We start from the raw sequence: 144179 nt of genomic DNA, 5'->3' as shown, positions 1-144179 counted from the left end.
AATTTAAATGTTCCTTAACAGCTTCATTATTTTAGATGCCTTTGTGAGGATGGTTATTATCTGGAGCCTAAAAGCTGGAAGAATGCATTTAAAGAAGCAACAATAATTTTTAAAATGGAGATTGTTGATCTAAAATACTTGGAGAGAAGGAAAGAGGGGGGAGAAGAGTATGTAAGAAAATTATTATGCCCTAAATATGGAGAAAAATAACAGTTTCTCACTTATGAACTATAAAGAGAGTGGGGGGAGGGAAGAAGAGAAAGAGGAGGTTAAGGAAGTTGTTTTGATTGTAATAGCTGTTACCTGTCTCTATTCCAAATCCAATTAAATTTTTCCTCTCTGTTTAAAAACCTGCCTCTCACAGTGAGATCCAGCTCATCCAACTTGTAACGTCGAACAGTTATGGACAGAATGTGCTGTTTAAATGGGATGTCTGTCTTCTGCTCTTTTTACATCTACGAAGCAGGTTCAAAACAACACTGCTGATTGATTGAAGCCAGTTTTACAAAACAGAGGCAGCAGAACGGGGATTCTGACAACCGAGGAAGAGAAGCCTAACAAAAATCAGCAGCTGTCGTGCAAAGCTTTCGCATGACAAGCAGCCCAATCCCACCAAGGCATGATTGCTTGGAGGTTCAATCCCACTGATTTACTCCGAGTAGGCTGTGCCATTATATTTTTTGCCATTATGGAACATCAAAGCATTAACAAATATCATTAATTTAGGATAATGTGGGCCTTTTCTTTCTTTTTTCTCCTCTAAACACCTTGAAACAACATTTCCTAGACAAACGAAAAACAAAACTGTATATGAAGGTCTTTGTTTGTGGGGGCACATTCAGAAAGCGGTCTTGCTAGGGACCTGAAGAATTCTGAACAGAGAGTACTAGGCAAATATTTCTGTCCTATTCTTTTTGCTTTTAAATAAAGAGGATTGGCTATCCTGCTTATGAAGCTGATTCAATAACATGTAAGAAGGAGCAGCCTAGCTGGCAGAGATGACTTGGAGCAAATGATCTGTTGTCTTGACTGGTCAGCCTGCTGAATGCAAAAGCACAGCCAACTGTTTGTCCCTTCTCCCCTCTCTCCCCACCAGTCTTTCTCCAGCAGCTTTTATTGATTGGATTCCTTTTCCTTTCATAATGCACGCCTATTATCAGCTTAATAACCAAGCTGAAGCCTAAACCATAATGAGCTGAGACAATGCGCAACAGAGCCAAATGGTCTCAGAGCAACTTTCAGTATCTCTGGCATTGTCCCCACAAAGAAAGCCTTGGTTACACAACTCCTTCCACGGATAACTACAAAGGACTTTATTTCAGCTGTATGCTCCGGGATATAAATTCCAAAGGCTCTTATCTTTAATTTTTTTGTTAGCAATGGATTGAAAACAATGCCTTAGTTTTAAGTTTTGTTAGCCACAGATCTGAGCTGCAGTAACAGGGCTCAGTTTGAATGATTAGATGGGAATTCAGTTTAAGACTTTGGTTAAAGTCTGTTCTGATTAGGCTGCAACAGTTATACAGTACTTTCAAGCTGGATGGGGCTGAAATTTATCTGTCATCAGGTGAGTTATCGCTCATCCATCTTTTCTCTTTTAACACCATATTGCCCTCTTCTTCAGTTCCCACCATGCTTCTGAGGAGCAACTGGCTTGTTTCCAAACTTCTTGCATCTTTTTTCTGTTTAAATGTTTACTTGACACTTAATTTAAAAATAATAATAATAAATTAAGGGCTCCCATAAAAAATGGGTAAGGCAAGGAGTGGATACAAAATACTGAAACAAGGACCAGCCTACTAGCACAGGGTTCAACCCTGCTATAAATAGGGAGAAAGTGGCCTAGCGTATTGCTAGTATATTATGGACTGGACCAAATCAGGCTTGGAACGCATGCCATTTCCTGCATTTTTTCAACCAGAGAATCAATGAATCTGAAATTCATGCTTTGAGCCACTTTGTAAGGCTCAGCTACATGTGGAGCTATCAAGACAAGTGTTGGAGTTTCCTAAAAAGTTGAAGAAAGTCATTGTTGTTGGGGGCAGATTCGGGAGTTGGCAGACCGCTTGAAGAATTGCCCAGTTATACGGATTGTTTTACATTGTTCTAATGCAGTGTATGCACAAAGCCTTTTGAGAAACACCTAAAAATAGATGGGCAAAATGAGGCCTAAATATTTCATGAGATGAAAGTCTTAAGAACTCCAAATTAAAGATAGGCAGGCAGCCAGTGAAATATGGAAGAGAGGTATTCGTAGAAATAGCCAAGCATTTTGATGGACAGGGAGCAATCTCTGTGTGAAGACATATGTGTTTAGCTGCTCAAACGTACTGCTGTAAAAGGTGTGTCAGTACGCTTCTCCCTACCTTGTCCAGCCTCAGGAACAAACCCCCAATAACAATTGCTATGAGTTGCATCTCATTTTAATGCATCTTATCAGGGCCTCAACTTTTGTGTGAAATTCAGTGCCCCATTATGTCCCTGGTAATGTCTGGACAGAAATACTACATCTCTCTCCTTCCTACCCACTGCACAGAACTACTCAGCAAATGATCTACGGCATTCTTTGCACGTGCCTTTAAATGTGTGACTCCTAAGTTCTGAATTCCACACCATGTTTCTGTTTTCCTCCAGGAAAATGCATAACCAAGCATGTAACCAAAAAAATACATGATAAAGGGTTACGGTAGTGCTGTCAAAAGTTTTAGAAAAACTGAGCTGTTTGTATTGTCAGATGAAGTGATGTGGAAACAAAAACTCCTCTGAAATATTTGTAAATAATGGAAAATAGACTTACACTAATAACCAATATGTAACTTCAGCTACTTTTATTTTGTAAAATAAAGACAAGATTTGCCTAAATTGTCCTCCCACACAACTTTCTGCATCCACCCACCCCACTCATTCTGCGTTCACCGAAATCAAATTCTGGCATTTTCCTAAGGATTTCAGTTTCCCCAGCAGATCCTAATTACTTTAAGCAAGGGTAATTTCTCTGCCTCTCAATTTTCTTCCTTATTTTGCTTCTCAGAATCTGGTGTCATGGTTCAAGCTGTTTTACAACCTTCTACTGGGGAGCTGCCTAGCAGTGAGCAATTTCTCAAAGCCCCGGCTTGCTGATAGACAGGCAGCAGAATCTCGCTGCAAATATCCACTCACATGGGAGGGGGAAGGTCTTGCTATATATAGACAGTCATGTTAGTAACAACCTTGAAATTAGTTTTTATGATTTGAAGCTATATTAATAATCATTCTAAGTTTGTTTTTAGCAAACATATTTTTTCAACACTTTTCAACATTTTTTCAACACACTTCAGTGTGTTGTTTCTATTCTAAAATTACTCTTCCTATGTAAATCTTACATTTGTATCTCTAACTTTCTGCAATGAGGTCATGGTAATTGTAGATGGGGTAGCCCTTTTTTATGTCCTAAAACAATCTTCTGAGGTAAATTGTTTTACAGGCTAATTTGCCCAAAGACCAATCACTGAGCTTCATGACAGAGAGAAGATGTGATCCGCTGTCTATTGAATCAGGTAAGCTTTGTCTTCCTGTGCGAGACAAATGTTGTAACAGGCAACTGTAAAAATAAGCAGTGATAACAACAACTACTACTACAACTACAATAATAATAATAATTTATTATTTATACCCAGCCACTCTGGGCGGCTTCCAACAAAACACTAAAATACAATAACCTTAAATTAGTTTTAAAATGCCTTCACTACAACTATTGTTTAAGCAGAACAAATAGCCAACTTACCTTTTAAGGTGCAAAACTCAAATGTGGCTCAGGCAGCTACTGGTTTTACTCAGCAGTAAAGAGAAAAACTTGAAAGTGTCGTTTACACAGTACTAAATCCTTGTAAAGTCTGACTGAAACAAGCCTGCTATGTGACCCAGCCCTTAGGGCTACTTAAACACCTGTGGATTTATAGAGTTCAGATGTCTACAAGGTCTCTGTTAACGTTCATTTTCAAAGCTGCACCCCAAGTGACACGCATTGCTGGCATGGTTATGCAGTTTTCTGTTTGCTTCTTGCTTGCAAGGTGATCACGTAAAGATATATATGAACAGCATTTATCATTATGCCAAATATCTTGCAACACAAACAGGAGATAAATTCTGAATACTGGGGAATTTATTTTCAGAAGCCTCGCTAAACAACACATTTCTTTGAGTCTAACTCCACAGCTACTTGTGTATAGAGGAGCTTACAACACCATTGACTTTCCAACAGCAATTCCTTTTAGCTTTAATGAGCAGTTCTTCTTTTCTTTTCTTAAAAAAAAATGCATAATAGCAAAACATAACCAGCAGAGAGAAAAGGCAAATAAAATTCCTTATTATTGATTATTTACATGACTTGAAAAAAGAGAGAAAGACGCCAAGGGCTTCACAATCTTTATTTCTGCTTTTCTTCACAACATCCCAGTGATGTTTTAGAACAGTGGGCACTTTTGCTCCCATGCAACAGATGGAAAAACTGAAGCTGAAATATAGTATTTGCTAAAGCTACCGCAAATCCATGCCTGAGCAGAGGCCATGAATTTAAGCTTTCTAAACTGAACACAGGATGTGGGTGGCGCTGTGGGTTAAACCACAGAGCCTAGGCCGATCAGAAGGTCGGTGGTTCGAATCCCCGTGACGGCGTGAGCTCCCGTTGCTCGGTCCCTGCTCCTGCCAACCTAGCAGTTCGAAAGCACATCAAAGTGCAAGTAGATAAATAGGTACCACTCCGGCGGGAAGGTAAACGGTGTTTCTGTGCGCTGCTCTGGTTTGCCAGAAGCGGCTTAGTCATGGTGGCCACATGACCCGGAAGCTGTACGCTGGCTCCCTTGGCCAATAAAGCGAGATGAGTGCCGCAACCCCAGAGTCGGTCACGACTGGACCTAATGGTCAGGGGTCCCTTTACCTTTTTAAATTGAACACACTCTTCCACTCAACCATACTCTGACATAAAGAATTCAACCCAAATCAGGAGTGGCTAAGCTATACCTCTCCAGATATTGTTGGACTACAACTACCATCATCCCTGATGATTCACCATGCTGGTTAGCGCTAATGGGAGTAAGGATCAACAATATCTGGAGGGTCCTAACACTGGAGTTATACAATACACACACACTATGATTCTATGATGTCCATAATGGGGAAGGGCCAATGTGCAGTGTAAGAGCACACACTTTGCATCCAAGGAACATTCTTCTACGTGGAAATGCCAGTGACTGAGCAAATGCTTTACCACTGTGATAGCCCCACTTTTGTAACCTAGAAAGCTGCTTTGTACCAAGTCAGACCATGTGGTACAACTCCTCCCTGGAGGTGCTGGGAATCTAACCTGGGGCATTCTACATTCAAAGCAGATGTTCTGCCGCTGAGGTATGGCCCTTCCCCTTTTGCATTATTCATACAAGTAAAGATTGGTTTGGAAAGGTAATGTATATAAAGGTATCTTAAAAATATAGGTAAAGGTAAAGGGACCCCGGACCATTAGGTCCAGTCATGGCCGACTCTGGGGCTGCGGCACTCATCTCACTTTATTGGCCGAGGGAGCCAGCGTACTGCTTCTGGGTCATGCAGCCAGCATGACTAAGCCACTTCTGGCGAACCAGAGCAGCGCACAGAAACACCATTTACCTTCCTGCCAGAGCGGTACCTATTTATCTACTTGCACTTGACGCGCTTTCGAACTGCTAGGTTGGCAGGAGCAGGGACCGAGCAACGGCAGCTCACGCCGTCACGGGGCTTCAAACCACCGACCTTCTGATTAGCAAGTCCTAGGCTCTGTGGTTTAATCCACAGCGCCACCCACGTCCCTTTTAAAAATATAACCTTCTTTTAAAAACTAGCTGACCCCAAACCTCTTGCAGCTTGATGATTCTCAGTTAGATTCCGTTTAGGGTGTCAAATAGTTGTATAAATATATTATTTTAAAAAGGAAACCCACATGATTAATATCTCTCACTCTTTTATATTCCACTCCATATGGCTTCCCGAACAGGTAGGTGTGTGTAATAAAGCAATAGCATGCCTCGTCTCTTGCTGATCTATCTAAATTTACATGCAGCTAAATCTTTTTTACTGCTCCTGACAATATGTCGTTCCTTACTTTTATATCTGAACTTATATTGCTTGTGGTACAGTGTTATCATTACAATGCTGAATTGCCCTAAAAAAAGATGTATCTGTTTATCTGGATCATATACATTTTCATGATTGTCAGTTTCCTCTGCTCCCTTTTTTATTCGCACGGCTTTCTTTCTTGATGCACTTGAAAATGACTGTCTGCCAATATTTCATGACCCATAATTGGGTAAGTAAGCAGAAGTTGCTTATTTGTAGCCTCAGCAACAGGTGACACTTTTGCAAATTGACTTTCTTAATTAAGTCATTCTCTTAGCTGTTCACTGCAGAGACTTCATTTGCAATGGGAGTGGGGGAAATATAAATCCATGTAGATGCAATATTGGGGTTCCTGCCCCACACAGCATGGGCTGTGTACCACACTTTTAAATTGCATGCATCTTTCCCAGGGCCTTCTTAAGTATATCTGGCACAGTGGTGCAACGATCCCTCCGGCGCCCCCTCTCTGTTTCCCAGAGTTGCCAACCTTTTTACGGCACTGCTGGCAGCTTTGCGGGGCTGGAGGAGGTGGGCAGCGGCTGGAGGTCGGCTCCTCCGGTGGGGAAGAGGCACCGTACTGCTTCAGCAAGGTGGGCAAGGGCAGCAAGCTGATGCTGGGAGGCACTGTGCCCAACCTGCCCCTTTTCCCTGGCGCCCGTGCTGTGCTGGCCATGGCAGGCAGAGGCTCTGGGCACGGCGCTACTTTGGCGTGGCATGGGGGAGGCGGGTGAGGGCAGTGAGCTTATCCCAGGAGGTGCCATGTCCAGCCTCCGCCTTTTCCCTTGTGCCCTTCAGAACTTGGCACCCCGGCGCCCCACACCACTTGCCTCTATGGGCAAGACGCCCCTGATCTTTCCAAACATTTTGTCTGTGGTACTTATCAGCTTTGACTTTTCTGACCACTGTTTGGGAGGATGGCGAGGCTGGTGGTCGACTCTCCTTTACTGAGGTTTGTAAACAGAGGCTGGATGGCCACATGCCAGGGATTCTTTAGCTATGATTCCTGCATTGCAGGCACTGGACTTCCAACTCTACAAATGTATGGTTGTGTTTGGCATTGGGCACAAAGCTTGCTACTCCAAGCACGGAGCTCTTGAGGGGGGTTCGCATGCTGCATTTGACAAGTGTCCCACCTGTGTTCACAAAGGTTGAGCTGCATACTTGTTCAGTTAATGAAACAAAATGTTAAATGAGTGTTCAGCCTGCATACTTGTGCATATTAGTTGAGCTGTACAAATCAATGAGTACGCACTCTCACACAAACACTTGTACACGCATAGCGATAGCTTATACCTGTGTTTAGTGCAATGTGCAAACAAGCCTTCAGTCAGAGTCCATTGTGCTGTTCAAGAGAACACCAGAAGGGCCAAACAACCACAGGAATGTGGGAAAACATATAGCCAATGTGGGAGGAATCTGGCTTACAATAAAAATCTAGTGGAACTTATTTCTGAGCAAGCATGCTTAGGATTGCATTGACATTTTTACCAAGGGAAAAAAATCTAGCAGGGGGAAAAACAGGTTGGGTGCCATTTCCTGATCCCAGTTAGTGGAGCTTGCCACGGCTGAGAGTTTGGATTGGTAGTGGTTTTCGAAATGCTTACAATAGCTATGATTATTGCTTCACGGATACACACCAACTAACATGAAAACTGCCATGACTAACATGCATATAATAAGGGGTTTGAGGGCTTTTCTCTAGTGTCTTTGGGTAAAGGAATAATGAAAGACCACTTCCTCCCAATTAAAATCATTTAGGAAGCTCTTGAGTTTTCCCTTTTCCTGTTTCTCAGGAGAAGGTCATCAGTCAGTGAACTTCAAAAGGAAAGAGGCATGGATGTCTTATGAGGGTTCAGAAAGATGGAGTAATAAAAGCAAATACGTTTTTGATGGATCGATAATAATAGGATGTTGCCATTCCCAAGGAAGGTGTATTACATCACAATTTTCTATGCATTTGCTCTGAAGTAAGTCCCACTGTGTTCAGTAGTGCTTACTCCCAGGTAAGCATGCATAGAATTGCTTCCCTAATTATCATTCCACCTTATTCATTCCAAAAACGTATTCGTTCAGTTAAAATAGCCATTAAGTGAAAGTTAGTTTCTTGCAGTATTAAGTCATTCATGTGAAAAAATCTCTGAAAATGAGTAGCTGACTTACTCCCAGACAATAGAAGCATGAAGTCCCTAGGGGAGATATCAGACCTCTTTTCCTTGGACCACATTAGCTTTTGGAACTATTAAAGTTTTCCTTTTTCACTTTCCTCTGACAATTTAGTTTCCCTTTGTGAGGTGTTTCCTACTCTGTGACAAACATACTGGGAGAAGCCTTACAAGTCCTTTGTCAAAGAGCTAAAGGGTAGTTATTTTTAGCGATTTTCCTCCAGTTTTTGCCCACAAATGCGATTACAATTTTGTATGCTGTTCTAAATTTTAATGAGCAGCTCCAGTGATAATCACCAAGCATCTATATTTATAGAATCATCATAAACGTGAAACTGTATTTTTATATATGCCAGAGTATTCCATATGTATAAATTCAGTGTGTTAAAATCTTTAGCAATAGATGCATGAGAATTTCTACAGAAAAACTAAGCTAAACAAAACCCCATAATCCTATTTCTCAGAGTGTAAAATTAGACATATACCAGCGTATTTTGATTCAATTTGAGATCTTAGATCTAAATGATATGTTTAATTTTTCCTTCCCTGGAGCTACATAAAGATATTTTTGGTTTGATGTCTATATTGCGGGGGGATAGATTCTTGAAAGCCAGTGGTCCTATGCAGACAGCACAAAACAAATAAAAAATGTAATAGACTGTATAAGAATTTTGTATCTTATATCTAGGTGTCTAGCTTCTCTTTAAGCTTTCACCCTTGCACACTTTGTATATTACTTTCTGTTCTTGGAAACTGAATTTGATTAATAGATGAATACCCATAGACAGTATGAATTATAGTTTTGTGAACATGTATCTATATGCAGTTTTGCCAGCTGGGACTTGAACTTTGCAAACTACTGTAATCCTGGTATCAAGTCAACTATCATGATATTGCATGTAATTCCCAATGAGTTCAAACGTCTTGTACAAATCTTGCTGCTTCATTTGATATGAGATACCAGATTCCAGTTGGGTATATGTTCAGTCCATCAGAATCAACACTTTCCATTTCAAATCCAAGTGATGCCCACTCATCTCCTTGTTTCACACACTCCTAGTCGTCTAAAATTTACTCTGATTTTCCCAAATTCTTTTCAATTTTTTATTTTATGTTTTGTATTTAGGGCTGCTCCTAGACAAGGGTTTAACTAGCATATGGGTCACTGAGATATCACAAACAGGTTGTTGGCAGCAGGTATATTTTTACTTCTCAGATTTTCCTTGAAAAGGGTAAATCTGGACTGAATGGGGAAGAGATACAAAATCCTACTCAGCCCCCTGAAGGGAAACTAGCAAAGCTCATACTGCTGCAGGGTGGTTAAGTGGGACACTGCAAGTAAGAAAAAGGAGGTGTTGGAGGTGGTGCCTACCTTTTAAGACATGGATAGGCAAACTAAGACCCGGGGGCTGAATCTGGACCAATCGCCTTCTAAATCTGGCCCGCGGATGGTCCAGGAATCAGTGTGTTTTTACATGAGTAGAATGTGTCCTTTTATTATTTGTGGGGCCTGCCTGGTGTTTTTACATGGGTAGAATGTGTGCTTTTATTTAAAATGCATCTCTGGTTAATTTGTGAGGCATAGGAATTCATTCATTTCCCCCTCTCCAAAATATAGTCCGGCCCTCCACAAGGTCTGAGGGACAGTGGACCGGCCCCCTGCTGAAAAGGTTTGCTGACCCATGTTTTAAGACATAGTGCCAGCCTCTTTCCAGTTGGCTCTTTAGGGGCTGAGGAGTCCCACTCTTGCCCCCTCTCTTGAGATTTCCTCCTCCAACAGGGATGGGGCAAATCCCTCCCTAACCACCAATCTCATTGATGGGAATGGTATTTTGATGGCAAATTTTCAGTGATCTGCACCTTTTTACTCCAGAACATGTGCTTGCTGAGCTAAGGCAATGAAACATCACATTAACCTGGAACATATGGAAGAAAGCACTGGGATTGCTCTCATTTTCAGTGCAAATTATATAGCTATTTAAAATGACACGCACCACTTCAAACTTCATGTACAATTCTGTTTGCCACTGCTATGTTATTTTCTCCTTATTAAAGCCGATAAAAGAAATATTCAGATTTCATCTGTAGCCGGTAGATGTTGTAGTCTTAGAAAATGTGTGCAGGAGTCAAGGTGGAAATATTAGCTTTGGCATGGACCATTCGATCAAACACTGTTTCTCGTAACCACACTTCTGAGAGTGCCTGTCCATGAAGAAGCAAACTTGGAAATTACAGACTTTTCTCTAGCCTTCAAACACGAACTACAGAATCTTCTCTAGTCATTCAACATAATGATGTAGAACTTGATGCCCTTCCACATCTGTAATCCCTGTCTGGTCCCATACCCCTCACTTTCTCTGCTTAAATGTATGCCAGTATCTGTACTGCTCCAGTACTTATTTCACACGCCATTCTCCATTCCTTGGGGGAAGAAATAAATAAATCCCAAACTTTAAAGAAAGGAAATGGCAAGATCTATCATTTAGAATAAAGAAAACTGTATAAAGTGGTGGTGGGAAGTCAAATAATGTAACGGATTTGTATAAGGTTTGAGTGTTTAAGCAGTAAGGAACTTAAATTTGGTTTTTGTATATTTTCAGTTCTCCTTTATATTTGTTTTTGTTTTTGTTTTTCGTTTTTATGGATGATGTATATATGTTTTTTAACTGTTGGAATATAATAAAGGTTTTTTAATATTAAAAAAAAAAAAAGAAAACTGTATAAAGTTGCACACACCTCCGAATGTGCATATAATAACTTGCTAATAAATATGACTTTGGAGTCAGAAGAAATTTTTAATGCATGATTTAATTATTACTTGAAATAAAAATAATAGGCCCTGTCAAATCAAAAAAGGTTATATCTTCACCCTGACAGAGTAATAAAAAACCCCATAATCAAATAAATTTTAAAGTTTATGGATTAGAGACATAATGAATAATTTCCCGTCATTAAAGTTTTATTTTGTGAACAATAAAGCACCCTTAACATTATGCATCGGCTGCATTTCTTAGCAATTCTTTCATCCAGTTTTGTATTTAGAATAACAATAAGAATATGAAGAGAGGGTGGGGGTTGAGGATCAAGCCAGAAGGAGTCTTGAATCTATTTTGCTTAAGATTGCCTTGGGCTAAACACCAGGGACATGAAACAAACTATTCTTATCACCTTTCCCCAAACCTAACGATTTACATTGACAATGAAAAGTGCCAGCGCCAGCTGCACTTTAAGAAAGCACCACATGCCTTGATGAGCTGCAGGAAAAATGGGAAAAAAGCCCAGTTCAAGCTGGAGGTGTCAACCTCCTCTCGCCAGCTGGGTGACACAAAGCTAAAAGTGATGAGGTGCTAATTAGGGGCTGATGAGCAGAATCTTGGAGTGGAAACTTGTCCAAATAGCCTCTGTACTGAATCACAGGCTTATAAGCCATCTCTTATCTCCCACTACAGAGCCCTGACAAGAGATGAAGAAAATTAGTGCAGATCTTTATAGGTTCCTTTTTAAAGCAGTTTTTGGGTTCACACTCTTATCTTCTGGAATTATAATAAAATCACTGTGTGCCATATGTCAGGGCAGTTGTACAGCTTACCTCTAACATGTGACAGAAACAACAGGAAGAGACATTTTCATAGGATCTAAAAGCATGCCCTGTCAAATATTTCCCCCCAGTATGATTCTTAAAATATATCTTCCTCTACCGACACAGAAAAAACGAGTTTTCACACCTTCAGATGGAAGTTTCTATTGCCACTCATCCCTATATGTATATGACATTCAGTTTTCGAAAAAGGAAAGTGTTCTGGGGGGAAATGTGTGTGTTAACTATATATATATCTAGCATGTTAGGGCTAGATTTAGGTTTATGAATTTCTTGGCACTTACATAGACTGCCCAATACCCATGTTTACTGGGTGGCTCACAAACATTGAAAACAAAGAGTGTTGATGTTACCCTCTGAAGCCTTGAGCAAACGGTTTGAAAGACTGTCTGCATGCCTGTCAAGCAGTCTGCACTCTAAAATGGAGACCATTATTGTGTGCCCACCACCTAAGATCAGTAAGACTAGCAGGGACAAGGGAGAGAGCGTTTTATGTGGTGGCTCCACAGCTATAGAACTCCTTATCATTTCATCTCAAAAAGGCTATCACACTCACTGAAAATCCACCCCTTTCAGACTGCCTATTCATGACTGATATTCTTTTGGCTAGGATCCTTGGCTGCTGTTTCAAAATATTTCAAATCGTTCAAAACAAACCCACTTCTTGGAACATCTTATTCTTTGGGAATTGTGTGTGCTGTAACTAGTATGGCATACCCCATTGGAATAAAAGGTTTGGAATGCACTCCTGTGGTAGAACTTCCTGATTCATTGGTTTGCCCTAGGCTTTTGACACAGGAGAACTTTCCACCAAGCACTTCTCCCAAGTTCTATTCCAAAAACTTACAGCTGGGAAGAGGACTGTACCACATGAACATCTGATCGTTTATTGCCTCACACCCTGAAAGGAATTCAGAATTGGTTTATCAGCTGCCCATACATCATCCTCTAGGTAGGAACCCAGTTGAGCTTTTTGACAGAATGTGTTTGTTAGTCTGATGCTGTGCTTTTCTTGGTTGTAATCTGAGTATATTAAAATCCTAAATGTATGAATTGCAGACCTTTGTGTGCCAACTGAAAAGGGAAAAATGCTAGCTTGATGAAAACTTGGCATAAATTAGTCACAACACATTCAGGAACTCAGCCTTATATCTGAAGAGTGCACAAGATCTGCATAAAAATCAGATGTAGTGATTGTTTCATCTAAAGAGTATTGGATTTAGTCTCTCATACTTTAAATAATACAGCATAATAAAATATGAAATATGCTTTCCTGCACATTTGTAATTTTATTCAAAGTAGCGTCTTTTTTCCATATGTTTTCTCTCTCAGCTTCTGCAGTGATGGTGGAGATTAATTGTTATCTCTGAAGAAGTACAAGGAAATCCTGTCTTTGGAAAATATTAAACCCTCCCAAATAATGATGTTTATCTGATTCCTCCCTCATTTTTTATTAGATTTGTATAATTCTGTACCATCTTGGTAGCTTTGATGCCACACAAGTTTAAATTGCCATGTATGGCAATATAGAGGTATACTGTTCATCTGAAAGAAAAACTACGTATTTTATGCATGCAACTCTTGCCAACATCTGTGGTTCATTCTAAATATTTACAGCCCATCATAAATGACTAGTTAGAATATGAACCAGTTACTATAATAATACTGTGACAGTCCTGCTTTTGGGTGCAGTGGGGGCAATTACAGTGAATGTCTAAACTTTGGTGAATGTTGCCATTGACATGTGAATGCTCACAATTCCAGATGAATTTTGTGAATGCCCCACCATAGAAATATATCCTGCTTCTTTCAATAAACACATTTAGTTGACTGATACTGTATCACAGAGTTTCTGGACATCCACAAAGTTTGTCTGGCATTGTTAATGTCAGTCAACAAAGGTGGAATATTCACTGTAACTCATCCTAGTTATCCAGTTACAGATGGGAAACTCTGGCCAGTTGCTATCTCCCATCCCAACTTACCTCACAGAATTGTTGTGGCAATAAATTGGGATATCCCCCATGGGTGCTGCTCTAAGCACTTTGAAGGGCAGGCAGGATAGAAATGTGATTATAATTGAATGAATGATGAATGGATGGATGAATGACTGAATGAATGAATGAACAACAATTAATGAATGGGAAATGCTCCCAGTCCATGGCCCCATACAGAAATGTATGAATGAGACAGAGTTGAGGGGAAATAATCTAAACTGGCAGATCTGAGTGTTTTATAACAACATTCTGCATAATATTTCTTTTATGTCACAGTTTGGGGAATGCAATGTTCTCAATTGATATGTGCATAAGAATACATCGGCTGAATTTTGGCAATATTATAAAAGAACTATCACTAATATAATATGCCAGTTTTTTCCACAGAAGCTCCCATCACCCCAATTTCCATTGATTTTGTTTTTCTCTTTCATAAGTATCTCAAGGATTTAAAATAAATGACAACTGATTGCTCTCGACAAACGTAAATTACACTTTTGCTTGAATCAGTCCTGGAGTGGCGGAAACACAAACCTGCATTTGAATTCCTAATGATTCTTCCCATTGTCTCGCTGCCGTTAGAACCTGTCAATCACTGATGAAAAGTACTAATCACTCCCAGAAAATCCCAGTCTCATAGACAAAAGTACCAGTCAGTAGAAAATAATAATAATACCAATTGGTCAAGGATGGAAAGGGAATCTCACTAGGGATCTAACTACACAATGGAATTTATTAAGTCCATTTTGTTTGAGTCTAGCTCCTCTTGCATCCAAAGGGCTGAGACTTTAATTTCTAAGTCAGCTAAAACCCACCAAGGTAACTTATATTCATTAGCTGGGCTCTGCATGTACTGCTGTGAAATCTCTTGGCTGTGACAAGGGCTTTTGGCTTTCAGCAGCAGTGGTAGCAGCCCGGCTTATTTTCATTTCTCTCTCTCTCTCTCTCTCTTTTTTGGGGAAAAAAGTAGATACAGTCAGAAGTTGGTGCTTCAAAAATCCTTAATTGGCTCAGATGCTCTTTTGCGGGCATTTCCAAAGTTGGTTCTCTCAAAAATTCTGACTAATTGTATACATTAAAGGACATTTCACAGTTAATGCTCTGCATCACAGTGGTCCCCCTTTGTGACAAACCCCGTTATGTTTACTACAGAGAAGCAAAATCAAGAAGTACAGGGAAGCATAATAAAGCACTGTCACTTCAGGTCACCAGGGGTGGCAGTGGGGAGGGGGAGTGCACAAAAGAGAAAAAGCCCCCACAGATTTTTGTTTAGATATTAGGTATTATAAAAAGCTAATTCAGAAGCCTTGACACATACCCAAACCTTCTGCATCTTAAAATTATTCTGAACAGTTGCACTGAAAGCATAACTCAAAATGTCTTTATTCATTCTTAAACGCTTGGTGTTAAAATGATATTATAAAAGAATATGCAGCAATTGCCTTTATGTTAGCCTGATAATGATGACCACCTCTGGAACTGAACAGGGAGGACAGGGAACGATCAACAACAGCACCACCAGCAACAACAAAAAGAAGTTACATCCACTGATTTAGAGGCCACAAGCAAGGTATTTCCATTACTCAAAATTGCAAAATTAGGCCTGTGTACACATCACCAGCTTAAACTGCAGCTAGGTCTTTCTTTTTCTCAATTCAGATTGGTAGCTGGGTGGAGGGAATGCACAAAACGCAGTATTTCATAAGAAATGATGGTATGGATACAGGAGAGAGGTGGATCCTGTGTATATTATTTGTATACGGCTTCCCAACCCTGCAATGGGTGTGCAATGGATGCCAAGTAAAGGGAATGTGTTTCTAAGCCGTTTAACTGGCCCATGAGCCGCCCCCAAACCGAGCTGCCTGCTCGGCAAGTCCCCGTGCGCTGCGTTAAACCGGCGCAGTATGGAGCGGGGACTCTCTTCTGTGGCTCGGAAATCGCTTCTGGCATGCCCAGATGCCAGAAATCACGTCTGCACATGTCTGCGGCGCAGGAAATCATTTTTGCTCATGCCCAGATACCAGAAAATGAGCCTACGCAGAAGCGATTTCCGGATGTGGTTCCGCTGGTCCAGCCACGGAGGATCTCTGCAGGAGTGATCCGGCCCATGCCCAGTAAGCCTTACAGAGCCCTGCTCTCAGCCTTAGGATCTGGTTTCTCTAGCTACATATCAAAGTAGACGACAGCTGCAGCAGTGACCTGGGAGTAAGCCCCCATTGAATTCAGTATGACTTAACTCTGAGTAAACATGGATAGAATTGTATCGTTTAGAGGAACTTCGTGAATAGTTATATACAGAAAGACATTATGTATTTTGCAACTGTAATCATGTTTTATTTTGTGGGGCAGTTATGGTTGCCATATGTCCTCTTGTTAAAGGACAAGTCCTCTTTTTCATGGGTATGTAAAATGAGAGTTGTCATAGCGATCCATAATTAAAAGCAGGAGTCAGCAAATGTGTCCCCTTCTTTGCTCTTCTAAATATGGCGACCCTATACTGCCCTCCACGGCCAAGGCTATTGCTTCCAGATAAGTATCTCCTGCATAACCTCTCAAAGTAATCTGCATCTCAGAGCCTTAAATAAGAGTTTTATATACATTTTGTTTTTTCGTCTGGCCACAATTTGGAGGTGTGAAATCAGAAAGATAACTGCATTACAATGTGCACACTTAATCCAAGAGGCAAGCATCAAGTCAGTCAGTGCTGGATTTGAAAAGAAACTAATTCCGCAAATGGCTATAGAGACGTAGGAACCAACTACTTTCAGGCATGAAAAACAATAACGTTATCCAGCACAACCTCGTGTGATTCAGGGTTTTGTGTGTAACTGAAGCAACATGGAACAAGAAGCATGGAGGAGCGAGAGCTGTCACATACTTGAGTAACAAGAGTAACACAAGTCCACAGGCTTGTGTGTACATCACATCCCTAAAGCACCTTAAAAGTAACCCCTGCCCTGGCAGGAAACAGTTCAGTTAGTAGAGCATGAGACTCTTATCTAATCACTCCCTGAAAATCCCAGTTCCCACACTGAGCAAAAGATTCTTGCACTGCAGGAGATTGGACTAGATCAGTGTTTCCTAAATCAGATGTTTTTTTCAACTACAACTCCCGTCATCCCTAGCTAGCAAAACCAGTGGTCAGGGATGATGGGAATTGTAGTCCCAAATCACCTGGAGACCCAAGTTTTGGAAACACTGGATGAAATGCCCCTGATGGTCCCTTCCAGATCTACGACTGCATGATTCTAAGAATAATTGTGGGAACTGCTGTTTATCCCTCACCTTCAACCCTTCACAAACTACAGTACCCAGGATTATTGAACTTTGTATGTGCTTTAAAGGTGTGGCGCATATGCTACGTAGGCCTGCATTACTCATGGCAGCCTGCCAGCCAGACAGTCCCACTTCAGGTGAAAGCTCTTCTTTTGAATCCCTTGTGGGTTCCCGTTGTTGACTCTGGTGACAACAGACAATTGCACTTACTGATTCTGGGGATGTAATGAACCTTAGTGAGCACTGGCGATAAATGAATCATTTTTATTTCCAGTAGGTATCAGTTTCACATGTTCATTCACAAATCTGTTCCAGGCCATTTTCCAGTCCAGTTTCACATGTTCATTCACAAGACTGTTCCAGCCATTCCACTATTATTAGTATTTATCATGAAAAAAATGCATCTTGATATGCATTTTACCCAAACACACAAATTTTGGTTCTTTCCTTTATTTGAGCCAAGAGCTGTAGTGCAGAGAAGTGCAAAAATTGATGCATATCTATGCCCTCATCCGCATAGTAGTCCAGAAAGTGTGAATCAGGATGGTTTGCTTAAAAATGCAGACTGAATAAAAATCTTCGGAATCCCAAGTGGGTGCAGGACAGAATTCAGTGAGTTGAAGCTGCAAAGCATTATTGGCTGTTCAGTATTGGCTTGCAGGGAGAACTCGGAGTGGCTTTCAGTACAGCTTTTAATGCGTTGTAAAATTAGTCCTATATTTGCCTTTAAGGCACAAATGCACTTTTTTTTAAATAAACAATGGTTTCACAAACCTTAAAATCAGTGGCATAATACCACCAAGCTGGTCTGAAAGCCTGCTGCAAGTCAAATCCTGCAAACAGGAGTACAGCTATTAGTGCAGCCTGTAAGACTGCATTTTGCAGTCATTCTGGGGATGAAGAGGAGGGGGAATGTTGGAATATTTTCCACGTGAATATGCTTTGCTTCTGTGATACAAGCCCTGCAGGCAACATTAATCCTCAAGTATATTAATCCACAGTGCCATCTAGCCACCTGTGTACATTTAGTTAAACCTGGACCAAAATAAAAGGGGTTTTTTTTTTTTTTTTTTTAAAAAAGGTAAAAACATCCTTACTAAACTGTAAAAACTAATTTGAAAAAATTATCAAGAGTTGCTGGCCATAAGGGAAAATTAATGGCTTGCCTGGGTGGTTTTGCCAACAATTGCTGACCCAAAGGAAACCTGTAAACCTTTACTATCACTTTAGATTCAGCTGCTGCAACTCAGAACATTATAAACTGGATATTAGTTCCATTAAATCATAATGAACCATGCTGAATTTCAATGAACTGTTCTGTAAACACCTGCTCTTATGCAACACAACACTCTTGCTTCCAGAAAAGACTTCCCTTCATTTTCCTTCAGTCCCTTTGCCGTGTAACCGATTAAAAAAAGAAAGAAATGTGTTTAACAGCAGTTAAATATAAAACAGTTTTGAGATCTCTGTAGGGCCCTATAACTGTAAAAATGAAGTAAATAAAACAAAATGATAGCCAAATTAAACCAGCCATTAAAAAGAAGCCCTTCAGTTATGTCTTAACAGGACAACAGAAAAAAGGGTGAAGATGCTGATAGCCTACTGACTGCAGCATAGTATGATGAAGGGTGAAAACTTTTGTAATTATAAGGCACCGTGTTTTAATGTTACCACTGCAGCTGAGAAGGTATTTTAACAAATCCACAAAGATCTAGCATCCAGCTTCCGTGGAGCAGTTCACATTTCTGTTTTAGTCATTGTATAGGAAGCATCTCAGTGTTTCAGAATGGCTTACTAAAATGCACAGGTGGCTTCCGTCATAGAGTTCAACGTTGGTGGTGTAATAACTGAATGAGAAATCTGACTCAATTCACCACCTAGTTTCCAAGAGAATAAAAATTCTTTTGTTTTATTTATATATGCCATTTCTACACAAGCACACAGAATGTACAAAAAAACCTAAAGCAACGGCAACGTATCAAATTTTACTAAAATACACAATTGATATAAAAATGTTACACTAATAGAAATTTACTAATCTATATAAACCAACAAACAACCATTGTGTTTTAAAACATCCCATGGATGATAAGGACATGTTATTCAGTAATGACAATATTAGATATAAAGATTCCTCCTTTCTGTTGGTTTTAGGGGGTCACGTTGTCACATACCCCCATGTAATAAAATGTATGCAGTATGCGTACGAAACAACATAGAGGAAGAAAGGTTAGCGAGGGTACACCTGCCCCCGAACACTGAGATGGCTGCTGGCTCCCCTCATGTACAGCTCAGTAACAGTAATCTGGTTTCAGTTCCTTGGTCTCAGTATCATGAAATATTAAGAGTTGGACAAGGAATTCTTGCAGGGCAGGGTATGGGGTGTGGATAGCCAGTTCATAATACAGCTGAGCAAATTCATATACCAAAGTGGATAACTACAAATATTGGTAATGAACACTAAAGCTTTATTCCCTTACCCACCCTTTCCCTCTTCCCATATCCTTTCCCCTCTTCCCATATCCTTTCCATTCTGTATGTTAACGAATAAAGTCATGACATTTTTCAAAACATTACAGAGAACGTTTACAAGCTGCAGGAACAATTGGAGCAGAGGCACAGTTTCACTACTAGCTGTCAGCTTGTGAAGACCACACAATCCTCGGTCACTTGGTTTATCTGCAATACACAGACTCCAGTGGCGTATTCACAACCGCAAGTGGTCAAAATCCAGCTAAGGAAGATCTCCTTGCCTCCCTCGATTCCAGCCAGTAATTTTCTATTTGTGGAAAGTATAAAACTAAAGGCATAGGAAATATTTTAAGGGAGTTGATTTGGGAATGGGCATCTTTCTTAGAAGAACAGCAAATTTTGTGGAAGACAGAAGAGTGAACTTTTAAGGAGCAATGTGACAATATGCTGTTATGAGTTTGTGGGTGCTAGCTATTTCTCCTGGAACCAGTAAGTGTTAGAATTTAATCAAGGCTCTGGGTGTGAAACTGAGTGCTAGACTACATGATTCCCTGGATTTAACAAGTGTCAAAAGCTACTTAAGAAAGGCTAGCTTCCTCGTGAGGTGATTGCCTGACCATTAAGAGAACAAGGCATCGAAGAGCTTATGTTAGAGAAACCACAACTTAATTTTCATCCCATAGGCAAAATGAGGGTGGCAAATTATCTATGCCAGCTGTGGTTTCCAGCCACTTTGGGGGGTGGCAGGTCTGAAAAAGGGGGTGCATAGGATTCTGGCTTTAGACAAAAACCTTTTCTATGCCTTGCTGTAGGTGAACAGCAGAGCAGTTCTGCAGAATACTTTGGCCTATTTCATATGTACTAAAATCCGCCAAGCAGAACAGTTCCAAGGGCAGAGCTGCATGGAGGAAATAATGTATGAGCCAAGAAAACCACACAACACTTGCCAGGGATTCGTGCAAATAAGGCAAGAACATCTACTGGCATATTCATGTGAACTGCTCCCGAGTAGCTAGCTGCATTATACTGTCAACCCATATATTTCTCCCTCAAAGCAGCAGCAGCAGCAGCCACTAGGTTGGACCATGTGTGGGACATTATCATACATAAACTGGGCAGCAGTAACTGTTCACAGAGTACATACTGTAGAAATTGAGGGGGCTATAGGTGTTCTCACCAGTAACAGGGCTGAATTTGATGTGACATTATATACACTCGGAGTTTTTTCCCCCATCTGGAACTTAGTTCCAGCACCTCTCAGGTTGGCGCCATTGGCATTACAAGAGAACAAGGCAGACATTTATGGTGAGTTCTGGCACCTCTCTTCCTAGAAAAATAGCACTGTATACACTTAAAGAAAATGGTTAATTGTTAATAATATTTTGGTGAAAATTCAATGATGGACCCCATATTCCACAATGTGTTCCTGATCAGATTGCGGCCCACACTAATTTCCTGCTGATAATGGTTATAATAATAACAATAATTTTATTATTTATACTCTACCCATCTGGCTGGGTTGCCCTTCCTTCCTTGGCTGTACTTACTCCCAAAGGTCCTGGTTACTGCACTCACATTGGGGCCTACAACTGATTTTCCTCCCAAATAGAAGTGGTGAGCTTAAAAGTGTGTGTGTGTGTGTGTGTGTGTGTGTGTGTGTGTGTGTGTGTGATAGATAACAACACATGTTGTTTGGCCCTTATGAGCGCCCCACACTTTTTTGGGTGGGTGTGTCTAGAATGCACCTTTTCAAATAGAGTTAAAGTGGTACAGAACACAGAACTCTCTCTCTCTCTCTCAAATATTTCAACCCACCAGAATATACTATAGGTTTGACATTTATATTGCTAACTCTGGAAATGCAGCAGCCGATTTAAGAGTCACTGTTGAAAACAGCCTCTGACAGAAAGAAAAAGAAACCCAACACAAAAAGAGCAAAAGGCAAACGAAGCACAAACTGCTCCAAGTAAAGAAAATAACAACAATAAACTCTTCCCCTCCCTTCCCTGAACTCAACAGCCTCAATTCAAAATGTTTCTTGTTAGCAATGGCCAGATTCCCAGTCCTCGTTTGGACCTGAGCCCAGGTGCTTGCAAACTCAACAGACAAGACGACAAAAAGGCATACTTTTTAATGCCTCCACTGTAAAAACCTTCTGAACGTTCTGTAGGTAAGATCCCCTCCTATCTCAAGCCCCTTGTGCACTATGTATTTAAAGAAGCAATCATATGACTATTACCAGCTTGGTTCCCCTGCCCCCAAATAATCCTTGGAACTGTAGTTTTTAAAAAGGTGCTTAGAGTTGTTGAGGGACTTATCTGGATGGGAGTAGCATGGTATGATAACCAGTGTTAGAAACTGAGATATGAAAGCTAGGAGCTAAATAGCACCTTAAGCCTAGGTTATGGGTGCAACAATGGAATGTCTAGGCACACTTTTTTATATATATAACAAGAATACAAAGCTGAAAATGAATAAACTGCAGCTAAGTATTTTGTTCATTTTTCACATGGTCTAGTCTTCCTCTGCCCACCCCCCCTAATATTCTTAAGAGGGTCTTTTCTCCAGTCTTTGGAGAGTAGCTGGAAGTGGGGAGGCAGAAAAAGGTCCGCCTTTCCTTCCACTCTGCAGTTTTAATCTGAAATCTTAGTCGCAGTACTGAACCCAGAGCTCAGAAACTGCTCACGCTAATAAAATTCCCTGTTGAAAAATGCACCTAGAGCAATGGGAGTTTCAAACACTGGTGATGCCAGAGTTGCAAGGCCACACCAGCGGATAATTTTTATTGCAATTGTTTGTATGGTTTTAATAGATTTAATAGATTTTTTTTTAGTGTGTTGTTCTGTTGTAAACCACAGAAATTAATAAATGGTAGGATTCTGATTATTTGGGATATGAAGGGAAAAATACAAGCTGCAGAGGAATTCCTGAGCTAGCCTATGCAAAATGACTGGCCAAGCTAGGGCCATTAAGAAACAATAAAGGGCCATTGAGAGCCATTGGCAATGCAAGAGAACTGTCTTCCCCACTTGCGCTGAGGTGTGAACATAGACTGGGTGTTGGAAGGTTGCCAGGGTAACTGGGTGTCAGGTGACAGGAAAGAGAGTTTTTAACAGGGTGTTGGGGGGAAAAGGGAGAAGAAAGACTGGGATCCATCTTGGGCAGATTGGCTGAAGGCAGGCTGCACTGCTGTGGGGGGCAAGCCCCTCTTGAAATGACTGTGCTGTACGATCTGGACTCCCTCACTCCAGACTGTAGATGTAAATAGGTGAATAAACTATATTTCTTACAACTATAGCAATCGCTACTGTGTCTCAATTCTCCAAAGGAACACAGACCCTGGGTGAGTGCCTGGAACCCCCTAGGATCTTGCTGTCACTCAACAGAGAGTGGGAGTGGCAGAGGTCTTTTGTAACACACACACACACACACACACACACACACACACACACACACACAATTAAAAATGCCTCTGCTGTTGTGTTTGCAAAGCCCAACCCCACTGCCATGCCACCCCAATCCAGGTAAGCTATAGCAACCTCAGTGTCACCAGCCGCTACTGGCTGTGCCCTAGGAAATATGGGAACATAGGAAGAGCACTGCTGGATCAGGCCAAAGGCCCGTCTAGTCCAGCATCCTGTTCTGACATTGGCTGGTATACAGAGGCATACTGCCTCAGACAGTGCAGGTAGAACAGTGGGTGTAGAAAAGAGGGAGAGAGAGAGGATACACTCCAATGGCAAAATGGACCAAGAGTCAATGTACCCCACAGCAGGCTTCCTCAACCTCGGCCCTCCAGATGTTTTTGGCCTACAACTCCCATGATCCCTAGCTAGCAGGACCAGTGGTCAGGGATGATGGGAATTGTAGTCTCAGAAACATCTGGAGGGCTGAGGTTGAGGAAGCCTGATGTACAGGGACACTGGAGGCAGAGAGCTTTATTTTCAGCCAGAACTCACCAGAACTCAGTTCCAGCACCTCTCACTGGGTATATGAACAAAATATGTATATTCCGTCCCACCCACCCCCATCTACAGGGCCTCCTAGATATCATGATGTGCAGGGTTACACTAATGCACAGCCTGTGCATGGAAGATAGAAAGCACCAGTATCCTGGGACCAGGGGCCATCACAGCAGATAATTTCCAGGAACCACAATATTTCCCGCGAAACATGCAAACTGGCCCTATGTAACTAACTGCATAGTTTTCTGAGCTGACTCTTTCTGATCTATCATTAGGCAGTTGTACCCTTGTCTTCCCACAAACCTTCTTGAACTCTTGCTTTCATGGGCCAGCACAAAGGGAGGGGGCAATGGGTGGGGAGAGAGGCACTATTTACCAACTCACAATTACAAGCCACCTCTCATGCAAAGGTATATGCTAATGTGGGGCCTGCACAGAAAGGCCGTCGTCACAGCTGAAAGGAAACAAGCCACTTGTAAAAAGCAAAGCGCCGCGCAAGATGCCTTATAGACTTCGCCTGCAGGAACTGTATCAATTAACGACGCTAAAAGCCCCAGTGTAAGATGGGCACTGCACACAGCATGTCTGCCAGTGTTTTATTATCAAGTCCATTATGATGAGTTCTTGTCCCAGACAAAGGAAGAACAGAAAAAGAATTCAGGCTGACAAATTAGACTTGAAATCAGTTTCATTTACATAACGACTGGAAGTTCATTAATAACAGAGTTTTAATTATTCATGCTCTTGTTTCACTAGATACAGCAGTTTTCCCCCTGCTGTGCTAGATGTCTGGATTAGCTAAAACGAACCATGGCAAACTGATGGGCTGCCCAGATTTCTTAGATTCTTTTTCTGCATTCAGCACTACAAAGAGGAGGGTACCAAAAGGGGAGTGTGTGTGTGTGTGTGTGTGTGTGTGTACACTACTGTTTCTTTCACCCGAGTTTCCAGCATGCTTGTGCTTGTTAAAGAACTGTTTTGCACCGGGTGGGAAACTTCCCATTTGAATTGGAAAGCAGCCTTGTGAAGTGTTAACGGTGTGAGATGTTCAAGCTTTGCATACATTTGTCAATCAATAATTTCTCGCATAAGGAATATTGCACTTCTGTGAGAGGCTTGTAAAAACTGTTGCTTGCTGTACATTTTCTTCCAAATATTTTTAACGTTACTTTTCTATCCAGTGCAAAACACAAAGTGACTGTTAACAATGAGGACTAGGCTACAGAACTTGAATCTTGTATGGGTTATGTAGGACCGTTTCTTCCTCTGTGTACATATAGAATAACTCAAAATGAAGATGCCTCTGAGTGTGAGCAGAATGCCAAAATGTTACCACTGAGCTGCTATATTTCTGCAGTGAAGATCAGGGAGCCTGAGTTAATAAATCTGATTTGCAGTTAAATTTATCCGCAGATGTATAAGCTCATTGAGCCAAGTCTGGAATTCATAGGAGGGCAGTAAAAAAGATGCCTACATCATGTGTTATCACCACCTGTTACACACAGAAGAAGCATCCTGTCCTTACGCATCCACTCTTTGAGTTTGAATCTAAAGATCTCTGACAAATTTATACAAAGTAGTTTATCAGAAGTAGTCCACACAGATTTCACTCAACTTTACCAGAGAGAATTTTGCAATACTCTTTGCTGTTTACTGAAAATTTGGTAATCACTGCAGAATACACACAACTCGTGTGCATGTGTGTAAAGGAGGGGAAATTGGTGCTCATATCCTGAAACATTAGATACCCATCACACTGAATTAAAAGTAACATGCAAGGGTGGTTGATATCTCCAAAAACTGGAAGGCCACTAAAATAACAGCTGGTAGACAACATGAGAATTCTTTCTAAATGCTGCAATAATGTAAATTATATCCAACAACCTATTTCATTTCAGCACCATTTAATTAAAAGGTAAGACTACTATGTCGGATGCATCCACACTAATAATACAAAGATAAGAACATAGGAAATTCAACAATGTGCTTTCCATTCATCCTAACACATAATGTTTTCTTTATAGTGTTTTACTTCGAGTGTAGCTTGCCTGTTTCCAAATTCCCCTTTATTTAATTCACTCTCCCGCAATGTATATAAAATTACCATACCTAAGGAAAATGAAAATACTTCTTTTTTCTTTAAAAGAAAAGGAATGGAAAGCCTGTGCAGAAAAGAAGACAATGCAAGAGACATCTGGATAATGTTTGATTTGGCAGCACCATTCAGAGACCCCCTCTTAGCTTGCTGCTGTGGGCAAACAGGAGGGTTCCCCCCACCCCTTTTCCTCTGCTTACATTTGATGTCCAGGTGCAGATGTGCACTCACCTAAATCCTCTCCAGATGCTGCCACACATCTGTATAAATCTCCTGCTTTTGTTTTTATGAGCTGAGCACACCAGGCTCACCTGACACATGCATATTGTATTATATAGAACGTCTCGGCATTCCACCCTACAGCTCTCCTCACAAAAGTCTTAGGAGACAAAAAGAAGGGCACAAAGCAACCCATTTGGACCTTTTCATTCCATTCAGACTTCATTTGGAAAGAAGAACCTCCTACTTGGGTAACATTACCCATGCCTTCTCTATATGCGCTGTTGCCCTGGTCTGGTCAACAAAAGTAACCGTAGACCTTGTTTTCTGTTAAACATGTGGAAGGCTACCGAACCATTCTTATTAGGACCTCGTTTTCATTCAATCTGGTCTGATTTAGAATCAGATGATGCAAAATGGAAGGGGGGGAGAGAGAGCTATTGAAACAAAAAATTTATTTAAGCACAGATGGATTGGGCAGGTCCCTTTTCCTCCTTATGCTTGACTGGATATAAAAACTATTGTGGCTAGATCAGGCCTGGCTCCAGCACCCAGAGAGGGTATATTGCTACTGCCCCCACCACCATTAATGATATCTAACTGCTGCTCTCACTGCTGTTCAGGACAGCTTCCTATCAGCCCGTGGTGGCAGGGAAGCAGTGCTACAGTAGTGGTGCTGTTTGGATCTTCGGACCCTCACATGTGGTGTCGCTGGCACCCCCAACTTAACTCTGGACTTCCTGTGATGACATGAGGTTGGCACCATTAAGTTTACTGCATATAATCAGGTGGCCTGTCCACCAGCTGGGCATTACAGCAGAGAAGTGCTGGGGGAAGGATGGCACAACACAGTGCACCACCTGAGGAGGTTTGCTGCTGTCATTATTGCTGCCACCACCTTCCCGCCTCACCTTTCTCTCCTCCTCCTCCTCCTGACTGCTTTCACCTTGATGCTGCTGCTACTCCTGGCATTTCTTCCGCCACCATTTCAGGATTATCACTGCCTCTCAACATCATGCTTCTGCAGAAGCATGTGTGACATGCTTTTCATGCGTCACATCAGCCACAGTGTCTTACTGTTAGAAACAGCCATGTCAAAATTTGCTAGCAAGGACTTGAGATTCTTCAGAGCTCTCTTAAATGTCAAGAGGGCCTGGTGGGACTCTTACTATTAGGGTTTTGAAGCCCTTACCATGACTAGATCCTCTGTCTACCTCTTGTAGCACAGTGGCTATATCTAGAGCCAGTGTGGTGTAGTGGTTAAGAGCGGTAGTCTCGTAATCTGGGGAACCGGGTTCGCGTCTCCGCTCCTCCACATGCAGCTGCTGGGTGACCTTGGGCTAGTCACGCTTCTTTGAAGTCTCTCAGCCCCACTCACCTCACAGAGTGTTTGTTGTGGGGGAGGAAGGGAAAGGAGAATGTTAGCCGCTTTGAGACTCCTTAAAGGGAGTGAAAGGCTGGATATCAAATCCAAACTACTACTACTACTACTACTACTACTACTACTACTACTACTACTACTATTCTTCTTCTTCTTCTTCTTCTTCTTCTTCTTCTTCTTCTTCTTCTTCTTCTTCATTTTCCAACTTCTTTCTTGCTAGATTGCTACTGGGTTTACCAGCCCAGAATTAGTTCCTTACTCTTTCTTCCTTGATTTGCAGTCTCTCCACTTTCTCTACTACCTTCTCTCTCTCTCTCTCTCTCTCTCTCTCTCTCTCTCTCTCTCTCTCTCTCTCTTTCAGATGTAGACCCTTTCCTTCCCCTCTGGTCTCTTTCCACATCTCTGTAGCATCTCCTATAGACCCCTCAGCAGCCTGCCTCTCATGCAGCTGCTCTATGTAACACACCACAGCTGCTGTTGCCCTGCCCTGCCACTTCTAACTTGACTGATTTTTTGCCTGAGCAAGCCAAGAGAGGAATAATGTGGGAGGAGGCTGCCACCACATTCTCCCAACAGAAGCCTTAATCAGAGTGAGGATGGGTGGGCCTGGAGAGACCTGCTGGAGAGGCACTGGCCACTTTCAACAGCAGCATTCCATAACTATGCAGCAAGCTTGAGGACCATCAGCCACAGCAGACTAGTATGAAGCTAGCTGCCAGCTGCAGTGGCAGGCAGACCCAAGGGGATATAACCCATCACCTCCAGGACAAAAGAATATCCCTGCTGGATCAGGCCAAAGACCCATCTACTCCCACATCCTGTTCTCACAGGGGCCAACCAGATGTCTTTGGGGTGCCCACAAGCAGGACACGAGTGCAATATCCCCCTCTCCAGGTGATTTCAAACACATGGTATTCAGAGACATAATGCCTCCTGCATAGGCTTGTCTCCACTGAAGGCTTGTCTCCCACCAGCACAAGGATTTCAGGTTGTGTGGAATGAGATTTTCCCCTTTCCCTACTCAGCCTCTGCCATAGATGGGGAGCAGGCTTGCTTTAGCTCTCCAAACACTGTCTAGTAATTATGACTCATAACCTTAATGATACAGAAGGTATTGTAATTATGCTTATTTAGAATGCTATTTTATGTTTCTTTTGACATATTTTGCTTCAACAAATTTTATTACCATTTAACAATTCTGTGTTTAATCCTGGACTGTTTAAATCAGGGAAGTGCTGCCGAGATGTTCAAAATATGTTGCATTTACTGTAAAACAGGAAAATGTGTAGGGGGCTGAAAATCCACCTCTATTAAATAGAGAGGGTTTGCGTAGGGTCATGACAGCATATTCATGAATATCTTGTAGATCATCCGAATCACCTACATATGCCTAAAGGATTGAAATCTGCCTGGCAAGGATATGTTGAGGAAGACTTAAAAGTCTGTCGAAAACGTTTATGAGTTGTAACAAACCTATGAAATCTATAATAAAAAATTAAAAAATTGTCCAGTAGACCTTAGAGACCAACAAGTTTGTTCTGGGTATAAGCCAGGGGTCGCAACCTTAACCTTGCCTGGGCCGGTTCACTCCTGCGGAGATTGCTCTGTGGGCCAGATCACGCCTGCGCAGATGCGATTTTTGGCGTCTACACATGCGCAGACACGTTTTCCAGTGTCTGTGTCTACACAGATGTGATTTCTGGTGCCATGGAAGCGAGTCCCTGCTCCACCAGTTTAGCACAGCACGCAGGGACTCGCTGAGCAAGCGGCTTGATTCGGGGGCAGCTCGGGGGCCATTTAAATGACCCCCATGGGCTGCTTGTGGCCCATGGGTCGCAGGCTGCCAACGCCTGGTATAAGCTTTCGTGTGCATGCACACGAAAGCTTATACCCAGAACAAACTTACTTGGTCTCTAAGATGCTACTGGACAAATTTTTATTTTTTTTATTTATTTCAACTGCGTCAGACCAACACAGCTACCTACCTGAATCTATGGGGGACTAACCTGTGGCCCTCCAGATGTTGTTGGACTACAACTCCCATCATGGCTGCCCATTTAGCACTACTAAATCAGACCAAAGTTCCCAAACGCAAGCACCGACAGGTAGAGACTTCCACACTTAATGCCAAGGTTCTAACACTAGCAGTGGGTACTCATATGGAGCTTCCAAAGCACAAGGAAACAACACACTATGGGCTTTTAGAACTACTGATAGTGAATATGTTTAGTGCAGGTAAAATTAGGAGACATATCAATCCATACGAGCACATTTAACCCTCTGAATGAACACTTAGCCAGACTGTCTTTTGCCTGACAGCGGATGTATATTCATTTATGGTTCTAGGGAATCAAATGATTTAGGGCTGGGAGACAATGATAACCCAGGATTTAAAGGCTTATGCAAAACAAAAACAACACAACACACACACAATTTTAATGATACCAATCCAGCTATCTGGATTTTTGAAGTGTCTTACATTTCATAACGCCAGGTAATTTCCAGTTGCATACTCAAAACTTTCCCTTTAGCCCCAATGAGTAAACCTTCAGGTAGGTTTAGTGCAGAAGATTAAGACTGCATTAAGATTACGTCTGAAATGTTCTGCTACCAATTAGCCCTCTAGTATTTCTGTAAGCCTTGAATTTTTGATGCGATCAATGACACCAAGTGGAGCCATCTTCAGTGGAGAGGTTATTAAAGATATAAAAATCAATGCAAAGATGATACTTGGAAATCTATATCACGAGATAATGAATCACCATGAGAGCCGACTAAGGAGGAACGTCAGCAAAGCAAACAGAAGGTTTATGCATAAGAAAGTATTTGATGCCAGAAGAATTTGAGCTAAATTTTGCATGAGACAGAAATCTTCAGGCAACACTTATGATACATTTGCATGGCAACGTTTTAATGAGATGATGACACAAGCCCAACCAAGCACAAAGATTTTTTTGTGTGTGCATTAGAGAAAGGAGTTGGGATGTGAAGTGGGGGAAGGGAGTGAGGGCTAAGCTCAACAGAATGCTTTCACTTACTTTGCTCCATGCAAAAAAATGGAAGAAAATAAATACCTTTCTGGCAACCAAATGTGCCAATGGTGAATGGAACTCAACACAGCCTAATAATTTAATGTATATTTTTCTCTGTTAAATTAGAATCACCAGTGATTTGTCCACCGATGTCAACAATTTCTTGTTTTCACATGTTAAAAACTGTATACTAGTCTTGGCCACTACACCACCATTGTTTTTTTTAAAAAAAAAAAGACAAAAGAAAGAAAAGAAAAAGAAAAAAATCTGGTATAAAAATATCAATCCATCAATTAAATCATCTCCAGGGCACACAGGATTAAGACAAAAGGACTGTAACTTGACTTTAATGACAAAAATATAGCACTGTAAATGTTCTGTGGTCTGTAATCCTCACTCAATTTCTTCTAAATGAAACATTTGCCTGAGCTTTAAGTGCAGGTTGTAAATGGAGTTACATGCTGGAGCTTCACAGGATATTCCAAATTTAATTTGAACTGGGGATTGATTCAGATGCCTTCAAAGTCAGGTTTCTTCCTTTCCCAAATTGAGCTAGTGCATGACACGGCAAGTTCATTTGGGTTTTACTGCTTGACACAATTGTCTTTGACATTACCAGCATTTATGGCATGTTCTGCCTTGCATAATAACACCTGATTTTTTTTGAAAAAAGAAAAAGAAGCGGCATGTACCAGCAAATTTACTAGGTTCTCACCTTGAAAACAATTCTACTCTCTGTCTCACTTGCATTCAAAAAATAACAGTGAGTGACTTTTGCATAAGCCTCTGGTCCTCAAGCACTGAAGTCTAAGAAAAGCACCTGTAGTTGCTCACTTTTATCCCTTGTTCACACCTGTTCTATCCCCATCCCCACCCTGTCCTGTAAAGCTTTGGCATGAGGACATATGTGTGAGAGTGCTTATGTTTCCCTGAAAAGTCCCATGAATACCGATGGCATAATAATGGGATGAACCAGGATGAAGGCTGAAATACTAAACCCACTTACCCCACTGAATTCAATAGGACTTCCAAATACAGTGGTACCTCGGGTTACAGACGCTTCTGGTTACAGACTCAGCTAACTCCGAAATAGTACCTCAGGTTAAGAACTTTGCTTCAGGTTGAGAACAGAAATCGAGCGACAGTGGGAGGCCCCATTAGCTAAAGTGGTATCTCAGGTTAAGAACAGTTTCAGGTTAAGAATGGGCCTCCAGAATGAATTAAGTTCTTAACCCGAGGTACCACTGTGGACATTGTTAGGATCGCAGCATCAGTCATGCTCTGAGCAGTCTCACTGAAGTCAAGAGAAGCTGATATCTCATTGCTTACTTAAGTCCCATGTATTTGAACAGTCTACTCTAAACATGACTCTGAAAACAATAATTATGTCCTAAATGACACTGGGCATGATCTGGCAAAATTAAGTAATGGACGCTTCACTGATTTCAGCAGCAGGGTTGATACAGTTATAAAATAATATGAGACAATGTAATCTTCTTCGGGCAAGTTTGTGGCATTTGTGGTTGAGGGATCCAAAAACTGGCCCAGTTAAAATGTCATAAACTCAGGTCCATAAATGATGGGGAAATAAATCATAGGCCTTCATGCTCCCTCCTTGCTCCTCTCCTTTTTTTCCCTCCCATGGGCACATGTTTTTGTACTGTCTTCCGTAATGATTTGTTAAATCAGTTTCTTGTAATGTCAGTATTGGAAACTGTAATATCCTTCCTGCTTATGAACCAGGATATAAAACCAAGAGGGAAAGAGGCATATGGGTTGCTGTCAGACAAACCACGGTTTATCAGTCCAAAATCATGACATCTGACACTGCGTCTTTCGTAAATGCTATACTTTTATTCCAACAAATGTGTCATTCTCTAGAACCTGCTCAGCTTTAATTCTCAGATAATTCTTGTTGTCTAGCTATGTACAAATGCAATGTTTTTCTTTTCTTTTTAAAAAATCTGTATTGCTACTTTTCACTTTTCAGAATTATCTAATTCTACATTCATCAGCATCAGGACACTCAGTTTTCACAGTTCACTGTGGTACAACAGTCCTAAACGCTATTTCTCCTAGACATACCATGCTTTTACATTTGCAGCTGCCAAGCAACAACATTCACAGATAATCACACTCACAATCACAGCCTATTGTTCTTTTTAACAGGACGCAAACTGCAAGGCGGGTATGCTTTGTTAATCAGGAGCTTGCTGTTGATTTTTATAGATAGGCACAAGCAGCTTTGGAGATTTCTCTTTTTAGCATTTTTTGAACTACTGGGATAAAGTAAGCCATAAAGGAACACAGTATGTGGATAAGGGGAGGGGAATCATACTTGCCTAAATCATATAGGATTTGAAAGTACATTGGGGTACCATCACCGTTTCAGTCAACATAGGTGAGTTTCTTTTTTGCCTTTACACCTGCTAGCATCAGTCAGTAGGCCAAAGGACCCTGCTCTGCAACCCACACTTTAGATTTGTTTGCATGAGTAGATGGCACACATGAGCAAAACTCCAGCACAATTATTTCAAACAGAATGGATTCACATACATGTGTTCATCATGCACAATTGCCGATGTCAAGAGATGCAAAAGACCCACCACAGAGTACAGAACCCAGAGATAAGCAGAGCTTTCCTGCCTCTCCAAACAGAATGGTATTCAGTGGGTTACAGATTCATCTGGGAATCCCATGACTAAGGTACGATGCATGTGTGGATCCTCATTTTGAAGCCTCGGGAACTTCGAATGACCATGTTCTCTTCAGGTGCTACTAGATTGACCAGGATCATGTGTTTATCTCTACACCTGAGGTGGTACAAATTCTCCTGGCTACTCTAGTGATACGGAAGAATTTTTGCACAGGAACTTTTCTAATTATGGAAGCTCCCTCCATGAGGTCAGCAGCTGTCTTCACTCCCGTAATGCCTGAAGAGAGAGCACATATTCACAAACTCATGCTAAAATGTCAATTTATTATTATCTAATTTCCTTATGTGGGCATGCATGTGTGCTGCATGTAAGTCTTCATATTAGGTATTTGCTTTTTTATATGTATTTATTTTTCTGAGCACTAAGAGTAGCACACATCATTTACCTCCCCATTTATCTTCACAACAACCATGTGAAGCAAATAATGACTGCCTTAGGATTACCCAATGAGTTTCATCAGTGAGGGGGGATTTGAAATGACTTCTGTTCCAGTCTTCTTCAACCACTCTTAACTACTAAACTGCACTGTTCCCTTTGTACGAGGACAGAGAACAGAATACCACCAATCTGACACAATCATTCTGCAGAAAAAGACAAATCGACTATGAAATCTTCCTGCAAGGTCTATGAGGCTATCACTCAGCTGCATTTTTAAATGGACACAGCTGGATTTTTATGGCTGATTAAGATTTCTGCTAAACAACGGGCTACTTTAAATTTCCTTGGACTCAAAATGGTAACAAAAATTTATCAATGGCTGGAACAGGTGGCTCCTAAACTACATCGTTCCTTCAGCGAGGCAAATTGAACACTATGTAGGCAGTGGAGTACAATCAGTGTATTTTTCAAGACGTAATTCTAGACTTCTCAGCAAGAAGCATTTAAGATGCTTTCCCACAAACAAGCAACAGCAGCAGCAGCGTATGGTTTCCCCATGTGCTGCATTTCCTTCCTGTCCGAGGCATAAGTTACGGTCTCCACTCAACTAGTTTTTACTTACAGGTCTTTCTTCCTGCAAAATTTCATTGCTAACCAATGGGCAATGGAGGATTTGCACATATTTATTGACTATGTTGTTCATTAAATTCCTATACCACCCTTCATCTGAGGATCACAGGGGAGTTTGAGGGATTACACACACACACACACACACACACACACACAGAGGATAGTAACAAACAAACAAAACCCACCCCTTCCTACACAAGTTGAATGGCAATATGTTGTTTAATTGGCCTATATGGCATCTCCACGGCCAATGGTGTGAATGAAATTTAGTTTGATGTGGCCGTGTATCGATTAAAAAAAGCCACAGTTCTGTAACACATCAGGTAATGCATTGTAATGGAGTTAGAACCCAGCACAGAATTGGGGAAACAAATGCAGTAATCCCTGCATCCAAAGGCACCCTAATACCAAAAGCTAAGTAGGTTGTGTTCATACCTTATCAAAAGCTGATCCTAAAATATTGTTTCAAACAAGTCATACTGAAGCCAGGCACAGCCAAAAATATGAAAAAAAAACCTAGGACAGGAGACTGCTTTGGAAAGGTGGGTGTGCAAAGTTAATGGGAGCCCAATGTGACTCATGGGGCCCTGTGTAAACATGTTGGAAATGCTGCTTTGCACAGCATGGTGCTCTGTCAATGTCAGCATTCATGGCTTGTTGACCCAGTCAAGATACAGAGCAGGAGTGGGAAACTATTTTTTCAGCTCAAGGGCTGCACTCGCTTGTGGGCAAATTTCTGGGGATGCCATGCCAGAGATAGGCGAAGGTCACAGCCAAAGGTGGACACAGCAACAGATGACCTTGCAGCTGGCTACATTTCAACCATGCTGAAGTTGGAGCTTTCTACACTTCCACCACACACATCTCTTGATCCTCTTGATCTTCTGAGTAACAGGGACTATTGCACTTCAAGTGCCTATTCCAGCCAGGTGAAAGCAGAGTGGGGCTAGGGTCCATCACAGAGTCCTGAGGGCTGGATAGAGAGGGACACATTAGATCTGGAATCCCCCACCTGATAGAGAGGATATTAGGTTTCTAAGCTGAGATGACAATGTACAAGAGACTCCAGGATATTTATGCCACTTCCTCTTTATTACTACTTTGGGTCATTTAAAGTGACCTGAGAGCACATCCATCATGTTTATATAACTAATCTTCAGAGCTGGCAGCCAGTTCTTTGTGGGCCCTTAAGCATAGGTTGCCCATGGCTTTCATCCTGGCTCCCTTATCTCCTCTGCCATCTACTTGCTCCTTTTGGGATCTGATTAAAGAGCAGATTCCTTGACAACTGCCTTGTCGTACCCTTCCTATCACAAAATGGGTGCTTCCACTAGACATCTCTGCCATGCTGTATCAGTCTGGCATGCTGTTACTCTGCATTCCTCCCACTGAGAAAAGGGGAGATTGTCCCAGCATCATGGATTTGTGGTGGGCCCTTTGCCAAGTTCTTGCCAACTGTCTGAATGTGCCAAGTGTCTGAATGTGCTGCTGCTGGTCCCATGATTCTTTTCTGGGAAGACCGACATGAGTTAAGAACCCCAGATTCTGGAAAAGGCCTGCTAGCATATTCCTTTGATCCACTTCCACCTTCGATTCATTCCATCAATGTCTAAATAAATCAAACGGTAAAATGAGATCAGAGGGTGATATCACAGAACAGGTTACGGAACCAGGTCCTTTCTTGTGACTCTGCTCCACAAAGAGGCTGCTTTTGCATGTCTCGCAGCAACCCATCTTTCAGTGGAAGCAAAAGTATATGTCAAAAGAAATACAAGGCTATTGTTGTTTTAAAAAACCAGGATTTCCATCGTTCTCCCAATTAGGACACTGCAATATGAAGTTACTAAATTGTAGCATGGCTTATAGTCTGTACTCATGTCATTATGTCAGTTGTTTCTCTGCCTTCAGTCCATAAAATTGGCTGGGGTGCGGATTCACACAGTGCGATGACACTGAGACACAATGTAATTGCAGGCCTCACTACAGAATGGAAGAGCGCTCAACACGTGGCTTGCCATTTTAGATGGCGTTCATTTGCATTTTCTTCCATAACGTTCCACACAGATCCTGTGCTACAACCTCATACTGAACCGTGAGTGGGTTTACTCGGCCTTAAACTGAGAAAGTACATTAGTTCATCTAGTTCAGTATTGTTTACACTGATTGGTTCTCTGGAGTTTCTGACAGAAGACTCCCCCCCCCCGGCCTACCTTGAGATGTTGGGGGCTGAACATGGGACCTTTTATGTAAAAACTATGTTGCTCCAAGAGGGTAGGGAAGTGAGCACAGTGTTGCACATTTACATGGGTTTTTTTTTTTTACTAGGGCTTACATGCCTGCTTGCTCTGCTTGACAACTCCCCTACCATTCCCCCCACAGTAACCCATAAGGCATGTTGCCACCACCTATGTGCTTCTGTTGCCCCATGATTCACCAGTGAAAATGGTAGGAAAGAACTGCATGCTGGAATGCCTTCTCAAATTTCGTCCATGAAAATTACAGTGCGAAAACTCCTGCAATTTTCTGGGTTAACAGTTTTTTTTTCTCCTCCCCTGGAGGCAATTAGCACTGAAATGAACATTAGATTTCCTCTAGATTCCTAGAAGTGGCTTTCATGTTGTGTGGAAGATCACAAAAAGCATGGAAATTATCAGGCAAGTGAATGTGGGGAAAATGTTCTGAATGCAGTATTATGTGTAAAATGGAGAAGGGCTTGTATCATATATTCTAAGCCTCTTTTGTTCAGTATGTTACATGCTGTTACCAAGCGGAGGGGTGGGGCATTTCACTGAACCTTCTGCTGAACACTGTCAATGCCCATGTCCCATCTGAGATACACTAAGACAGATAGAAATAGCTATGCCAATGAAAGCAGTAGTAGCATAAGGTATCATAATGTCTCTCTTTGCTACTCTCTACTTAGTTACTAGTGGAAAAGATATTATACTAGTTTTCCCCCCACAAGACATCCTCACCCCAAAAGCAGCCAAGCTAGTGTCTCTGGAACATCACAAGTAGGATGCCAGTTGGGTCAAGCACTTGCTAAGGTATTCTGATTCTAAACATGGATGCTCCATTTAGCTATATTGCCTCATATGTCCAGTCTACGCTATAGCTAACACCTTTCTACCAAATTGCTTTGAGGGGTTCCAAGACAAGCATTTTAAGAAGACTCTTTCCTAGCCATTGAGCCACGTGCAGCTACTGCACTTGAAGCCTGCACAAGGTCTACTGGTGTCTCGAGCTTTCGACAAATGAACATTTTCCCAGCTAAGAATGTTTAGAAGCCTTAAGAGTCTCTGAATTCAATGGCAATTCATTTATGTAGTGATGGTTCCAAAACATTTTCACTTAAAAAGACACAATAAAGAGGTGTCAGAACAAGCAGGAGGCTGCAATTTTCCCTCCTCTGCAGCAAAGATAATTGTTGTTGTTTTTTGCCATGCAAGACAAGTTGCTGGCAAGAGGTCTGTGTTTTATCGCAGCCAAGGCTTCATTGCTTTATACTGATTGTCCATTTGCCTAAAAAGCCTTTGGGGGTAGGAATGGAGGAGGGGGGAATCACAGAATCTTAGAATTGGAAGGGACCCCAATCCCCTGCAATGCAGGAATCTCAGCTAAAGCATCCACGACAGATGGCCATCCAACCTCTGCTTAAAAATCTCCAAGGAAGGAGAGTCCACAAACTCCTGAGGGAGACTATTCCACTGCTGAACAGCTCTTACAGTCAGAAAGTTTTTACAAATGTTTAGCCGAAATCAAAACTGTGGCGACCAGTTAAAATTCTGCAGGTATGTCAAAGCTGCTCTTTTGCTTTTGAACAAACAAACGTTTTAATCAAGGAATGAAAGGAATTTGTATTGGAAATGGAAACCTTGATTTCCGACTCTTTTATGAATTCCCAAGCAGAGAAATGGCCCACAAACATAACTATTACCCTTGTGCAACAATGGCTTGTCATTTTCCTAACTAGCTTAAGAGAAAAGGACTCCAGCTCATCGCCATAGCAAGCAAGTGTAGGTGCAATGTACTGAGTGCTCAATCATCACATGTGAGTAATCACACGCCTCCTTTTAAGATACAGTAGCTTTCTGCAGGCTCAGAGGTGGAAAGCTACCCACTTTCTTCAATATTTTACAAATGATACACAGGGGACAGCAAACTGGCCCCACACACGAGACCAGCTTTCCCCAGCAGCTGTAATCAACATGAGAGGAGAGGGAGCGGCAAACTTGAAAGCTCCTTCCCAACACTGTGAGTCCCCTCTGCAGTGACCAAAAGTTGAGCACAACCATCCAGAGAGATGAAACCTGTGCCTGTCAGTTGTCATGCAATCCAGAACCCAGTCACACAGGTTTCCAGGTCACGCGAGCCTTGCCTTTGTATGGCTCTGCTTCCACAAACCTTGCTTCCTTTTATCGTTCAGAATCTTGCCATGGAAATCAATAAAGCTTTGCGCAACGCACCAAACCAAAAGAAAAACCTGAAGCACACGAGCCAAGCAGTGTAGGATCAGCGCTCCTACAGCTAAGTGATGTTGAAAAGGGAAGCTTGCTGTTTCTACGAAAGTCACAGAACCATCCTTTCATGTCCCCAGTTAATAATCTAATACCGGTAAGCATCCCTAGAGCAATCTGCAAGTTGTTTTTTTACGAAGCGAAATCTCTACGTGGGACAAAGAGCTTGATCTGGAATCCAGGTAAGTCCCTGCCATGCTCGGTGCTTTAATAACTCACTCCAGTTACATGAGAAGCAGCAGACTTAGCATCTAAGGGCTTGTTGTTTTCCTCTCCTTTTGTTGTGTCTCTCAACATCCAGAAGATGAACAGAATCAAAGCTGTGGGAGAGGAGCTCATTGCGATGGGCCACCCTGCTGATCTACTAAAATAATAAGTTATCAAGTGTTTTATCTCTGTGGCAGCACCATCGGGTTTTATTATTGTATCTTGTTTTACCAGCAAGCATAATTGCATATGACAGTGGCTCTCCACAGACCACAATAACAGACTTTTTTGGGGGGGTGTTATTCTTCTTCTGAAGATCTGGGAAGGTGGTGAAGCTGATCACTGGAGGAGCATTTCCTCCCAAACCAGTTTGCAGCTTTTATAAGTCTAGGGACATCTCTGGTTGATGGTGTTGTGTATAAATTTTAATAATATGTTTCATTCCCTTCCCAAGAAGGCAAATATAATTGCATCTTTCCCTCAGATCTAGAATTGCAAGATTTTTTTCAGGGAAGGATCCACAGCCTTTGAATTTGGCTGAGAGGAAATTGGAACATTTGAGGATGCCGCTATAAAAAAATATAACAAAACACATTATGTGGTCTGATATTGGTTAAGAGCATGAGTTTTGAGTTGGTAGTCCTCAGTTTAACTCTCAGTAAAGGCCTGAATACCCTGTAGGCATCAGACAAGCCATAATATATCCCAGACATGCACATGTTATGTGTGTTTAGAGCACCACACATGGAAAAAGAATTGACAATCAAACCTTATTTTCCACTGTAAGATTTTTAGTCTAAATCACAGGCACTGAGCAACATCTACGCAACCCTTGCTTAGCACTGCCTGAAAAGGATGCTGCCTCTTGAAACCCAAAAGACCCAATAGAGGCTGGACCGTCAGCTATGCTGAGGTATGGGACATTATTATATAAGAACCAATTATTGGAAATGAAAACTCTGCCACAGTGGGAAGTTATGCTAGTGTTCAGAAATTACTAAACACTTGACCTTTCCCATTTGCTCATTCTACTTTATATCACATATCTTAAAGCTTTATTATAGTCACCCGACACTGCTGAAATGTGAAAAAAGCTTCATAGTAAACAGAGAAAATGATATTTGCACAGTGCAGATGCTTATGGGATTCAACCGCAAGAATTCCATGAAATATAGACACATGTACACTTGGACTGAAGGAGCGAGAGCCTCAGCTGCTTTTTCCACATCATTTATACACAAATACATAAAGGTAGAGAAAAAGATACAAAGACCAAAAGAATGCAGACTGCCCTTTGCCTGGAATGATTCTATTCAGGAGGCAGACACTTTGCTTGTTTACATTCTTTTAATTCAGAAATCTGATTGAGCATTGTCATGTTTGGGTGATGTGAGCTGCACCGAAACCTCTTAGCTATAGTGCATAGCATGGATTAATGTACGTCCTTTGCATATTTTGGATATAAGGGCAAGAAAAATATAAATCTGAGTTTCCATGTCCAAAAAGGTCATAGGTGCTCACCCTTTATTTATTTCAAACATGTAGATTTTGTCTTCCCACATTTGCTCAAGGTGGTTCAATCATGGCCTTGCAAGAGTAAAAGTAAAAAGCCCTCCCTCCTGCTACCCAAAACCCTTTGTAGAGGGATATACCATATAGCAAGGAAGAGGAAAGAGGATTGCTGGACTACAATCCCCATCATCCTTGACCATCACCCATGAGTCCAGCAACAGCTGGAAGGCCATCGGTGCCCCACCCTTAGTTAAACTTGCTCCCTTCCCCCAGCAACTGAGTCTGTTCCAGACACAGGGAGAACCTTGGCCCAAGCAGGGTCAACACATTCCTCTTGAGCAGAGAAGCCCTCCTTTTATATGTTAGTGTCAAATAGACACCAAATGCACAACCATCAGGAGGCATGGGTGGGGACAGCTGTTATCAATGACAGGACCAGCCAGCACAACCCCATTTCATGTGTTTTCTCAAAACAACAAACCACAGTTTATCACTTATTCTGAACAATAGCTCTCTCCATCACTGAGTTAGAACCTGCCCTCTGTATTTAACAGGTACAGTGTAAATTGGCCCTAGCAAACAAGAACAACCTGATCGAGAATTCTGTGCACACTTCTTGCATATTACTTAAAAGCTAGTTACGGATCACTTACCCTAGCTTCAGTTCCATAGTTCCCCACACCAGATGATGGGATGTCCTAAAAGCTGTATACCTAGGTGGAAAAAAGGGGGGAATACATGTTTTAAAGCAGCCATTAACAACAACTGCTAAACAAACATATAATGCTCTCAAATAAACAAATCAAGATCAATTAAATCTTTTGCTAGTGTTAATCTTTGAGTCTATATTTATCTGACTGAGGAAAGGCATGAGAGAATGCTTCTTCCTTGATTAGTCAAGACTGAGAAAAGCCAGACGGATTTTGCAAATGAGAAAGGAAAGGTGGATGGCTGCCTGGCTGCCTCTATGGAATAGGATAGCCGAGAGCAGGTGGAAGGCTGCTGATACCCCTCCCAGAAGAGGGAGGGGGCTAATCAGATAATCAATTTTCAATCTTCTGCCTTTCTTTAGAGAGACCATTGTTGGCACCTGTTTACATTGACTGGGTGGAAACAGAGAATCCCTGGGAGGAAAAAACACCACCATCTGTATGCATCTTTGAATTTATTTATGTCTTTATTTTAAATGTTGAGATGATTCCTAGAGTTTTCATTAGCACCTGCTGCTTCCATATGAGAAGGTCTTCTCTGATGGGGCAGTGGAGCTGGAGGGAATTTTGGTATAGGAAAGATATATTTGATGCTTTGTCTCTGTTTTTGCAGTTCTTAGCTATTTGCTTAAGTACATTGTTTGGAAATATTTAGTTAATTATGTGGCCGATCTGTGATCATAATAATAAAGAAAAGAAAGTTAATTATGTTGCTCAAAATGTGGAACGATAGTGATTAGTAATAGTACTGTTTGGTTTAAATGTGGATATTAAAAACTGCATTTCTTACATTGCTTCCTTTTTGTTGACATATGTAAAAAGCTTAAGAGATTTCTGCGGGAATCCAAAGTGGTATAAAATAGAACCACAAAATCACAAGACTGTAGTGTTGGAAGGGACCCAAAGGGTCATCAACAGAGGAAGGGACCTCCACAGGCTGTGGCAGAATCTCCTTCCTTGGAAGTTTTAAAGCAGATATTGGACAGCCATCTATCATGGATATTTTAGTTGTGATTCCTACATTGCAGGGGTTTGGACTACCGTAAATGACCTTGGGTTCCCTCCCAACTCCACAATTCTATGATTCTATGAGTGTGTATTTTGCCAGTATGATGTGTGTTTTAATCACTGTGGGTAAGAAAAGCATATGGATAGAGAAAAAGGACTAAAAGGAAAAATTGGATTTTCTTTTTCTGGAGATCATTTTATTTTTTTCTACTCTACGTCCTCAAAGAAGAGATGTCTAGAGAACAGGGCACAGGGCAATTCAGAATGGGCGAGCCTGTGGAAACCACTTTGCTCAATTACAAAAAAGTATGATGTCTTTAAATGAGGCCCAATTTTGAATTGGATACATGAAAGACTTAGGTCACTGTTGACATAACAGGTAGCTTAGTTTATTGTATTTTTAAAAAAAAAAACTTTGAAAAGGGCATCAACATTCTGCATATAATTCTGCAGGGATAGACAAGAGATAACAGGAAAGAACAAAGTTACAATATGCACTTCATTTCAAAAGAGAGATGATTTAGTTTGTAGCACACATCACGCAGAAAGCTACTTCTGCCAAAAGCTTGGACATCTGCAGCTTACAAATAGCTGCTTTTCAGATATGTAAAGATTAAACTGTCATTATTCTGCTCAAGAAATCGCTGTCTGCAGCCCTTTTGGGATTATTTAGGTAAGCAGCATGATGGCCTCTATGGAAAGGGAAAGAAAATGATAGTGTCCTGTTTTATATTCTTGGAAACGGTAACAGCTCTTCTCCTACAGATAATTTAGATGCACTGTCACACAACACACCATCTCAGTTGGTGCAGCTAAGAAGTAAGATGTGAAGCCCTTAGCTCAATAGGCAAGCCAAGGACAACAGCTTGCCTAGGTCTTTCTGAGGCGTAGGTAAGAAACATGGGAAGGAAGGGAAGCACAGCACATTGCTCTCAATAGTCTATTGGCCTACAGGTTACCATGATCTCTGAACACTGGTGATGTTGGCTGGGGTTGATGGGAGCTGCACTTCAACAACACTGGAGGCTCATTGGCTTCCCAACCCTGCAGTAATTGGATATTACTGGCCTGTGTGGCAAGGCTATTGTGAAGACTGTAAGAAAGCATCAACTGTAGGATGCTACTATGAGGATGTGTGCAATGTACACTTCCAGCACAGGCTATGTTCACTTGAGATGCTGCAAGGTCATTTCCCCTCTGCTGCATTTCCAAGTCTCTTTCTGTGTTCTCAACAGAGTGAGAGCAGAGAGGTCTTTTGCCTGATTATTTCTTCCCCGGCGCCAAACTCCAAGCTGATGACACTTTCACCACCATCTGCACATGTGCAAAAGCTGCCCGAATTGTTCACACCACAATGAAATGACAGTTTGCATTTTTGAATCGCACTGAATCTGATTTGAGGGAAAGTTCATGAAAGAGGAAAGGAGTGCAGTATTTCTCTAAAAGCAGCAGGATACAGATGAGTTGTGCCTCATGTCATATGAACCCGGCTCAAGAAACCACCCGTGGGAGCAGGCTGGAGCTGCAGTAAATGGTAATATGAACACACCCGCATTAATCTGCATGGCAATGAAAAAGCTGTCTGTTCCGTTTACATAATTTGGGCCACTATCTGATAATAGAAAGCGGAAGGCAAAATGCTGGCATTTTCATTCTAAAATGATGAAATGTAATGCAGTAATCATGAGGGGTGGGGGAAATCTCCCAGGAATGTACTGCATTTGTATAAAAGGGCAACATGTTTTTCCCTCTTCCCACAGGAACTGAATAGAAGATTCCAGTTGACTTTTTGAACAAAGAACAACCATCAAATTAAGAACAACCATCTCTATTAAACTGTAAATAGGAAGAAGTAATTGATAGGGCATTTAGTTCACTGATCCTACACACTGATATAATAGTAATTAGAAAACCCAGCAACTTCAGCAGTAGAAAAGAACAAGGAAACCCAACCAAGAAGTTCAAAGGAAGGATTTTTGAGGCTTTGAAGAAAATACATAGGTTCGATGGACTTGAGAGGATACATTCCAAAGAGCTGTGAAGTGAAGCAGTGTGTGAAACCCCCTAATGTTGTAATTTGCACTTGCAGTTTGAACAGAGCTTAGTTTGATCAGAGGCTCAACTGGGCTTAGCTCTACAACCAGCCCTCAGTATCAGGATGCAAGCCTGGCACCTTGAAACTATAAGAGAGTGACTCTGACCATGTGCAAAGTGCCCTGCTCTCTCCAGCAAATAACTCCAAGCAATCTCCATTGATTTAGAATTAGGGATAAGGCTTTCCAGGAAAACCACACGTTCTTTGGGGAAGCTTTTTCTCAACATTTATTTATTGCAACTATATTCCGCTTTAACTTTGGAAAGTGCAGTACTGAAGTTGCCAGTTTTTTCCCCACTGGTCACTATGAGACGGTGTTTTCAATATCAGCAGGTGATAATGTTTCCATGCTGTGAAATCTTCACCTACTGATATATGCTCACAGAGTTTCTTAACAGCACAAGGCAAAGTCACGCCATATTGCTTTCTGGTCAGTTGGCAACCTCCCACACAGGCATCAACCAGGCAGAAACCTGCTTAGCTCTTGCTGTGAAGCAGCTGCCAAATGGCTTCAAACCATTTGTGTGTGCACGGGCCTATACCAGGGAATTCTCAAAACTAAATGGCGCATGCTGTGATATCTAAGCAGAAATTAGCCGGAATAAAGAAACCATCTTATGTCACTCAAAGGCTTCCGGTCAGGAATCAGATAGCTCATTTAGGTAAATATGATGAATCCACTTGACAACTAATGCTGCAATCCTATACCTGCTTATCTCGAAGTAAGCCGCCATTGAACTCATTAAGAATTACTTATGAATAGAAATGTATAGGACTGTGCTGTAAGCAACCATTTATGACTTATGTGATTATCTAATTCCTTTCAGTTCGGAGGGGAGGAGTCATACGGCACATTACAACTCCTTCCTTCACTTTCTTCATTGGGATGGAACAGCCAGGGACAAAGAGCAAAAGTTTGTTTGGGCTATAGTGCCTCTCTGGATTTCTGCCAGATTTTGATTTGAAAAGGGAGGATTTTGGCTCGCTCTCCTAGCCTCAACATTTCCAAAGGATGCCACTTTTTTTGACATCTGCACTATTTCCTGACAGCTGTAGTGTGCCTTTAACAGCTGCAGGATAGAAATTCAGTAGGTTCATCTTCTCCTATCCTGGCATCATGATGCCGAACACAAGCTGCACCTGTTGAATTTCTGCCCATGGCCCATCTTTGTGATATTGCAAGCAGAAAGCCTCTGTCAGGGAACAGCAGCAACCTATAAACTCCCAGTCTCTTCCCTCAGTAACTGACTCTAGGTATGACAACAGGATTTTCTGTTGGCCTAGTACACTATATGTGGATGTACGTATATCAACTTAGCCTAGACTACCTCACAGGGCTGTTACAAAGATAAATAGTGGGTGATGTACACAACCTTGAGTTCCTGGGTATAAATGCTAGATATAAATATATATCACAAATTATTCAAGGGGGAAAAAACCACCATATACCTTGCTTTAAAGGCAACATTTCATAGTCCTGCTGTTTACAGAACCCACCAATAAGTTTGCCAACACGGATAAAGAATAATAATCAAGTATTTCACAAGTTTGGTGTCTGAACTATGAACTACGTAGCCTAGCCTATCAGACGGGGCTGCTGCAAAGATGAAATGGGGGACAATATACTCAGCTTTGAACTCCTGGGAGGTAAAGCAAGATAAAAAAACAACAACAAGAAGTAACAAAATATTTACACACGTGCAGTTTCACAACTCTGAGCAAAACTCACTTACACACATGCAGTGGTACCTCGGGTTACATACTCTTCTGGTTACATACGCTTCAGTTACAGACTCCGCTAACCCAGAAATATTACCTCGGGTTAAGAACTTTGCTTCAGGATGAGAACAGAAATCGTGGAGCAGCGGCAGGAGGCCCCATTAGCTAAAGTGGTGCTTAAGGTTAAGAACAGACCTCCAGAACGAATTAAGTTCTTAACGCGAGGTACCACTGTACAAATATTTCTTTGCCAAATTTGAAACAAAAAAAAGTATCCTTGTGCTAAAGTCTATAGGAATTTTAATTTGCTCCACAGCTGCATGATGATGCTATGGTTGTATCTGCTAGTTAATGTTGTATTTTATATGTTTGTTTTGTAGCTATTGTATATTAAATAAATAACAGCCCAGTGAAGACAAGCATAATACTAAGTACTATTAATAAGCAATTAAAACAATAAAAGCACAAATTCAGTTCAGGAGAATGCTTGCCTAAACAGGCGTGCCCTCGGGAGCTGGTAGAATGCCAACATTGATGGCAGCTCTCATATTTCAGGAGGGAGGGCATCCCACAATACTGGTGCTACAATTGAAAAAGCCCACCTCCATGTTACCACAAGCTGATAGGCATGAGGCCATGGCAAAACTAATTACTTTATTGCAGTGCCCTTACCAGGCAGTGGAGATTAAGATATCTTTTCAGGTAACCTGGTCCAGAGTTATTCAGGGCTTTGCATGTATCTTGCAGAGGTTTAGAAGGAGAGGCTGTGTGGGAGATATGAAAAATGGCGGCAAGGGGGAGGGGCGGCACTACATTATCACAAATTTTTTTGCCAGTAGAAAGCAAGCCTCATTTATTTCCAAGACTTCCTTCTGAGTAAAACAGACCAAAGTCCTGTTGTGGAAGTGGAAATCCTTGTGTTGACTGAGCATGTAGTAGAATACCCCCTACATTTAAAGCACATTCACCCCACCTTCCCCCAGAATCCTGAGACCTGTAGTTTGCTAAGGGTGCTGGGAATCATAGCTCTGAGAGGGGTAAATTGTCCCCAATATTTTTGGAGCGAAGCCATGTGCTTTATGTTTCTAAAATGCATGTTGTGTACACAGCCAACATTTTGGAGGTGCTGTTTGAGAGACTCAGGTACATTACAGTGGTACCTTGGGTTACATACACTTCAGGTTACATACGCTTCAGGTTACAAACTCCGCTAACCCAGAAATAGTGCTTCAGGTTAAGAACTTTGCTTCAGGATGGGAACAGAAATCATGCTCCGGCGGCGTGGCAGCAGCAGGAGGCCCCATTAGCTAAAGTAGTGCTTCAGGTTAAGAACAGTTTCAGGTTAAGAACGGACCTCCGGAACAAATTAAGTACCTAACCCGAGGTACCGCTGTACAGGAGAACTGGAACATGGTAACATTTGGCTATTTACTGTATTTTTCGCTCTATAGGATGCACCAGACCACAAGATGCACCTAGTTTTTGGAGGAGGAAAACAAGAAAAAAAATATTCTGAATCTCAGAAGCCAGAACAGCAAGAGGGATCGCTGTGCAGTGAAAGCAGCAATTCACCTTGCTGTTCTGGCTTCTGGATAGCTGTGCAGCCTGCATTCGCTCCATAAGACACACACACATTTCCCCTTACTTTTTAGGAGGGAAAAAGTGAGTCTTATAGAGCAAAAAATACGGTAATTTACCAATTCAAAATATACCTCAGAGTGGTTCCTTTTTAGTGTTGCCCTTAAAAAAATGTCGCTGCTCTTTCTTGTGCATTTAACAGCAAACAGTCTGACACATAGAAATTAAGCAAATGAAGTGGAGCTTTTCTTCTCACCAATTTATCTCTGGGTCAAGAAAACTTCACTTCTTTAAATTATGGGTGCTAGCTGCTGCTTAAAGGCATAAAGAGAAGGCCAGTAAAAAAAGAAAGGGGGGGGAAAGCTTGTTAGCCTTTCCTTTGCCAAAGCAGACACCTACTCATTAGACCAAGGAGTTGGTGCTCCCTGAATCCAGAGTTTGGGCAGCTACAATTATATGTCACTTTAAAGTGTGAAATGGGGAATTGGCATCAGACCAGCTTCTGCCTGACAGGGTAGATTGATTCTTTTTGTCCACCATCTTCGGTTACACCCCCAAAAGGCTAATTTGAGCATTCCTGTTGGGTGTGTGTGTGAGAGAGAATTAACTCTAAGCCCAGGGGGACAGATGTTAAAGCAATGTGACCATTCAAAGGCAGGAGATTGTCTGTTTGTATGTGCAGCGAGTGTGGTTCAATGTAGTCACATGGGTTTTGTTCAGTGCTTGTCTTTCTACCAAGCTCAATGGGAGCTAGATCAGGCCTGAAGAGAACTAAATACTTGACAGCTGTCAGGGCTGGTTATGGTCTACTGTGAAACCCCCAATGGCAGCCTTCCTTCCCAGAAACCGGTTCTCTGTATTGCAAAGAGGCAGCCAACTGAACCTGTGAGATGCTGAGTCACACTGACTTCACATCTCATTGACATTAGGGGGACCTCAACTCTTGATGGGAAATTATTACCGGTCCCCAAACTAGTATGGTGTGAGAGATGCAGCGAAATCAAAGCAAATTGTCACCCTCAAATAATTCTGGGCACTGTAGTTTGTTAAGTGTTGCTGGGAATCATCACTCTGCAAGGGGCAAACTACAGTGTCCCGAATTCTTTGAGGGAAATAATAGGATTTAAAGGGACAGTGTCATTCACATCTGCACATTCCCTGGAATGAAGAAGCAATGATTGGTTGAGAGTAGAACTGGGCTGTATCAGAAAGAAAAAGAACAAGAGTATTTGTAAAGTCCAGGGACTACTTTGTTCACTGATCAAAGCTTGAAGGTTGTTCTTGGCTTGTTGTGGCCCTAGGCAGCAATCGCAGCTACTAGAATCAGCCATATGTTGCCATGTTGCAGCTCTGCTGCTGCCTCTAGCTGTCTCTCTCAAGCAATATTTTGAGCATTATACAAGTTCAGAATCTCCACGTAGCCGGTTGTGTTGATTTGCACCACTGCACCGAAAATTCAGCTCAGCAGTCTATAACGCAAGATAAATTGTTTCGGTTTTGGTGTGTGGTGCAAATAAATTTCCTGTAGTTGCTGAGCCATTCTGAAGAAAAGTGGAAAAGTATTCTCTTAAATACAAAATATGCAATTCTTTCCACCTTTGAATTGATGATAATTTAGCCATTTTATCCCTCAAAACCTATTGCAGATTTATCAGGAATTCTCTCGTTTGCTTTTTTTATTTGGAGAGAGAGAGAACAAGGCTATTATACACAGTTTAGACACTGTCTTTATGCAATGACTGCCCCCACACTTCCAGATCACAACAATAGTCCTTTACCTGTCCTAAATGCACATACAAATCCATTGTCCTTCTTAGCTGTGGCTTGGGGTGGGGGGCTACGACTCTTGTGCAATGGTGTAAATCCACAAGTTGGATTCGCCTAAGTTGCTGGCCAAACTCCAGCCCTGAGTTAAATATGCTTGTCCATTGTAATAAATGGGATTGAGTTGCCAACTCTTTGTTGATGTGTTGCCAATATGTACTGTTTTCACATTAGCGGCACACAGATGTGGATTGGCTAAGGTCAGACCTCAACTGCTGGATCGAACCGCTTAGGAAAGTTCAGGTAGAATCAGGTCTAGATGTATTCAATAAGATTTTTACCTTAAAATATTGATATACAGCTGTTTATCTTAGTAATACTAGAATGGTTCAGAAAACACAAATAAAATACAGTAAGATGCAACAGACATTAAAATGTTAAGCCACTGCAAAACCCCACCCACTGCAGCCAGCATGATATCTTACTTCAAGCTGCAAAGTAGGAGCCAGCTTGAGTAAACAGGTATGTCTTAAGCAGGCTTTGAAAGCCCATCGCAGTCCATGCCTGCTTTATTTCAGAGGGAAGCAGCTTGCAGATAGCATGTGCTACCACAGAAAAGACACTGCCTTGGATTGCTGTATGATGGGTCTCAGCTAACGGCAGCATGCTTATGGTCAGTTTCAGGTTGTGCAACTAAAGTTGGTTTGGTGCTCTTGCACAATGAGCTGACTGAAATTAATGGACAACAACTAATTTAGTTTATTAATTTCAGTGGGTCTCATTTGAGTATGAAGAACACTGGATACAACTCTCCGATGTCAAAACCTGTTATTGTCACCATGCTAGGATTTCCATTGTCATATAAACAACAACAAAGAACCCTAGTATGAATTCAAAATAAAAAAATTCCTTCCAGTAGCACCTTAAAGACCAACTAAGTTAGTTCTTGGTATGAGCTTTCGTGTGCACACACGAAAGCTCATACCAAGAACTAACTTAGTTGGTCTTTAAGGTGCTACTGGAATGATTTTTTTTATTTTGACTATGGCAGACCAACACGGCTACCTATCTGTAGTATGAATTCAGTTGAGACAAACTGTGAAACAGCTGTTGTATAAGACCATACGCTTTTTACCTTTAAGAGTTTGATCAATGTTTACTTCTGCAAACGAGGGCAGAAGGCCGAGTGGCATTTTTACACTCTCTTCAGCAAAAGTCTTTATTTGGGGGTGGGGGGAACCCGAGGTAAAAGCTTCACAGCTTGTTAGTTCTAACAAGCAAATCTTATTTATTTGTCACAGCAGATGGGGAAGCAAATTGTAACCTGTTAAGAGACGTTAAACACTGTTTGTGTCCAATCCCAACCCTCTCCCTAAAGAAGTGGCAACACCTTCCTTCCACAGCTCTAAATAGCTGGCCATCTCTTAAGAATTAAGCTCCATTACACAATCAAGAGTCTCCAAGAATCCACCCACAACAGGATACGCAGCAGCAACATCGCCAGTTAATATTAAGTTACAAGCTTTGCATCATGAGACTGACTCGCAATAACTAATAACGCAGTTATTATGTGCATGCCACTGTTACCTTGATAATTACGAACACCACTGATTAACTCTGAGAATGTTTCATCTGCCTCACCTACAGGAAGGAAGCCACCAATCTAGGGCACTATTTATGTTGCTATAACAAAAGTTGCCATTCCAGGTAGAAAGTGGCCTAATGAAAGGGAGACGGAGGGAGGTTTGGCAACCAGAGCTGACAGACAGGAACAGCCAAGGCTTACAGGGAACAGGGAGGAGTGACATTCCCTTTTGCAAAATAGGGTTTGGAGAAACCCTACGCTTCAAATGCACCCCACTCCCAGCATTTTGTGCAAATCCCCCATATGGATTCATGTACTGCTGCAACTCAATTAGAATTAATTGATGGTAAGTGAGGTAACATGCCATTCTCTATTTCCTAGCAGATAGGGGCAATGTAGCTTGTGCCAGGTTGCTTTTGGGTTAGGGTAGCTGGCCAGAGAAAGTGCCATTAACAAAAAAGCCAAGCCTTCCCCCCCCCCCCGAGTACAACCACATTGAGGAGGGCTGCATGCTGCTGGAGTCACAGAGAGGGATAGTGTGTCAGGCAGCATATGCTCTGCAGAAGCAAAGAACTGTAGGGAATGCTCAGCACAGCTGGTTCACGTGCGCTCTCACAACCCTTTGATTCCTATGGAGCGATGCTGACAGATGACACAACTTGGAGCAGTGTGTGCTCACACTGGTTTAGTGGGCTTTCCTTGCACATGGTTTAAAGGCTGAGGATGCAATGTTTGATGTAGTGATGTACTATCAGTGCTTGATAGTGAACAAGAAATGCTGCCATGTATGTATGTATGTATGTATGTATGTATGTATGTATGTAACAGTACTTGTCGTATGTCTCAGGTTCAATCCCTCAAATCTTCAGGTAGGCCTGGGAACGTTCCCCATCTGAAATCCTCTAAGGCTGGTGCCAATTGAAATTGATAATACTGGGTTAGATAGACCAGCGATCTGACTTTATAATATAAGGCAGCTTCCTGTGTTTCTGTCTCCCAAAGTCATTTTTATTCTATGGCATGTCACCATTGCCACCAAATCAAAAGATGGAAAGACTCGTTTAGTCTGGTCATATGTGGCCTTGAAAAATAAAATAAATAAAATAAGGCATGGTAAACCAGAACGTATTGAGTCCTCTGCTGAGGCTTCCACAACACAGGACTTTATCTGTGCTAGTCCAAAACTGTGCTCAGTTTTGTATTTTTTATATATTTATATACACATTTACTTATATACATACATCACCATTTGTATGCTGCTCAATTAACAATGCCTCCTGGGCAATTAATGCTAAAAGTTAAAAACAATACAATGCAATTTACATGAGCTCTCAAAAATAAACATAATAAAACCAACATACAAAACCAAAGCAAAACAAACAAATAAAAAAAGCAACAGTTAAGCATACATTAGCACGGCAAAGCTAAAAACACTGAAGATCTTAAAATAATCTTCAAATGCCTGGGAAAATATTTCTTTACAAAAGGTTCCTGGGAGAATCTTAAAAAGGCCAAACCCTGGTGCCAAAAAGGCTGCAACGGAAGCGTCAGTTTTACAACACATGCATGCTGAAGTGTAAACAAGCTGCGTCTTCTACACTAGAGCATTATTGCTTGGTTTGTCATCAGATGTGTGTTAATGCATAACTGTCCCATGTACATTGCCTTTCAGATCCCGCTCTTAAGATAAATAAGCCAAAGTGTCCACTGAGAGGGAAGTCGTGCCAATGGCCCACATCCTGATTCACTACAATTCTCACACACACTGCACTTGCAGAGGTGTTCCTCCAACGAGCCCAAAACATCTTTGCTGGCTTCTGCCTGCAAAGTGACATCCAGCTACAGTCTGGCTGAGGTTAGAAACACTCTGTTAAGGCAGGGATGGGGAACCTTAGCACATCCCCCCATGATGTTGCTGCACTACAGCTCCCATCAGCTCAGCCAGCATGACCAATGGTCAGGGATGATGGGAGTTGTAGTCCATCAACAGCCCGAGGAAGGTCAAAGGTTCTTTATCTTGGGACTGGGCTGTAAACAAAGCACAGAGTACCTGTAACTAGATCAGTCCAATTAAATCCCCCCACTCTATGCTGACCAAAGAGAAAATGCTTTGTTATAGGACACACACACACACAAACACCCAAAAGCAATTCTATACATATTCAGTGCGGTAACATTGGCTCATTCTGTGTGTGGCTTGGAAATGGCACTCAGCTGTGGGTAAAACTAGCTTTTGTGTCTTTTGCTGATGGGTAGTGATGAAATTAAGCAAGCTGACTTCTTTAACAACACTTCCCACACTACCGGGACACCTTGCTGTTCTTTTTAGAGACACGCTTTGCTCATGCCGGAGAACTTGGAGAAGTTCAAGTGTTGCATAATTACCCAAAGCAGGCCTGAAAACAAGAATATCCTGTTTGGATTCCTGTACGCTCCCTAGGGTAGCTCATCTGAATCTCCGACAGCCTTCGAGCTCCATGAAGAAAACATTAAGGCTCCTTCCTGATAGCAGCTTTATACCTAGAGTTCCTCAGCAGTAGGGCTCTTTAGTCCCAAAGCGTCCTCAGACAATCGCCCCATTGTTTACTTGCTAGTCAGATGAAGCGTTATGCTTTCCCTCACTCTGTAGGGCCTCCATAATCCTAACAGTCATGTTCGCTCAGCAGTAAGCCTAAATATATGCTTCCCAGAGGACTTTCAAAGCCAGGCTATGTAGATTAACATTGCTGAGGTCTGATGCTATCTGTGACAGGTTTCTAACACCATTAACATTTTAAAAAATAAAATAAAATGTGGCCAAGGCTTAAAAATAATTTGCTCCCAATAAATACATTTTTTAGTGGGTCAGTTATTAGAATGGTAAGTGGGGGGGGGGAGTGATTGTCGATGGGACAGGATCCCATTCAGAATTGGTCTGTCAGCCGCGCCTCATCTCTTTATGTGTCACCATGCCCCCTTTTTTTGATTAAGAAGAGAAAAGAGGAGAGAAAGAAAGAGAGAGAGAGAATAAGAAGCTCAATTGTATATGGGTGAATCAGGAGACTTCACAAACATTCAAGGAACACACATGCCACTACAAATTAACCATTAGCACTGCACGGTATTCATCTTTTCTGTCACACACTGTGGGAAGCATGCCTTATTAGCATGGAACCACGGAGTAATAGTATCTCCATCGACTTAGCATGTCCTTATCTTGGTGGTAAAAAGAGGCAGACAACTGCATATGCAAGCACCCAGCAGACCAGGCCACTTTCCACCCCCCCCCCCTTTCTCCCACCCATCCCTGGAATTACTCCCTGCAATTTACAAAGAAGAATAAAATAATCCTCAACCTCATGGCCTTTTCGACTGTTCTCGAGTTTGCCCTGGCGTTTTACTCCGCACAGTGGCGTTTGCATTTTTAATCAGCCATACGCATAAAGCAAACAATGACCCCAATTGCTGCATGGCTTCCCTCGCCCCGTCCCCCGCCCCCAACTGCAGTTTCTCATTGGCTTTGAATTTGAATAGTACACGGGGCCCTTCCTGGAACCCAGATGTCAAATTATAGGCTCTGTCTTATTGTGTGGGGTGGTGGTGGGATGTTTCTGTATGGCAGTGAAGTTCATTGTTAATTCCCCCCCCTCCCCCTTGCTGTTGTGATCCAAAAAAGCTGCAAAGGAATTCCCCAAGTTTCATTTGAATGTGAGTCGGTCTTGGTGCTCCCCCCTCCCTAAATAAGCAATTAAACTGTTAAAAAGAGAAAGAAAAACCACGCTACATACGTGGTCTTAAAACGAAGCACTTTTAAGATCTGTGCTCAGACTGAGGAGGCAGCTCTCATTTGATGCCTGTGCAGTCTATAAAAAGGCTTGAGAGGGGCCCGTTCCCCCTACCTGGCCCTCCTTACATGCTGTTTTATTTAAGAAATCAAGAGTCTATTTCACAACCACTTTGCCGTATAAAAACCAAACTTTTACAACATAAAAGTGACTTTCAAGGGGAGGGAAAGCTTATTGCTTGTTTCACTAGCTTCTTTTAGCATATACTTGTAAAAATAAAAAAAAAATCTGAATGCCATCCAATTTGGTAAAATCTAATGTAGCAACAAACCAGAGCCTCCCACTGAGCTAAAAGCAGAGTTGGTATTTTAAATGTTATAGGGCTGTAACCTAAGCACTAGAGGTAAGCGTGGGGAGGGGGGCAGAGATGGGGGGGAATGTATGACACAGTTGTAACCCAACACGGTGGATTCCCCAGCATAAACAAAATCAAATGGGAATGTGGGGTGGTTTGGCCTTCCAACAACTCCAGTTTCAAAATAGTTACAGATTTGTACTCCTAACTGAGAAACAAGACTTCACATGGAACAATGGGACAACGCAGGGCTCAGCTGAAGCCAAAGCTCACCGGTGCTGAATCTTGTGGATCCAGCTTAATGATGGAATGAGCGCAAGACATTTTGCTGCCTGAGGAGGACAAGATGGCGCTTCCCCCCCAGTTCCATGTATACAAGCCAACTGGACTGGCATTTGTGTCTTACTTCAACACTGGTTGATGGGGCAGCACCCTCCATGACACCAAACAGCAGCATGTTAGCTTAGGGGGAACAAGGCAGGCTATTTTGCACACCTAGCACTGTCTTCCATGCCTAATGATAGGCCAAACCTTGCTAGGAATTAGCAGGGCATCCAGAAGTAGGCCTCTTGTATAAATTAACTGCGGGGAAGATGTGAACCTACTGAAAGTCAGAGTGATAAGATGCCTAGCATCCCTCTAGATCATGGAAAACTGATGCTTGGGGAAAGTTCAGTCTTTGCCGCAAAATTATACACTATTAAGGATGCCTATCTTGAGAGACGAAGGAAGAATCCAACACCATTCCTCAAACTTTATCTGCCTCTGAACTAGAATTCTGACATTTCTTCCAGTGGTGCTGTGTGCTACTCCCATAGAAGCTTCTGGAAAACTGTGATGAGGGAAGGCTACAAAAACAAAATGAATAAAACAAGCCATTGGCCAGCCAGCACAATTGTCTTTTGAAATACGAATGGGTAAGGCACATCTCTGTTATCCGTTGCCTGAAAGATGCAGGCAGACCTTCTCCATGCTTGCTGTCATGAGCATATGTTTTACCATATGCCTAGCGTGCTGTAATTCACCAGCCACTTCCAGTTCCCTCAGCCTGCTTCAAGACAACATGGGCTACAAAACTTCAGTCCATCTCATGTAACTTCTGCCACCAAGCAGCATTTCTCATTGAAAATTCCCTGTCAGCATGCAGTGCTGGTTTACTTGCAAGCCTTACTGATTTTTCACCACGTCATTTTTGCTCGGACATAGGAACTCTCCACCTTTCTGCTCCACCCTTGCTAAATATGCTGGTTAAAGGCCACCCGATGCAACCTCGAGTATTAAAAAATGGACAGGTTATATTTAAACACCGGGGATTGGAAGGAGAGGGTTGGTTGTGACTTGTGAGGACGTGGGCCCTCCTTTTATACCACCTCAGCCAGCTGCTTCTATAAACAGCCTTCTCTACCTGCCCTTTGAACAGGCTGTTTTATTTAGGAAATCAAGAGGCTTATTCACAACCACACTGCCACATAAAAACAGATCAGCACGCCAAAAATGGATTTGCGAAGCAGAATTAAGGAAGCAGAAGTGTAGAGTTTTACTAATTACTGGCACACTTCTTAAAGACCAAAATACACAAGATGCAGATCTGTGAAAGGAGGATAGTTAAGAGAGTTTAAATTCAGCCATGGCACATCCTGAATTGGATTGGACCCCAAGAAACTGGAGCAGGGGCGATTTAGCAGCCTTTCCCAAGTGTTACATCACAATTTAAACCACCTCTCCTCTCAACAGCCTGCTATTAGTCCTACTGGGGTGGTGGGGGGAGGGGGGAGAGAAATACAATACAGGCTGCTTAACTTGAGGTGTGATCCTATGCAGACCTACTCAGACATGAGGGAGGACAGTCACAAATAGGGCCCCATTCTGCAACCCTGATCAGCTCAGGTTGTGGGGTGCATTTGTGGCTGGCTTGGCCAAGAAGAGACAGTCTCTAGAAATCATAGAACTGTAGAGCTGAAAGGGACAACAAGGATCATCAAGTCCAACCCACTGCAATGAAGGAATCTTCTGTTGTGGTGAGGACTGCAGGGCCTGCTCCCTCTGCAAGGCCTCTACCATCTGGCCTGGGGGGCAAGGCTGGACTCACTGGAATGAACTCTTGGGGCAGTGCTTGGGGGGGGTGTGTGCACTTGCTATTGTTTCCCTGCTCCAAGTGTCTAATGTGTTTCAAAACATTCTTTTGTATAAGGAAAGTTGTCTTTAAGTTCAGGACTGCCCCGGGAGTGGTCCCTAGCCCACAGAATGGCTGAGGCAGGTTCCACTAGGGGGGGATGTGCTGGGACACTCGGTCACATGCAGCTTGGAACCCTAGAACATTAAAACAAAATTTTAAAACATTTAATATTTTTTTTAAAAATCCCTATGTGGCATACAACTTAAAAACAGTTAACAATATCATTAAAACAAAAATATAACATAAAACCAGAAAAGCTGTTATGTAAAAGCATATAAAACCAAATAAAAAATGGGAATTCACATAGACAGAAACAGAGTCTGATCTTATGAGTCGGACTTTCCCTGACCCATTGGTCAGGCAAAGCCTGACTCATAAGACCAGGCCCTTTTTTGTCCGTATGAATTTCCTGAATACCTGTTTTTAATTAGTTATTATTTTATTTATATTTGAGGTGATCAAATAGCCTGCAAAACCAGATACTGTGATGGAGAGAGAGAGAGAGAGAGAGAGAGAGAGAGAGAGAGAGAGAGAGAGCGAGCATATTATGGACATTGTGGCTTTGCTATACTTCCAAATATTTGTAGAAGAAAAAAACTATTGTGAAGTGCATAGCCTTACAGTGCAATCGTATACATGCACACTCAAAAGTAACTTGCATCAAGTTCAATAGGGCTTACTCCCAGGTAAATGGTTTTACTACTGTAGCCTTCATGTCATTGCAAAACCACTGCTTTTTAGCAGAGCTGGAGAACTCTTTATGACCTCTCTAGTCTAGCCTGTTCTTGATTTGTGATTGTTTATAACTGGGCAGCAGCTATTACCAGATCTTTCTTACAAGCTGATTTCTGAGACAGAATGGACAAGCAAACACTGCCTGGGCATTCTGAGCGATAGCCCATATACAATCTGTATATACTAATTCATTTTTACATGTAGGGAATTCGTACCTTCCCTTTCCATTCAACAGAACACTGGAGGTCATTCACAAAGCTCAGCAAGAAAAAAGAACATGTAAATGCAATATGCATAAATTATAGAATGTGATTGCCAGGCAAGCTTGAATTTCAGCGCATCTCACTTTAGAAATGCAGTGTAATAATAATCAAGCTACTGCAGTAGAGAATCCTGGTTTTGAACAAGTTTGGTCTTACCAGGAAACAAAGTGAAGCAGCCATCACTGCCGATGGATCTAGAGCGACACCATTTTGTTTTCTCCACATCAGTGTTTCATAAACAAGGCACCATTTTAACTTTTTTGCGCCATGTGTGGAAATGTCTGAGAGATTTTTGTGGTGCCTGAAGTAGAAAACTTCACTGTTGTCCCATAAAAAATCAGGGAACAATTAAACCACCAATACATGTGTTGCCCCTTAATGGTACCTCATCATCTGCCTCATCTGTGGAAGGCCAAACTCTGACATAAGGCCTGCACATATATTGAATACGCTCAGTCTAGGGCTTGTTCCTGTGCGTAAATGGAAAGGAAAGTGTGAATTGGTGCCCAAGAGATTCTCTCTTTGATTCTTTCTGAGACCTTCGCATGGAGGGGGCATTGGTACAATGGCACGACAGCATGTAGCTCTCAAGCATATGCGTGGAGAAGCTGATGAGTGATTATGGGTTAGAGGGAGAGAGAGAGGTAGCCAGGAAGCTTTCACAATGCTTCAAAGCAGATTTGACTTTGACCCCTGCATCACTCCACCACCTATGCTTCTCATTTTATGACCTTGCCATGCTGCGTCTCTTTTGGGAGGCCTCCAGCTTATGAGATGCTGCTTCGCAAGCAGGAGAGACAGATGGCAGCTTTATAGATTTGGGGTAGGGGGTGGGGTGGGGGTAGGGCACTAGGGTGAACGGAGAATGATCTGCCCAAAAAAATAGGCTGGAACGAAAAATATATCAAGGTACTCTTTTGTTTTTGTTTTTTTTTTGTCTGCACATTTCAAACAGAACTGGTTTGCGTACACTAAATCTTTTTTTGTTGAGTGCAGATATCCGACATGGAAATAACCCTTGCCACTCGCAGAGATAACAATGGTCTTATTCACAGAAACCTTTTGTCAAGTCTTGTTTTCGAAGTCTTGACAGAAGGAGGGAGGGGGGTTGTTGAGAAAACACCCATGCAAGGTATTATTGTGAAATAATTTTCATTTAGGGGAAAAAATATCTCTCTCTGGGCAATGCATAAGCAGCCATAAGCACTCATCCAAGACTAACCATCCCTGCATTAGGAATTCCTAGCCACTGCTTTTAAACTGTGCTGTAGTTTATTGTTTGCTCTAAATCAAAGCCGAATACCACTGTGTCTGTTAGAAAATCATTACAGTGCCATTAAAGTCGGAGTCGCAGGCCTAGCAAACATGGAATTTTTTTTCCCCCACCCGAGTGGGAGGTGGGTCTGCAGCACGCTGCCTCCTCGCCTGATTATGTGCAAACCAGTTCTGGTCAAGAGATACAGCTGTCACAAAGCACTCAACAGATGGCAGTTGCCGGGTGAAGGCTCATCCATATTTGGGCGCTCGGGTGACATCCGAGAGCCTGTGTGTTCCATAAATGCTCTCATGCAGCCTTTGCAATGCAACGGAAGGCTTTGCAATGCAGAATGGCAACATTCATCTTTCCCAGGAATAGAGATAAATTGAACTGCCCTTATGAAAAAGCACTGCATAAAATGCTCAAATTTATTGTCCTTTAAAACTTTTAACTGTTATGGAGAGAGGTGGCTGGAAAAATGGAGAGGCTGACAAATTGGGAGATGGATCCCTTTTTTACAGAGATGAAAAACAGCGGTAAATTCGTATTTTAGCCTTAAAAGGTTCTTTAAAGATTGGTTTAACTCACAAAGAGCAGCAATTTCTCTCCTGATGCAGGAAACTGTGAGGAAGTAGAGAGCTTTGGAAGGCAATCGTACTGATCAGTTCCTTTACAAAGAAACTTAAAGTAGCCAAAATAATACAGAGTTTCTTGGGGCTTTTCATGGACTGTAAACCTACCTAGTGGCTTTATTTTAAATTAAGTTTTAAAGTTAATTCATATTGGAGTCTGGATGCTGCTCAAACAAATGCCTTGTATCAAGCAATAGAATTGTGCTGTTTTAAAATGCCTCTCTTGTTTCTTTCAGGAAAACCCTCTGCCTGTGTTGGACTAGAGCATGGGAGAGCTGTGTTCAAATTCCCACTCAACCATGAAATTCACTTGCCAATCTCAGGTCAGTCACTGTCTCTCAACCTAACCTACCTCACAGGGGTTGTTGTGAGGATAAAATGAGGAAGCAAAGAACCACATAAGGCACCTTGAACTAGGAAAGGTGGGATATAAATGTAATAGGGACACAGGTGGCTCTGTGGCCTAAACCACTAAGCCTCTTGAGATTGCCAATCAGAAGGTCAGTGGTTCAAATCCCTGTGACGGGATGAGCTCCTGTTGCTCTGTCCCAGCTCCTGCCAACCTAGCACTTCAAAAGCATGATAGTGCAAGTAGATAAATAGGTACCACAGCCACGTGAAGGTAAATGGCATTTCTGTCCACTCTGGCTTCCATCATGGTGTCCCATAGTGCCAGAAGCGGTTTAGTCATCCTGGCCACATGACCTGAAAAGCTGTCTGTGGACAAACGGACTGAAAGCGAGATAAGCGCCACACCCCATTGGTGTCTTTGACAGGACTCAACCGTCCAGGTGTCATTTACCTTATTTTACCTTAAATGTAAAAATAAATAAATGTACAGAAACTCATGAAAATGCCAGTGCAATGTTATAAATGTCTACTCAAAAGTCAGCCCCTTTAAGTTCAACGGAGAAGGACTGAGTGGATGAGAACTGCATCCTATATTGGATATGACATTATTTGTGTGATTGGCAAATGCTTTCTTCCCATGCCAATTTATCTGGTTGACATAGTTACCGCACACCTGTCCTGGCATGCATAAGACACACCAATGCCAAAGGCTTATGCCCTGTATTATACACAAAGTGTATCTTGCACCAAGTACAATATCTTGTGGCCTCCACTAATAGATGAGACACCCATTTGCAGTCTCAGGGCATGGATGAAATCAAAGGAATATCTCCCCCCCCACACACCTTTCATTTCACACCTAGACAATAACCACTTCCTTTTACACATGTGTTCTTAAAATTCCTTCCTTCAGGAGGAAGGGTGGGATATAATCATCATCATCATCAAGTGTTCATACATGTTGTTTTGCTCAGAAACAAGGCTCTAATTTGATAGCTTTGAACTGAATGAGGCATCTCCTTCCTCTTTATTCTGCCTGAGTATTGCTTCTGCCCCCCAAATCCTGCCCTGATGGTGCTACTGCTGCTAAATCTGCTCCAAAAAAAAAAAAAAAAAAAGAGGTAGAGGAGGTATTTGGTTTCTCTCCAGTGGGTGGTTCTGCATTTCCCTCCTGCTGTTTCCAGAAGAACCTGATCTAAAAAGAAGTGCTTTCAGAGGCTAGTTGTTCTGTGGTAATCCTCTTCCTGCCCTGTCCTGAAGAACTTGCTCCAAAAGTATCACTTTCAGAAACATGGACAAGCGGTGAGTCAAAATGACATCACTGTTTGTTTATTTGCACAACTACATTTTTTTGAGTGACCACAAGCAGCAAGTATAGCTAATTAAAGCCAGCTAGTTATTTAATAAATTCTTTCCCATAAGAAGTTCCCATAAGCTGCTTCCTTCATAGACATGCCCATTTCCCAACAGCCTCGTCTTAAGGTCATGGGAACCTTCAACCACAACGCCTACTTTCCACTTTGGTAAATGATTAAGTGGCTTCCAGTTGCTTCAGGGAAATGGCACCCCAAGTGTTCAAATGTAGATTAATTCCAGGTCACTTTTGGGCTGTTAGAATGTTTGTTTGGTGCAGGGTTATGAGGCTGAGCTGTGAACCACGATAACACTAGTTCTAATCACACACACACACACCCCACCACAAGTTCATTAGGAATGAATAGGCAAGCCACTATTTTCATCTCAGCTCTCCTCCATTCTACAATATTGGCCCTACCTTACAAGGCAGTTGTAAAGATAATTACAGGAAACACTTGCTGAATTCCAAAATCACTAAATAAATGCTTAAAGAACCACCCAATACTGTTTGCTTGGAATAAGCTGCAGCATGTTCAATGGGATTTTCACCCTAGGAAGTGTTTTTAGATATGGAGCCAAAGTATTAATGTATTTGTACCAGGCATTTGATGCAACGTAATTCACATAAACACATAGATGCATGTGGTTTTCTCTTTTACACTGTATGTGGTTCTTTTGTTTTGTTGCGGTTTTGGGGGGGCGGGGAAGGGGAATCATACAGTTTATCTTTTAAAATGACAAATGTTGTGCACTGCATACCCATATTTCTCACTGTCTCCCTACAAGGTCTATTGCTTTGATCACAGTCAGATTCTGATTGTTAGCACCATTTTCTAGTGTGATCAGAAAACTATATACACTAGACAAAAGTATCACTTCATGAAGCATATACATCCTGATGTATAATGTAGGGTCAGTAACTAAGGTTAGAAACCTGCATGTTTCATGACAATACCTCACCAACCGTAGCTTTACCAGTCTTCAGACTGGAATAAAAATGTAATGTTTACTTATGCGAACTTTATACTCAGCAGAAGACCAGCATGTTAGACAAAGGATATTCAGGCCATGTTTGGTTATCACACTAAATCACAGGGTAGTATTCAACTAATTTTTACTCTGCAGACCCTTTGAAAGTAATGACCATCTACTAATTTCAATAATTTTACTTTACTGTAAGTAAAACTTAGTTTAACACCACTCTCAAGCAAACCAACATTTTTCAAGTTGGATGAAATTATTAGCAAAATGAGAAGACAGTTCCTGAACTCCTCATGGCCACACTGGAAGCCAGGAAGGGGAGGAGAGAATGTGAGCCTGATGTTTGCCTAGGTTTGCACATGCTACATTAAACTATATTATTATTAATTATTTATTATTATTATTATTATTATTATTATTATTATCATCATCATCATCATCATCATCATCCTCCTCCAGTGAACTCAAGGTGGTGTACATGGTTCTCCCTGCCTTGTGAGGTAGGTTAGGCTGAGAGACAGTGACTGACCCAAGGTCACCCAGTGAACATCATGGCTGAGTCGTGATTCAAACCCTGATCTCCCAGGTGGTTTAGTGTGACATCTGAATATAATTTCCTTTTTTGTTCTGTGCAACTCTACAAAATAATTTCAGAGCTGCTGCTAGGGGAGGCAATAGCACAAAAAGCATCCAGACCCTCCAAGTGTCCCTATTTTCCAGGTACAGTCCTGGATTTACTGAAGCTGTCCCTGTTTCTGATTTGATCCGGGAATGTCCCGCTTTTCCTTAGGACGTCCCAATTTTCATTGGAGAAATATTGGAGGGTATGAGCATCACATAACGAATTGCCAGTTCTTGAGCTGGGTATATGCTCATCATCACTTACTGTCTGATGAAAGCCCAGATTACATTTGTTCAAGTTGCTGCTGTGGCTTTAGCCCTAGCCCTTCTGTCAGCATTTTGCTGCGTGATTGTAAAGAGCAACCCTACGCATGGCAGAAGGCAGATGCTGGCGATTTAAGCAGGGCAACCCACCACAGCGCTTTTACTCAGCTGATCCTTAATGATTTAGCATTTAATGCAGTTCATCTTTCATAATGCAGAGTTCAGAGAGACACAGCTGCTACTGAGGATGCAATAATATTGACCTCCCAGCCAAGGGCAAAACATGGCTTCTTTCATTGTCTTTGCCCCTGGAACCATAGGACCCCTCAGCTGTGTTCTGAAGGTGAAGGTGAAGGAGACTACAGTACTAAAAAATGAAACAATTAACTTCTCGTCAGTGAGTTCTTCCCAAAGAAAAACTGTAACTCTGATTTTGATACAATTAATTTTCATTAGAAACTCAGCCTCCTTCTCAAACTGTGGAAAGCAATCCATGCTATCCAATTATCCAGACCACTTTCAGAATTAGCCAGAGCATATGGCAAACCATGCTGATTGGGAATCAATTTCCTGAAGGTGTCATGGCCAGATCACCTTCTGGTGAGCTTTTGACTTAACGGTGGCCTCTGCCCACTGCAGAAGTGGGCGATCTATTAAGATGGTTCACCCCAGAGACTAATGGATCCAACTAGTTTTCAGAGAGCTCTGAGCTGTTTTCCATCTGGTTCATCAATTAAAGCACTGGTCAATCTTTGGAACGCAAAGATGAGCCAGGTAGTTGACTTGAGTGCACTGAGCATCCTTTCCTGACTGGCAGAGTTCAGAAATCTCTGTGGTATACCTCAAAACTAGGAGCAAGGAGTAAGACGGCTTGAGTACAGGTGAGACAAACTTCCTAGTGAATGTCACCAAACACTGGCATGCACTTACTGGTACATTTGAGCCTACTCAGTGGTAATGAAAGTGTTGAAGAAAGCTTGCTTCTCCACTGTGTCCTCATCTGGCTGTCCAGCGGAGTTGTTTAAGAGTGGCTAATATCCGCCCTCCCTTCTCCACAGGTGGGCGGGGTTTGCGGCACAAAGCGAGGCTCACCTGGGCGGGTGCCACCCACCTGCTTGAGCTGGCCTTTGACCCGCCCTTGGCCAGGGAGGACAATGGACGGCCAGCCGGGGGTGGGCCTAGGGCCAAAAGAAAAGAGGCTGACTCCTGGGCTCAAGCCTCTTTTGTCGTTCTTCCTTCTTATTACATACTGGCCCTAGGGAAGTGATGGAGCCACCTAAAGCCCACTTTTATATGTTTGCTAAGCATTTTGAGAAGAAAACTGTTTCCCTCTCCTGGGATTTAGATTACATCATTGGTGCTGATGAAACTGCTGAGTGCTTTCTTGTCCCATCTTGCCTGGGAACATAGACATGGCCATGGACAAGAAACTTGGCCAAGTTCATATGGCCACTTGTGGCTAACCATTGCCCCTCATGGGTTCTAACATCTGGCAGGAAGGGGACAGCAGGATAGGCCAGCAAAGTAATTAATGCCTCACTTCAACAAAGAGTGGTTCCAAGCTGCTATCTTCAGAAATGCTTCTCCCAGCATTAACCTACCTAGACCCTTGGACCATCATCCAAGGTCCTACTCTGGGTCCCTCCTCTGAGAAGGTGATGATAAGGGAGAGGACCTTTTCAGCTGTGGTTCCCTACCTGTAGAACACTGTCCCCAGTGAGGTCCAACTGGCACCTTCACTGACATCATTTTGGCATCTGGTAAAGTTCTACCTTGTTTCCAGGCCTTTCATGGATGGAGTTGATTTTGTTTTCATTTTTAGGGTGCTGTTAATGCTTCCTGTCATGCTTTGGGTGGGTTTTTGTGTTTGTTTCATTAGAAATTGTTAATGTTCATATGACCCCCCCCACACACATTTGTGGTGTGAAGCAGAGATGTTTCTAAGACACGCAAATGGAGATCTAGGCCATGTCTGCAGTCTGAAACACACTGACTTGGGAGTAAGCTTCACTGGATGCCATGGGACATAAACACTGATAGCATTGTGATATATGGAACTATTTTTCCTTATATTGAATTCACAATTTAAAGGCCTCTTATGGTCCTCCAGCTGAAGAGAGAAGGGCCACCTTAAAAATCTGCTTGACCTCCTGTAACAATGTCCAAAGTTTTTCTTCATAGTTACTTTTCATCAAGTCTGAGCATATAAACAGTAAGTTGATAGGTCGAACAGCAGAAATATTATCAAATTGGTTGCTTTTAAACTCTGCTCCCTCACCACCCCCACCCCCACATCACAACCACCACCCAAAAGCCTTCCTTAATGCAATAATCTTCTGTTTTCATTTTGTGCTAGTGGAACTCAGGCAGAAAGTAGATTATATAGCAAGAGTGCATCTACCTCGGTTTCTAACAACATCTGTAAATTAGGATTTGAAAGAAAAAGAAGCAGATTATATGAACTTTCATTACAATTACAATGCCACAGAACAACTGTTGCCTAGCTATGATTATGGCTAATCCCTGGACACTCTAGCAGAGATTTTAGGTTTATAATGTCTTATTCATAAAAAAGAGCAAAAGACATGCATGTTCAGTTGAGTCTCCAGTGGAAAAAGAGACTCAACACACTATTTGATCAAATACAATGAAGAAATGGCATGCCTTAAGAGGAGAATTTAAAGATATTTCAGAAGTTCTATTTTTAAAAATGGTCATATCCCATTGAAACCACCATTTCTGAAGCACCTTCAGACTGTCAGTATTTTGTGGAAAGACCTCAAGTTCATATTGGGAAATTTAGATTTGCCCAATTAAAGTGGATTAAAGCAATCTGTCGCCTTAGTGCAACAAAATGTGAAAAGTGTGGCATGAACAGACTATTAAGGGGAAGGCATATGAACACCCCATAAGCAAAACAAGCTGAATGCTCATTTTCATATATTCTTCCCATGAACAAGTCAGGATGAATGCTCAAGAAAGACCAGATATAATCTTGCATCCCTGTAAACTTTGTGCCAGCAAATCAGGATGGATGATCAATAAACAGGTCATTTGTAAGAGCCTCTGGATTGACCAATGTGCTAGTGGCATGTAAAGAATGACAAACTATACAATACTTTCCCCTTAGGGTATTCTATTTCACCTACTTTGGTTCCATGATACCAGGTAGTGTGGGATTGTACTGCCTGGCCACACCTCTGCCATTCATTGCATGCCCTCGTGGCCTTGCTCCTTTTACACCTACACATTATGCACAGTGTCTAAATAGGAACACAACATGTGTGCAATCCCAGATGTGGTGGCTACTGCCACACAATCATTTCTCTGTTATCACCTTCCCCCAGAAACTATTAGCCCTGTAAGTGAAATGCAGGGATATAAAGACAAAACCTGAAACTCTTTGATACATGCAAAACAATGATTCTATTCCTAGTATGAATGTTCTCCATTCACTTTGGACTGTTTCCACTGCAGCCCTAGCCAGTGAGGTGTTTGGATAGGTGAAAATGTGGGTAGCCATGGTATGGCAATAGAGGAAGGGAGAGGGTTCTTCACACTTACCTTTCACAGTAGAAAGCTGCCTGCATCCATCCTTGGTCAGCTCTCCACTTTGCATCCATGCTGGGTTAGCTCTCCACTCTGCAACTTGCACTCACATGGTGTTGCATGTGGCAGCACCAACCTCTATCATAATAAAAGGTCTGAGCAATGAGAAGTGAAGACAGGAGTACTATCCTCCTCTGTTGCTACCCTATGGCTGTGGGCAATTTCACCTAACGAACCACCTCACCAGCTGCCATCCATATCCCTGCAAAGCTCTAGCCTATTGCCTACAAATCACTTGCAAATATTCACATTTTGCATTCTAGAAGTGAAAACGGATACACATGAGTAGAGATCAAGCAAAGAAGTGACCGCAAAACTGGAAAGAACACCACTGACAAGTGTGGGGCGGGGGGAACAAGGAATTACAGGTGCTTGAAGAAAGTTTTGTTTCAGGCCTGATACATTATAGTCCTCCTTCAAGGGACACTTTTGGTATAGCTGTTTCCACTGAGTGTATGAGCCATTATAGTAAGTCTTATTGGGCTTATAGACATCCAACAGACCAAATAAGTTACAGCTTCCTTCATGGCTTTTTCTTGTTCTAATGAAAATGTAATTTTTGTATTTCAAATGAACTTTGAGGAGATCTGACTGTTACATTCTGGGCAGACAAAGTCTGGGGTTTAAATGGTTAACCCATGTATGTGGTTTAAGGCAGAGAAATGAATCTTGTAGCCTGAAGAAAATGAGTTAGACAGTTTGGGAGGTGGTATCTTATGTAACCATATTTCACATATCTTTAAAAGTGTAAGAAGGCTCCATGGCTCCTACTTCATCATACTTGATTGCACGTTGAGCTACCATTTAAATTAAAATGCAGCTACCTAAGATGGTAGGTCAGAGATAGGAAACAGTTATTGCAAGCATGTTGATCAACACTGCCTTTGTTTTCATCATGCAGTATTACCCTTCCTATTGTTTCTGCTGCGACTTGGTCTGGTTTCTGTGTGTGGGTGGTAGAACTCACTAGAAGGATTATGAAGTTTGCATGCCAGAAGAAAGGAGCAATCAAAAGGCAGGGATTGAAACCCTACCACGAAGCTACTGGCGCTCATGTTGGTGCTCTTAGCCAACAGGGCATGCATGTCTCCACCAAAGGATGCAACCCACAGACCCCTTGAGGCTGTGTATTTGAAAATGAATTGGTTAATCCTACAGAGCACCGCAAGGAAGTGGGTTAGCTGGTTTGTTCATTAGCTAGATGGGAGGCACCTGCTTGTATAGCAGCAGAATGATGGAATTAAGACAGAACAGCTACATTCCAGAGACAAGAGGCCCCTGCGACACAGCAAAGTCCATGATTTTGAAAGCAGAATTAACTAGGGCATATTAATTTTATCAATTGCGGGGTGTAGCTTTCTATATATATATGCCCAGGGTTGTCAATATATCATAGGTGGATCAAACCCAAATGGACTGAAGGACAAAATTCCTCACTCAGCCAGCCTAGGGTATACTTGTACTTTTGCATCCTCAGAATGCCAGTTCCAACTCAATTTCACTCATACGGAAAATAGCAATGGCACTCTGTCTTACCAAAGCTCATGCACATTCCAGAAAGGCAGGTGTCTAATGCCAGCCTGCCTCTTGAAGGAACATTTCAGGAAGTCAAGGGTTTCATATCGGTTGAATGCATTGGATTCCTAATTTTCAGGAGGATTTGGTCATTTGTGTGGAATGCACAGGTTAAGGTTGTGGAGTCTGTAAATACCAGCTCCAGGTCTGATGAGTCCCTCCCCCAGTGCCCTATAGCAGGCCTCTCTTATATTACTGGGTTCTGGTGAGTTAACCAGGTGGCGGCAACAGCAGCAGAGTTGTGCAACTTGGACCCAGCATTATTAAATTTTCCACACGTCCCCAGTGCCTCAGGGCATTGTGGGTGATTAAAATGACGTCCTTCCCAAGAGAAGTTTCCAAACCTGTGGTAAGCAACAGCAGTGGGCCTTAGGGGGCCACCCATTGCCTGAGGTTGCTGCATGTTGATACCAGGCCTCTGTACAGAGCCTGATAAGGCCCTCAGCCTTAGGTTCAACACTCCTAGCTTTATGTTTACACACCGAGTTCTGTGCCTCAGCAGTATGGCATTCATAAAATTCCTGGAAATGGAATGTGATGGGAGAGTGGAAAGAATTCAATATATCTTTTGTGTCATTTTCAAAAAAAATAATAATTTAAAAATATATTAGAGAAGAAAAGATAGGGAGAAATTGAAGCAAGGAAAGACTCTGTTCCATTACGAAAAAAGGTCTTGAAGTTTAAAAGTGCCTGAAGCCGTTATAGAATGCCATTCCTTTGAGGTTTCCAAAGAAAGAGATTGACAGGCTCTCTTGGGGTTACTATAGGTATAAGATACTCTGCCTTAGGACTAAATGACCTATTGGCTCCCTTCTAAATCTTCCATTCAAACATGTAACAGCATTCTGAATAACAGCAGGCTTTATTCTCCTTGATTTATTTACTTCCATAGAGTTTTTAAAGCAACTCCCCTTAAATTTTAACTGGTTAATATTGTTTATATTCCTATCCCTACCCCCTTGCTAATCCTTCCATGTTCGCCTTCTTTGGATATCTGACAAGTACTCTCATGTTTAGGCTTATCACCTAGACAGTCAGTCTCCAGCTCCCTAACAATTGATCTTCATCTTCTTTGAACTCCCTGCGATGTGCCAATAGATGTGTCTAGCAATAGGGTGTCTAGAACCGATAACAATATTCACAGTGTAGTTGCGTCAATGATGCACACAGCACAATAAATCTCCTCCTGTGATGTAAACTGTGTTGGCTGTGATAATAGCATGTTGCATGCTCATCTAGATATATATTATGGATCTCAGAGACTTTTCTCAATATATATTTGAATCATGCCATGGACACTGTGGAAGACTCATCTGTTTTCAGATGACCTCTATGAGTATGGTACTGATCAAGGTGTAAAGAACTTTGACCCTCCATATGTTGCTGAACTACATCTGCCATCAGCCCTGGTCACTGGTCGTGCTTGCTGGGGCTGATAGGAGTTACAGTGGTACCTCGGGTTACAGACACTTCAGGTTACAGACTCCGCTAACGCAGAAATAGTACCTCAGGTTAAGAACTTTGCTTCAGGATGAGAACAATAACTGTGCAGTGGCGGCAGCAGAGGCCCCATTAGCTAAAGTGGTACCTCAGGTTAAGAACAGTTTCAGGTTAAGAACAGACCTCCAGAACAAATTAAGTTCTTAACCCGAGGTACCACTGTACAGTTTAGCAATGTCTGGAGGGCCATAGGATACTCACAGCTAGACCAGCCAGTCGCTAAGTGTACTGTATACTAACTTTTAGCAAGCATAAGTGGCACGTGTAATTCCATGGTGTTGGTGCTGCTGGTAACAGTCACAGGTGCTTCTACATTTTCTTCTTACTTCTGGGTTGACAACTTCAAAGGCAGGTGATACTCATCAGCAGGTTCAGTTTGACCTACAGTTGCCAGCTGCTGATCCCTATCACAGAGAGTTGTATATAACTTCATCATATGAGGATCAAATGCAACAAAATATATCCCCTTAATTACTCTTGAAGATTTAATGTAACAACAACAGTCCTCTTAATTACTATTTCTTCTAAGTATTTCTAGGAGCTGCCTGTTTCTTATCGGCTTCAAAAAATAAAATAAAAATAAAAGTATTGTACAATTAGGTCTGTGAAACGCTTGTTTTGTAATGAGGTCTGTACATTAGCCATTAATTTCTTCTGCCCAGCTAATAGGCCACACCTTCAGCTGAAAGGACAAAAACATTATAGAACAAGTTAAGTGAGCAGCTAATTGAAAAATGTGCGAATGTCGGACTGCATAATTACAGATGCAACAGGTGGATACAGGAATTTCACTGGAAGCAATGGATAGTTAAGCAACAAGATTGAACAAATGGTGATTAACTATTTAGGTTAACCTAAGCCTGCTGTGTGGCCTGTTAGGTTCACTAGTGTTCTATGGCAAACAGAAATACCTGGAATTGTCTCTTAATGATCAATCACAAAATATTATGGATCAATGTCCCCTTGATAGTGCTGCCCTTCTTTATGTATGCAGCACTAATGATCGCAGGAGCCTGAAGTCTGAGTTATATCTTCTAAAACAGAGATGATATTCGAGTAGGAGAAAGTCAGCTATATAATTTTCCATTCATAGATGGCATGGGGTTGCCTTGGAGATATTGCAATGCAGTAAATGGATCACTGGACAGTGGAATAAGAATAAAGAGGATGAGATTGCCAGCCTGATGTTCTAAAATGGCTCTCTGTGTTTGTATGTAACAGTATATCCTCTGTATGCGCATCAAACATAAATCTAAGGCATGCATCCTTTTTATGTCAAGTGTGGGCAACAATTACAATTCTTCACTTACTAGAATGCCTTTTATCTTGCAAGATCCAAATCACTTAGCAAAATCTATCTAAAGATCTCTCCACTAGTACCAAGGAGCAACATTCAGTATTTGAAATTCAGCAGCCCCATATAAGTGGTAGTTACGCTACACCCAATTTATAAAGGGAAAGCAGCCATCCATTTTGAAGTGCTTTGGAGGACTTGGGGATAGAGCGAGTTTAAGTACCTAAAGAATTTGGCTTGGACACCAAGGTGTCAAAATATTTAGCTTGGCAGAGAAGTAGGTTTGACTGCAATCCTATGTGATCAGCTGATCACTATAATGTTCTGATCCATAAGTGGACTGCAATAAAGAAGTTGTTTGTTTAGTCTCCTGAATTTTTCAATATGCAATTCCCTAGCTTTTGCAAAAAAAAGGGGGGGAGCATTTATTTATGGGCTGTGTCACCCCCTAAAGATGAAAATCCCATTTAAAGCTGAATACAATTCAATCAGATTAAAATATCATTAAAAGTCCTTGCCAGCTCAACTCTAACCCCCAAAGTCTACTTAAAGCGACCTCATAACACTTTTGAATAATGCTTAGTTTTACACTTTGGTGGGTCTCCAAGGGAATGGAATTCCATAATTGGGGGCTGGAAGTCACTGAGAAGACATTTCCGTGGACTGCTTCTGTCTGAACCTGGTACAAAGGAAGTTTTATTTAAGAAAACACCCTTGCTTGATCTCAGAGATAATACTGGGACATGAGAGAAGAATCTATCATATGGTATGGTGGACACAAGTTTTTCAGAACATTTAAGTTCTAAACCAGTTTGAATGGAGAATTGATATCCAAGTCATAATACTGATTTAATTGATTCCAACTATTTCTTGGAACGGGGGAATATATTCTACAACTTCCAAGTTTCCAAATGGTCTTCACATGCTTTTGCACTGCACAAAGCCAGCCAACTGGGTGATACTTCCAGATGCCACATCTGCTCACAGGACCTAACAACTGACACCTGAATGCCCTCTGCTGGCCACACAAAGCAAACAAGAAGCTGGCTGTTCTTCCTTCCCTCCCTTGATACATAACAACTGCCCAGCCTAACCCAGTATAAGCAAGATCCACTTGCTCTGCCTATACTGCTTATCTGTGGCCTGAAAGAAAACCAGGCAAATGCAAGAAGTAAAGAAGTCTTCATGAGTTTGTGTGACCAGAGAACATGGAAAGCACATGGGGGGGGGGATGAGGCACCTTGAGGTTATATGCAATGTGAGGTGGGATGGTTTGCATGAACTGAGAACACAGGAAGACTACACGTGAAAGAAAGAGTGCCGTCTGAGGAACCATGAGGTGAAACTATACTGACCACCTGACCTTCCTTGGGTCCATCACTGTTGCATGGAGAGGAAGAGGAGAGTCATCTGTGAGATCAGTGCAGTGCAAATGCACTAGCAGAGCCAATCTGGCTCTCCTGCCATCATGTCTGCATCATGTCAGCCTCACCACCACATTGTCCCTGTCCCTCTTCGTCCCAGGACACAGCAGCAACACAATGTGAAAAAGGTGAGGTGAGTGACAGAGCCACACCATGTTGTTGTTGTTTAGTCATTTAATCGTGTCCGACTCTTCATGACCCCATGGACCAGAGCACGCCAGGCACTCCTGTCTTCCACTGCCTCCCGCAGTTTGCTTAAACTCATGCTGGTAGCTTCGAGAACGCTATCCAACCATCTCGTCCTCTGTCGTCCCCTTCTTGTGCCCTCAATCTTTCCCAACATCAGGGTCTTTTCCAGGAAGTCTTTTCTTCTCATGAGGTGGCCAAAGTATTGGAGCCTCAGCTTCAGGATCTGTCCTTCCAGTGAGCACTCAGGGCTGATTTCCTTAAGAATGGATAGGTTTGATCTTCTTGTAGTCCATGGGACTCTCAAGAGTCTCCTCCAGCACCATAATTCAAAAGCACCAATTCTTCGGCGACCAGTCTTTCTTTATGGTCCAGCTCTCACTTCCATACATCACTAGAGCCACACCATGCTGCTGTCTACTAAAAGACAGGTGATTTCTTTTTCTTTTTCTTTTTAGTAGACAGCATAGAGCCACACCATGCTGTCTACTAAAAGAAAAAAGAAAAAAGAAAAAAGAAAAAAGAAAAAAGAAAAAAGAAAAAGAAATCACCTGTACATTTCAACAATGCTGTTTGTCTGCCAAGTGCCATTAGCTGAAGGGTGTCATGTCTCAAAGTCAGGCGAGACAAATTTCCAGTCATTAACTCCCATTCAGGTTATATCAACCAATGATTAGCCAGCTTAATGGATGATGATTCAGAAGCTGTAGCAGAGTTGGCTCAATCAGAAACCAAACCTGGTTATTATATAGATGAAGGAGCAAGAATGTCCTGATACGAGTTACTTGATCATCAGTGCAGTGAAAGGACTTGGTTTTCAACTCCAATGAAGTAGGTGAAGACATCCCTTTACTTTTTTCTAGCCACACATTTATGGAAAATAGTAAAGTTCTGTGCATGGGGTTCCAAGCACAGTACATGATGCACTGAAGGCAGTCTTCAGCACCAACCCTGGAATTCTTTGGCTTAGACTTCTTCAACAGGAATCTTTCAAGATCACTGCAATGCCCAGGTTTTAAGCCAGCGATGGGGAACCAGTGGCCTTACAGATGTTATTGGACTAGAACTCCCATCATCTTCAGCGATTGGTCATGTGGCTGGGGCTGATGGAATTTGGAGACCAACAATATCTCAAGGACCACACATTCTTTTCCACACACGGCATTTCTAATAGTCCTAAAAACAGAACCCCCCCCCATACACAAACATACAAAAATGACTTCATTATCTTGTAATAACTGTGTTGAACCTGGTGAAGGGCCATCAAGTGACAATAATAATATCTGAATCTTCACACCTTGGAGTGAATGCAAATTTGGGATGAGCCTCTTGTAATTATATTAAAAGAGCTTAGACCCAGAGCGCTTCCCCCTTAACTTTTGGAAACACTTGCAAAGCCATGCTTACCTCTCCTGCCCCACAGGGCATAGCTGAACGCTTCACCCTGCTGCCTCTCAAGCGGAGATTGCTTCCTTTTCACGCCCTGCCTCTTGATAAATGCTGCCGTGTCATGGCAGAAACAATCACAAGTGACAGTGACTGAACTGTACAAACATGCAGACAACTGATTAAGCAAAAATAAAACAAGAATCAAATAGCTCTTCTGCATAATTCCTAATTTGCATGCATAAATGAAAAGGTGGCAAGGCTCCAGGACTCTGTGCATTTCCTAGAGCAGCCTGAATAATTTGGTTTTCTGTGCTCTTTCCTTGACAGGAATTTCAGAGTTGCCTGCCCTGCCCATGTACAAAGAGATGGGGTAGAAAAATGTAACTATCATCCCACGAATCTCGAAATCGTCCCTTATTGCAGCAAACTGGCAGCATGCATAGCCAGCTGTTCTTTCACACGCTTGGTGCCAGAAGATGTAGCAAAAGGTGATGTGAATAGACAGCAGAAAGCCCATGTGCAGAATACAAATAAGTCAGTTACCAGGGTTTGGGTGACAAACTGAAACTGATTTCAAACTGGTTTGAGTGTCTTGGCTCCCATCACATTATGGGACTTTGAAATGTCATTTTGTGACACAGCTGGGGAATGCTCTGTTAGGATGTATATGGAAAAGGCTTTCCCATTATTCCATATTAACCAACCAACCTCTTCCTTCTCCCTCCTATCTCACCCACATGGATTAGAATAATCACTCCACACATGAAACATGTTCACATATTACACCAAACACAGGCACAAGGTTTTCTACACATGTGTTGTGCAAAAGAGTGAAAACTTGTGAGGGCGATGGGGGAGGATGTTACACGTGTGACATCATGACGTTGTGTGTGTGATGTCAGGATGTCCGGAGTAGCTGGGCATGGAGTCTAATGTGGCAGCTGCTTGACTTCAATGGCTGGTGGCTCTTCCTTCACCTCCTTCTGGTATCGCCACCAGCCAGAGGCTGCTTCAACCCTTCTTCTCCTTTGTGGCAGGAGGAGGAGCCAGCCACTGGAGCTGAACCGTGCTTGACTCTGCACTTTGCCTCTGCACTTTTTGGGCATTGGGGGGTGGCCCCATCTGAAAAATATTTGGGGGTCCAAAAGGCTCGGTCCCCAGGAGCTGGTGCCTGCTTGTTGATTTACACAGCTCATCTATCGACTACACTGTTACTTTCAGCGAATGTTGCAGGCGAGGGTGCAGCTCAATTATTTGCATAAACAGGTTATATACCTTGTATGCTCATTAAATGTAGCATGTGAATATAACTCTACTGAAATAAGGTGTGTGTGTGTGATATAGTTTCTGAACTTTAATCACCTTGACTGTAACTATACAATGATGTTTAGAATTAGGTAAGAGCTAAACTGTACATTCACAAATATGACATGGCATGTAGCTCCTGAGAAAGGACTATTTTAGAAACCAGGCTGGGAAACTACATTTGAAGCCACTTAAGGTCAAAAACAATAACGTCCCCACGTATAGTAACTAGCATGGCAGGGAACAGGCTAAGGCTAGGATTCCACATGCAATACCCTACATGCAGTGCTGGATTTATGTATAGGCTAAGTAGGCTGAAGCCTAGGGCCTCTAAATCTAGGGGGCCTCTCCAGCCCACCTACTCCCCAGTGGGCAGTCTCCCCTCTCCCAAAATTGTAAACCCAAGACTTCATGCAAGAGCACGGCAACCCAGGCCCAGCAACTATGAGACTCAAGGCTAGCCAGTTTGAAGCAGTGGGGAGCAACTCAAATCATTTTTTGTAGGGCCCCAGTTCACAGCCAAAGTCTGCAAAATCTTATAGATATAAATAAAATCCATCTAGATTGCCCTGGTGCGGGGGGCCCTTTAGGAGCGGCACGCGGGGCCCAATTTGTCCCAATTGCTCCAATTGCTTTAAGGTCAGCCCTGATGAGACTGTGCAGGGGTTGGACTGACAAGCCCTGCACCTTCTAGGTCCCTGGTGTCACTATTCAGAGTGTAGACTCAAGGATTTGTTATGGAAATAAAGGGGGACACTTATTGGAAATCAGTTTTGTCACCTGTTCCCCCCAAACCCTGAGACAATGAGCCCAGCCACTGTTTATTCACAGTCGCATTAGCACTACAGCAGTGGAGGTTTATATTACTGCTTTATAAATGAACACTGTGTTTTATGAATGGACTCTGTATTTTGTGAATTACCTAAGAGCCACCAATAGGGAGCTCTAGAATCTGAGAGCTAACCAATTGGGTACTACCAAACAGTGACCCCTACTGCTGAAAGCAGGTAACCAGCAGGGAATGCTTCAGCTCAGCCTTTGCACTGTTGACTGAACACCCCCTGCTGTGCAGATTATGGAGAAAGTTCGTAAATTGTATCCCTTCTGGCATCCTGTCCAACACTATTACGCTGGTGTAAACCCTGGTGCACCAGAAGCCCAGCATAACAGCAAATAAAATCTGCTTATACGTCAGTGACTGAGAAGACTTGTCAATCAGTTCTTCCAAAGTCTTCCTAAATTATAAAGCTCCAAAATACAGACCGAAAAAGAGCATGTCTGGGAAGAGCGAGGTATACAATGGGCACCACCAGTGAAAAGGCCCTGCTCCATGTAGCTCCTGCCCTGTCATTTGATAGGGTGCCCACTTGCCCTCCTTCTTGACATGGAATGCTCTCTATTTGAGTCTCCAGGTCCAGTACAAAGACTATAAGAAGGGAGAGCAAGGACCTTGAAGTTCCCAACAGCTGTTAATCAAGCAAGCAAGCACACAGGTCACCTTTGTCAGAGTCAGGACGCCTATGTCCTGGCCAGGCTTGCACCCAATCTTGTTTCTGTACAATCTTGTTTGTCCTCAGTAACCAAAATTATATTATCAACATATACAAGGAGAAAAGTTGTTTTCATTTGCAAAGAATCGTACAAAACAAAGTGGCACTAATAAATAAAAGTTCCAGGGTGGCAACAGAAAGCAAACTAAAAATGCTTTTGCAGTTCATCAAAACTATCCAGAAATATCAAGTTATAGGAAAACTGGTGCTATTAACAGTAATCCTTCTAGTTGGTTAATTGGTTCGGCAACTTCCATGCACATGACATGTGATGCTAATTATTTCTCCCAAGAGTTAAATGATAACTAACCAGAGGCAGCTACAGTTGCAAATGGCAACAAAATATCTGTGAAAGGAAGAGGAACAGGTTTGCTCAAGAATGTTGCAGGTAGAAATACTGTTTCTAATGAAGTGAGAGCAGTAGCTTACTTGCTCGAATTAACAAATAAGAAAGTTTTGAGAATTTAAATTCTAGATTAAATTGATTACTTAATTGAGAAGGGGGTTGTAACAAAAACACTGGGGCCTAATTTGGATAGTAGAGTGCCTGGTATCTGGTGGGCAGACCAAAGCACTTGTCAGGAGAGCTATGAGATTCAGGTGAGTGTCAGATGCCTTGTCAATCCCAGCAAGTATATAAGAGGCCCCTTCAGCCTGCCCAGTTCAGTTATTGCAAAAGTCTTTCAGTGTTAATTTTATGCATTTTTTAAAATCAACATGGTATTTAACAATAATATCTTATGTCCTTTAGAGGAGAAATTGTGAATTGCAGAATTTTAAATACCTGTCATCATCCTTGCCTTCACTCAGTTTTGTTTATAACACTCTTCCATTTTTTTTCTAGCTGTGAGGGTGGGGGATGGGGGGCCACAAGTGGAGTAGCCTAGGGCCTCTCTTTATCTAAATCCAGCCTTGCCTACATGGTTTCTGAAGCAACGTAGTCTAAGGATGCAGGAGTATTTCTTTGTTGTTCTGAAAGGGGTGTGATCTTTCATGAATGCTCTGAAATCTCCAACACTCCCTCTCTCTTTCCATGCTGCCCCTTAGCCATATAACCTTACATCTGGCAGCAAAAGAGACAGACATGGGTGCTCCATTTCCCTGGTGAAGGAGGACTACACGTTCCAGAGTCTGTGCCAGGAAAATGACCACACAGAAGCGATCCACTTAAGTATGCCACAAGGGAAATATTGGATCAAGTCTTCCTTTAGCATGTCCCAACTTTACTAGAGATTTTCACTGAAAGACAGAATCATGCTATTTATAAACCAGAAAAGGATCTGGCACTCTGCATATTTTACGTTATACTTTCTGAGTGATATTACATGATATGGAAATTAATGTTCCTCTAAATTAACATATCACAGTGGAGTGATTTAGCGATTTGTCATTATGAAACCTGCCAATGCCAAGAAAGAAATTTTGGTAGTGTTAACCTCATTAAGCAAGAGGCTTCTTGTACAGTGGCTATCAAGCCATGCGTTCCCTTCATGATGAGAATCTAGTCTTCTTGGATTGCAGTATACCATGTGGCAGGAAGACAGCAAGCAAAGGAAGCTGCCTAATACCGAATCAGACCACTGGCCCATTTTGCTTAACCATGTAGCTCAATATTGTTCTCAGTAGTTCTTTGGGCTTTTCGGAGAGGCGGTCTCTCCCAACCTTATGTGGAGATCCCAGGGACTGAACCTGGGGCCTTCTCCATACAAGGCAGATGTTCTGCCACTAAGCTACAGCCTTTTCCTTGGCACCTGCAAGTGCAGGCATAGCTGTCAACTTTCCCCTTTTCATGCGAAGAATCTTATTCGGAATAAGGGAATCTCCCTTAAAAAGGGGGGGGGGGAGTTGACAGCTATGAGTGCAGGGTAGCATGTTTTTATCTGCCAAACCCTTTCCTCCTACCTCATATGTTTCATTTCACATCCTGTAATCGAGTACAAGGTCAAAAACATGTGGATGATGCAGGCCCCTTAAGGCAGGACTGCAGCCGGATTTAAATTCCACATGCATTTAAAATACAGTATAGCATTAGTCAAACTCGGGTCTCGGGGGTTCTTTTCATCTCACCAAGATTATCTAGCTATCTCCCATATCTAAAACCTGTTTACAGTAGAGAAATAACAACGGAGCTCAAAGTCAGCCTGCCATTGCGATTCCTTGGCCATCCCGGATATGGTTGCTACTAGCGCTGCTAATTCATTCATTCCTTGCTCCCTTTCACGGGCATGGGAATGTATTTTTCTGTCTCCCCGCCGCCACCGCCACCACCTCCCCAGCCTTCTTCGCATTAGCATGCTGCAGCTCTAGCAATGGCAAGGGTCCTGGTGCAGACTGCCTGCCAACATTTTTATAGTGAACTGGGCAATGGTTAACAGAATCTCGACAAATAAAAAAGGGATTCTGAACATAAACAGTGTGCAGCAGGGCATGGTGTCTTTACCACCCAGAAAGCTGCGAGTTCCTTGCCAATTGAAACAGTTAACTTCTCTTGTGCAAGAGAGGTGGATGTGCACACACTCTGCTTGGCAGCACACAGGGGCGTGAATAGAATAAACCCAAGACAAAGGAGGGAGGCTAATCCTCCTCGCTAGGCAAGGCAGACTATGGATTAGGGATCGCTCCTAAAAGAGGCTCATCTAATCTCCCTTTTTAAAAAGGTTCTCCCCCCCCCATTTTATTCCATAGCACTTGAAGAAACGTCACTTAGGCAAGTAGTATCTTTGGTGCCATGCAGCCGGGTCCTTCATACTTTCTAGTCCTGTGGTTGCTGGTTCAATTCAGGATGGAACTTTGCCAGCAGGAGAAGGGAGACTGTCTTGTTAGGACACATAGTAGAGTAAGTGCTTTGAACAAAAGAGCATACAAAAGAGCCCGGCTGGATCACGCCACTGGCTCATCGGGCTCAGCATCTTGTTCTCACAGTAGCCAACCAGATGCCTTGTGATTCCCCTCGTTTGGTATAGAGAAGCTTACTGCCTCTCACAGAGGAGGTAGAATAGCAGCCATTGTGGCTTGCAGTCACATCCCCTCCAACATTTCTCCAATGGAAATAGGGGCATCGTTTCTACACCAGGAAGCTTCCACCGTGTTTGATCTCGCTGAACACACAGGCATCATATACGCATCTACATCAGTAACCTGGTACCAATTGCAACCTCACCACCGAACCTATGTCAGAGGATTGTTGCAAAGAAAAATGCACAAGGGAAGGGATCGTGTACAACAGTGGCGTAGCATGGGTTGTCAGCACCCGGGGCAAGGCAAGTAATTTGCACCCCCTAACCCATGGATTTTAGCACTCGAGTCTCTTCCGCGCCCCCCCCAGATGTTGCGCCCGGTGCGGCCGGCCCCCCCTGCACCCCCCACGCTACGCCACTGGTGTACAATGCCTTCCACAAATAAATAGAAGGAAATAAATTTTTAGCTCTAAGCTGCCTTGAGTCCCTTGTCCAGGGAAAAGGTGGGATATTGTAGCAGTAGAAATAATAATGGAAACTCTGAGAATGCTCAGGAACATACCAGAGAGTAAATCCTATTGAACTCAGTGGGACCTCTGAGTAAAAATGCTTAGGAGTGCAGTGTAAGGCTGCCCAGTCTTTACCCAGTTACCTGGGAGTAAGCTGCATTGAAAACAGTGGGATTCTGAGCAGCCAGTGTAAGGGTCCATTTCCAATAATCACCACTCCCTGTATTTCCCAAGAAACGGTTGGCTGCTGAAGCATTGCAATTAAAGAATTTAAAGTGGATTGGTGACCCCTTCCTTCAAAATTATAGGAAGGGCTTCATATGCCAGTGTCACCATTTCCTTCATTTGGTGCAGGTATTTTATTTTCAGGATAACGGTTGCCATATGTCCTCTTTTTCCAGGACACAGCCTCTTTTTCATGGGTATGTAAAATGAGAGTCGTCACAGCAATCCATAGTTAAAAGTAGAAGTCGGCAAATGTGTCCTCATTTTTGCTCTTCAAAATATGGCAACCCTAAACAGGACTCTGCTTTTGTACCTACACACACACAACTTTTAATTGTTCTCTGAGATGTGACGGGGAGGAAAAAGGAAAACAGGGACATTCTGGGATCAAATCAGAAACCGGGACAACTTCTGTAATTCTGGAACTGTCCCTGGAAAATAGGGGCACTATGCAGTCACTGATAGCCTTATCTTCCATAAATTTGTCTAATCCTCTTTCAATCCATCCAAGTCTGTAACCATCACTACATTTTGTGGGAGTGAATTCCATAGTATACCCTGTGTGAAGAAGTGATTCCTTTTTCCTGTGTCAAATCTTCCAACATTCAGCTTCACTGAATGGCATTGAATTCTAATATAATGCAATTCAAGACCTTGGGCATGCAAGGTTCAGTCCTGAACATCTCTAGGTAATAAGTGTCAGGAGCTTGTCCTACACTCAAGTAGGACCCTGGCAGAGACACTTGCCCAACTGGCATGTTCCCTCCCTCCTGGTCATTCATTCAGGAGCTTCAAAAGCTTTCTTCTGCCTGAAGATCACAGCGACCGATGCCAACAGACACCGGCACACTTAGGGATCCGCAGAGTCTGCGCAGTTCGCGTGACAGACCTCAGCAACTCAGCATTTTGGCTAATCTACTTTATTTACATATAAAACACACGGAACACTGCAACGTGGCTCCCTCTCTCTCTAGCATCAGACAGCAAAGAGAAAAAGAACAAAGGACAATAGTCCCACTTCATGGAACACAGTAACACAAACATCCTGTCTCCGTCACTTCCCACTCTGTGGAGTCAAAATATATACCGTCATGTGATAGACAAAAATCCCATGACTGCAATCAGGAAGCAGGAATTCTAACAGGCTTCCATAATGAGAAAATGTCTTCTGGAAACTCTGGAGAGCTGCTAGTCATCAGAGTAGATGGATCAGTGGTCAGACCTGGCATAAAACAACTTTCTATTGACTCTGATGGCAGTACTGAAGTGGGTGTGATAACAGGCCATTGACTGAGTTCACTTGGCAACTGATAATGGTAAGTAATTTTTTGGTGATAAGAGGCAATGATATTTAACTTAAGATGCCTGACTATATACATGCTAGTCAGATTGTTAAACGTAATGCATAAATCTTTGGCTAAGGTGTAGAACAGGTTCAGGGTAAGCAAATTTTTATCACTCTTCTTTTGGTGATTGATTGAGTCACTTCATTTATGATTATACACCTGCATTTAATACATATAGAAAATAGCATATAACCTACACCACATATGTCAATGGTATGGCACTGCATGTTTACTCAGAATATAGATTTATATCTATATATCTATAGCTGCATCTGGGAATCTGGAATCTAACCTGCTTTCCTAGTTTGTATTTGTACAACACACTAAGATGATCTATGCACTGATTACCTGCTATTTTTTCTAAAGAATGGCAGAATGCCTTCTCTGTAGGAATCTCACCATGTGTAAAGTGATCGTGGCAGACCAGATTTTGCATCAAAAGCCACCCCCCACACCCTAGTTCAAGATTTACAATTGTCATTTTTTAAACAACATAAAAATAAATGGATTAAGCACTGCCATAAATGCTTTTATCAGCAACGTGACAATTTCTGAATGATGGCCACTTAGGAAAAAAGATAACGATGAACAGAAGGCTTGAGATAAAAGATAAGGCAGCAAATGTTTCCATTAAAATGAATACACACACCAATCTTTAAAAGAAAAGCCTGTCTGTTCAACATGCACCAATAAACACCTAATGAATCCTGATTCCTAGATTTCATGGCTACATGCACATACTCAGGTCTGATTACCTATGCTGACACTTTAGTTTATATATTTAATTAGCATAAGATCTTTTTAGCTGTGGTTCCTTCCCCCACCCCTTATCTCTATTATCCAAATGTGCAAAAGACATTTAGAGCAGATTGGTAACAACCAAAGGAGCGGTGTTGCATGAATGATTAGGAAAAAAAATATTTTCCTTTTTTCTTTTTACAAAAAATGCTAGTTGCTAAAGGAAGGAAACAAAAAAAAAATTAAAAAGAGGAAAAGGTGTTTTGTCCATGTAAACAACACATTCATTAAAATGGAAAGTCACTGTCTAATTTGGATTGGAAATTTTGAACTTGCAGATCTGAGAATATGCAAGATTGAGGGGTGTGGTGGTGAGGAGAAGAGAAGACATATTTTGTTTTGATTATCAGGTCTAAATCCACACTGTTATTGTTCCATCTTATTTGGCTGAAGGGAATGTATGATTGAGAACATACTTTGTGACTTGACATATTACATACTTAAATCCCTTGATTTGCATTAGGTAACCCTGGAACACACGACTGCAAGTTACTGCTGACTTTGATATGCTGCCTCTATATCTCCACCAAGGCCAGCAAAGGCTTCCAACTATTATCAAATGTCCTTGGCAAATGTGAAAGTACATTTTACATGTACTCAAGCAGGCAATTTTTCCCCTATAAAGTAATGACAGATTTTGGACTAATGATAGTCATTGTCTTTATTTTCATACAAACTTTCAATGACTTTGTTTGCCGAGCTATTTCTCTTATCTTTTTCTAAACAGAAAGGTGGGGGGACTCTTTATGGAAGCAGACAGAAATCTCTGTGCTCTGTCTAAAGTGTTGTTGTCTCTAGGAAGTAAAATACAGACTAGGAATTCAAAGCAATAAAAGGTATGTTAGAAATGTTCCATTATGTGGCATTTCACAAAAGAAGCCATTATATTTAGTCATTTGGGATCAATAGCATACCTCACTAGTCCATAGTTAAGGTGCATCCTCATGAGTTGTTGGCTAATTAAACCAAACCAATGGTGCCCACTCTAGTCTTCTGAGGATGACCTCTATGCAAAAGCCATCAACACTTTCAACACTTGCAGGTATTTCTCACGTAGACAGAACTTGCACATGTACATCTTTTATCTCTCTTGAGCATGCAGAAGTTGGAGCCAACAAATGTACCGTTTTTTTTTTGCACCATAACACTCACTTTTTTCCTCCTAGAAAGTAAGGGGAAATATCTGTGCGTGTTATGGAGGAAATGCCTACGGGTGGCATGCCTACAGATTTCCCTCCTCTAAAAACTACGTGCGTGTTATGGTCGGGTGCGTGTTATAGAGAGACAAATACGGTAATTCTAATAGGCTCCCTCCATGCTTTTACTGCTTTTATATGCTTTTACTTTTATTCCCTATGAAAACTATTTGCATGTTCACACCTTTAAACCTCCCCCTTAAATAAATTCAGACAAGACACAAATTTTGGTTTGGTTTTTGGCAGAATTTAGGCCACAACTTTATTGATTACAGCAAGTGATTGGTTGCATAGGATCTGGTACGACTAGCTCCCTGCACCGTTGCAGGTAGCACTGACCCAGGGCATCAGCATAGGTGTGAACACCTGGAGACGTGGGAAGCCGAGAACAGGCTATCTCCGCCACCCAAATGCCCCCCTGGACTCAGGCACGGGCACAACCCTCTCTCACGGGTTGACCAAACTATTTGAGTCCCTGGATTCCTTTAACGCAATACCCTTCACATAGGGATGGCAAGAGCGTTCTCCCATCCCTATCACCTGAACCAGAGCCTATCCGCAACCTTACAAGTTGTGACGATTTGCTACACGGCAGGCGAAACCCAAATGGCAACAGCCAATTAGCCAAGTGAGGAAAATTCCTGCCGTGCCCCTGTCCCAGTGACAGACGACACACGATGGCATACCAAGGTCAAGCACACAGCCCTAAATATAGGGAGAGGTGGGCGGGTGTTCCAATGCACGCACCGAAAGAGGAAGCTCTGGGTCACGTGCATGGGCATAAATAGGTCCCTTGATCCATTTAGCTTGCATCCCATTGGCCTGATTAAAACCAGCATCAAGGGACCTACCAATTGGGTGTTGTGTCTAATCAATCAACCCACCCACAATACAGGGTTTGATTGCCAGGACTCACCGCAACATGTGCCCTCTTTAAGGGAGGACCTGGTTCATTTTTATTTTATTTTTCACTTGATTCCAAATAGAACTTCTAAGCGGTTTACAAACTTTGGCAAAGGTTCAGTCTTTTAAATTCATAAATCCATGTTTATCAGTTTTTACATTAAGGAACTTGAAATGTGCTTTCTTTGAGAGAACTGCAGAAATGAACAGTTCTGACTAGCAGCGTGTTTCAAACCCATAATCTGCTGTGCTGGATGAGGTCTCAGTGGGGTGGAGGTGCCCCCTTTGTCCAGGCTTGCCTTGTGCTGTTGACCTCCATCAACAGCGGCTTTTAATCTCATGGTCGTGGGCTCAAGCCAAAAGATTCCTTCATTGCAGAAGGTTCGAGTAGATGACACTCACAATCCCTTCCAACTTTAGAATTCTATGATTCTGTGTAGAAGTTCTATTTTGTTTCCCCAAATTGTGAAGCCAAATAACCAAATACGCAACAATAATCCATGCTACGCTACACTATCGGGAAAGAGGAGGTCTGATTATGCATGCTTATGATTATGTATGCCCCTTCAAGAATACAGTGGTATCTCGGGTTACATACGCTTCAGGTTACAGACTCCGCTAACCCAGAAATAGTACCTCGGGTTAAGAACTTTGCTTCAGGATGAGAACAGAAATCATGTAGCAGCGGCACAGCAGCAGCCGGACGCCCCATTAGCTAAAGTGGTGCTTCATGTTAAGAACAGTTTCAGGTTAAGAACAGACCTCTAGAACGAATTAAGTTCTTAACCCAAGGTACCACTGTACACACGTCATACCCCTCCTATTCCCCTATTTATAAAATTGGCACAATAACCTTGTTGGAATTGCTGAGATGAAACAAAGAGCAAAGCATGATACGTATGTATCCCTTTATTTATTAAGACAATTATACACTGGTACCTTGGTTTACGAACTTAATCCATTCTGGAAGTCTGTTCTTAAACCAAAGTGTTCTTAAACCAAGGTGTGCTTTCCCATAGCAGCGGGGGACTCAATTTACAAATGGAACATGCCCAACAGGAAGCAAAACATGCTCTGCTTGCAAGGCAAAGTTCACAAACCAAAACACCTACTTCCGGGTTTGCAGCGTTCTTAATCCAAGTTGTTCATAAACTAAGCTGTTCTGAAACCAAGGGACCACTGTACCACTCATTATTCCAGGTTGGTTTGCAACAGTTCCCATAAAAACCAATAACATGAAACCAGAAAAATAGAAAATAGAAAATAGAAAAATACAAAATGCTGAAAGCCTGGCAATAAAAAGAAGCAAGTGCTTAAGTGAATCACAAAGGGTGGAGAGTGCAAAAATGATTGCTTTGTCATTGCAAGCCTTTCTGCTTGCCTGACAGAAGGAAGCTCCACACACTGTTTTGAGGTTTCTCCAGAGCAGGTTTTCTGGAGGCATGCTGGGGTGGTGGGGTTAGCACACAGGGGAAGCAGGGGAAGGAATGCCCTATAGTGGGAGTCCTTGCGCTGGAACTAAGTAGCCAAATCCGGGCCAAAATTTTTAGCAAGTGCCCCAAACTGGCCAGGGCTGGTGCTTGCCTGACCCCTAGAGAAGCTGATTCTGAAAGCTGGGTGTCACCGCAGTGAAGGCCCCCTGGTTGCAGACCAGAGTGATGGACCTCACCATCTCAGTGGGTGGGCAGGACTCTACATGAAAAGGCATTCTCTTAGTGAACCTAGTTCCAAGTCGCTCAGGGCTTCATATATCGACTACATTACTTTGAACTTGACCCAGTAGGAAGTTGGCAGCCAGTGCAATGCTTGGTGTCATGTGTGCAGCGCAGGAATAGGAAGATCAGTGTTCTTCCAGCGGAGTGTCAATGGCAAGCACCAGGGTTTGTGAACAAGTCACGGTTTGCAGCACATCACACATTCAATGCTTTATAGTTTGGCCTAAAAAGTTTAGGCACTAGCCTTTGTATGTGTGTGGTAATTCAGTCCCTTGTTACTGACAGCACTTTCTAATGTTAAGCACCTGTTGGCTGTTATATTTCCTCAGAGCACATTCCCATATTTGTCTGCTTGCTGCTCAGATATGCTCCCCACATCTTGTAATCATTATTGTACTCTGGAGAGAAAGGAGGGGGCAAAAGGACGGGTTTCAAAGTATGTTTCTGCCCAATTCATTTTGACTCTGTTTGGAGACCAAAGCTAAGCTTTATTGAGGCACGTCCTTCCTCAGCTATTCATCACAGCTAAGCTGAGATATAAGCAGCAATAATATGGCTTTGGATAGATTAGTAGAGCCATCTCACTTGTCATGCCTTGTTTTGGCTTTGAAGCTTCCTTCGTTATTTGTCATGCATAATCCCCTTCTGCAGCTACCCCTGGGCCCATTTTCACTGTCAGGGTAAAACCAGGGGGGGGGGGGGGAAAGCCTCACTGTTTCAGTCATATCTCCCTGGAGACCACAAGTGGGAGATAAAAGCCCTCTTCAGGAGCCTGTGGGATAAATTTGGCCCCTGATGCTGCCACACACATCAACAATGCTTCCTTGGCTGAGTCTGAAGGGGGCAATTTTCACTACATGAAGGGGTTCCTGGTTCAGACTCAGATGCCCCCCTTCAAACTCAAGTGCCCCCCTTCAGAAACAGCCAATCATGCATTGATTCAGGAGCATGACCAGTGCATGGACCATCAAAAGTGGTCAAAGCTTGTCTCACCGATTCCTGCAGGTTCCCAGAAAATGTCTGATAAGGGTTTTTATCACATGAGAACGTTATCTTACAGAACAAGTAATTGCCATTGCAATTATATCCATAAGTCTATGTTGCATGCATTCTTCCTGGTCATGCTAAGCCTCTGATGTGCGCACATCCTAGCATGAGCATGCTTGGAAATCCCGTATCTAAGAGAGAAGCACCCTAGTGCCTCTTTCAACAAATTGTCATTATAGAGCAGCCACTGTAGTTGCTTGGCTGAAGAACTGGAGGCCGCGGTGAGGAGGAAAGTTGGAAGATAGCAATTTCCACAGCTATTCCCCGCTCCTCTATGTAGCCAAAGCCCAGTTACTGCAATACAAAGGGAAGACAAAGGTATGCCATGCAGCTCTAAACAACACCTATCATCCCAATTCATATTATCACATGCTTCATGCAGTATAGGGAACACGTTATCAAATGTTCCATACGGGAAAGACACTATGGTTAGTTAGTCTCATAGCAATATGGTACGTTAGCGCTACAGCTTCTGATGCCAGCTTTGGGGGGGGGGGATCTGAACATATGAAATAACTGTACTGCAGGGTACAGCCCTGTTTGCAATCTGTTGTCCATATGCTCTTTTTACAGGCACATTCCCCCCCCCCCCAGTGCATTAAGTTTTCTATATGATACAAGCAACACTCTGATACATTAATGCAATATTAAAATAAGCTTTCTAAAAAGCTATTTCTCATTCTTTTGAAAACCTTCCGGGTTTTCCCATTGTCTGCTATTTTTTACCCCGGAACGAAGAAATGATCAATAAACAACAGAGAAAAGAATGCTTAAAAGTTATCTGAATTAAGAGATGGGGATTTTGCTGATTGCTAGTACATGATGAATCTCATAATAGATTTCCATAATCATGATGCATTTTCATAAAAAGAAAAAGACAGATAGCTCCAAGATTTGCTCATCACAAATGTGCTCTTCATCGTTTCACTCATTTTGTTTTTTTTTTACTACCTGAACAGATTTCTGAGTGATTGCCAGTGGTTTATAGGTTGTATCCCAACAGGCCCTGTTGCCACCGCAGTATAGCAAGTGTGGTTTCTGCAGAATTGTTATAAACAATGCTGAAACGAGGAAGATGTCATGCAACAGATACAAATCACAGCCAGTTGCAAACATAACAGGTTTACATTTCTTTGGAGTGAGATGCGAACACATGATAACGGGGTGTGTGTGGGAAATCAGTCATCGTCCTTATTGCAGTGTGTGTGTGTGTGTCTTGGGCCACTGCCACACTTGTCACAGAGAAACAAGATAGGCATAGAATGTGCTGACACCAGAGCACAGCAGAAAGGGAAAGGGAAATCAAAGTTGATACGGTTTTGCATTCCTACCTGTTGCAGCCCTGCCTTGTCTAAGAATGTGCTGGCAACTCTGTGATCACGTATGGCCATACTGAAAGCTGCTAGCTGGTTGCCAGGCTGCCTCTTCCCACTTTTCCTTCCAGTGTTCATGCTACACATTTTGTCTGCATGTGGTTTAACTTTTCTGAACACACAGCAAGATTGGGCCCAGACTACATTTTGGGATGGTTTTTATGATGAGCATGTCTCTGTCCCCTTGGACACACTCCTTCCATTAAACATGCTTTTGTTATTGACATCATAAGAATATATTCCTTGTATGCTGAAATGGGGTAGCTGGCCTTGACATGAAAGCAGTGACATCAGGTTGGGGGGGGGAGTAAGGAGTAGAATAAAAACAGCTGTTATCCACTTGTACTATTTCTCTCCTCCTTCCTTTCCTCTTAAGAACTGTAAGATAATGATGTGGAACAGTGGGTTGCCTCCAGCCATAAGAGCTTTTTCCACAAAACTGAGTTGCCATGTGTTTGAATCATGACTCTTCCCCACAGTCCCTAATGTGCTCATTTTGGCTCTCCTCATGGCTGCTGGTTGTTTAGTGAGGTGATAAATGTGAAGGAGGAAAACCACCTTTGATAGATACTCAATTGGACACGCGAGTAGGCATGTCTCTGGTAAGTAACCCACTAATATTAGGAGCGATGGCTGTAGGCTCTTGTTGTGTGATTTTGTTCACCGGGAACAAGTAATAGCTATTCCCCCATATCTAACTAGAGAGCACTAGACTGGTCAGAATTAATCAAGGCACATTTAAAACTATTACAGCTGCCTCAAAAGAACTTCGCTTGGGATAACTTCTCTTGGCTAGGGAATAAGAAATAGCCACATTCTGACAAAGGAGTCCCGTCAAGAACTTGGGGCTTTAAGGGAAGAGACTGATGTTGTTAGAGAGCCATAGAGGGGGGGCTTTATTAGTTTAATTTCCATTCAGCCTTCCCTCATCCCCAGACCGTTCCCAAAGATTTCGCTGCGTTGGCCTGGACTGACAGGCCTAAACTGTATGCAACTCCCAGAGGCCTCTGTTCATATTGCTGATGTTGCCAAGTGACTATAGCACAACTCATCCATATCCCTTCTCCCAGCCAATGATTTATGGGCTCAAGATGGATCAACCAGTGGAGGCCATAACTCCCGTCTCTTTGCAGGAGAGAATGGCCATTTCCTCATTTTAATGAATTGCAATTGTTAGTGGATAATGCTTAAAAATCTCTCTCTCCCCCACTCTCTTTTTAGGAGGGGAAAAAATCTATTCTAGAAGTGTGCTGAGGGCACATGTAATGAAAAATGCTCAAAACATCAAAAGAGTCATTTTCAAGTAAACCAGCATTTAGCCCATTATCCTGGCTTTGTTTGTGTGGGGCAGGGAAGCATACCTTGGGGCTACAGCACTAGAAATCCAATGAAAACAGACTCTTCCATGGAATCCTCTTGGTTTGATTATAAGGCAGAAAGAAAAGGTAGTTCTACGACACATTTGCACTTCTCTTTCTGGCCCTTTATGGAATGTGCAGGTGCCAAAGCTTTTTTAAAAAAATCAAAAACAATTCAGTGAGCAATTTCCTTTGAATTCTAAGAAAGGTCATGGACTGATGCTGATTTATGGGAATTGTCTTGCTCAGCACTAATACTTGGGAGTCTCCGTTAATACTTGAATCCTGAATGCTGCCAAAGATTTTATCCAACACATCTGTTTGTTTCTTTGAGGCTGTGAAACTGAAGAGCTCCAGGGCAAGGCACAATGGAAAATATTAAAGGATTGATGAGGCAAGCACTGATGAGCATTGATTTCCCTATGGATATGGATATATAGGGCCAGTCCAAGACATTTTGCTGCCTGAGATGGACCAGATAATGGTGCCTGGCTGCTGCTTGCTCCATCACTGCTGTCTCCTCCCCATTCATGCAGCTGGTATCTGTATCTGCAGTGACTATGGTTTGCTCCTCCTCTTCCTCTTTCTTTTCCTTCTCCTCCATCCCCAATGGGGCAGCCATTGCATCCCACAGTGCCTCATTTTGCTGAGGGTGAAGGCTGCAGAGAGCCATAGGTAGGGAATGGGTGAATGCCAGTTTCATTTCTCTCAGCTTCTAACCCCCCCCCCAATCTTAAATTCAGTTCTTCACAATTGCATTCCAGTTTGCATTTAAAAAAAAAACTTCTAATGAATGTCAGTAGCATTTTTGTCTGAATTTCTCCTAACGTACACATACATACATGCAATTTTGTGCTTAATATAAGTGTTTTTTTGTTACAGTATTCATTAATACAAAGCACTGCCATGATATTTCTCCTTTTTGGCTGCCATGGCTGCCACTTTGTGCTGGCAGCCACGGCCCTTTCATCAAGATATGAGTACCAAAAAGCACTGCTGATTGGCTTCCCCAATCACCCCCCCCCCAAGCTGGCACCTCTGTCACAAACTCTATGCAGCACTTTTAAAATGTAAGATATTTTTTTTTAAAAAAAAAAATTGCAGCTACCATCTTGTCTTCACAGGGGCGGAGGAAGGGGGTGCGGTGGGTGCGGACTGCGCCAGGTGTCACCACTGAGGGGGGTGACAAAATGCTGGGCAGCACTCACCATGGGGCCTGCAGCGTGCCCGAGCCACGCGTCTCTCCTGGGAGTGACACTGTGGCTTGAGCGCCCGCAGGCTCCGCGCTGCCCCAAATGGTCCACCTGCGGCCTCCCCCTCAGCTCTAGGGCGGCTGAGTGGGAGGAGGCAGGCAGACTCCTCGGAGGCCCCACAGAGCATCCTGCCCCGGATGGCCCCGCCCCTGGGTGCAGGGCACGTACGTCGCCCCAGGCACCTGAACGGCTTGCTCCACTGCTGTGTCTTCATATTCCCTCTGTCACTTAATGCATGAGGCAAGCTATTATGTGGGATGGTCCATATCTCAGTTGGTAGAGTATCTTCTTTGCATGCATTCCAGGTTCAATCCCCACTATCTCTAGGATGGGCTGGGAAGATCACTTTCTGGGGAGTCAGTGTAGGCATTACTATGCTAAATGGGCCAATGGTATGACTTGGTATATGACAACTTCCTATGTACTTATGGGGTCTATATTTTAAAAAATAGCCTTCAGAATTACCGTATTTTTCGCTCTATAACACGCACCCGACCATAACACACACATAGTTTTTAGAGGAGGAAAACAAGAAAAAAATATTCTAAATGAAACAGTGGGTGTATGATTTTTGTGGCTCATGCTGTGGCCACAGACATGTGATCTGACGGTGAGTTTGGGGTAGCCCAATGCAAAAATCCTGAGGATCCATGTGGATCCATGCTTTGTAACCACGTTTTAAGTGGGGAGGGAAGGAAAAGCACTCAAGGGACAAGGAACACGCGTGGGTTGGGTGGAGAAGGATGCTATTCATAATGCAGAAGAGGGGTACAAGAGGAGAAGGCTCCTCTCCTCTCCCGCTTTGCTGTTTCAAAGCGAGCCACGGAGGAGGAAAGGAAGGGGAACCATGGATCCTCTGCTCATGACTGCAGCAGATCCCCCACCATCCGTAGGCATTCGCTCCATAACACACACAGACATTTCCCCTTACTTTCTAGGAGGAAAAAAGTGAGTGTTATGGTGCAAAAAATACGGTATTTAAACCCTTCCACCATCCTCGTATAACAACACATTCTTTGTGCCACTGGGAAGGCATTCAATGTTTACTGCACACTGTCATCTCAGTAGGGGTCACCTCAAGCTCCCTACGCAAGTCCTTTTAAATGAATTAGATGGTGCACAAACAGCAACAAAAGTGTTATTCCCTGTGTTACCCTTCTGTGCTAGACAATATTTCATTTATTACCTACACTTTTGGAACTCCCTGCCCATTAATATTATTCATTTGTTTTGGTGCCTGCTAAAAAAAAAAGCATTTGTTCCCGCAAGCCTATCCATGTAATTGTGTCGCCTGATTTTACTAGGTATAAGTGTTTTAAAATGGCTTATTTTATATTATATTTTAACCTTTTAAAAAATGTAACTAGTTTTTAAAGTTTGTTTTATTAGCATTTTAAATCAATATGTTAGACTTTTAAAGTGCTTAGAGGTATTTTGTTCCAGTATACAGAATGTTAAATAAATAAATGAAATAAATTATGTTTGTATCTTACTCTTAATTTATAAAGCTTAGAGCATCTTAGAGTCTGTTTCCAATGGCCTCCCAGACAGTCACTGATCAGGTCCACAACTCATTAGTTTCACCATTCCTTTAGGATTAGGAGCTGCAAGACCAATCAGAAATTGACAAAATGCTTCTTAGAAGGTATCTGAAATAATAGGTATGTTGAAGGGTAGATGGAGTAAATCTTCTACTGCAAATCTACATCTGGGATGTTTAATAGCTACTATCAAAATCAAAGATGGCATTCACTGGAAACTGGGATTTGCTCTGAAATACCAATTTAATATAGATAATTCCTTGTGATTTCTGGGGGGGATTTAATCAAAGTATTATCAGCCAAGCTTTGTTAGCATTAATTGGGTCTTCTGGAATTTGGGAGTATATGTTGGTGCAAATAAATGAGCTTTGCCTACAGAAAATCCTTAAAGGGGTAAGGTTATTATTGGATGGCCAACGACGAACATACGCTCAGCCCAAATAGTATTAGACTTAGTGATAAAATATTCTACAATAGTTTGATAAGGAAATATTAAAATTCTTTGAAACCTGTCGTGTTCTTTGTGAGTTGTGGCTAAGGTCCAGAAATATGGCTTTTATGATTGGCATTATGTTTTTATGCTGCCTTATTGCTTGGCTGTGCCGTATTTTATATTTTATTGTCAGGTGGGGTTTGTGTTTGTTAGAGATTATAAATTTCTTAAAACTGGAGACATAATAGCTGAAACGTACAATTTAAAATAAGTCTTGAGAGAAGGTGAAGCATTGCTGAATAAGGTTTTGTAGATGGGAACACAGAAAAGGGAGATGTGAGGAAGTCAGAAAAGAGGGTTATGGAAATTTTGTTTATGAAACTGAACTATTTTTCATGTTTTTTATCCGTTGTCTTTTTTTGTATGTCATTTTTGTTGCTTTTTCTTTTGGTCTATGTGACCGATGGTGATGGTGTTTTTCCTTTTTTGGGTTGTGTGTGTGAATGGTGTTTCATTGTCTAAAACTTTTAATAAATATTTTATTAAAAAAAGAGATTATAAATTTCTTTGTGAAGGAAGTTCCTTAAAAAGGGAACCGAGAATGTGTTAAATGGTTCCTTAAAAAGCAGCATATCCATTTTATATACACTAATAATGACAATAGTAATAAACGCTTCTCGTCCTTGATTTCAGTACACTGTGACTCAATTAAGTCTATGACTATGATCCAACTTTCTAAAAGGGGGAAATGGTGGCAGTGAAGAAAAAGGAAACCAAATCACAAAAATGGGAAATGTCTTGACCATTGGAGAGAGGGATGCTCTTTGAGGCATAGGGAGAAGTTTGAGAGAAAGCATGGAGGGAGAGTGGGGGCTGATAATATATGGGTTGTGCATAATAGAAGGAGATATAAGAGAGAAGATGTTGTAGTCTGAGCAGAGAGATTGAGATTGAGATTGCACAGGGTTGGACCAGATGACCCATGGAGTCCCTTCCAACTCTACAGCTCTATGATTCTATAAGTGTGCTAGAACTCCACGTAGTAGTAGTAGTAGTAGTAGTAGTAGTAGTAGTAGTAGTAGTTTATTATTTGTACCCCGCCCATCTGACTGGGTTGCCCCAGCCACTCCGGGCAGCTTCCAGCATAGTGTATTTGGTAGGTAGGTAAAGGTAAAGGACCCCTGGATGGTTAAGTCCAGTCAAAAGCGACTATGGGGTTGCGGCGCTCATCTCGCTTTCAGGCTGAGGGAGCCATCATTTGTTCACAGACAGCTTTCTGGGTCATGTGGCCAGCATAACTAACCCGTTTCTGGTGCAACAGGACACCATGACGGAAACCAGAGAGCACGGAAACACTGTTTACCTTTCCGCCGCAGTGGTACCTATTTATCTACCTGTACTGGTGTGCTTTCGAACTGCTCAGTTGGCAGGAGCTAGGACCAAGAAATGGGAGCTCACCCCGTCATGTGGATCCAAACCGCCAACCTTCTGATTGGCAAGCCCAAGAGGCTCAGTGTATTGCATAGTATATTTGGTATGAAGATTGTGACTGTTACGTTTCATATTTGCCATGTCTGGCCCATGTAGGTTTATGGAAGCACTCCAAAACAACTATCTATTTGCAGAGTGTTATCTGCACAGATTGCACAAAAGTAATTTATATGGCTTCATATTTTATTTTGTTTTAAATACAACTAACCAAATTCAGCTTGTCTTGCATCCCACTCCTAGAATTAGCTCACCAGATAGAACACTGAGGATATTGTGACAGACATTTAGTTGTAAAGGAAAGTGATATTACTTTTTTTTTAAAAAAAGGACAACACAATTTAAAAGATACTGTTCAGAGAGAGGAGGGGGAAACATTCATAGTTAATAAAACAAAATAGTATTCCTAAACCTACAGAGGGTTCCATACAACGGCTGCCATCGTTGAAAATCTTCCAAAGGCTTTTGTCTGGAAGCATTGCTGAAAAGATCAATTTTAAATAGCTCTGGCTGTAAACAAGGCATCCACTGTTTCTTTTTCAAGCGAAAACCCTTCTGTATATTATCATTATTTCAAGGCTTCAGCAAACAGGTTGCTTAAAAATATATATCCATGTTCAGTCATAAAAGGCAGGTTGCAAAACGTAATAACATTTTTTATGTGAAAATGATTGCGCTAACTTCAGCTATTTCAGTGCACAATATGCTTTTATGAATGATTTTACTATTAGAATCACTGTCACCAATAAAATAGACTAGCGCATTAGCTTTATAAAGAAAATTAAGGTGATTTTTCTTTTAATAGCAATCGTCAGGAAGAAGGGCACCAAAAAGAATGCCAAAAAAGCAACCCTGCTCTGATTTAATAATATCAGTTTCCATAAATTTTTATATATATTTCCCCCCTTTCCCTCAGATTCTGGTCGTGTGCCAAAGGATAATTTCCACTACACCAGTTGTGTTCCATAAAAAAAATGGTAAAAATCAATTAGAGTCATATATTCTTGAAGAGCACCTAAATATATGGAAATGTTATTAAGTTAAAGCCTATTTTGTTGTTTCTGGCAATGCTTCTCCAAATTGTGTCCAAACCACTTTGTTTCACTGCAGAATAAAGGAAGCTATGTGTTTTCTTTTCTTGGCAGGTTAGGGTAGAACTAATACAGAGAGGAACTGCCTTGTACAGCATGGGGTGCCGCGGAAGCTGGTTAACCAATGACATCACCCCCACCACAAAGGCCAGTCTCCAGGCTTTGGAAATCAGAACAAGCTGCTGTCCAGTCACGGGTGCCATTGACTGAAAGATATATACTGTTAACAGAGCAGGGGGTGGGGGAGAAGGTATGTAATTCCATAATGAAATTTCACCTATGAGCTTATACACACTGCATGCAAGTTAATGCACTGTTGAACAATACAGCTCAATAATTCTTTGCTATTGAGTATATCTCTGGTCCCACGGATATCAATGTGCATAGATTTTTTTAAAAAAATACAACCCTGGGTATAATTTCAGATAAGGTCTCATGTAAATAACCATTTTTCATTGTGAGAATGTGTATCCAGGAAACATAGGAGACGGTCTCCTTATAAAGAACTGGGCAGCAAAGTTTCTAAGAGTGAGTTAAATGGTGGTGCTGGTTACAGAGACTCTGTTCTGTTCCAAGTACTGAGGCAAGACAAGGGTACCATGGACAGCTCCCTGCCCAACTCAGATTGGCTACTTCATGACAGCATGGTTTGTAAACCCTCTCAGTTGTTGTTTCAGCAGCAGTCAGCTAAAGCTCTGTCTCAATAGCTACTGTATCTCCACCTTCACTGAGAGGAGTCTCTTCATACCCAGTTAGTGGAGTAGGAGAGCTGAAAAAAATTCACATCTGGCAACCAATGAGCCCCTTTGGTTTCAGATAGTACATGGGTAGATGAGTCTAAAAAGCTTGGAGCACACATTTTCTCTGTCCTCTAGCAGCTATGGTGGCTCATTTGCCAGATGTATTTAACATTACCTCTGAAAGTATATACTCGATTCTGACCAAACTAAGCCTCCTAGAGCACAATATACATCCAGAGGCTTCGTTCAGTCAGAATCGAGTATACATTTCCAGAGCTAACACTAAATACTTTACTTCTGGTAAATGACCCACCAACCGCTAGAGGGCCATGAAAATTTGTGTTCCAGACTTTTTAGGATCATCTACTCATGTATTATCTGAAACCCAAGGGGCATATTGGTTGCCAGATGTGAAATACATTGGCATTATTTTCAGCTCTCCTACCTCACTAAGTCAGCTTTAGCAGTTATTTATTCTAATGAGGTGGAAGATTGGTTGTGCCAGGCTTTTGAGCTGGTGTTCTCTGGATATGGAAATGAGAGCTGGACCATAAAGAAGGCTGATCGCCAAAGAATTGATGCTTTTGAATTATGGTGCTGGAGGAGACTCTTGAGAGTCCCATGGACTGTAAGAAGATCAAACACATCCATTCTTAAGGAAATCAGCCCTGAGTGCTCACTGGAAGGACAGATCATGAAGCTGAGGCTCCTATACTTTGGCCACCTCATGAGAAGAGAAGATGCCCTGGAAAAGACCCTGATGTTGGGAAAGATTGAGGGCACAAGGAGAAGGGGATGACAGAGGACGAGATGGTTGGACAGTGTTCTCGGAGCTACAAACATGAGTCTGACCAAACTGCGGGAGGCGGTGGAAGACAGGAGTGCCTGGCATGCTCTGGTCCATGGGGTCACGAAGAGTCGGACACGCCTAAACGACTAAACAACAATCTCTAAGGAGGGCAATACAGTGTCCTCAGGCCAGAAGGATACTGGCACCATGGACTCTTCTTGTAGAAGTGCTTCCTTTTTGTTGAGTGCTTCTGGGACTGGCCCTCAAGACCATTCCCTGAATCTCTGGGCTCATCTCCTGAAGGAGAGTTTGACCTTAGGATCACAACTGGCTAAGCTGCAATATACGTATAACGTGCAGTGAAGGAAACTTTAGCAAGGGCCTAGCATATCCTATCTCCAGTCAGTCCCTTCATCTCCCCTGATGACAGAGGTTGTACAGTCATAAAAGTTAATGCTTGCACTTTTTCTAAGTGCTCAAAGTTCCTTACGTAAGTTCTCCAGTGTTCATTACAGGAACACAATAATAGGGTAGTCCAGTATTTATGATCCGCATATTATAGGTGGGGAGTGAGACTGAGAAATAATGGTTTGAATAAGGTCACCAAATGAGATTATGGTTGAATTGACATTTGAATAATGGATCCTAGGCTCATAGGTGATGCTTTTAATAACTATACTTCACCAGGTTTGAGGACTGATTCATGGGCACTTGGAAATAGGGCATCTGGGAGCTGTTCAATATGCAAAGGATCTGTGTTTTCTACTAAATTTTCAAGAAAAAACCCAAACCCCGTACCTCTATATAAGGAAGTCATAGACTCAGTTCAGAAATCATGCCAAATCATGGCTTGTGATTCGTATATTTTGCATCCCAAACCATTTTTGAACTTCCAAATGCGTACCAATCATATCATGGTTTAAAACTATTTGCTTTCATTCCATTTCTTTCCTCTCAGTAATCAGCTTCAAAAATTCATTCCTTCTCCATAGTGCAGAAGCAGAGCATGGAGGGCCAGCAATGGCCATATCTATAGTGGAGCAATTCAGATATCATGCCAAACCATAATTAGCAAAAACAAATAATGGTTTGTAAACCCTCTTCAAACCATGGTTTCTGATTCTGGTTTGCTGGCTGCACACAAACCATAATTTGGCTGTGAGTCCTAGAAGACCTTCTCCCTGCCTTGTATGCCATTTTTTTCTACTTGGCCTGGGAAGGTGGGGTCCTGACTGACTCCAGCTACAAAACCTGAGGCTGCGGAAGAAGCCAGAGACGTCTTGGGACTAAGTGCAGACCCAGGTCATCAAGCCTAAGCTTTCAGAGCTGCTACCTGTCATGAACCACCATGGGCAGGATTGGCCGCAGCAGATATGTTCTATGCTTATGATAATATTTTATTCTCTTGCTGATTATGCTGTTTCAAATGTGCATTTGATATTTGACTTCATTTAGTAATTCTTTCTTTTTGAATGTTTTAGATAAAAATATATTCGGTTAACTTTGCTACATTAAATGTGCATTCATAGTTGACCTCCTTTGCAATGTTTTATTTTGAAATCTTTAAGATAATATTTTAGTTTCCTGTTAATTGGGTTGCTTTGAATGTCTACTTTATATCAAACTTCTTCAGTAATGGTTTATTCTGGATTGTATTATTCAATGTAAACCACTTTGAGGTTTACCCCCTTAAAAATATGAAGTGGTATAGAAAGGAAATAAATAATAGATAAAATAAAATAAAATTAAAATTGTTTATCAGTTCAGACATCACACCAAGCCATAGTTAAGGTTTAGTGTGAGTCAGCTCATAGTTTCTTTTGAAGTGTAATGAACTCTTGTGAAATACGAAGAACCAAAAGTGCAGAAACTTTGGAAAGAAGGAAGAAAACAAGAAGGAGATAGTTCAAAGCAAGTTGTACGGAGGTCATTAGTGTGAAGCATACATGTGAACTCAATGATAGAGCAACCAAAGTAATGTATCTGCTCTTGCATAGGCTCATTTCATTTCAATGGGCAATGCATAGACTCCATATGTCCACAATGCAGAGTCGATCTCTGAGAATGCACCAGTTGCCTCACCACACCTCTCTATAAGCCTTTGGTATAGTCTGGCAATGTATTTGCATCAATATGGCTTAACACCTAGAGATGCTTTTGTGTGCATGGACAAGAAAGCACATGGACTTCCTTGCGCAGAAGCCGCTCAATAGGAAAATGGTGTTTGCTGCACTGTTTTAAGGCAACTATCCCACCTGCACTTCCTTGGGAGTAAGTCCCGTAAGTGAACATAATAGGGTTTACATCCAAGTAAAGATACTTAGAACTTGGCAATGCATGAATGCTTTCTTTATACACTTAGGGTATGGAGGACATAAATCAGGGGAAGCCCTACCATTAGGTAGAGTGTGGCAAGTGCCTCAGGTGGCAGATGCTCAGCAGCACCAACAGCCACCACGTTGTGATCTTCCTGATCCTCCAGACATTCACCTCTGCTGCCACATGGCCTCTGGGCCTTCTTATATAGGGCCCAGATTTGGTGGATGGTGTTATTCCACCACCAATGTTAAAGTAAGTCTTGGTTGTCAGTCTAGTTGGCTTGTAGGAGTGAAGATGGAAGAGGCGCCCATTTTGTCCTTCACTACAGGCAACAAAGCACCTTGGGTTAGCCCTGATTAAAATGTAATATCAGGGCAACACCCACAGGCTTCATTGGATCACATAATTACTTTCTGCTGAAGGAGATGAACAGAAAAATCCACTGACCATCAATCTAGCAATAAATAAGTTATGATCTGAAAGTTTATACTGCAACAAGCATTAATGTTGTTTGAAAGTCCCTGGCATCTTCCTCGGGATCCTCTTGCCTATTTATATATTTTATTTTTTTGCAATGCCTGAAGTTAGCGTTTCAGTATAAATGGCAACATCTATGCAAATTTTACATTAAATAATTCATACCCCCCAGGCTTCCTTGCTTTGCAGAACGCATTGCCAAATCAGAAGGCAAACCTTTAATTTACTGTCTTTCTGCACTGGTCATGCGCTTGTGTGTTTGTGTGTGTGCGCATGCATGTGTACAAGTGTGATTGATCGCCCTTGGCATGCTCCAAATATATTTTGAAATAACTGTAAGTTAATTCTATTAGAGAGAGAACAATAAAACAAGAGTCTTTGGCGTTAGTTCTATCTATCATGGGAGTGCTGACACTGTCAACTGTAATTCCAGTGACTTTTGCTCTTAGTAGCAATAAAGCTATTTCTTCAGATTATTCTATCCTGCCCTCAGGGGCACTTATCCTGAAGTATAACCTTTTTCTCACACATGCTACTAGCAACAAAGTCTCCACAGCAATTACGTATCTTCTTCCCTACCAGTAGCAATGTCGCAGGCTGAAATGCTTCTTTCAAAGAGTCCGGATGAGCACGCTAGTGTTTTATTCCATCAAACCTTTGACCTTGCTAAGAGTTCTAATGTGTCCCCTCGCTGGTTTTGAAATCTTGTTCAGCTAAAACTCCAAAAGGACGTCAGAAATCTGAAAGCCAGTGTTCCATGGGAAGAAGAAAGGCTTTATTTACATGCACAGATATGCCATTATCTATCTTCGCATCCAATCATAGCACTGTTTTCAAAAAGTATACCAGTGTAAGATATTAAGCAGACTGCTGGGCTACTGGCGTCTTCCCTTGGTATTAAGTCCCCATTTCAGCCTGCTGATGGGTGCCATGTGCCAGAGCCAGGTGGCACTAAAAGGTGTGCCAAATACTAGTACTGTATTGTTTGAAAGTCTTCAGGATTCTGTCATTTCATTTTATTTTTGCAATGCCTAAAGTTAGTGTTTCAGAACCCTACATTCAGTTCCAGACATGGGACGGACAAGTAAACATTGGCAATTTCTGCTCCCCTTTCTCTTTTCACTGGAATTCTCTGACATTGCTAGTTGTGATAACTTTGTTGAACTGAAGAAAGTGGCCAAAATGTAGGGTTGCTATATTCTGAACAGGGTTTTTTTTTGGGGGGTTGAGCTTTTTGGGGAACATCCCCCTCCCCAATTATGTTTTTGGGGTTTTTAAAGCATTTTTTTTAAAAAAAAAAATCCGCCCAGACGCCATTTTGACAGCCCAATTCCCAGATGTGTCTGGAAAATCTGGACGTATGGCAGCCCTACAAAATGGCCGTCTTGAAGCTCCACACATGCACACTATGATGTGAAGCTCTCTATACTGAGACTTCCAACCTGGAAGTACTCCTGATGATGATTTGGAAAGAACAAAACATTAGAAAAGCTGTATTTGTGCTCACACTGCCACAGGGCCCTTCACACGGAGGCTTCCCATCCGGCAGGACTTCCTGGAGTGACCACGTGACCACGCAATGGCTTAAAAAATTATTAGATCTCACTGAATTGTGCCCCTTGTGATTAGAAATATATGCGTCTCAATTAGTAGAGCAGATTAATTACAGGAATATAAATTCTCCTACTAATTAAAATGAATACCCATAAAAACGCTATTGCTGACCCCAATAAAAACATATTGCAGAGTATGTAGAAAGGTATGTATCCCTTGCAGGGTTTCTTCAAAGTGAACCACAGTTTGCACCAACATTGCAGTTAATCATTATTAAACAGTGCCGGGATGTTTTAATGCAAAAAATGATGGGTACTGCTGGAAAAAATAAATGGTACAGTTTTAGGTGATGGGGTGAGGTGGGGGGACAAGTGTGTGCTATCATTTTTATATCATTTCTTCACTTTTGCTTCATGATGCAAAGTCATAATTCTATCATTTAATATTTTATAGACAACATTTTTTAAATAAATAAATCTCTAAACCAAAAGTGTTAACCCATTTGAGTTAGTGGCTGAGATCATTTCAGATTAAATTTTGGTCATGGAATCCTCTGCGAGAGCTCACAATCCCTGCCAAAGACACATTTGTGAACTTTAAATGCCAAAAAAAAGCAGAGCATTAGATCATCAGAGGTATTTTACTTCACAAATAGATGTTTTGATACAACATCTGATCTTGCAGTACTGATTACGTATGGCAGATTCCATCTATCGTGTAGCTGAAGTAAAACTAGATTTCACTTGCGATCTGATTACCATCTCTGGCTACAGTCCTTGAAGTATGGAATTTAACAATACAGCTAGGAGTGTGCCCCCCCCCCCCAATCTCTTGGCATGCCTTAGTTATAGCTTCACATTCTTTTTACCTTTTTCAATTATGGTGGTTTCATACAGGCAAAAACAAAATGAAATTAAAACAATGGTTGCGATTATTTTAAAAATGCCTTAAAGAATACCCTAGGGATTAATTCAGAATGAAAATGATAAATTACCATAGGAACCCCCTAGGCAGGCTTGCATTAATACATATTTTTTATGTCTAGAAGGCCACACAACATTTCCCCAACATATGTGACAGCATAGACTGCCCCGCCCCCCCCCCCCAACTTGAACAAAGGTAAGGCCCTTTTCATTTTTGTGAGATGTTAAGTAACTTTAGTACTGTAATGCTTACAGGTCCACTGTTCCTTTTGCAAGGGAGAAGGATAAGGAGAACACCAGAATGAATGGAGTGCTTTAGGAAGAACAGCCACTAACCTTGACACAGAAGAGTACATTGAGGTCAATATTAGTCCGTATTACAAAACATTGGAAACATGAAAGCTAATAACAGGCCTTTTTTCCAGCTGGAACTCCATTCCGGCACCTCTCTGGTAGGTGCCATTGCCATGATGAGAGAACAAGGCAGGCGTTCACAGTGAGTTCCAGCACCTCTTTTTCTAGAAAAATAGCACTGGCTACCAATAGTTCAGCTTCTGTTTGCAATTAATTGTGAACATCAGTATGTGCAGACTTCAATGAGGGGATGCCCACAAGCAAGGCAGTAAGGTTTCCAATGCATTAGCTCAGAGACAGCCCTCTTGGTGTTCTGAATTACAACTCCCATCAGCCTTGATCAGCATAGCCAATGGTCAGGGGTGATGGGAGTTGTAATCCACAATGTTGGGGGGGGGCAGAGCACCGTGTTAGCTCTCCCAGCAACTGCCAATTCAAATAGCTTGTCATGATATGCTGGCCAAGCTTCATATTTATACGTCGCAATATAAAATGATGCATTTTCCAAGTTATGGAGAGATATTTAAATTTGAAGCTTTCAGCTGAAAGAAGAAGATTTGATATCCCGCTTTATCACTAGCCTAAGGAGTCTCAAAGCGGCTAACATTCTCCTTTCTCTTCCTCCCCCACAGCAAACACTCTGTGATGTGAGTGAGGCTGAGAGACTTCAGAGAAGTGTGACTGGCCCAAGGTCACCCAGCAGCTGCATGTGGAGGAGCGGAGACGCGAACCCGGTTCCCCAGATTACGAATCTACCACTCTTAACCACTACACCACACTGGCTCTCACCAGTGCTTTAATTCTAGCCAGTTGCTTTAATTCTAGTCAGTCCTTTAACCGCACAATAAAGATAACAAGCACTCCAATGCAGTTTGTGCTGACATAAAAATCACGCCACTATCTAGCATGATTGTGGAATATAAATGCAGGTTTGCCACTAGGATCCAGAGCTGCGCTTTATCTAACAAATGCTGAGTCCTGCCTGCCTGCCTGCCTGCCTGCCTGCCTTTAAGGGAAAACGGACCGTACAAGATAGAAGATGCTGATTTCAGAATTTGTTTCCACTTTTTGTTTAATATTTATAGAAAACTTGGCATTTAGGGCTCCAGAGCAGAAATAATTTACATTGTGCACAGGGAACAGCTTGGGCCCCTGGCACAGGAGCCAACTCCTAGGGGCTGAGGTCCCTTCGGTTTCCCCAATAAAATAATTGATGCCGCCCCCGCCACCGAGTTGTTGGGCAGTGCCATTCAAATGGTATGCATGCACCAAGTCATGTGATCAATTATGCAGGGTGGGGCTTACCTGCCCTCCAATATTTTATTCAAGTTGGCACCCCTGGCCCCTGGGTCACTCTTAGCCCCTTGTAGCATCTCATCCAGCAGGGCTCTCACATTGCATGCAGTCACTTTTTCCTGTCCGTGGAGGCTTTCAGTTACTGACTGCATTTCTTTGCAGTCCAAGCTGCTTAGCTGTCCATATTCTGGATCTCTCCAGCCACCCCTTCCTCTTGGGTGACTGGCATCTGGGCTTCCAGCTCACTTGTTTGCTAAGCTCAGGAATTTCTGTGTTTGACACTGTTCAGAAGAACTGCTGCAGGCTTTATTTTCCCAACTATTATCTAAATTCTAACATTTTACTAACATTTCTAACACTCACTAACTCTAGATCTGTAACAGTTAAAAAACAAACCAACCTGATGACCTGGTTGTATATGCAGAGATGATAGAGAGGATAAAGATAGGTTTATTTATCCCCAATGTGATTCCTTCTTGGTTAGGCCCTGCACCACATTCTTACTTGGTGTCATAGATAGCCAGCCTGTGCTTTCTCCCATATGCTTTGAACTACAACTCCCATTGGCTCTAGCCATCATGGACAATGGTCAGGAATGATGGCAGTTGTAATCCACAACATCTGGAAGCCACCACATCGGCTGACTCTGTTCTATGTGGTGCATCAACACCTCTTTTTCATGTTACACAAGCACAGCAGAAATTAGCAATGCAAGAATGCCATTGATTATAAAATGAATGTAATAAAATGCAATTTACCATAATACAACTTGAAAATATACTACTTAGAAAGCAGCACAGCACAGGAAACTAAGAGTATATTTAATGATGTTATATATATATATATATATATATATATATATATATATATATATATATATATATTCCTCTAATTTCCTAGGGATCTAAGCTTCTTTAAGGACAATTGAGATTCATCATTTTGATCTTGAACAAATGTGCATCTGAATCACTGAGTAATTTTCCTTTTGTGCCACTTCATAAATCAAAACAAGTCTGTGGATTAAAACAATCTTTTCTCTGTGAAAATATTTGAAACTGTACTGCCAAATTGCATGCAGGGTTTTCAACGTGATATGATTTGAAATAGCCAGGAGAGATAAAAGGCATGAAAATTGGGATTTATTAATGAATAGGGGAATAAAAATACTGTCTCCTGTAATACGGAGAGGAGATAAACATTATGAAAAGAAGTATGTCACATACTTAGTGGCCCCATATCTCAAGTGAGGAAATGCATGTTTCATTCAAAAAAATAATAATGAAAAGACAAAAGCTGAATCCTAAGTTTTAGAGCACTGACTTCTGATGAACACAGATGCAGTAGACAGTGGATGCACCCAGCACCTCACAGGATTAAGTTTCATTGAGATTCCTTGATGTCATTGGTAAAAAATAAGGCCTTAGTGCTCCAGGAAGGCACTTAAGCACGTACCTGCCTTGAAGTGGGTCAGTAGTCTCAATGAAATCAATGGGACTGGTCACATGTTTTAAATTAAGCATACATTTTAAGTGCTTTGCTGGATTTGAGCCGACAGGCTCTTACTGTTTCTTCTGTGAGAAATTGGCAAACACAGGTTATACTGATTCCAGTGTGTGGAAGACAGTCCCTTCTTCCTTCCTTCCTTCCTTCCTAGGGTGAATTAAGGAATATTTTCCAAAAGATTACCATGGTTCCTCAGACCTGGTGTTCACAGCCAGTGGTGCCTCTTTTGAAGTCCTATGGGAGACTTTGTCTCCACCTCGTATTTGTTTTTGTTTCTTTTTCAATTCAATCGTACTGACTGTTTAGTTGCACAGGTGTGCTTTTATAGTAATGAAATCATCATTGCATGATATGGCCGGCTAATTGCGCCCATCACGTTTCACAGGAGCATCAGAGTGTGTTGAGGGAGGAAGGGAGTAGATAGAGGATCCTTTCCCCACTTTACATTATCCCCCACCTCCAATAATTGCACACCTGGGCTTCAGAAGGCTTCCTCATAGTTTCCACTAAGTGGAAGATGCTCCATGAGGCTGTGTCTCCATGAGATATGTAAGAGTCATATTACATATGGTGCCAAAGTGGAGTCTTTCCACACAGCAATTCCAATCCATACCAAAAGCAATAGCTACATAGATCCACTATGAAGAGGCAGCTTCCTATTGCGGCCACAGTGTGTTATGTTTGTGGTGTAACATGCAAAGCAATAGCTCTGAACTCTTTTTTTGAGTGGGTGCAATTAAAATGGGCAAAAATGTATTTTATGTTAAGGCACACCTCCCACAGCATCCAACATGTAACAAATAACACATAATCTTTCTCAAAGATTCCAAACGGTCCAGGAAAATTGTTACCACTTGGGCTTAGAAGGTTGAAGTTACTCTGTTTTTCTCCAACCTCCCCATTGTTCCCACTGGGACTATTCTATGTGCAATGAGGATGCTTATTGCAGTTCCAGCACCTCTTGAAGCAGCAACAAAGTCCCCCTCCATCTCTTCTTTAAGGCCACTGGTATACTACGTTAGGGGAAGGGGGATGGGATATTATGGGAAAGGTAGTAACTCTGGTGGGAGACACATCGTGCTCCCTCTGGGGTAGCTTGCCCACCTTTGGTCTCCACCCAGCATTCAGGTCTCACCTGTGGCACTGAGAAGCTGCCAGCACAAGACAACGGCCACACCTCAGAAAATGGTTTCAAGTGGCCGGCTAAACCAGGTGAGGGAAGCCGATGGGTCTTATGGGTCCTCAGTGAGTTAGGGACTTTTCCTGCATGCAAAGAGAGGCTCCAGGGTATTGAGCAGATGAGACCAATAGTGGGTCCAACAGTCAAGAAGGCAGTTACTGCATGTGCTGTAGAGGGAAGTAAGGGGCAGGTGGGACTCGCCAACCTGGGAAGATAGCCATTCCAGGAGAAGGAAAACTCTGATCCTGGACTTCCACTGCCTTGTGACTATGCCTATTCATGAGAAAGAATTTGGGAGTAAATTCCAAGGAAAAATCTGTATCTGCTGCCTTGAGGGACATATTCAGGAGAAGAAAAGGGTAAGGAGTAAACCCTACAGAAATCCGGAGTGCAGTCCCTCAGATGGCATCTTGTATCTCTCCTTCCAGCAAATCCTGCAGCCAAGCTGGTGCAAAATGTATTTCTATGCTGTCCTTTGGACCACTTCAGCTATGTCATCTGGGCAGCCCAGGACCTCCATATACACAGCTCAGGCTTGCACCCTGGAGTGGTCTTTTTGGTGCTGCTAGTGCAGAAAAAACAACGCGGGAGGCAGCAGTTACCAGTTACCAGTTTCTGCAGCCAAAACAGGTGCTGTGATTTTTGAGTGGTTTGATTTCAGCCCTAGAGGTGCACTCCACAGTCTCTCCACTCTTGAGACAGACAGATGCCAACAACAAATATCACTTGAACATGAATGGCTCCCCCCAAAAGAATGTGGGAGCTAAAGTTTGCCAAGGTTCCTAAAGCTTGCTACGAGACCCGCATATGCCTCAAAGAGCTACAATTCCCTACGTGGTTTAACAACCAATCCCTCTTCCTAGGAAACTCTGAGGAAAGTAGCTTTGTTGTGCGAGGGAGATATAGAGATTTCCTAACAACCCTCAGCAACTTTAAAGAACTGTAGTTCTCAGACTTATCTGAGGGAAGTTCTGACCATCAAAATGGTATAACTTTAAATGTATGGTGTGGATGTGGTGTAATAGAGAGGTGGCAATGCTCTCTTTCCTCGCCTCTGTCATAGTAAGCCACTCTGCCCCTGAGAAACATTACAATTTTGGCCAGCCTCTGAAAATTGCAAAAAGAATACTTGGAGGTGGTGTGCTTTTTGCTTTGTGTGTATGCGTGCATTTTGTAAGGAAGTATAAGGAAACGCTGAGTATGAGGACTGGGCTTGTAAATTGAGCTGTTTCAGAAGCTGAGATTCTTTACTGTGTTCCACTGTGGAATAAATCCTTGCACCCACCTCCCTCTACTCTATCTTTATTTTCAAAAAAGAAAAGAAAATTCACGGAAACAGACCTGAAAACAAACAAAGGATGTTTGCTCAGTGAAAAAAGACAGGTATTAAACTGACAAAGTGGTGACGGAGAACAACAAAAACAGGGCCGTTTGCAGATAATGGAGAAAAAGTACCTGTTGGCCCATGTCATTTGCTCTGCGACAGCTAATTATCAGAGCAAACCTCCCTTTACTGCTTTCATGGACTGCACTCTGCTTTTGTCTTTGCATTAAATTGTTGACACCTCTTTCTTTTCAAGTCAGCCATGGGTTTAGGCATTAAAGCTAAATTCCTTGGGGACGGTGTCTGACATTCCAGAAAGTGTTAGAGGCACCTCCATATCCCTGGAGGTGTTATAGACACGGCATGGAGGGGAAAGTGGTGTCTTCTAACCAGATGAGGTGTTTTGATTCACTAAGAGGCAGCATGATCTCCTGATTAAGGTTGCAGGATGAGTTTCCAGAATGCTTCACATTTCCTGGCCATGGCCACAAACACAGTAGCAAATAGTCACCAAAGTGGTACCCTAGGATTTTCTTTTTTTTTGTTCCTAATCTCAGACAGTAGTGGTGGACTTAGCTTTCAGTTAAGCAGCATGTAACATGGAAAGCAGGCATTTCCAATTTGAACCATCCCCTTCATATGGTACATATCATTTCAAATTATCTGGTAAATAAATGGATTGCGTACAGACATAGACTTTGTGTGGATAAATATGACAATATTTGGAATGTAAAGGTAAAGGGACCCCTGACCATTAGGTCCAGTCGTGGACAATTCTGGGGTTGCGGTGCTCATCTCACTTTATTGTTCGAGGGAGCCGGCGTACAGCTTCCGGGTCATGTGGCCAGCATGACTAAGCCACTTCTGGCGAACCAGAGCAGCGCATGAAAACACTGTTTACCTTCCCGCCGGAGCAATATCTATTTATCTACTTGCACCTTGACGTGCTTTCAAATTGCTAGGTTGGCAGGAGCAGGGACCGAGAAACGGGAGCTCACCCCGTCGCTGGGATTTGAAACACTGACCTTCTGATCGGCAAGCCCTAGGCTTTGTGGTTTAACCCACAGCACCACCTGCATCCCATTTGGAATGTAGTAGGCTATTAATATTTGCATATGTATTAGGATAATAATATCAAATTTATAAAAGAATGTATGTGTTACTGTATTTTTCGTATATTGCATGTATTGTTTTTTTCTACATATTTTTGTACCTTTTTATTTTTCCTTTCTTCTTCTCTTTTTCTTTGCATCCTTTTATTCCTTTATAACTGAAAACTTTTCAATAAAATATGAATACCTAGTAAATGAACATTTGCCCTTTGCAGACGGTCACATTAAAGAATCCCCTCTTTTATGTCTGTTGTTTGAAAATATTTCTTAACTGCCCCTCATCAGAATATTTCAGGGCATTGTACAAAAATCCGCACAACTGAGAAATATAATCTAAAACCAACAAATAAAAATTCAAGAAGTCTTGCATGTGCATATACGCAAATAATGTGTCACACACACACATTCATCAGCATCTCTGAATGCAGGAAAGTTTGCTTCGTTATTTTTTGTTTCCTATTTTCTGTCCTTCTCAAAACTGCTCTGCAAGGAAAATGGCTGCTCCTTGTGAATTTCACTGGATCATGGCCATGGCTGTAAAATGCACAATACTGGTTACTGAACTGATTCTATTTTATTTATTTTACTAGAGAAGCACACTTTCTCTTGGGAGGATGGCTAATGGCATCTTGAAGAAGATTATGGATGTGCCAAGAATGTGGAATGTTTGGATCATCATCATCATTATTGGATGCCTAGACTGCACGCAAGGCAAAAGAAGGAGACAGGAAGCAGAAGAGAGGAAATATGAGGCTGAGAACAGAGTATGCAAGGTCTATCTCATCCAACCTTCTGTTTACCAGGGTGGCCTGTCAGATGCTGTAGAATGACCACAAGCAGGTCAATGGACCAAGCAAGGAAGACCTGGCTGAAGGTGCACCAAACATATAGACGTCCACATGGAAGGCCCAGAATAAGAAAGATAGCCAAGCAAAGGGCTTTTTATATCTAATTTGGCAAGAACGCAAACAGTCTCATTAGACTGGTTGCAGCGATAGTCAGAAGAACTAGTGAAATAGCCAACTTAGAGACAGCTTTAAAAAAGGTACAGACAAATTCATTGCGAATAAAGCTATCAATGGCTACTATACTTTGAGTCCCCCCCACCACAAAAAAGCTCAACAACTTTTGTGTCCATAATTTTACTTCTAGAAATGTGGCAACCCTACATTTGGGGAACACCAGCGGAAGGATATTGGTCTATTGCCCTGCTTGCGGTCATTCGATAGCATTTGACAGGCCACCCTGGCAAACAGAAGGTTGGATGAGATAAAACCTTTGGTCTGATTCAGGAGAGCTCTTCAGTTGTCAGTGGACAGATGAAAAAGACAGTGAAATCAACTAAGGGCTACACTTCATGTGCAGTTCCATCTAACTTTTTCTGTTTATTTTGTTTCTAATGTTTTAGATGGCTGTTCGTCATCTAAAAACGACCTGAAGGTCCATTTCTCACTATAAGGTGAAAAGAAATAAGCTTTCTTTTTCTTTCTTTCTTTCTTTCTTTCTTTCTTTCTTTCTTTCTTTATTTATTTATTTTCACTGCCAGGGGAGAGAGCTGACCATAAAAAATAGCCATAGGGAAAAGGGTTAAGTATCCAACCTTTTCCCACTCCTGACTGTAATCTCAAGAATCTGCATTTATTTATTTTTATTTTTATTTATTAAAGATTTTCTTGTTTTACAGAAGTTTGTGTAATGTCTCTTGTATTTTTTCTGTGTAGCATTTTTACAAATCAGTTTCATCTGTTGAGACATATGTGGGGGGGTGTTGGGTGGCGATTTCTACTTTGCTTAATGTATGTAGGGTTTGGTGTCAGCTCGTGCAGGTTCTCTGCTGTTCATTTGTGTCTCTTTGGTGATGTTGGGGTTGGCCTAGGGTGTGGTTGTTTGATTGTGATTGGCTGTGGTGGTCTTTGTTTTCATGTGTGAGTGGGGTGGGTGGGTGTTTTGGATCAGGTTAGCCATATTGATTTGTATGCTGTTGGTGGATTATTGTCATTGTCTTGTTGGGCTGTGTATGTGATAAACGGGAGCCCTACTGGGGTAAAGGCGTCTTCTTCTGTTTGTCCCCATGTCAGTTTCAGTTTATTGGTTAATTGGCTGTTTCCCATACTATTTGGCACCATTGGTCCATGCTTACTCCTGACAGGTCTCTCCAGTGTCTGGTTATGGTGTTTCTGGCTGTGTGGTCTAAACTCCCCTTTAAATCCATATCAACAAAAAGAAAAGAATCTGCTCTACTCCTGTGGTTTCCAGCAACGGGTATTCAGATGCATTACTAGCACCAATTGTGGAGGCAGAGCAAAGCCATCATGGCACGTAACTATCAATAACCTTCTCTTCCGTGAATTTATCTAATCCTTTTTAAAAGCGATCTAGTTTGGTGACCATCACTGCTTCCTGTAGGAGTGAGTGCCCAGAATTTAACTGCACTGCATGTTACTTTTATACTTTTATATGTCCTGAATCTTCCAACATTCAGCTTAAATGAATTTCCATGAGTTTTAGTCTTAGGAGCAAGGAAGAAAAACTTTTCTCTATCCACTTTTTCCATGGCAGGCATACTTTTATAAACTTGCCAACACTTACTCACCTTTCCTCTAAGTCTAAGCTAAAAAGATCCCTAACACTGTAACCTCTCCTCCTAGGGGAGTCACTGCATTCCCATGATCATTTTGGCTGCCCTTTTTGAACTCTACACTATCATTTTTGAGGTAGGTATTTCCAAGTTCTGAAATAGTAGCATTTCGAAAGTGTCACCTTTTATAGGTTTCTTTCATCAGCACGCTGATGGTCTGGGGATCAAGCAGGCAACTGTTCCCCCCCCCCCCAAGGTTTACTCTCAATTTTAGTCATCCGTTCATAAAAAATGTGGATAATAATATTTACTTGTTCCATCCTGCACTATCTGGTGAGGATTCCCCCTCCCGTGCTTTTTTTTGGGGGGGGGCGGTGAGGGAGAGAGGGAAGGAGCCCATCTCCTTCCATAGATATGATGAATGTTTAGTACAATGGAGGGGCTGAGATCAGCAGGAGCCAATGTAGATGCTGCCAGACTACAAAAATAATCACATGGTGAATGTGGGATCCTCATTTTGCTGAGGCCTTTGGGCTGGGTTAGATGTGGGCCTCATTTAGCATTAATCCCTGTGGTTTTACATTGATTTTGCTTGCTCTCCATTGTTTCAGATTGAACTCTTACATGCTTTCAGTGCAATTTTCATTGTGCAAACCCAAATGTTCTGACTGAGCAGACTCACTCTCTTTCCCCCACCTCTCCCTGGGTAGCAGGATGGAACAGAAGAGAAATGTCTAGTAGCTTGTTTTTTGTTTTGTTTTTTAAAAATCAAACTATGCCTCAGATGAGGTTTGTACTAGAAGCACCCCTCTTTCATTTTTCTTTTGAATATGCCATTTTTGTTGTCATGGGAAAGGCCATACTTTAAAAAAATCAAAGTAAAACAAAACAAAACCCACACACAACCCAGCAAGAACACAAAGTGAATGCATTATGGTTTCTGCTATTCTGAACAAGAATCATTACTCAAACACATAAATCAATGAAGCACACTGATGCATTACTTTAATTATCATTTCTGCTCAGATGGTTGGTTTATATAACATAATTGTTTACTGCATCTGCATCTTACGCAAGAGTTGCATAGTTGGGCCTCTGATGTTAAGAAGTGCAATACTTTAGTAATTTATTCTGACTCTGTTCTTAGGGCAAATATCAGGCTGGGAGAAATGTGACAACAATCTCTGGTACAGCTAATACAGAACATATATTGATATATTTTCAAATTTTGTATTTTCAGATTTTAATGTTATAATTCTATTCTGAAATGTCACACCTGGCTTTAGAATTGGAATTTTGATATTCTTGCAATTTGCATGTTAGAAGAGAAGTTGCTTGACTTACGTTTTTTAACTGGTACAAATACAGTCATACCTTGAAAGTCAAACAGAATCTGTTCCGGAAATCCATTTGACTTTGAAAACGTTCAGAACCAAAAGTACAGCTTCTGATTGGCTGCAGGAAGCTCCTGCAGCCAATTGGAAGCCGTGGAAGCCCCGTCAAACGTTCAGGTTCCAAAAAATGCTTGCCAACCAGAACACTCACTTCCTTAAGTACTCATGCCACCTGCCAGATACTGCCAAAAGTTGACAGTATTGCATACCAAAGGATGTGGTGCTCTCTAGAACACTATCTAAGCCACGCTGAGAGAAACCTGCACCTCAAGATCCTATATAGCTTATCCATATATAGTCTATTCATACAACATTTTCCCAAACATCTGAAGGAAAAATATTAGGATATTTGGAGAAACGGAACTGGGCTGAGGCACAATCACCCAATGCTACTCTTTGGAACTGAACTGGAACCATTGCAATACAATGGCTGAGTGGGAGGAGGCAGGCAGACTCTTTGGAGGCCCCGTGATGGTGCCACCCCCGGGCACCACCCCAGGCGCCCAATCGACTTGCTCTGCCACTGCTCTCTCTTTCCCCATCCTCTTCTGCACCTGACAGAGCCAATCTGCCTAAAAGAAAGCATGCCCCCCCCACAAAGTAACCAAGAGGTGTCTTATGCCTTTGTGAAACCCCAGAGACAAATCTTTTTTTCCTCTTAAAAAGATGGTATAGAATGAAGGCTGCAACAGTGTCTCTTTGTAGATCTGAGATTTTGCTGGATTTACCATTTTCAAAAAATGCTTTTCTTAAAACAAGTCATTGTAAAGTCACAAAGTCAACAGGATTCAATATGTGGATTCACCCTCGTGAGCAACTGAACACCCCGAGTCAAACGGTTTTCTATTGGAAAGTTCATGCTGTGTAAAATGAACATTGACAGAAACATTTTAAATATATGTTTTAGGCTGCTTTCACATTAAACACTTGAGGGATTTCCTTTTCTTTTCTCTGATTGCTTGCCTTCCACGGTGGAAAAAGGCATAGTCCTTGTATTATTAATTAGCCGCTCTGCTCAATTTCCCAGCATTTGCAGTGGCCATTACTGTATTTATCTGTTAATATAGTAATATCACATTTTGTAATTGTTTACTGAGCATCATAAACTTCCATGGTATGACACTATAACATAGGGAGACGAAGGCTGATTCTTCTGTACGGTATGTCCCTCTAGAAAAACACTAGTCAGGTGTTATATATAGGAACACAACAGCTATGTGAAATGTGTGGATACATCAGCAATGGACTAGGGACACAATCCATTCCTTCCCATGCACATAGTTCATAGATCCCAAGGCAGCACAACTAGTCTTTTCTTCCCACCCCACACAATCCTTCAGCATAAGTTCATTCACTGTTACGCATACGGCCATTGAAGCTGCAATGGGAAGTTGGCAAATCAGTGGCTCAACCTGCTCCCAAGACTTCTTGACTGCACAAGCAACACAAGTAACAGTAGTGTGGATGGTAATGAAACTACACAGCTTTTAGAAGACAGGTGAATGCATCCATGTACTGGGAAGTTTTTAATGTTTGATATTTTATTATGTTTTTATGTGTGTTTGAAGCCACCCAGAGTGACTTGGGCAACCCAGGCAGATGGGCAGAGTATTATTATTATTATTATTATTATTATTATTATTATTATTATTGGCAGTGACTTATGCCTCATAATCCCTCTGTGTTGTTATGAGGTGTCCTGAGTGCATCTCTTAGATTGTGCTTCTTGGTATATTTCTTGACAGATATTTTCTATGGACAGCAGATGTTAGAATCTAGGGCAGATATGTGTAACCTCCAGTTACTGTATAGATTTTCTACAAAAGCGAAGGGTACTGTAACTCATCTGCAATGTAGAATCAAACAGGTATCCTTGAGAAAGTTTTGTTCTATATGGTCTTTGCTATCCCTGGGCCCTTATTTTCAACATTACCTCCAGATGGGTAGTGCATTCTCAGCACAAGAAGAGAGCCACATGCCTTAACCACAATCACCCTAAATGTATGGCCAGAGTTGAATCTATTTAAATTCAAGTCAGCAGTATGTGCCCAGACGATCTCTTCTGCAAGTTTATGAATGATATTTTAAAATCTCTTCCTGCATAACTCGCATTCACTATCCCAATGCCGTTTGAATTTCAAGAGTTATCGGGAGATTGTGCCCAACACAATGGAGGCAAGAACTTATTTCTGGCTCTTTTAGAAAACGATTTAATAGAGCATTGCAGGAGATAAGGGAAAACAAAACAAAATAGCAGCAAGAGAAGCTGCCCTTTCAAGGAAAAATATAACATTGTAATATCATTGAACTTATGTGCTAACAAATAAACATTTGACATTTGTTTCTCTCTACTCACATGAGTCAATAGCTTTTTTTTCTGGGTGAAAGAGAAAGCAAACTCACTCTGTCCCACCCCTTTCTGTTTATTACATTCTCCATTCCTAAAGACAAGACACATAGAAGTCCAAATTTGTGCTTTATATTTTTGTCATTTCATAAAATGTCACTTGGTCTCATTCAGCCAGAGGGATCACGAATGGTAGCATTAGAAGTGTGTGACAAGAAGAATTTGCAGGACAGAAGAGAATGCAAGCAGACCTTTAAGAAAAACTTTCTTCTTAACTTTCCAAAAACCTAGACTAAAGTTCATTAAATGCATCTCCTCCTACCCCTCCCAGCAAGTGCATTTGCAGCTGTTCAGCATGCTGATGTGGTGAGGGAGTCAGCTGCAAGCTGAGGATCAGTGGTGCTGATTTCCATGCTGCCCATCATTAGGGAAAAGCAACTGTTCTGGACAACCAGCAATTCAACCTCCAGCTCCCGGGACAGAAGATCCTTCTTTCTATGAAAGCTGGGGACTGGCAATGTGAATAGTGAGCCAATAAGTCTCTAGTTCAGGGGTTGGCAAAAAAAATTTAGCCGTGGGCCGGTCCACTCTCCCTCAGACTTTGTGGCGGGCTGGAGAAGTGGCATCGAGGGGGGGAGCTGCAAGGAGAGGTGAGGGGGGCAAGTAGTCCTCCTCCCCACCCCTCAGCCCCAGCCACTGCGCTTACCTTCCCTGGGGCTGCTGCTGCTGCTGCCGCTGCTACTACTTCTCGTGGGTAGGCAGAGTGAGCTTGTCCGCTCCGCTCTCTGGCCCACAGGAACACCTGGGTGGCGGTGGTGGAGGTGCGAAAGGGCTGGCTCCAGAAAGGGGCTGCTTAAAATGGCGCTCAGCCAGTTCAGCCCAACCCCCTTCCTCCTCTAGGCAGGGTGGGGAGAAGCCAGGAGGAGGGAGGAGGCGCCACCACGATGTGTGTGAGGGAGAGGGGGGGAAATGGAATGGTGCAGGGGGGGAATGGCGCAGCCCGAACGAACAGAATCTCCACGCCGAGACAGTCTGCGGGCCGGATCCTGAAGGCAATTGGGTCTGATCTGGCCCATGGACCTAAGTTTGCCGACCCCTGCTCTAGTTCAAGCTCACTAGATGATCCCTTGGCAAATTCTTTATCTCTCAGTATCCTGTTTACAGTATGGCAACAATGTCTTGAATTCAGCAACGTCACTGTGCAAGTGAAACAACTTCTGCTCATACAACAGAACTCCCTCTTCCTCTCCTTCCCCCGTGTGGCCCCTACATCCCCCCCAAATCTGTTCTGGAGGGTTGAGGGGAACTGCAGACCAGATATTTTGGGGAGGTAATATGAGGAAGGAGTGGTAGAGGAAGTTCCACGGCGCAGGAAGAAGGCATTCCCTCAGACAATGACTTTATTGGATACAAACCTATATCTCAGGATTGTTGTGAGGATTACTGAGATAATGTATCTGGAATATTTTAAATCCTCAAACTACTATATAATCACTATTATTTGTTGTAACTTTGGGTTTGATGCTACTCTAAAAAAATTATTCTGAGAGACCAATCAAGTCCTGAGAAGATTAGTTCATTACTTAAAATGGGACCACAAAATAACCAGAAATCTGAGAAACTTCACTCTAGCTTCAATAATACTGTCTTTTTCAACAGACAGCAGAAAAAAATCTAAAAACATTTCTGTTACATAAATGCTTGCTCTTTTGAGCACCTCTCTGGTGACACTTTATTTTGGAAAATGTAAATTTACTACTCTTATCACATGGTATTTGAATTCAGCATAGGTTTATGAAACTGTCTTCAGCAAATCGTTTTTGTTTTCCTTCCTCAATAGCTATATATGATAATTTATCTTCATTACGTTCATGAGCTAAGCATTTCCATGAGTCATTTTCTAAATGAAGATTATGGAGAAGTAGAAAGGCATTCTAAGTAAGGAAAAGTCATTCCTTTTCTCCATTTCATACAAAACTACGCTGCCTGTATATTGTGGATTAATTATGAAAAGGGAAAGAAAGAAAGAAAGAAAAGCAACATGAGTAGAATTGAAAATTGTAAGAAAAGCTGTAGCTGAGGGAACATTGTTCCTTTCAGGAATGAACCAGACATGTGCTAAATAGAGATGCTTTTGATGGTTGTACTACTATTTAAAAAATGAAGAAGAAAAAACCCTCTTTGAGCAAACCTAACACTGTGCTATTGTTTCCAGTCCTTTTGGATGTGACTCCCAAATTATTATTTTATTTGAAAAATGTATTAACTGTTTTGAAAATTTCTAAAACACCCCCTCCATCTAAAATATGGCCCCCCAAAGTGGTGTACATAAAAGCAATCAATAAAACATCAATAAAATATTAAAACAAATCTATTTTTTATTTAAAAAACACACAAAAACTAATAAACAAGAAACCAAAACTATTCAAGCTACGACAATGGAATCAGTAGCAAATTTCTAGGCACTATATGAATTAAGCTCAAATCTCTGTAAAGTTTGAACCTCAAGTCACATCCACACCATAGACTTCAAACACTATTATAACATTTTAACATTCATGGCTTCCCCCAAAGAATCCTGGGGTGTGAAGTTTCTTAAGGGTGCCAAGAGTTGAGAGGATACCCCTGTACTCTTCACAGAGCTACAGGTCTCAGAATGATTTAACAATCAATCCCTCTTCCCGGGCAACCCTGGGAACTGTAGCTCCCTGAGGGAAATTGTGGCTTCCTAAAAAATCTTAGCACCCTTAAGAAAATGCAGTTCTCAGGCTTGTGGGAAGCAATGACTGTTTAAAGTGCAGTGATAGTGCTTTGAAATATACGGCGCTGATGTGGCCTAAATAATAATGTGCTCGCTGCTACCTTACCTTGCCTTCCCAAGCCAAGCTACCCTTGCAAGAACAGGGTGGAAGAACCAGCCAGCAGCAGTTGGGCTACTAGTTGCCTTTTAATTTTTCCAGTGCAACTGTGAAAATAACGCAGCTGTGGTTTCTCTCTACGCCAGCTGTCCACCCCCCTCCAAAAAACAAAGCCCAAGTGTAATTGATAAAGTTCTGGCGATGTCGCACAGCATGTGGAGGAAGATAATTAATAACAGCCTGGGGAAATCCACCACACCAGGAAATGTAAAGGTCTACGTATGTGTGATTTCCACTTTCCAAACTAGCAACTCTAAGCAGGATGGATACTTGGTTAGTGGCAGGAAAGGACTTGTCCTTAGGGTATAGGTATCCTTTGCCACCTGGGGCAGGTAGTTCTTAGTTGCTCCTTGAGGCAACTCAATGAATCCAAGGAGCAATGGGTGCACTTGACCATTCAAACTTTAAGAACTTTCCTCCCCTCACAATGACAGTTTTGCTTAGCAAACAGGGAGGCTGTGTGGTGTGCTTCTCTGTGTTTTACCCTTCTGACGTTGTTGTTGATGTTGTTTTGAGAGCCCTGCTCTTAGGAAAGCTCTGTTCCTTCCCTTGCCCCACCAAGAATTCTTGGAGAGAACAAGGACAAACAGAGGTAATTTCTCAGCAAGCCAAGGGGAGCTCACTCATCTGTACTCAAAATGGTAATTTTGACACGCAGATGGCTATAGGACTAGGTACACCAGGCCACATGCTAGATTTGGCATTCAGGTAAAATGGGTACCCATATTTGAAAACTAGATTACTTACCTTGGCTGCAATCCACTAACTGAATTTTTCCTCCGGAAATTAAAAAGTGGGGAACTAATTAATTCAGGAATGTAAAACTTATTCTGAGCACCAAGGGACTCCGTTTATTGGTTGGGAACTGGCCAATCATTCAGCACACCTTGGCATCATGGCAGAGCTAATGGCCAGACTCATTCCCCCATGTGGCCAGTATTTTTGCACCATCTGACGAGTTTCTCCCAGAAGGGAAGAAGCCACATAGTTTATTCTCTACCAGAATTTCTCAGTCTGGGAAAACCAGATCTCCTCTGAAACGATGCATCCCATATATGAGATGGTTTTTCCTTGTGAAAGCTTACACCACAATTAAATGTGTAGGTCTCCAAGGTTCTACAGGGATTTTTGCTTTTGCTCCAGCAAGCTAACATGACCAGTCTTTTGTAACAAATAATGTGTTCTAACAGCCCAGAATAATCTCAGAAAAATCATACTGACGTCTCTGAGAGTGTTTCAAGCCTTGTTCCAAAGTATGTGGTTTCTGGATTGCAGCCTTTGATCACATTTGACCACACGTCTCCTCACCAATGAAAACAGAATTTCTTCCTTCATCACAAGCCTCCTCATGTTACATCTCACTAACAAAACTGGATAAATTTTTCCACTATGTGCTATTGTCTTCCAAAGAAAATGGGGGATTGAAGCTAGATGTCTTTTAAGCTGCTGTTGTCCTTTGTGGCATCATTCGGTTTTCAATGGCCTATTCAAATATTTCTTCAAAAGGCAGGCCAATAGACTTTAAAGATATGTAGTTGAGGAGGAAGGAATGCAGGAGAGAAAGGAAGTATTGCAAGAAGAAAGGGGAATGAAAAGGAGGTTGCACTCCAAAGGCTTGGCCGTGATAGGCTGCAGAAGGATGTGAGCAGGAAAATGTTTTCTGAAGACCTCCGGAAAGAGTTCTATGATGTGCATGGTTTTGCTCAACACTTTCCTCCCAGAAAAAAAAAAAATATGCTCATGGCTCTGTACTGCCCCCAACTGCCAGTTATGGCTACGCAGCACTGTCTAAAATTTCACAAGGAAATAAAACACACACACACACACACACACACACACAGGTCCACCTAAACTTCAGCACTACTTCTTGAAATAAGTGGAAATAGAAACATTGGAGATGACAAATGAAAGAAAATCCGTTTCACAGCTGTCATCCTTTCTACAAGTTCATGCCTCACATTTTCAAAAAGACATTGAAAGGGCATTATGAGGTCAATTTAAGTTTTCTAAAAGCCTAGATCACGGGACTCTGAGAAATGGGAAATGACTCAATTCATTTTCATTGACCAAGAAAATTACATTTCAGTTTTAAGCTAATGTAGCTGTGCAGGTAAGGGCCATAATGTACAGTGTGCAAGTGAGCTTGGCTCTAACGATATCCCCCTTTAAATAATGGTTAATTCTTTCCATGATATATCATTTTAAATCCTTGCTCCCCAGCCCACTAGATTATTGTGGCTGTCATGGAACTGAGAAATTAATGGCAGTTGCTAGTGGGATAGAGCAGAGCTCTTCATACACCACACAGTTACAAACACAGATGAAAACTGTATTTGCAAAGCATGATTATTCACACCAACCCGCGCAACAGTTCCCTTTCATTTAATCCGGCCTCGCGGCATGAGACATGCTGCCATTTCCTGAAGCATGTTAGCAGAGCTCTGGCTCCGAAACTTTGATGTTATTCCATCATCTTATAGAACTTGCCTTGCATCCCAGGCAAGAGCAGGCAATCGTGCTCAGCAATGTGATGAATTTGTAATGTGTACACTTTTCTTTCTTTCTACTAATCACTTGAATTAGTGAAAGTAATTGAATGGTGCCTCAAAAAGAAGGGATTCAGATACCTAATTTTACAAGTCTGCTTTGACAGTCTGGAATGACCACAAATGGATCCATTTTCAATCTCTAGGAAACTTCCCAATGTACTTGATTATGACTATCATATGTCCTCTTGGTCACCTATTCTCCAAGTTAAACATACCCAACTCCCTCAACTGTTCCTCATAAGGCTTGGTTTCCTGACCCTTGATCATCTTGGTTACACCCCTCTGCAAACATTCCAGCTTGTCAATATACTTCTTAACTTATGACATCCAGAACTGGACATGGTATTCCAGGTGTGGTCTGGCCAAGCAGAATAAAGAAGCACTCCTAGGTCCCTTGATCGGGACACTATACTTCTGATGCAGCCTAGAACAGCATTAGCTTTTTTGCCGCTGCATCACACTGTTGACATATAACGCAACTATTTTATAATAGAATCATGGGCCATCCAAAATCATTTCCAAAATATAATTTTAAATATAATTATAAATTATAAGTACATCTACAAACTCAATGAGAGATGTGAGGTTGTAGTATCATTTGATGCTTTTGCTTACATTTTGAAAGGAGATCCTATTATTCATTCATTCATTCATTCATTCCTTACCCATCTGGCTGGGTTTCCCCAGCCACTCTGGGCGGCTTGCAACAAAATATTAAAAATACATTAAAACATCATTCATTAAAAGCTTCCCTAAACAGGGCTGCCTTCAGATGTCTTCTAAAAGTCTGGTAGTTGTTGTTCTCTTTGACATCTGGTGGGAGGGCGTTCCACAGGGAGGGCGCCACTACCGAGAAGGCCCTCTGCCTGGTTCCCTGTAACTTGGCTTCTCGCAGTGAGGGAACCGCCAGAAGGCCCTCAGAACTGGACCTCAGTGTCCAGGTTGAATGATGGGGGTGGAGACACTCCTTCAGGTATACTGGGCCGAGGCCTTTTAGGGCTTTAAAGGTCAGCACCAGCACTTTTAATTGTGCTCAGAAATGTACTGGGAGACAATGTAAGTCTTTCAAGACCGGTGTTATGTGGTCTTGGCGGCCGCTCCCAGTCACCAGTCTATCCATACAATGCAATTTTATATATACACACACACACAATACTATGCAACACTGAAATGTTCATATGTTTCCTTCGATTGTCCCTGAATCTTCCTGCTAAAATTGCTATCCTCTTCTGCTGCCCTTTGAGAACCACTGGTATAGACAATATTAACTTAGATGGACCAGTGATCTGATTCATTGTGAGGCAGCTTCCTATGTTCCTATATAGAGGAATAAGAAAATAGCTTTGTATATTGATGAAAGCATTTCATAAAAAGTATTATTATTATTTAAAATAGATATATATATTTCACAAAAAACAGTTACGGTAATTGTGCATTCTCTGCAATTGCTCATATAATTATCCCATGGAAATATTGCGTATAACTCCACAGAGGATTGCAGACAACAGAAGGTTAGAACCTAATTTGAAGGAACCAAGTTATGAACCGCTTGCTGTGCAGCTGTTGTCACAATGCAAGTCTATATATTTGTCTACTCAGAAGTAAGTACCATTGAGTTGAATGGTGTTTCCTCCCAGGTAAATGGGTATAGGATTGCAGTCTTAATCCCCCAAACGGAAGGAGAAGTAGATATCTGTAGCACATGAGTTAAAAAATCAGCTGGGCGAACCCAAGAAAGCATGGTAATATTTTTCCTATGATGTGCTGAAAAACTATCAGTTAACTGGCACGGCTCAGTTACATTCAAACTATGCTATCAATTAACAGATGTATATGTCTCATTTTCCTGAGATACTATTTTTATGACCCACAAGAGTACTGCAAACATTTTGCTGTTAGCAAATTTTCTCTGTGTTCATCCAATATTCTGGGACGAAACCTCCCTATTTTTGTGTTCCTATGTGCTTACGCAGAAGCATGGAGATATGTTTGGGGCAGTGAATTTCATGAATTACATTCCTTTCCCTGCATATATATGTGATGGGAGAATAGAAAGGGGAAATAGGGCTTAGGGCACATATTGTATAATATGCATAAAATCTGTAGAAACATGCACTAAACATCTGCTTCACCACACAGCCTACACTGACAGAAATTAGGTTGATTTTCCTTTTGGGTCGATGGGATATCTATCCAGCAGACCTGGTATTATCTGGAAAAGGAATTTGTAAATGTTGTTCAATTTACAACAATTCCACTGATAAGTGGCCTCTGTGTATCAGACCCTCCTGCCCTCCATAGACATATACAGAAAATTGGGGAGGGATTATTCCTCTTAATCTTCCAGGGATGCTCTTTTCAACACACACCCATGCTACAAATGATCAATACGATTTGGTTAAAAATGTCGGCTCAGCTCCAGTTTTCAGCCTTCAAAACTCTGAATATATATTTGAAAATTTGTGGGCAATGCTGCTTGCATAGTCAAAGACGGGTGCTTGTTGAGCAGGAATGCCAGTGAATTTGGTGGAGATAATTTGGCTTGCATGTAATCCTACCCCCTGGATATCATGCTGCCTGCTCTGTTAGCACATAGATGCCTTACAGAAAGATAGCACGGAGAGCAATGAAACCTACGAGGAATGGGGTTTTGCATATCTGCTGGAGTAATTTGAAAAGGAGGGTATTAACCAGGAATGTGGCACCATCCTAAACATCTTCCTCTTGATGTCATAGGGACTAAATCAGATCAGCTTGGTTTAGTCTCTTTGACATCAACAGGAAGAAGTGGACTGTGGATCAAAGCCGTACTCAGTGCTAACTTCCCAGAACTTAATATTTTTAAAATAAGCTTACAGTAATATGCCATAACATCAATAAACCACGAGGGAATATTCACAATGCATCATTTCTGATTGCAGGCTACCTCTCCCGAATACAAAAAAGGAATCTCTTATAGTGAAGATATGGGGTGCGCAGCCTTTACAAGGATTCTTACAGATATAATAATAATAAAAACAAAATCACACTCCTCATTTGCATCTACAGAAGGACTAGGCTGTAATTTACACCCATTCCCTTTTAGAATACTGATTTTAAATCGAATGCACCCACAAAGATAACCGTGCATAAACTGTGTTTTTCAAACAAACAAACAAACAAACAAACAAACAAAAAACCCCAATTGTAGTTACTGTAATTAAATGGAGCATTTTACAAGCAACCAGGGACTGATTTGGATAGATGAATGAAAAGTACTCTGGCACAGGCTGATTTTTGTTCACACCTCTTGTTTCCAAAGTAGTATTGTAGGTCAAATCCTGACTGGGATTCCCCCCCATACCACAATTTGATTAATAATAATAATAATAATAATAATAATAATAATAATAATAATAATAATTTATTTCTATCCCGCCCTCCCCAGCCGAAGCCGGGCTCAGAGCAGCTAACATCAAATGATGCATTTTAAAGCATTTTTAAGCAGGCAGACTTTTGAACATCTCATAACAGATAGAGGACCTGAGACACCCCTTCCCCCTTTCTTTTGTGGTTAGTTGTACATTCTTTCATTTGTAGCAAAGTATAGCTAAGTATAGTTAAGCAGTCCATGCAGGGTTTTAAAACAACATGGAACATCATTTATGAAATGCATAAAGCACTGCTTTGATAATGCAGGTCACTGAAAACCCCAAAATCTTTTTCTGAATTGAGAATAAATTATAATCCAGGGAGGCCATTGGGTAAAATATTCCTGCATTGCAGGGGGTTTGGACTACATAAGACTTATGGTCCCTTCCAACCCTATAATTCTTTGCTTCTATGATCTGGGATCTGCAAGCTATTATATGGAGGGCATTTCAAACCCTCTTCATGTGTCAGTTCCATGTTGTTTCTATCTTTGGGTTTTGACCCCGCATATACCTTGCTCCAACAACTCTGCAAGCCATCACAAGCTCTATATGGTAACCATGTGGGCTGCTTTAAAAGACAACCACCACAACATCTCGGTAGTCTACATTTGACAATTTAACGGGAGATGCTCTTTTAAATAGATTTCATCCCCACACAAGTTTCTTTAAACTATGCAAGCTGGTGCAGTTTAGTTCAGCCTCCCCTTCCAGATATTTTGGTGTGCATTAGCCTGATTGTTGGCCCTGCTGCCTGGGACTGATGGGAGTTGTAGTCGAAAACATCCAAAAGGCACCAAGTTGGGGAAGATTGTTCCATTAAATCAAAATCAAAAGGCGCTTTAACTTTTATACCGTTTGCGGTGGAAGAAAGTGGGCAAGAGGCAACTGTACAATCCCTTACCATTGAACTTCCTATCAAGAGAGGAAAAGCAGGAACAAAAAAGAGAGGAAAAACCCACATGTATGTTGTACACAGAGCAGGATCTTCTCAAGAGGAGGTTATCCTCTTGGGAGAAGGTCTGTAGAGATATCTATAAAGTAAGCAACAAGGAAGGAAATGTAGTAGCAAGGAAACAGAAGGAAAAGTTGTGGCAAAGAAAAGTTCAAGTGCGACATGCTGGGTTAAAATTGCTGGCATGTATGGCATACTTTTGAGAGTCTTGAGAGTCCCATAGACTGCAAGAAGATCAAACCTATCCATTCTGAAGGAAATCAGCCCTGAGTGCTGACTGGAAGGACAGATCGTGAAGTTGAGGCTCCAATACTTTGGCAACCTCATGAGAAGAGAAGACTCCCTGGAAAAGACCCTGATGTTAGGAAAGATGGAGGACACAAGGAGAAGGGGACGACAGAGGACGAGATGGTTGGATAGTGTTCTTGAAGCTACCAGCATGAGTTTGACTAAACTGTGGGAGGCAGTGGAAGACAGGAGTGCCTGGCATGCTCTGGTCCATGGGGTCACGAAGTCGGACACGACTAAACGACTAAACAAAAACAACAACATGGTATACTTTATGGGCAATAATGTGCAAACACTACAGAATCAGTTAAAAAACCCCAAAACCAACAGCAACTAGCCCTTGATTCTGTGTGTTTACAGCAGCTTGATCGTCAGTTGCAGATAATGCTTGTCTAGCTTCATTTTTCATTTACTTTGTTCTCTACTGATTTATGCAGCTCAAACTGCTGTTAAAGAACAAGATCAGGCCAGAGCATTCCCCTCCCTTCGCTGATCTTTGGTGCACCTACTTTAGGCTCCACCTTGCTGAGTAAGTCTCGCAGGTGCATCAAACCTCTTTGCTGTTTTAAATATATTAAAAGGGGCCTGGCGATATCTCTTACATGGAAATGGGAAAAGTCATTAATTCACAGTGGGGGATGCAGCCACAGAGCTGAACAACAGAACTGTAGGTTCCCCGTTTAAAACACTTAGTATTTTAGAAAGGAAATAAGAATGTTTGCATTTAACATCTGTCAAAATCGAAACAGCACTGGTTAGATGCCTGTTTGAACAAATGTATTGATCACTAGAGGAGCAAGCCTATCCTGTCTACTCAGAAGTCAGGATGGTCCCCAGAAATGCACAGCTACCCTTCAAAATTCTAATTTCTCTTGAGTTTTGTGATGCTGCTTCTCCAGCCAAAAGATGTGTACAAAAATGCATATGTTAGTGAATAATGATATGTGTTTGTGTGTAAATTGCATACAAAATGTGCACTAAAATTTTCATGAGTACCATAAAAAAATTATTGCAATTTGACCAAGAAATGTAGAGAACTGAAAAAAATATGAAAATGAGATAATTCAAAATTGACAGATTCACCCATCCCTACTCAAAAGTAAGTTCCATTGAGTGCAGTGGGATTTATTCTCAGGCAAGTGTGCCTAGAATTCTAATTATCCTTTTACAAACGCACACACACACAATATTACAATTACTGATGAAATGCATCTCGCCTAACCCCCGATTGAGCATTCAACAGTATCTAAAGGGTGAACTGAAATATAAAGAATTTAGTATAAAAGAAGTAGATAATGAACAGGAACGAGTCCGATCACCTTTATCTAAGGCTGCTGATGCTGCTTCTGTTCTGTTCAAGAAAAAGTCATCTTTGCTCAGTGGGGGTTTCTGGTATCCTCTGATCTGTGCAGTTTAGAGATAAAAGGAGCTCAGCATGGGCCAATAGTAAACAAAGGGAAACACATAAAGATATTATTAAGACAGGTCCAGGAATCGGAGTCATGGATTGTATCCACGGGGTACAAATTGGACTGGGATGCTGGCATGGAAACAGCTTGGGTGTTCAGTGCCTCTCAAGAATATATACCGGAGATTTCAGCATCTCCTGTGAGTATGGCTCTATCTCAGCCTCAATGACCTATGGCTAGGGTCGTATTAATGTGCATCATGAGAGTTTCCAGTTCAAACACAGCATGAGGCACAGCATCTGAGGGGGGTGTGTGTGTGGAGAGGGTTTCAAAATTTAATTCATATAATGTACTGCTGAAGCAGTGAGCCAGGAAACATCTCATGAGCCACAAAATTATTAAATGGTCTTAAGGCAGGGCTGGGGAACATGTGGCCAGATATTGTTCAACTCCAATTCCCATCAGCCCCTGCTAGCACAGCCAATGGTCAGGGGTGATGGGAATTGTAGTCCCATAGCATTCGGAGGGCCACTGGTTCCCAACCTTACATATTGATCTATGCTACAAATATCAACTACTATCATCAGCAATCTGGGGACAACAATGCTATCCTGATTTACTTACTAATATCCAGTGTGCCTCTCTGAGCCAAAGACTCCAAGGCAGCCAACAAAAGCAATGAGCGTATTAAAATGATGTGCTTTTAATATGTTTATTGCTTTTAACATTTATAATAGCCAAAAGGTTGTAAAAGAGGAAAAAAGTAGACTTCTTGGCATTATAGAACAATAAAGCAAAAAAATAATAATCTAAAGTCAGTTATCTTTAAAAGACAGAAATAATTAAAAATGTTATTATACATAGGGAGGGACGCGGGTGGCGCTGTGGGTTAAACCACTGAGCCTCTTGGGCTTGCCAATCAGAAGGTCGGCGGTTCGAATCACCGCAACAGGGTGAGCTCCTGTTGCTTGGTCCCTGCTCCTGCCAACCTAGCAGTTGAAAAGCATGAAGTGCAAGTAGATAAATAGGTACCGCTCTGGCAGGAAGGTAAATGGTGTTTCCGTGCGCTGCTCTGGTTCGCCAGAAGTGACTTAGTCATGCTGGCCACATGACCCGGAAGCTGTACGCCGGCTCCCTCAGCCAATAAAGCAAGATGAGCGCTGCAACCCCAGAGTCGTCCGCGACTGGACCTAATGGTCAGGGGTCCCTTTACCTTTAATACATAGGGAGGGCACTTGATGAATGGGCAGAGCTGGTTATTATTATTATTATTTGATGAGGCCTCACAGCAAAAAAAGCCCTGCTCTGTGTTGCTGTTTATTGCAACATTAAAAGTGGGAACACCCTGAGCACACCTCTGAGGATGTTCTTAATGCTTGGCCAGACTCATTGCAGAAAATCCAACTTAACCCAGGACTCTCTATGGGACTGAGGGTATGAGCATTTTCTTTCAAATTAGTCAGGAGCCTTGAGGAAGCATAAGCCAGTGTTATCCCAAACATAATTTTTTAACCTTATTGGGAGGGTTCTGAGGGGCTCAGGCTACAACTGGACTTTGGCTCAAGGGCTCCCTGTGAAGACCTTCAGTCATCGCATCACTGAGTGAGCCTACATCTTTTGGGAAAAGTAAACCAGCATGCATCCTGGTTTTCAAACCTGTGCTGGGTTTCCCCAGCACAGAACTTATCTCCAGTTGCTGCTCCCTGGGACTCAGCTATGACATTGGATCCTCAGGGCACAATGAAACTTGGAGACCACTTCTCTTCACTCTGTTTCTTGGGACAGGTCATTATCAGTATCTCCTGCCTTTTATCTTACTAATATTTCTAATCTTACTGCCTTTGAAACTTGTTAGTCCAAACCCAGCCATTTGCATTTGATTCCTCCACCCTGTGCATTTCAGACCCACACTGCTATTTTTCCTAGCTGCCTGGCATCTGTTTTCATCCATATAAGGGCCCCGTCCCCACCTGCCTGTCTCTCTCTCTCTCTCTCTGCAATGGGAACTATTTCAGTTTATGATCCATGCAACCTGGGCTTGAGTGCCCTGTGTAAGCTGCAGGAATTAACCACCTTGCTATTTTCTGTTTCTCTCCTGGTGCTTTGAGCCACAAAGCAATGCTTATTTACTGTCTGTGGTCTTGTGTAAATAAGCATTTCTATTCAAGTAGATTGGCTTTTATTGGTTTTTGCTAATTTCCAGCCCAAATAAGCAAGGCAATACTGTATGGGTATTTACAGTATTGCATTTCCAGAGTAATTTGGTCCACTGCAATAGCATCTGCGGTTCACAGTTCTCGAAACAGAAAGGAGGCAAGCTCCGGTGCTTCTGGTAATCAACTGTTTATTTAGTTCAATGCGTTGAAAGCTATCAATGGTAAAGATCCCCAATATAGTACCTTCATGAACAAATGTGTAAGATGCAGTGTCTTTCTGTGTGTGAGTGTGTTTGTGTAAACACAAAAAAAGATCTGGTAGAAAGAGCAGACACTTCTTCCAGTATCCTGGGTATTTGAGGACCAAGAGCTGCACTTAATTATGCTTGGAAACAAATAGGAACAAGCACTGGCAGGATCATTCTCCATTTCTAAAGTTCAGAGGTGCTTCACCATGTAGTCAGAATAACACCATCCATGCGTAAGAAGCTAGAGTAACACTACCAGATTGTCCAAGTGTCCCTATTTTCCAGGGACAGTCCTGGCTTTACAGAAACCTCTCCAGTTTCTGATTTGATCCCAGAATGACCTGATTTCCTTAAGGTAAGGTACAGGGACCCCTGACCATTTGGTCCAGTCGTGACCGACTCTGGGGTTGAGGTGCTCATCTCACTTTATTGGCTGAGGGAGCCGGCATACAGCTTCCAGGTCATGTGGCCAGCATGAATAAGCCGCTTCTGGTGAACTAGAGCAACGCATGGAAAGGCCTTTTACCTTCACGCCGCAGCGGTACCTATTTATCTACTTGCACTTTGACGTGCTTTCAAACTGCTAGGTGGGCAGGAGCTGGGACCTAGCAATGGGAGCTCACTCTGTCACGGGGTTTAGAACTGCCAACCTTCTGATCGGCAAGTCCTAGACTCTGTGGTTTAACCCACAGCACCACCCGCATCCCTCTGCTTTTCCTTAGGATGTCCCTATTTTCTTTGGAGAAATGTTGGAGGGTATGGAGTTATGTGACCCCTGAGCCAAGGAGATATGTAACTACAGAACCTTTAGAAAACATCTGAAGGCGTGTTTTATTAGGTTTCAATATATGTTGGAAGCCGAATGGCTTGGGCAACCCAGTCAGATGGACTGGATATAAATCACCACCACCACCACCACCACCCCTATTTTCATTGGAGAAATGTTGGAGGGTATGCACCAGACTTTGTAGAACTACAAAACAACAACAACAACAACAACAACCTACAATTAATTTTAGATAGGCTAATTGGACTTTAGTCATTTCTTCTTAACACTTATATGCATCTATTGCCCCCTCAGTAGCAAAAACTTCTGTGCATCATTTAAAAGAAAGCAGTAGCTGAGCTGATCAACTTTGTTCAGCCTTCCCTGCACAGAAAAAGGCCAGTGCATCAATCAATACCAATGCAGAACATAATAAATTCCTATTCCCCTTGCATTCCCACTCCGCACCAACTACTCTGAAGAAATGTGTAACATATAAGCTTGTCGGCGGGGTGGGACTCGAAAGTGAAAAGGGTGAAAGGTTACATTTGCACGCAAATAGCAACATGCTGGTCAAGCTCTATCCAGAGGGCAGGCCTAGATATTGTTACTTCATCCCATAGACTCTTGGAATAATGTGCAAAGAAGAGTGGTGCAAGGCCAGGATTTATGATGCTTCAGTTTCCATGCTGGTCTCGACAAGTTTCAAATAGGATGAATGGAGATACACACCGGAATCCACATTTTTCTCTGATGACGGAATAAGGCAGAGGCTGCTGCATTGCTGCATTTCGGTGACATAACACAAAGGTGCAACACACATCACAGATGATCTGCCATGTCTACTTGTCTATGCTCGGGTGATACGTGTAAAAAGTGCTGACTTTAACTTTCTGTTCTGGGTTCCATTTTAATTTCCCTAAACCCTGACCAATAGCTGTCAGATACACAGTTAACACATCTGAGGGGCCTAAAAGAAGCCAGGTGAGCCTTTGAGGGAAAAAAGCAACTAAATTACAGGGTAAAGGTCAAAAAGCCTTTTTGTGGGGGAACAGGAGAGGTGATTTGTAAGCAGCAAACACAACCACCTTGTTTTGGGGTTTTGCTGTTGCTGTTTGATGATTTAAATCAGGGGTCAGCAAACTTTTTCAGCTGTGGGCCAGTCCACTGTCCCTCAGACCTTGTGGGGGGCCGGACTATATTTTGAAAAAAAATATATGAACAAATTCCCATGCCCCACAAATAACCCAGAGATGCATTTTAAATAAAAAGACACATTCTACTCATGTAAAAACACACTGATTCCTGGACCGTTTACAGGTTGGATTTAGAAGGCGATTGGGCCGGATCAAGCCCCTGGGTCTTAGTTTGCCTACCCATTATTTAAATTATCTTTCAGACTTAGATGGCTTTTTAAAAAAAAAAAAAAATCTGGTATCAGCATTTAATTGTTACTTTTAAAGCAGGCTGACCAGCTAAAACTTCTTGAGCCGTTGTTTTGACAGGGATAGTTCTCAGCATAGACCTTTATAATATCTTAGCAAATTTGTGTTCCCAAACCAGTAGTGTGTAGGTTTTCTGGAAAATTTTGAACTGGGAAAATTTTCTTTCAGGGAAAATAGTCAGATACCCTAATCAAATGCAATCAAATTTAGAATGCTTGTCTTATATTTTAGGATTTTAAAAAAAACAAATCATAACTGTAAACAAAGCTTGCCGTATTATTTATGGGTGTTTGTGTATGCATCCCAAAGTATTTAAAGCAAAATATTTCATTGGGGGAGAGAGGAAAACAGAAACTTTCATATGGTTTAAAGGTTATATTTAAACAAATAAACACATCATTATTTGAAAGCTATTTTTATGGGAATTCTTGTAGTATTTTGAAATATGGCAACTTCCTTACATAGTTCAAGTTTTAAGAAAAATAATGAAGGCAATAAAAACCATTAACACACGAGTTGTAACCCAGCTAACAAACTTTGCACTCATGCTTTCTGTGTTACTTGGGAAAAGTTAATTATAACTCCGAACGTTTTTTGCAGGAAAAAATGGAGTGGTGGGAGAAAATGTTTGCATAAAACACACTGCCTGACATACATGTCCTAAAAACCTTCTTTGTTGCAGAAATACAAATGAAGGGGCATTCAATGTAGGGAGACTGAGATAATCTGATGAGGCGCTTGACCCTCCCATGCCCATTGATGGGGGAAGAAATTCATTTCAGAACCTTTCTAATCTGCACTTTCTGAAATAATGCAAGAACCAAAACACAGCCGTCCTTCAAAATCTGCACTTCTCCAGCCAAGTAATGTGACCAGAAATGCATGTGCTGGTATAAAGTGCCCATAAAATGTACACGTTAGTGAAAATACAATGTTAAAATGCATTGTTATAGGAGAAACTGCTTTGCAGAAATGTGTACATTAGGCAACGTGCAAATGTGTGCAAATGTTGGGAGAGAGTTGCTCTGAGATGCTGGTTAATTTTCACAGGGACCTTAATAAATTGCAAACAGGTGTAGATATGTGGTGAACTAAATTTAAGACTGGGGAAGTAAGAACCCGAGAGGAACTAAAATGGCAGATTTTCCAGCAGTACTCATGCTTGCTGATTTGTCCATTTGTCCATTAAGCCAGTTTCTGCCAGCTGGGCTTTCGGTCTTGGAGTGCACCTGTGATTTAAAAACCAGAGCAATCCAGAATGGAGTCAGCCTAAGAGGCATGTCAGATTAGAAAATATTTGCATATCCCAAATGAGTCATGCATAGGACGAAACAACAACAACAACAAAAACACTCTGAGTAAAACCTTCTTCCCATTGAACTTTCCCATTGAACCTTCCTTTAATTAGAATAAATTGGAAGCACACCTTTTAAATGGTTAGCATGCTCTTAGATGGGTGACTTTAGCATTTTCACCTTCAGCAGACATGCCAGGATGCTTTCCAAACCTAATTTCATAAACATGTTCTAAAAGCATGTCAAACACTGAAAATTGAGACCCTTGTGAAAGTTGGAGCTTTTATAGCAGCCTTTAAAACGGCATGTGATTAAAGCCTAGAAGTCAGCAACACTTGGTAGGGGATTGAAGTAAAAGACAGTAAAAATATTATTCCCCCCCATTCCCTAGCAAAAACCCCCACAAATTAATAAAATAATGCAACAATCATTTATGCTTCTGCTTCAAAAGTACTAATTTGGGTTGTATTCAGAATTAACATCCTGAGTTGCTGTTTGATGCTGAACTACTAAGAATAAAATGAATAAATTTTCCTTCTTTTTTATATAAAAAAATCCGCTGCTGCCCCAATTCTTCTAATATCCAGTGCTGTTTCCTGATTTGCCTCTAAATCTAGCTACTTATGATAGTCAAATATCTAATAAGAAATTTGTTCTCTAAATACAAATCTCAGTTGATTATTGTACCTGTACATTAATGTTGTACCTGATATTTGATTCTTACACTCACAAGGCTGCTGTGAAGAATGGAAGGGGTGCGTCACAAAGGAAATTTGCAAATAACGCATATGAGAAATGAAATTTTGCTTGACACCCATGAGCTCTGGAATGTAACATTTAATTGTTTTGTGGATGTTGATTTGTTAATTGTATAGTTTATTGTTTAAATTCTGCCTGAACCCCTAGAGGAATGGGCAGTCAATACATATATTCAGCCAGAGAGACTATCCATCAGTAGTCTTGGTTAAAAGTTTCCCACACTTTGCATTTATGTGATGCTGATACCTGGCCATGAGAGAAGAGGAATTCATTTTTAGACCTGAAGGATAACACTTCAACACTTCAGCATAAAACTAAGACTGAATATTTGACCCGTTTTGAAACTGTATCTTTACTGTGCAGCTTTTCAGAACTTTAAAAAGTTGAAAAAGTGAATGACTTGTGAGCAGATCTAAAGCCTTAAAAAAAAAAAGTTAATTGCCAACACCTATTTCATGCAGAACAATTATTGTGGGTCTTAACAGTGTATTTAAGGTTCTGACTTTCAAGATGTAGGACACAATTGAGAGACTGAAGCCTGCCTTGCTCCCATTAATTTTGATAAGGCATATGCATACTTAACCCTCAATTTAATGTAACAACACACAATATTTTCTGAAGTATGTCTGTCCATAACTCTGCTTATCACCCGGGTCCTCAGATGGCTATATTCTGAGCATCTCACAAATATTTCCTAAGAAAATATAGTGGCTCTAAAAACCACTCTCCCCCCTTCTTTTTGGCATGGATCTAAGAAGTAACAATAAATCACTACCCTAATTTTGATTAATAGGAAAATTGGGGCAAGAGCAATTAATAATAAAAGTACATGGGCAGTCAATTAAAAAAGACTTAAACAAGCAGCTGAATACTATTCTTAGTTTCACACCGAATTTCTTATTGTTAAAGACCACACTTGAGGCATTCAGCTTTTAAAAAAGTAAAACTCGCTCTAATATTCGTTTCATTTAACACACATTTGTGTGGCTCCTGATTAAAACTTAAGCCATTCTCCTCTGTTTTGATTTTAGGAATCAACAGCACAAGCACAAGCCTACTGGGTGATTACTTGGACGTATCCAAGTTAAATAGGGCTTATTCCCAGGTATTAATGTGCACAGGATTGAATCCTAATAATTTCATTCATGACAAACATTATCAAAATCACTGAACGCATGAGATCTAGGAATACAAATATATTCACTTATTGCAACAGAAACAAGTAGCAGATTTTTTTGGGGGGGGGAGGGAGAGGAGAGGGCAGGGAGCTTGACTCCAATTTCAGAACCTAATGTAGGAAGTGACCCAGAAGGCTGTGTTTAATTTGTTAACTCAGTACTCCTACTTACCCTGTGATAAACCAAATCATATGAACAAACCTGTGCAGCTAATCAGTTGGGCCTTTTTTAAAAAAACACACGAATCCTGACCTTTAATCTACCTTTCTCTCCTTGATTATGAATGACAGTGACCTTTATCTAATCAAAAACAGATCTTCTGATGCAAAAATATGCAAACTCAACATGTAAATTCTGAATTAATATGGAGACGTGCACGTTCTTCTGGGGAGAAATTATTTGAAGGGGAGGGGAATTTATTAAATTCAATGCCATGGAGGAGATGGGAGAAGCGAGGAACTTGTCAAAAGAAGAATGGGCTTGGAGGAGCAGATGCTTAAAAAAACCCTCAGTCTGTTTAGCGCCTTCTTTATTGCACTTTGAAATGTCAATATAAATACCAATTTTAACTGAGCTGTTTAGCATTGTACGCAGCTTACAAAATGTTAAGGATGCAACACAATCAAACAAACATTGCTTGGGTGAGGGTTTGAGAAATAAGGGGTCGGGGGACATTTCACCACTAGAGTTTTTGTTTCAAATTAATTGATTCCTGTCAAAATTGTGTGTGTGTGTGTGTGTGTGTGTATTAGACCTGCTGTATCAGAAAGTTGTATTTGCACTGAATGTATTCTTCTGTTTTAAATCATAATCTCCACCAAGCTTTGTACCTGTGGTTTATTTCAGTTGTGATCCCACCACAAAAGTCCAAACTGCGATACTTTGTGGGTTTCACATCCTATCATTTTGAAGCATGTCGTGCATATCACGCAGTAATTCCTCACCAGATATGTGTGTGTGTGTGTGTATATATATAATAAAAACAACTTCTGTAGACAGTGGCCAACGACGAAAAGGGAAATGTCATTTCCTGGGAAATTCTATTCCCGCCCCCAAATTGCATCTTTGTAACCACGTTCACCCCTTGCCTGAAACAAATGAACACCCATTGACAATACTAGCAACAAATTCAGGCACATGTGCAAATGGAACTTCAACCTAATCCTCTAATCCACATTTTCTGCTTTCCCACTATTCTTTCCTATGAATAGCTGCGAATTTAAGAAAGAAAGAAAGAAAAGATCTGCCCATCAATTCTTCAGTTTTTTGGTTTTTTTAAAAAAAGTATCTGTTACGGGGAGGAATGGCAGGGCTAACTGACAACAACTTCACCCTACAAATTGATGAGAGTTTTCTTTCGCCCTCCCCAAAATCCTACCCAACAGGACCTGGCATATGCAAGTACTTCCACGATTAACAACAGGGGGTTGTCAGACTGCTATTTCTGAAATAAACAGATTTATCCTGACAGATAATCAGCAGTTTGCACTTCCTAATACATGTTTATCATCTAGCGCTGACATCATTATGCTAAAAGCACGCTTACTGTAATCTTTCATAGGAAATTTAACAGAGTTATATATTTAAGATGGGTTCTTTTTTGTTTTTGTTGCATTTGTTAGGGCTAGAATAAAGCATGATGTACAGGAAAATGTGCATACAATTAATATGAGAGTCAAAGTAATTGTCTTGTTTATGTGAATCTCTTTGTAAAGGGGGGCAGGATTGAAATATTAGGATATTAAAATTAAAACGATTAAGCAGCACTGTATTAATGTCCTATAGTTTTTTTTCCCAAACAGCGCTCAAAGAACTCTTTTGCGTAAAACCTGAAAGAAAGGGGGCGGGTTTGTAGAAATAATAGTTATTTCACAATAATTTCAAGTGACTGACATTGAAGTAGGAATCGATAAAACAGTGCAATTCTGCATATATTTACTCAAACGTAAGCCCCATTGAGTTGAGTAAGGTGGGTTAATATTGGACAGTGTTGTCTAGGATTGCAAGTTTGGTCACAGTTTACTCATGTTATTTTATTTATTTGTTTTTTAAACTACTTGCAGTCACTTATTTTTACACTGCCTTTCAAACCACTCTTAATATAGTTTATGAACATTCCAATATAAAATATTTTTTTTTTATTCAGGTTAATACCAGTTCATAATTTGCTACTGATCCTTAATCATTTTATCAGGCACTAATTGTTTTCAATGAATATGGAATTATCTTACATTACGCTGTTGTAGCAATGAGATAAGTAACTTTATGCATGCCCTATATGTTTTAGTCACAATATTAAAGTTAATGTCTCTGCCATCTAATCCAAAGGTAACAGCATAAAGCATTAAATGGTACTTACTCCTGGAAAAGTGTTCAGATTTTGTGCAGATTTTGTTCATTGACATAAATGAGGTTAAGGGTGCTTAACTCTGTTAGATTGTGGCCAGAACTATTTTATACACCAATTGTAAGAATAATTAATTATAAACTGTCTTTCTTTATTTAAAAAACTGCCAAATTGTCTAAGACTTTAAAACTAGGATTAAATTGAGTACATAATTATTTGCTAATTTGTACTTATATTCATGGGCTTGAACGGAAATTCTTAAAAGATGAAAAGTACAGCAATAATATTAACCAGACCTTTAAAATATTTAGAAATCTCAGTCAATTTTATATCTGTTGCAGATAATGCTTCTAATACATGAATATTTACTGACCGATAATTTGGACAGACCAATTTATATACATAATAGCAAGTCGGACAGCATTCTCTTGTTGGGTACAGGAGAAAAAAAAGTGTATTATTTTAAAATCAGAACTTGAAATGCATGCCTTATTTGAGAACAAAATTTATCATGTCTAAACACCAATTCTAAAAATCTGTCTCTGCATTGATCTTTATTTTAAGGGGCAGGACCTGATATCTTTTGCTATTAAATTATGAATATTCTTACCCCGTTCTCTGACCTTGTGATGTCCAGTTTAGAGGAAATAGGATATGGCATGGTTTAAGTAAAGGGGAGGCAAGGCAGGAAAAAAAATACAATAAATTTTCTCAAAGTTATCATGCTGGTAAATGAGGAATGATGAAATCACATCCCAAAATGCAATATTTTATTACTTGCAACAACGTTTATAACTATTAATGGATCCCTTGGTTCTTATCAGCCAGAAACTAAAATGCAAATATATTATGTACCTGAAACATTCGTGAGCATAGGTGTCTCTCAGGCCCAGCCTCTACTATACATTTAAAGCAGGATATACTACTTTAATCTGTCATGACTTCCCCCAGAGAATCTTGGAACTGTAGTATACTAAGGGTGCTAGGAGTTGTTAGGAAACCCATATTCTCCTCACAGAGCTACACTTCCCTGGGATGAGGGACTGATGGTTAAACCATTCTGTGAGGGTAATAGGGGTCTCCTGACAACTCTCAGCACCCTTAACAAATTACACGTCCCATGATTCTTGGTGGGGAAGCCATAGCTGTTTAAAGGGATATAATGTGGTTTTAAGTGTTTGGCACAGACATGCCCCCAGCTTAGGACCTGTTTTCCACAATCGCTTGTGGCTGCAGCTTTTCGTTTTGAAGCAGATGCAACTGTGCACCTGAAGTTGAACTGAGCCAGAGTCAGCATCTGCCAGCACATCAGCTTCATGCTTCTCCAGTATGGCCAGGCTAAGGGCAAAATGGTTGACTGAAAACCCATAGTTTCTGTGGGTTGATATTAGCTTGTTCTCCCTCTTCTACTTCTGTATCAGTGCCCCCACTCCACCCCTGGCAAGAGGCATGCTCCAGATATCACCATCTGGGTGGCAGAAAGATGAACACTTCCTTTCTTCTCCCTTTAGCTTTGTATCCCCGCTGGGATGAATCTGTCAATTAGCTTCCTCTCAGTTTTCCAGTTTTTCCGACCTTAAATTCAGTTCTTCACGTTTCCTCATCAGTTTGTGATATATCTATCATGAAAATTCACCAGCAACTATGTAAATTTCTCCGAATATTCATATTTTAAAAAACGATTTTCTCTAATATATATTTTAAAGTTGTTTTCACCAGTAAGTGTATTTTTATGTGCACTTTACACTTGGCTGGAGAAATGCAAGATTCAGGGAAGCACAGATAGCGAAAGATGGCTACATTTTGGTTAGCATATTGTTTTGCAAAGTGTGAATGACGTAGGTTCCTCTTTAAATAGGAACTGAACTGAATTTCACCCCCATCTCTACTCCCCACCACATCACACCTGTTTTCATTACCATATTGTATGAAAAAATATATATATCCTGTTTTAAAAGCTAATAATTTTTCAGAAGGATGCCCTCTCTAAGGAACTTGCAAATGTTCATGGTTTGTAGGTGAAGCAGTAGTGTCTTGCATAAGATTGCTAAAATTTCAGGTATAAAGCTTATTCCTGAGCTAAAGTTTCTTCTGCAGAAGTTAATCCTAATTCAGAAGATAGCTCTGATAATAGTGATTTCCAATAGCAGGGAGGGAGGGAGGGAGAGAGAGAGGTTGGTTTGTTGCTGGTCTATTAGAAATTTCAGTGTTGCTTTGCAGGAAAAAAATAGCTTAAGATAGCGCAACAAGATCCTAGGTTACAGCAAGGCATGCTGAGGTGAAGAAGCAATGGATGCTGTACTTTTGAAAATATTAAGCCAACAGTTATCTGGAGCTATCCTCAAGGATAGAAACATATAGATCTCTTCTTAGGAAAATAGCAGAAATGAAGAAAAAGATTCTTATTTTAATAAAACTGGAGGTGTGATGACCAATGACGTGCTGTCTGATTTAATAATCAACAAATTAGGCGGGGAGTTTAAGTTTCACAGTTATCGTTTTTCCTTGGTTAGACGTAATTCTCCTTTAACTCTGGAAGCTTCCTTATATCTCAAAACAAGAACAGGAGAAATGTGTACTGTGTACTGTGTTCATGTGTACACTAACCTCTGAGGTAACTTTTTAATGAAAATTTTATCTCTATCAAATAGACTTCGAAGTCAGAGTGAGGCTCAAGCCATCAGTTCCAGGAAAAGCTGAATGAAACACTTTGAAATATTTATATATCCTACTTTTCTAGGTAGCACTAGAAATGTGTACTTTTAATTAATCTCACAGGTAAGTTTCAGATCAGATGTTATTTGCATGTTGCCTGAACATTTGCCCATGCATTTCTGATCATAAAGCTTTTTTGTGGCAGCAGGCTGCCTTTTTCCATTTCTCTCCAGTGATATTATTATTTTGGCAGCCTGGGTAAGTTGAAACAGCGGTTACAGGATACAGTTTTGGAAATTTCATTCACACTAGCATATGTTTATGTGAATCTTTGAGACTTCTTTTAAAGTGTTGCAACAATAACAGAGTGATGGGAATGAAGTGCCTTTGTGACAAATGCAATCTTCTTACCAAAAAACATATCTGGCAGTGTAATAAGGAGTTTAACTTGATACAAAATTCTTATGAGGCAACTGTGATGCCCTTTTCTTTTTCTTTTCTTTAAAAAAAGCATTATTTCTCCTTTTTCATTGCTTCAAATGCAAGTCCTTTAAAACATTATCTTTGCATAACCCAGACTCAGGGCTACTGGAATAAATCAAGAGTTTGTGCACTTGATACTTAGTTTATGGCTGTGTGGGTTCAACATTGGGTGTAGTGGATATTCCTGCAGTCTAAAACACAAGAACACCACTGTATATGTAGGGACTTTAGTTTGGTGGTAACATAAATCTGAGGCATGTATCAGGGTCCTTGGTTAAAGCCTTGGCTCAAATAGCAGAGATAGGGTGTCCATCTGATGTAAGATGGGAAAGATTTTATTGGTTAGTGCAAGTGTCTAAAGTAAAAGGGTAGTTGGACCACTATGGAATATACCTAAACATGTTTTACTCTAAAGTAAGTCCTTTAGTGGGTCATACTCCTGAGTAAGGATGCACAATATGGCAGCCTGATTCTGACCCAGTTTAACACCATTCTCTCTTATTTCTTCTTGTTGTTTTTTAAGAGATAATGTTACAGAAGACGAAAGGATTCTATGGAGTATCATCGATTGAGGGGGTGTTTTTCAAAGTAAATTTGCTTGGCTCCCTCGCATTCCTTGCATTCGTTATGAAATGGGGGTGACATTTTATGCTGACATTTTATGTTTTATCCCCAATGGATTAAAGATCACAGCTTTCGCATCAAATTCCTCAAAGAAGTTAAGTCTCCCTGGCAGGAAGACAATTGGGGGAACTTTCCAAGCTTGCACAAATAAACAGACAGGAATAAAGCAACAATTGCTTCTTCCTCCCCCCTCTCCCTATATGGACCTGCTCTTGTTCATTTCTCTTTTCAAGATAACACTTGCTGACACACTGTCAGATAACTGCGATCAGCGTTCCACAGACTAACCATTCAGAGATGCATTTGCACTCTGTATATTTTCCTTTATCTGGTCGTCTGCTGGTGCATTTTGTCTTGGCTAAAATTGTCATTGATTCTCCAAGAAAAAACAACAGTTGTTGGGAGAGAGCGAGAAAGCCGGGGGGGGGGTGCAGTGCCATTTTTGAATGTCTCTGGAAATCACAAAGCATGCGATGACATGACAGAAGCAAGCAAGATTCTGATGAGAACAGTTGTTTGCATAAAATTTCTTAACTGTTACCAGCACTTCAATAAAGTTAGAAGGAGAAACAGATAGATAAAGCCCCAGGTTAATTTCCATCATTACCTAGCACTTTATACCCACTGAAGAATTCCAAACATATAAAGGAGTGTCAATCTTTTTTCATGAAACAGGAGGTTAAAAAAAAAAAAAACCATGAGAAGAGCTTCAAAGGCTGTCAGTAGGGAAGTCAGTCAATTACAGATCTGATTCACTTCTTAACCCCTTGAGGTATAAGGAAGCCTTTCCTGCAATAGCAATCATTTTCAGCATTCATTTGGATGAAAGGGCTGAAGTTTGCAACCTGATATCACAGTTATATATACTGGTGCACAAGGTAATGAAAGGAGTTGTAAAATGAGAACAGGATATAATCAAGTATGTAAATTGATGAGAAACCTAAGGGAACATATTTTCATTTCTGGCTGCTATAGGCCATCTCAGGTGGCAGCTTCTGCTTGATAAACTTGTAGCCAATTAAGTTCCTTTTCCTACTAATCTTTATAAGGCTCCACTTTGTGAAATAACCTGTCTTATGGCCATATATTTCCCTTCTTGGTATGTCAAAGATTTGTTAAAACCTAGGGAATTTCTCAAGGCACAGCAAAGCAGAGGATTGTTACCAGGCTGAACCTTTTAAGAACTTAAATGGAATGTATTAGCAGGCTCGTACAGAATCCTTTCAAGATGACCATGTGTCTTTTTATAAAATTAGTAGAGCAGATCCCAATAAGACAGTGCCAACTTGAAATTATACACACACACACACACACACACACACACACACACTATACTTGCTTGAAAATTTGCTTGCTCCAGTACTAAATCTGAGTGTACATATAAAGCAGTAGAAACAAGGGACAAAAACTACATGTAGGGGAAAACATGAATATTGCAACTCATGACAAATCAATCAGTTTGAAGCTGGACAGTAAAGTATAAACTTTGATTCTTGCAGAGGTCTCTGAGTGGTGGACATACTTATAATTTATGAAGAGTTTAAGACTGATGAAAGAAGCTAAAGGCAGGTACAATATGTATTTCAGATGACTGCATTCAGACCCACTGCTTTGAAATTATTCTAAAAAATGCTAATGAGCAGTCACTGAAAGACACATTTCCTTACCTGCAAAACTCTGGGCATTTGGTAGAGTTCAGAAGAGCGGAAGGAAATCAGTGCATATTACTACTATTCCCCCCCCTCCAGATCTCCTTTTGAAATGCCTTTCATCTCCTTTTCATATCTCCAAGAGTGAGTCATCTAATTTCACCTCACTTTATTGCCAAACTCCAAAGGGATCATCTTTAATCCCCAATGTTATTTGGGCCACAATTCCATTCAAAGAAGGAAACTCCCTCGGTCTTTCTTCATAAACTTCAATGTTCTTAACTTAAGATTTGTTTTTACGACGCGAGTAACCAAGTGTATTTATTACTTGCTTTCAAGGTAAATTTCTTGCACTCTTGCATGAAAAGCTCCCTTTTCATTACCATTTGGTCCCCACAAGTAAGAGAGAGTAAAAGGTTGTCTCCTGATTCTTTCTCTCTGTAAGCAAGGAAGGGAGATGCATAAGACTGCAGATGAATGTTGAAAACCCAGACCACTACCCTTTACGCAATTACAGAATCTTAAATCCCATTGAGTTATGAACTACAGTTGTGCGCAGGAGTGCAGTTTAAGAAATTGCAAACATATGC

At 41.6% G+C, this 144179-nt stretch overlaps 1 long non-coding RNA gene across 3 annotated transcripts; it reads left to right on the top strand.

Annotated features, from left to right (window-relative positions):
* The first annotated feature begins 50984 nt into the window (after positions 1–50984).
* Positions 50985–103577, top strand: LOC310710154. Of its 3 annotated transcripts, none has more exons than XR_014527872.1 (3): positions 50985–51089; positions 60163–60249; positions 96619–97612. It is a non-coding gene; the product is annotated as an uncharacterized lncRNA (long non-coding RNA). The 3 variants fall into 3 exon arrangements; XR_014527871.1 differs by lacking the exons at positions 50985–51089; positions 96619–97612 and adding exons at positions 59643–59830; positions 103490–103577; XR_014527873.1 differs by lacking the exon at positions 50985–51089 and adding an exon at positions 59643–59830.
* The last annotated feature ends 40602 nt before the right edge of the window (positions 103578–144179 follow it).

The sequence above is a fragment of the Podarcis liolepis genome (assembly GCF_965112155.1).
Source record: "Podarcis liolepis genome assembly, chromosome: 6".
Classification (NCBI taxonomy): domain Eukaryota; kingdom Metazoa; phylum Chordata; class Lepidosauria; order Squamata; family Lacertidae; genus Podarcis; species Podarcis liolepis.
The sequence above is the reverse complement of the archived record's forward strand: the minus strand, read 5'-3'. Positions and strand labels throughout refer to the sequence as shown.